The sequence below is a fragment of the Bombina bombina genome, chromosome 3 (assembly GCF_027579735.1).
Source record: "Bombina bombina isolate aBomBom1 chromosome 3, aBomBom1.pri, whole genome shotgun sequence".
NCBI classification, from domain to species: Eukaryota; Metazoa; Chordata; class Amphibia; order Anura; family Bombinatoridae; genus Bombina; species Bombina bombina.
The window spans coordinates 180,658,509-180,795,113 of record NC_069501.1 but is presented as its reverse complement, the minus strand read 5'-3'; the positions used below and the strand labels follow the sequence as shown (position 1 = coordinate 180,795,113).

General features: G+C 38.1%; 1 long non-coding RNA gene across 1 annotated transcript; it reads left to right on the top strand.

Moving 5' to 3' along the window:
- Nucleotides 1-19,295: 19,295 nt before the first annotated feature.
- On the top strand, nucleotides 19,296-85,821 carry LOC128651542 (uncharacterized). The gene is made up of 3 exons (XR_008401117.1): nucleotides 19,296-19,320; nucleotides 43,802-43,930; nucleotides 85,768-85,821. It is a non-coding gene; the product is annotated as an uncharacterized LOC128651542 (long non-coding RNA).
- Nucleotides 85,822-136,605: the final 50,784 nt, after the last annotated feature.

Sequence of the window (136,605 nt, the reverse complement as noted above, 5' to 3'; positions counted from 1 at the left end):
AGAGGATTTTCGACAAACGTCTTCCCTGTTTGTCGTGTACTCTGGTCAGAGGAGAGGTCATAAGGCTTCGGCTACCTCTCTCTCCTTCTGGCTTCGTAGCATAATTCGTTTAGCCTATGAGACTGCTGGACAGCAGCCTCCTGAAAGAATTACAGCTCATTCTACTAGAGCTGTGGCTTCCACTTGGGCCTTTAAGAATGAGGCCTCTGTTGAACAGATTTGCAAGGCTGCAACTTGGTCTTCGCTTCATACTTTTTCCAAATTTTACAAATTTGACACTTTTGCTTCTTCGGAGGCTATTTTTGGGAGAAAGGTTCTTCAGGCAGTGGTTCCTTCTGTATAATGAGCCTGCCTATCCCTCCCGTCATCCGTGTACTTTTGCTTTGGTATTGGTATCCCAGAAGTAATGATGACCCGTGGACTGATCACACATAACAGAAGAAAACATAATTTATGCTTACCTGATAAATTCCTTTCTTCTGTTGTGTGATCAGTCCACGGCCCGCCCTGTTTTAAGGCAGGTAAATATCTTTTAAATTATGCTCCAGTCACCACTTCACCCTTGGTTTCTCCTTTCTCGTTGATTCTTGGTCGAATGACTGGGAGTGACGTGGAGGGGAGGAGCTATATGCAGCTCTGCTGGGTGAATCCTCTTGCATTTCCTGTTGGGGAGGAGTTATATCCCAGAAGTAATGATGACCCGTGGACTGATCACACAACAGAAGAAAGGAATTTATCAGGTAAGCATAAATTATGTTTTATGAGACAGCAGCTGTCTCCCTGAGCAGTGTGTTGGGCGGTCCCTCTTTCACTCGCACTACAACAAGTATGATTAAAAAATAGAGTAAATACATTTTGGTTTTAAAAATGATAATTAATTATTAGCTTACAGATGAGGCAAGTTCAAAAGATATTATTTAGGGAAAAACACTTTATCAGCAGTAGTTTTAGTTATGCTGTGCGCAGAGTGTGCTGTCAAGTGTCTACAACTCTACATACGTGCGCGCTCACAGCAAAGCAGAGACTTCCGGGTTTGTCTACATAACTTTCTGCCATGTCTGCACGGAGCGGACAGAAAGTGAAGTAAATTTAAAAAATGAAAAAAAAAAGTAAACATATAATAAAAATAAATAGCGAATTGCATTTAAAAAAACAAAAGAAACATTATGAATTAAAAAACAAAACAACATAAATACAAGTGTTTAAAGTCCCTTTAAATGAACTGCCCAATACAAAAAACAAAACATCAACAGCCGATACAGCCGATACATACACTCATTAAAATGCAGCACTGAAAAATACCACATTCTTGCTAAACACTACAAATTATTAAATTCCCATAACAACTATGGTTTTGTAAATTTTACCCTGCAAAATACTATGAGATCATGCTAATAATGCAATCACTTTAGAAAAACAATAAACTCTAGTTGCACGTTTACAAATAAAATCCCTAACCATGAATAGACAAAGAAAACACCTAAATACTATATTTTGGGAAAGGTCAGATAATAATGGCACTGTCACATACAATTTTATATTCAACATTTTTTCAGCTCTCTGACTAAATATAACAATTTTATACAACAAAAAGTTAATTTCTGAAAATAATAATAATAATTCACACTAATAGATTAAAAGGACAATTTACCAAAATGTCCTCCCCTTTAAACTGTTCCCAATGATCTATTTTACTTGATGGAATGTATGCAATTGTAACAAGTAACTCCTTTACCCCTACCCTGGCATTTGAAATAATTTAGCCTGTAGCTTACCCACTTATAGTAAAAGTTTGTATACTGAAGTCCATTGAATTGCCTTTAGCAAACACAGCCAGCATAAGAAACCACACTCTCAGTGGGGTGCAGGATAGTTAAAGGGACAGTTTACTCAAAAATGTTCTCCCCTTTAATTTGTTCCCAATGATCCACTTTACCTGCTGGAGTGTATTAAATTGTTTACAAGTAGCTCCTTTACCCTTATATTGGCATTTGAAATTGTTAATTTAGCATGTGGTATCCCCACCTATTCTGAAAGTTTGTGGCCGCGCGTACCAGCTATAGATAAGCTTTGTAAACACAGCCAGCAGAAGAAATTACACTCCCAGTGTGATAAAGCAGAGATAAGGTAATAAAATGTTGATTTTCCATTGTTCTCTCAAAGTATTGGTGATTGTTTTAAGGGCAGATATAAGATAAAGTAGCAGGATTATGTGCACAATGTGATACAGTAATGAGATCTGATTATACCTACAAGCTCAACCCATTTTATTAGGTTGTGGCTTCAAAACACAAAATCAGAGCTTTAATATACACAAATAAGCCTTAAAAAGCTAATTTTCATACATTTTTTACTCTGCAGTTGGTAAAAAAAGCAATTGTAAACACATTAAGGGAAAAACTATTTTACATTATACTGTCCCTTTAAGTAATACAATGACAATTCTCCATTGCTCTGTCCAAGCACTGAGCTCCGATTTTCCAGATAAATATAAGATAAGGAACACAATGAGATATGCTATTACCTGAAACTCAACCCGTTGCAATAGGCTGTGGTTTAAAAGCACAAAACCAGCTACTTCATATATACAAATAAACCTGTAAATGCAATTTCTCCTACTTTATACTATGCAACTGGTGTATCAAGTCAATGAAAATACATTAATCTAAAAACAATTAGTGTACTGTCCCTTTAAGGGCTGATCATTTATAATATGCATATGACATATATAACTTAGCCATGATTAGGAAACTTGTATAATTTACCATTAAAATTCTACTTCTTTACTGTATCATAACCTGCATATATTTAAATGAGACCCATTACAGCATAAATAATATTACACAGTAATATGTTCCAGTTTATATTAAAATTTTAAACAACTCTAAAAATGTTTTAGATACATTTAATAACATACAGCTAATAACCTTTTTTTTTCTCTTTTCCATAAACTCTTGCACATCCCCACATAATAACATACTTAAATCAACCTATTAGGCACATGTTAGAAAAATAATTTTTAAATTTACCACACACATCTTCCTACTTACAATTTCATTAGTTCACTTGCAAAAGCAACAATATATTTTATATCTCTCAGACAAGTGAAAACTCACTAAATCACTCAGCAGTCCTTACATGTATGAAACATATATAATTTAAAACTAAAAATGCTATTAAAAATCAAGTTACAGCAATAACACTTCAAGCTAATCATTACAGCGTCAGATTTCTTAGCTAAGAAACACTGGATACATGCACAAGTTAACAGCTTTAGCCTGATTAATTACCAGTCAGAAAACACAGATAAAAACAAGAAGGAAATACACAGACTGCATATCTTAAATCTTTCACTGAAGGTTCTCATGGCAATGTATTTTGAAGCCATTTCAACATACATTAAACTTTTAAAGACACAGGAAACACATTTTATAAATGCTCTATCTCTGTAATGAAAACATATATTAGTGACAGAATAACAAGATAAAACTCTTTACTAAGTATAAAATATATTTTAAGAATTGTCTGAAATTATTCAGAATGGACATTTCCAAACAATTTAAGATGTCTAACAAATAATTAGACAAAATAATAAATCCTTAGAACTTCAGTAGAGAGTTTTACAAGTGACAAAAACACAGTGAAACACTTCTAACACATAAATAACACAGAAAGGGTTTTCACATACAACTCTATTTTTCAAGATACATCCTTACATATCACATTACAACATTATGTACAGGGAGTCAGGAATTATTATTTTTTTTTTCATGAGAGTTAAGTTAACAAATCAGTCATAAATTATTCTGTCAGCAATCTAAGGTCTGTGAGTCAGTTTCTGCACAGCGTCTCATGAAACTATTGCCAAGAGCTCTTGAAAAAAAATACATCTCTCTCTTATCACATTCCTTCACATTCAAGCAACAACAGACCAAGCATTTTACCTTGAGCAAATCCCATATTCACTTCATACTTGTATACACAGGACAGCACAATACAATACAATACAATACGCACAAATAAACATCAATTAGTGAGCACTCAGCTCCAGTGATATCCATATCTATCTATCTATCTATCTATCTATCTATCTCTCTCTCTCTCTCTCTATATATATATATATATATATATCTATATATAGTGCAAGACTCTAACTTGTAGAAGGACTTTTAACTCTTTAAATACCATGCAAGACTCTAACTTGCAGAGGAACTATTACAATGCAAGAGTCTAAATTGCAGAGCAACTATTAACCCTTTCAATACAGTGCAAGACTCAAACTTTCCTGTGGTGAGACTCAAACTCCCGTTTTATACATTAATAATACAGTACAAGACTCAAACTTGCCGATGGTGAGAATTAAACTCACATCTTATACATTATTAAACCAGCCAGACCTTGGGTCCAAATTCACATAGGGAAGCAAGAGATTTAAACACTTCTTCTTACTTACCCAGTGTGAATTCCATCTTCTGACTCCAGAACTGTTACGACGTCTCTATGTGCTGGGGTACCACTTCATAATCTTCATAATACCAATTAGTATTCTACACTTATCACTGGAATTGAGTATTTCACATTTAAGGCCTTGGAGAGCAACTCAGACATACACACGACATGGTTTCAAGCTGCTCTGGTTTATTCTTAGCAGTACCGGGTTATTTATTACAAATCACATACATGTAATGACACAGAGGGTCTATATACACGCCCCCTATTACAAGTTAGTTAATACAACTTAACAGACAGAAAATCCTTTGTATAAAAGTGGAGACATTCATCCTAGAGTAAGAAGATAACAAAGAACGTAAAAATGCTCTTAGTTGCATGGTTACCTTAGTAACGAGATAAGGACGTTACTCCCCAAAGAACAGATGTCATATAACAAAATGCAGAAAAAACGTAACAGTTCAATATCAGTACAACAGTTCATTTTTAGCTCATAATGGCTTTTTAGATACAAAATGGCAGCACTATGGTTATATATCCTTACAGGGAGAATACATTAAATGAAATACAATAATATTTTAGATCTGCAAAGATCTAAACTGAGGATTAATAGTTAGACTTTTTCATTAAATAGGAAAAATGAGGGCACAGATGTTTCTATTATCTTGCATTTGCCATGAAATCTGTATTTTTAATGTGTACTTATCAGAGTAAACCCTGCTTTGTGCATTATTATTCAATATCTTAACATTTTAGTTATTTATATATTTTTAATATCTTATTATGCTTTTTACCCAATAACAGCGCAATGTAAATACCACACAGTATGTGTCTGAAAGTTATAATATTCATTTCAAAATGTAATGCATAAACCTAGCTCATCATTTCACCATAGTGTGCTGCATTGAGAGAGTTAATAGGGGATTTATTAAAGAGACATAAAACCCCAAAATTTTCTTTCATGATTTAGGTAGAACATACAATTTTAAACAACTTTCCAGTTTACTTTTATTATCAAATTAGTTTCATTCGCTTGGTATCATTTTTTGAAGGAGCAGCAATGCACTACTGATTTCCAACTGAGCCAATGACTATCAGTATATTTATATATGCTGCCACCAATCAGCAGCTAGAGCCCAGGATAGCAAAGGATAACAAGCGAAGGAAGCACATTAAATAATATAAGTAAATTGGAAAGTTGTTTTAAATCACATGGTCATTTTGAATCATGAAAGAAAAAAATTGGGTTTCATGTCCCTTTAAATATACTGCTTTCGTAATGTGTTAGTGGAGGGATATGTGTTGCCTTTTTGCAATATACTGTGCGCACTGCTCTTATTAGCAAGTAATCTGAGCACATTCTGCAGTCCAGCATGTTGCTCCTGCACTCAGTGAAGTCCCCAGCAACTACTCCTCCTATTGGCTAACTCTAATCAGCATCCAGATTTAGCAGTACTGCAGTGTCATTCATATACACAAACACTGCAGAAACTCTGCTGTATAGTCACTCATGTCACTGACAGACAAAGGCAATTTCACATTTCTAATATATTTATTGTTGTTTGTCCTAAATAAAAACATTTTCCCCAACAATTTTCACTCTTTTTTTTTTTGGTGGGGGGGTGAGTTTCATATTTCTGTGTCTACAGGCACCTGATATGTAAATCTGGCCCTGTACCTACGGGTTTAATGATGTTGGTCTAATGCATGTCGGGTTAGCGCGCGAGTGATAAGTGTTTGTTTTTTAACAGCACACTGCATTGAAGCCTATGGGGAGAAAAAGTTAACGTGGTCCCATCGGGTTTCACTGGCACTTAAACTTTTTTACTTTCAACTTGTAATACGTGCGATAACCTTCCCTGCATTAAAAGCTTACTTATAGCAAAATTTGCATGCAAATGGGGAAACCATTAGCGCACAGTTTGTAATTTGGCTCAGTCACAACAAGTATGATGAGCTACATGAGAATGTAGACTATTATTCATGCTTAAAGGGACAGTCATGTCCAAAATAAACTTTCATGAATCAAATTGGGCATGTCATTTTAAACAACTTTCTAATTTACTTTTATCACCAATTTTGCTTTGTTCTCTTAGTATTCTTAGTTGAAAGCTAAAACTAGGTAGGCTCATATGCTAATTTCTTAGACCTTGAAGGCCGCCTCTTATGTGAATGCATTTTGACAGTTTTTCACCACTAGAGGGCGTTAGTTCATGTGTGCATATAGATTACATTGAGCTCACGCACGTGAAGTTACCTAGGAGTAAGCACTGATTGGCTAAAACGCAGGTCTGTCAAAAGAACTGAAATAAGGGGCAGTTTGCAGAGGATTAGATACAAGGTCATCACAGAGGTAAAAAGTGTATTATTATAACTATTGGCTAGATTGCAAGTTTTGCATTATGAGGGGTGCGGTGCTAACTTGCACGTTATTGTCACCGCTCACTTCCCTACAGCGCTGGTGTTACAGGTTTTCATAAACCCAGCGTTATTAGGCAAGAAGTTAGCGTAGAGCAAAATTGTGCTCCATACCACACTCCAATACCAGCGCAGCTTAAGTCAATGGTGAGCTGGTTTTACGTGCTCGTGCATGATTTCCCATAGACATCAATGGGGAGAGCCGGCTGAAAAAAAGCCTAACACCTGCAATAAAGCAGCGTAAAGCTTAGAGACGTAGCCCCATTGATTCCTATGGGGAAACAAAATTTATGTTTACGCCTAACACCCTAACATGAACCCTGAGTCTAAACACCCCTAATCTTACACTTATTAACCCCTAATCTGCCGCCCCCGACATCGCCGACACCTACATTATATTTATTAACCCATAATTTGCCGCTCCGGACATTGCTGTCACTATAATAAACATATTAACCCTTAAACCGCCGCACTCCCACATCGCAAACACTAGTTAAATATTATTAACCCCTAATCTGCCGCCCCTAACATCGCCGCCACCTACCTACATTTATTAACCCATAATCTGCCGCCCCCAATGTCACCACCACTATACTAAATTTATTAACCCCTAAACCTAAGTCTAACCCTAACACCCCCTAACTTAAATATAATTAAAAAGATCTAAATAATTTTTCTATCATTACCTAAATTATTCCTATTTAAAACTAAATACTTACCTATAAAATAAACCCTAAGCTAGCTACAATATAACTAATAGTTACATTGTATCTAGCTTAGGGTTTATTTTTATTTTACAGGTAAGTTTGTATTTATTTTAACTAGGTAGAATAGTTACTAAATAGTTATTAACTATTTACTAACTACCTAGCTAAAATAAATACAAATTTACCTGTAAAATAAAACCTAACCTGTCTTACAATAAACCTAACTTTACACTACAATTAAATAAATTAAATTAATTAAATACAATTACCTAAATTACAAAAACAAACAAACGCTAAATTACACAAAATAAAAAAATAAATTATCAGATATTACACTAATTACACCTAACTAATTACACCTAATCTAATAGCCCTATCAAAATAACCCCCCCCCCCCCAAAAATAAAAAAAACACCTAGCCTAAACTAAACTACCAATAGCCCTTAAAAGGGCCTTTTGCGGGGCATTGCCCAAAGAAATCAGCTCTTTTACCTGTAAAATAAATACAAACAACCCCCAACAGTAAAACCCACCACCCACACAACCAACCCCCCAAATAAAATCCTAACTAAAACAACCTAAGCTCCCCATTGCCCTGAAAAGGACATTTGGATGGGCATTGCCCTTAAAAGGGCATTTAGCTCTTTTTCTATTGCCCAAACCCTAATCTAAAACTAAAACCCACCCAATAAACCCTTAAAAAACCTAACACTAACCCCTGAAGATCCACTTACAGTTTTGAAGACCGGAAATCCATCCTCAACGAAGCTGGGAGAAGTCCTCAGCGAAGCGGCAAGAAGTCCTCAACAAAGCCGGGAGAAGTCTTCATCCAATCCGGCAGAAGTGGTCATCCAGACGTCATCTTCTATCTTCATCCATCCGGCGTGGAGCAGGTCCATCTTCAAGACATCCGGTGCGGAGCATCCTCTTCAAACAAAGTCTTCTTCCTGAATGAATGTTCCTTTAAGTGACATCATACAAGATGGCATCCCTTGAATTCTGATTGGCTGATAGAATTGCATCAGCCAATCGGAATTAAAAGTGAAAAAATCCTATTGGAACAGTCAATAAAATGCTAGCTCAATCCTATTGGCTGATTGGATCAGCCAATAGGATTGAAGCTCAATCCTATTGGCTAATTGCATCAGCCAATACGATTTTTTTCATCTTTAATTCCAATTGGCTGATAGAATTCTATCAGCCAATCAGAATTCAAGGGACGCCATCTTGGATGATTTCACTTAAAGGAACATTTATTCTGGAAGAAGACTTTGTTTGAAGAGGATGCTCCACGCTGGATGGATGAAGATAGAAGATGACGTCTGGATGAAGACTTCTGCCGGTCTGGAGGACCACTTCTGCCGGCTTGGATGAAGACTTCTCCCGGCTTCGTTGAGGACTTCTTGCCGCTTCGCTGAGGACTTCTCCCGGCTTCGTTGAGGATGGATGTACGGTCTTCAAAACTGTAAGTGGATCTTCGGGGGTTTATTGGGTGGGTTTTAGTTTTAGATTAGGGTTTGGGCAATAGAAAAAGAGCTAAATGCCCTTTTAAGGGCAATGCCCATCCAAATGCCCTTTTCAGGGCAATGGGGAGCTTAGGTTTTTTTAGTTAGGATTTTATTTGGGGGTTTGGTTGTGTGGGTGGTGGGTTTTACTGTTGGGAGGTTGTTTGTATTTTTTCTCCAACATAGGTGTGTCCGGTCCACGGCGTCATCCTTACTTGTGGGATATTCTCCTCCCCAACAGGAAATGGCAAAGAGCCCAGCAAAGCTGGTCACATGATCCCTCCTAGGCTCCGCCTACCCCAGTCATTCTCTTTGCCGTTGTACAGGCAACATCTCCACGGAGATGGCTTAGACTCTCTCTCTTCGCTCAGGCTTGGGCAAGAGATGTTCTGGATCCTTGGGCGCTAGAAATAGTCTCCCAAGGTTATCTTCTGGAATTCAAGGGACTTCCCCCAAGGGGGAGGTTCCACAGGTCTCAGTTGTCTTCAGACCACATAAAAAGACAGGCATTCTTACATTGTGTAGAAGACCTGTTAAAAATGGGAGTGATTCATCCTGTTCCATTAAGAGAACAAGGGATGGGGTTCTACTCCAATCTGTTCATAGTTCCCAAAAAAGAGGGAACGTTCAGACCAATCTTAGATCTCAAGATCTTAAACAAGTTTCTCAAGGTTCCATCGTTCAAGATGGAAACCATTCGAACTATTCTTCCTTCCATCCAGGAAGGTCAATTCATGACCACGGTGGATTTAAAGGATGCGTATCTACATATTCCTATCCACAAGGAACATCATCGGTTCCTAAGGTTCGCATTCCTGGACAAGCATTACCAGTTCGTGGCGCTTCCTTTCGGATTAGCCACTGCTCCAAGGATTTTCTCAAAGGTACTAGGGTCCCTTCTAGCTGTGCTAAGACCAAGGGGCATTGCTGTAGTACCTTACTTGGACGACATTCTGATTCAAGCGTCGTCCCTTCCTCAAGCAAAGGCTCACACGGACATCGTCCTGGCCTTTCTCAGATCTCACGGATGGAAAGTGAACGAGGAAAAGAGTTCTCTATCTCCGTCAACAAGGGTTCCCTTCTTGGGAACAATAATAGACTCCTTAGAAATGAGGATATTTCTGACAGAGGCCAGAAAAACAAAGCTTCTAGACTCTTGTCGGATACTTCATTCCGTTCCTCTTCCTTCCATAGCTCAGTGCATGGAAGTGATCGGGTTGATGGTAGCGGCTATGGACATAGTTCCTTTTGCGCGCATTCATCTAAGACCATTACAACTGTGCATGCTCAGTCAGTGGAATGGGGATTATACAGACTTGTCTCCGAAGATACAAGTAAATCAGAGGACCAGAGACTCACTCCGTTGGTGGCTGTCCCTGGACAACCTGTCACAAGGGATGACATTCCGCAGACCAGAGTGGGTCATTGTCACGACCGACGCCAGTCTGATGGGCTGGGGCGCGGTCTGGGGATCCCTGAAAGCTCAGGGTCTTTGGTCTCGGGAAGAATCTCTTCTACCGATAAATATTCTGGAACTGAGAGCGATATTCAATGCTCTCAAGGCTTGGCCTCAGCTAGCGAGGGCCAAGTTCATACGGTTTCAATCAGACAACATGACAACTGTTGCGTACATCAACCATCAGGGGGGAACAAGGAGTTCCCTAGCGATGGAAGAAGTGACCAAAATCATTCTATGGGCGGAGTCTCACTCCTGCCACCTGTCCGCTATCCACATCCCAGGAGTGGAAAATTGGGAAGCGGATTTTCTGAGTCGTCAGACATTGCATCCGGGGGAGTGGGAACTCCATCCGGAAATCTTTGCCCAAGTCACTCAGCTGTGGGGCATTCCAGACATGGATCTGATGGCCTCTCGTCAGAACTTCAAAGTTCCTTGCTACGGGTCCAGATCCAGGGATCCCAAGGCGGCTCTAGTGGATGCACTAGTAGCACCTTGGACCTTCAAACTAGCTTATGTGTTCCCGCCGTTCCCTCTCATCCCCAGGCTGGTAGCCAGGATCAATCAGGAGAGGGCGTCGGTGATCTTGATAGCTCCTGCGTGGCCACGCAGGACTTGGTATGCAGATCTGGTGAATATGTCATCGGCTCCACCTTGGAAGCTACCTTTGAGACGAGACCTTCTTGTTCAGGGTCCGTTCGAACATCCGAACCTGGTTTCACTCCAGCTGACTGCTTGGAGATTGAACGCTTGATCTTATCGAAGCGAGGGTTCTCAGATTCTGTTATCGATACTCTTGTTCAGGCCAGAAAGCCTGTAACTAGAAAGATTTACCACAAAATTTGGAAAAAATATATCTGTTGGTGTGAATCTAAAGGATTCCCTTGGGACAAGGTTAAGATTCCTAAGATTCTATCCTTCCTTCAAGAAGGATTGGAAAAAGGATTATCTGCAAGTTCCCTGAAGGGACAGATTTCTGCCTTGTCTGTGTTACTTCACAAAAAGCTGGCAGCTGTGCCAGATGTTCAAGCCTTTGTTCAGGCTCTGGTTAGAATTAAGCCTGTTTACAAACCTTTGACTCCTCCTTGGAGTCTCAATTTAGTTCTTTCAGTTCTTCAGGGGGTTCCGTTTGAACCCTTACATTCCGTTGATATTAAGTTATTATCTTGGAAAGTTTTGTTTTTAGTTGCAATCTCTTCTGCTAGAAGAGTTTCAGAATTATCTGCTCTGCAGTGTTCTCCTCCTTATCTGGTGTTCCATGCAGATAAGGTGGTTTTACGTACTAAACCTGGTTTTCTTCCAAAAGTTGTTTCTAACAAAAACATTAACCAGGAGATTATCGTACCTTCTCTGTGTCCGAAACCAGTTTCAAAGAAGGAACGTTTGTTGCACAATTTGGATGTTGTTCGCGCTCTAAAATTCTATTTAGATGCTACAAAGGATTTTAGACAAACATCTTCCTTGTTTGTTGTTTATTCTGGTAAAAGGAGAGGTCAAAAAGCAACTTCTACCTCTCTCTCTTTTTGGATTAAAAGCATCATCAGATTGGCTTACGAGACTGCCGGACGGCAGCCTCCCGAAAGAATCACAGCTCATTCCACTAGGGCTGTGGCTTCCACATGGGCCTTCAAGAACGAGGCTTCTGTTGATCAGATATGTAGGGCAGCGACTTGGTCTTCACTGCACACTTTTACCAAATTTTACAAGTTTGATACTTTTGCTTCTTCTGAGGCTATTTTTGGGAGAAAGGTTTTGCAAGCCGTGGTGCCTTCCATTTAGGTGACCTGATTTGCTCCCTCCCTTCATCCGTGTCCTAAAGCTTTGGTATTGGTTCCCACAAGTAAGGATGACGCCGTGGACCGGACACACCTATGTTGGAGAAAACAGAATTTATGTTTACCTGATAAATTACTTTCTCCAACGGTGTGTCCGGTCCACGGCCCGCCCTGGTTTTTTTAATCAGGTCTGATAATTTATTTTCTTTAACTACAGTCACCACGGTACCATATGGTTTCTCCTATGCAAATATTCCTCCTTAACGTCGGTCGAATGACTGGGGTAGGCGGAGCCTAGGAGGGATCATGTGACCAGCTTTGCTGGGCTCTTTGCCATTTCCTGTTGGGGAGGAGAATATCCCACAAGTAAGGATGACGCCGTGGACCGGACACACCGTTGGAGAAAGTAATTTATCAGGTAAACATAAATTCTGTTTTTTTACAGGTAAAAGAGTTTGGGGCAATGCCCTGCAAAAGGCCCTTTTAAGGGCTATTGGTAGTTTAGGCTAGGTTTTTTTTTGTTTTTTTTATTTGAATATCTGATAATTTATTTTTTTATTTTGTGTAATTTACTGTTTTGTTTTTTTTGTAATTTAGGTAATTGTATTTAATTAATTTAATTAATTTAATTGTAGTGTAAGGTTAGGTTTTATTGTAAGACAAGTTAGGTTTTATTTTACAGGTAAATTTGTATTTATTTTAGCTAGGTAGTTAGTAAATAGTTAATAACTATTTAGTAACTATTCCACCTAGTTAAAATAAATACAAACTTGCCTGTAAAATAAAAATAAACCCTAAGATAGATACAATGTAACTATTAGTTATATTGTAGCTAGCTTAGGGTTTATTTACAGGTAAGTATTTAGTTTTAAATATGAATAATTTAGGTAATGATTGGAATTTTTATTTAGATTTATTTTAATTATATTTAAGTTAGGGGGTGTTAGGGTTAGACAGGTTTAGGGGTTAATAAATTTAGTATAGTGGCAGCGGCGGTTTAGGGGTTAATATGTTTATTATAGCGGTGGCGATGTCAGGAGCGGCAGATTAGGGGTTGATAATTTAATTTTAGTGTTTGTGATGTGGGAGGGCCTCGGTTTAGGGGTTAATAGGTAGTTTATGGGTGTTAGTGTACTTTTTAACACTTTAGTTATATGTTTTATGCTACAGCTTTGTTGTGTAAAACTCATAACTACTGACTTAGATTGTGTTACGAATCTTGCGGGATAGGCTCTACCGCTCACTTTTTGGCCTCCCAGAAAAAGCTTGTAATACCGGGGCTATGGAAGTCCCATTGAAAAAAGACTTTACGCAAATTGCGTAACTTAATTTGCCGTATGGCCAAAAAAGTGTGCGGTGCCCCTAAATCTGCAAGACTCGTAATACCAGCGGTAGTGAAAAAGCAGCGTTATTAGCCTTAATGCTGCTTTTTTACTCATACCGCAAAACTTGCAATCTAGCCGTATGTTAGTTATGCAAAACTGGGGAATGGGTAATAAGGGATTATCTATCTTTTTAAACAATAAAAAATCTGGTGTTGACTGTCGCTTTAAACTAAACATAAATTAAGTTTATTTACACATAACTGAAAGTATGGAAAGCTCAGTGTATAGTCTAATCTCCTTAAGTTCTCCTTAAGTATACCTTGCTAAGAGAACTTCCCTAAAAAATATCAGACAGATCCTATAAAAATAGTAATAAAAACTCTATCAATCAATGACCAGTTCACAATGTATACTACAACAAGCAGAGTTGACAATTCAGGCACTTATAAAAGTTATTAAAGGGATAGCAAATTTTTAATCAGGGACCACAATGTAACTCTTTACTTGGAGAGGCAAGGAATTTCTGTCATTATCTTACTAAAAAACAAAAGCATAATTTTATTTAACCCCTTCGTGGCAGTACAATAGTGTTCACATTGTAACAAAGTTCTGATGTAAAAACTATTAGTAATAATTAAATCATGTAACTGTTGATGTGATCACATGATTTCAAGGCTGGGATCGGATCATGGAGGACTTTCTACACTACTAGGCACGCCCCCAAGACTGATCCTTACTTTCGTCAAAGGGGGAAGTTACAGGATGCCATCTATGGTAGGACATTCCGTGCCGTCCTAATGGTCTTAAAGCCTAACGGCATGGAACGTCCTAACGTGGTGATGGGGATAATATTAAGGAAGTAGTTTTTTTTAAAAAACAAACAAGAAGGATACATTTACCTATACACTTACAGAGAGATTCTGGATCCACAAAGAAAACACAAATGAAGAGAGAGAGATAATTTCAGGGTTTTTTTATACTATAATGTAAGTTTAATAGGACTATTTAAAAAAAAAAAAATCCATATGCTTCCATATGTTGAATACCAGTCTTTTGCTATTTTGCTACATTTTAGTACTGACAAAATCCTAATCTTTTGACTGCATGCAGAGATTTTTTTTCTCAGTAAAGACATCATTTCTGAATGTGACAGTTTGGCCAGAATCCCAGAATATATTTGTTTTATCCAGCAGCTACAGAATGGCATCTGAAAGTATAATGTTTGTGTTTCTTTCTTTATCCAAAAGTGACCAAATTGAAATACTACATAATATTTATTAAAGTAAAAATGTTACAGATATGTTTTGCTAAGCGGAGTATTTTGCTAATGCAGTTACACTGAATTATTCTAGAATCCATGTTGAATTGTTTGAATTTTGTATAATAATTTATTTTAACCATTTAGAAACTACGGCGGAAATTTACTTAAATCAAATTAGATTTACAATAATAAAAAAATATAATAATAATTAAATGGTGAAATTATTACAATCAGGACAAACACAGCATAAATTGATAATACATTTAAAAAAACTTTGTTGTTTTTTAAAGCTACAACAACACTAAATAGTGTGATATCTAGACCTACAATATTCACTAAATATAAAAAAAAGCTCTATACGCAACCATCTAAAAATGTAATTTGCCGCTAGTTCAAAACTGATATTGACATTTCAAGAACACATGGGATAGTTACAAAAGTACATGCAATCTGTTAAGGTACAAAAAAAATGCACCAGGGGCACTAAAATATAAAGGAAAGAGAATTTAAAAAAATAGTGTAATATTGTAACTACAAAAGAGAAGATTAGTAACTTACTTAGGCACTCACATTATATAGACTAAAACTATAATGAAAATCACAAGTGGTTTAAAGAATAGTAAAATTAAAAATAAACTTAATTATTCAGACAATATTATTATTATTTTTTATTTGTAAAGCGCCAACAGATTCCCATGGGTACAGTTGACTTTAGTTATCCAGTTGACTTTAATTATCAAATGTGTATTTTCTTTCTCTTGGTATCCTATGCTGAAGGGTAAACCAAGGTGGGTTTATTAGCTCAGAAGTGTGTTTATATCTTTATTACTCTATGGCCACAGTGTTTAACATTGCTAAAAACATTGTTGCAAATTATGCCTCTATAGAGTAATAAAGACACATGGACAATCCTGAGCTTCTATGAGCCTACCTAGGTTTACTCTTCAGCAAAAGATATCAAGAGAATGCCGCAAATTTGATAACATAAGTAAATTGGATTTTTTTTATTGCATGTTCTATATAAATTTTAAAATAAAATAATGATAAAACAATAAACAAAGCAGTAGTTCCGTAATTTAAAAAAATTTAAATACTCAATACATACAGTAAATGGAATTATGACAATTCTTTATCACACGCCGATAAACGGGCAAATTCACCAATTTATGGACGCACGATAAATAACCAGCCATTACAAGTGGCTGGTTCTACCGCAAGCTTGTGGTAGCGATTAGCGTGCCGAAAATTAACCAGAAATCAGATCTCTGGTTAATTTAAAAAAATGTGCCCCATCTGCCCCATAAATTAAGTATAGTGTGTTTTTTACAGAAAAAAATATTAGCATTTTTTTTAAATGCACTAAGCAGTTTTAAGGACTTTAATTGAGCAAGTGTGTGAAAAAAACACCACTGAAAGTGCCTTTACATGGTGGTCTATGGGGACTATGTGTTCTCTATAAATATTTATATATATGCTTATATACATATATATTTATGTGTTAATATATGCATATATAGATATTAACACATATATTCATATACATATATATTTATGTGTTAATATGTGCATATAAACATATTAACAAATATATTCATACACATATATATTTAATATTTGCTGCCCATCACTGCGCGACTTACCCTGTGCTAGGTTCTCATCCGTGTCTGACGGCATTAGAAGAATACTCTCATTGGAGTCTATGGAGGCACGCTCTCGTGAGTGTATAGCTTTCCTGTAATGCAAACGCAAGGTCATATTCGCATTGCGCTCAACTTGTAATACCAGTGAACATTTGTGTGCCCTGGTATTACTGAGTGGAGTGCAAATATCGCGCTCAATTAAGTGATATTTTGCACTCCAGTCGTAATCTGGCCCATTGTGTTTTCTCAAAACAATTACTCCATCAAAATCAAAGAAAGGACATTTTTACACAACATGGCTGTACTGTCTCTTGAAATCTGCTTCTAGATATGCATGTAAAAAATGTAGAAAAACATAATTTATGTAAGAACTTAACTGATAAATTCATTTCTTTCATATTGGCAAGAGTCCATGAGCTAGTGACGTATGGGATAGCAATACCCAAGATGTGGAACTCCACAGAAGAGTCACTAGAGAGGGAAGGATAAAAATAAAAACAGCCATTTTCAGCTGAAAAAATTAAATTCACACCCAAAAGAAAAAGTTTTTCTCATCATTGCAAAGAAAAAAATTAAAACATAAGCAGAGGAATCAAACTGAAACAGCTGCCTGAAGAACTTTTCTACCAAAAACTGCTTCCGAAGAGGCAAATACATCAAAGCTGTAGAATTTAGTAAATGTATGCAAAGAAGACCAAGTTGCTGCTTTGCAAATCTGATCAACTGAAGCTTCATTCTTAAAAGCCCATGAAGTGGAGACTGATATAGTAGAATGAGCTGTGATTCTCTGAGGCGGGGCATGACCCAAATCCAAATAAGCCTAAAGAATCAAAATCTTTAACCAAGATGCCAAGGAAATGGCAGAAGCATTCTGACCTTTCCTAGAACCTGAAAAGACAACAAATTGACTAGAAGACTTCCTGAAATCTTTAGTAGCTTCCACATAATATTTCAGAGCTCTTACAACATCCAGAGAATATAAGGATCTCTCCAAAGAATTCTTAGGATTAGGACACAAAGAGGGGACAACAATTTCCCTATTAATTTTGTTAGAATTCACAACCTTAGGTAGAAATTTAAATGAAGTCCGAAAAATTGCCTTATCCTGATGGAAAATCAGAAAAGGAGACTCACAAGAAGGAGCAGATAATTCGGAAACTCTTCTAGCAAAAGAGATAGCCAAAGAAAGTAGTTTAATATCCAAGGAATGCAAAGGCTCAAAATGAGGAGCCTGTAAAGCCTTCAAAACCAAATTAAGACTCCAAGGAGGAGAAATTGATTTAATGACAGGCTTGATACGGACCAAAGCCTGTGCAAAACAGTGAATATCAGGAAGCTTAGCAATCTTTCTTTGAAACAAAACAGAAAGAGCAGAGATTTGTCCCTTCAAGGAACTTGTAATGTAGACAAACCTTTATCCAAACCATCCTGAAGAAGCTGTAAAATTCTAGTAATTCTAAAAGAATGCCAGGAGAAGAACACCCAGAAATATGTCTTCCACACTCGATAATAAATCTTCCTAAAGACAGATTTACGAGCCTGCAACATAGTATCAATCACTGAGTCAGAGACACCTCTATAACTAAGCATTATAAAGTTAATGATTTGAGATCCTGATGGAAAAATGGCCATTGAGACAGAAAGTCTGGCCTTAAAGAAAGTGGCCAAGGTTGGCAACTGGACATCCGGACAAGATCCGCATACCAGAACCTGTGAGGCAATGCTGGTGCTACCAGAAACACAAACAATCGTTCCATGATGATCTTGGAGATCACTTTTGGAAGAAGAACTAGAGGTGGGAAGATATAAGCAGGTTCGTAAAACCAAGGAACTGCTAATGCATCCACCGACTCCGCCTGAAGATCCCTGGACCTGGACAGGTACCTGGGAAGTTTCTTGTTTAGATGTGAAGCCATCAGATCTATTTCTGGAAGACCCCACATCTGAACAATCTGAAAAAACACATCTGGATGAAGTGACCACTCCCCCGAATGTAAAGTCTGATGGCTGAGATAATCTGCTTCCCAATTGTCTACACCTGGGATATGTACCGCAGAAATTAGACACAAGCTGGATTCCGCCCAAGAAAGTATCCAAGATACTTCTTTCATAGCTAGGGGACTGTGAGTTCCACCCTGATGATTGACATATGCCACAGTTGTGATATTGTCTGTCTGAAAAAAAATGAACGGTTCTCTCTTCAACACAGGCCAAACCTGAAGAGCCCTAAAAATAGCACGGAGTTCTAAAATATTGATTGGTAACCTCACCTCTTGAGATTTCCAAACCCCTTGTGCTGTCAGAGATCCCCAGACAGCTCCCCAACCTGAAAGACTTGCATCTGTTGTGATCACAGTCCAGATTGGACGAACAAAAGTGGCCCCTTGAACTTGTTATGTATCTTGCTTCTCCTTTAAGGTAACCATCTTGGTTGTTTTAGACTCCACCTCTTTCATTTTTACCCTATTTAACATAACCATTTGCACTGATTCCTTGCTTGATTATTTGCTCATTGCCTAAGGGTAATATTTACTCCTTTCAAGCCTGTATGAAGAACGTATCTTATACTCTGATATTTGACACTCATAGGAACTCTATTTTCAAGTTTATTTTTACTTACCTGAACTCTGCTCTAGTACATCATTCTCAGCTGTCTAGCTACTCCTCCTCCTCACACATCTAGCCAGTTTCTGCCTGCTACTCCTGGAACTCAATTCAGCATCAAATAACTGTTAGCTCTTCCTGGAATCACACACAGACTAACTGCTTCAGGAACCGGTACCGGTAAGACTTTAAATGTGTACACGAATACCTATATCCATATTCTTATTTTTAAAACAGTATACATGAAGAATTTTCTTATTTTTTGTCAATTTCCATTTTTCATGAAAAATTTTGTCTTGAGTTTGATTTAGCATTTTCAAAAGGTACCTTTTAGTTTTTCTGCTCAGTTTTATATGCATAATACCTGTCTGTTTAAATATAATCTAGAAGTTAAATTTAGCTGCCATTCCAACTGAACTCCAGTTAAAGATTATACTTAGACATTTTTAATCAATGCTTTAGATTTGTATCAAAATGTTACAAATTTAAAGCAACATCAAAGCTTTGTTTAGTACAATATTAATTCTCTATCGCCTAGATTTAGAGTTTTGTTGGTAACGACCCGCGTAGCTAACGCTGGCTTTTTTCTGGCCGCACCTTTTAAATACCTCTGGTATTGAGAGTTCACAGAATGGCTACGTTAGGCTCCAAAAAGGGAGCGTACAGGCATATTTACCGCCACTGCAACTCTCGATACCAGAGTTGCTTACGGACGCGGCCAGCTTAAAAAACGTGCTCGTGCACGATTCCCCCATAGAAAGCAATGGGGCTGTTTGAGCTGAAAAAAAACCTAACACCTGCAAAAAAGCCGCGTTCTGCTCCTAACGCAGCCCCATTGTTTCCTATGGGGAAACACTTCCTACGTCTGCACCTAACACTCTAACATGTACCCCGAGTCTAAACACCCCTAACCTTACACTTATTAACCCCTAATCTGCTGCTCCTGCTATCGCTGACCCCTGCATATTATTTTTAGCCCCTAATCTGCCGCTCCGTATACCCCCGCCACCTACATTATCCCTATGTACCCCTAATCTGCTGCCCTAACATCGCCGACCCCTATATTATATTTATTAACCCCTAATCTGCCCCCCACAACGTCGCCTCCACCTGCCTACACTTATTAACCCCTAATCTGCCGACCGGACCGCACCGCTATTATAATAAAGTTATTAACCCCTAATCCGCCTCACTAACCCTATAATAAATAGTATTAACCCCTAATCTGCCCTCCCTAACATCGCCGACACCTAACTTCAAACATTAACCCCTAATCTGCCGACTGGAGCTCACCGCTATTCTAATAAATGTATTAACCCCTAAAGCTAAGTCTAACCCTAACACTAACTCCCCCCTAAGTTAAATATAATTTAAATCTATTGAAATGAATTAACTCTTATTAAATACATTATTCCTATTTAAAGCTAAATACTTACCTGTAAAATAAATCCTAATATAGCTACAATATAAATTATATTTATATTATAGCTATTTTAGGATTTATATTTATTTTACAGGTAACTTTGTATTTATTTTAACCAGGTACAATAGCTATTAAATAGTTAAGAACTATTTAATAGCTAAAATATTTAAAATAATTACAAAATTACCTGTAAAATAAATCCTAACCTAAGTTACAATTAAACCTAACACTACACTATCAATAAATGAATTAAATAAAATACCTAGAATTACCTACAATTAAACCTAACACTACACTATCAATACATTAATTAAATACAATATCTACAAATAAATACAATTAAATAAACTAACTAAAGTACAAAAAATAAAACAGAACTAAGTTACAAAAAATAAAAAAATATTTACAAACATCAGAAAAATATTACAACTATTTTAAACTAATTACACCTACTCTAAGCCCCCTAATAAAATAACAAAGACCCCCAAAATAAAAAAATGCCCTACCCTATTCTAAATTACTAAAGTTCTAAGCTCTTTTACCTTACCAGCCCTGAACAGGGCCCTTTGCGGGGCATGCCCCAAAGAATTCAGCTCTTTTGCCTGTAAAAAAAACACACAATACCCCCCCAACATTACAACCCACCACCCACATACCCCTAATCTAACCCAAACCCCCCTTAAATAAACCTAACACTAAGCCCCTGAAGATCTTCCTACCTTATCTTCACCATACCAGGTTCACCGATCAATCCAGAAGAGCTCCTCCGATGTCTTGAGCCAAGCCCAAGTGGGGGGCTGAAGATGTCCATGATCCGGCTGAAGTCTTCACCCAAGCGGGAGCTGAAGAGGTCCATGATCCGGCTGAAGTCTTTGATCAACAGCATCTTCAATCTTCTTTCTTCCGGATCCATGTTCATCCCGCCGACGTGGAACATCCATCTTCACCGACGACTTCCCGACGAATGACGGTTCCTTTAAGGGACGTCATCCAAGATGGCGTCCCTCGAATTCCGATTGGCTGATAGGATTCTATCAGCCAATCAGAATTAAGGTAGGAAAATTCTGATTGGCTGATGGAATCAGCCAATCAGAATCAAGTTCAATCCGATTGGCTGATCCAATCAGCCAATCAGATTGAGCTCGCATTCTATTGGCTGATCGGAACCAGCAGGATGTTCCGCGTCGGAGGTCGGGCCAGCAGGATGTTCCGCGTCGGAGGTCTGCAAGATGAACATGGATCCGGAAGAAAGAAGATTGAAGATGCCGTTGATAGAAGACTTCAGCCGGATCATGGACCTCTTCAGCTCCCGCTTGGATGAAGACTTCAGCCGGATCATGGACCTCTTCAGCTCCCGCTTGGATGAAGACTTCAGCTGGATCATGGACATCTTCAGCCCCCCGCTTGGGCTTGGATCAAGACATCGGAGGAGCTCTTCTGGATCGATCTGTGAACCTGGTATGGTGAAGATAAGGTAGGAAGATCTTCAGGGGCTTAGTGTTAGGTTTATTTAAGGGGGGTTTGGGTTAGATTAGGGGTATGTGGGTGGTGGGTTGTAATGTTGGGGGGGTATTGTATGTGTTTTTTTTACAGGCAAAAGAGCTGAAATCTTTGGGGCATGCCCCGTAAAGGGCCCTGTTCAGGGCTGGTAAGGTAAAAGAGCTTTGAACTTTTGTAATTTAGAATAGGGTAGGGCATTTTTTTATTTTGGGAGTCTTTGTTATTTTATTAGGGGGCTTAGAGTAGGTGTAATTAGTTTAAAATTGTTGCAATATTTTTCTGATGTTTGTAAATATTTTTTTATTTTTTGTAACTTAGTTCTTTTTTATTTTTTGTACTTTAGTTAGTTTATTTCATTGTATTTATTTGTAGATATTGTATTTAATTAATGTATTGATAGTGTAGTGTTAGGTTTAATTGTAGGTAATTGTAGGTATTTTATTTAATTAATTTATTGATAGTGTAGTGTTAGGTTTAATTGTAACTTAGGTTAGGATTTATTTTACAGGTAATTTTGTAATTATTTTAACTATTTTAGCTATTAAATAGTTCTTAACTATTTAATAGCTATTGTACCTGGTTAAAATAAATACAAAGTTACCTGTAAAATAAATATAAATCCTAAAATAGCTATAATATAAATATAATTTATATTGTAGCTATATTAGGATTTATTTTACAGGTAAGTATTTAGCTTTAAATAGGAATAATTTATTTAATAAGAGTTAATTAATTTCAATAGATTTAAATTATATTTAACTTAGGGGGGTGTTAGTGTTAGACTTAGCTTTAGGGGTTAATACATTTATTAGAATAGCGGTGAGCTCCAGTCAGCAGATTAGGGGTTAATGTTTGAAGTTAGGTGTCGGCGATGTTAGGGAGGACAGATTAGGGGTTAATACTATTTATTATAGGGTTAGTGAGGCGGATTAGGGGTTAATAACTTTATTATAATAGCGGTGCGGTCCGCTCGGCAGATTAGGGGTTAATAAGTGTAGGCAGGTGGAGGCGACGTTGTGGGGGGCAGATTTGGGGTTAATAAATATAATATAGGGGTCGGCGGTGTTAGGGGCAGCAGATTAGGGGTACATAAGGATAACGTAGGTGGCAGTCGGCAGATTAGGGGTTAAAAAAATTTAATCGAGTGGCGGCGATGTGGGGGGACCTCGGTTTAGTGGTACATAGGTAGTTTATGGGTGTTAGTGTACTTTAGAGCACAGTAGTTCAGAGCTTTATAAACAGGCGTTAGCCCAGAAAGCTCTTAACATCTGACTTTTTTCTGCGGCTGGAGTTTTGTCGTTAGAATTCTAACGCTCACTTCAGCCACGACTCTAAATACCGGCGTTAGAAAGATCCCATTGAAAAGATAGGATACGCAATTGACGTAAGGGGATCTGCGGTATGGAAAAGTCGCAGCTGGTTCCTAACTGACTCCAAATACCGGCGGTAGCCTAAAACCAGCGTTAGGAGCCTCTAACGCTGGTTTTGACGGCTACTGCCAAACTCTAAATCTAGGCCTATATTTCTGTTGTCCAACACTCAGCCACAAAACTTTAATATAGGGCAATAAGTTAGTCTGTCTAGCTGAATATTGCAGAACTATACGATTGTGATCTAACCACCAAGTCAGAGAGAGTTGAACATTGGGATTTAAAGATATTAATTGTGATATCTTTGTATAATCCCTGCACCATTGATTCAGCATACAAAGCTAGAGAGGTCTCATATGAAAACGAGCAAAGGGGATCACATCCGATGCTGCAGTCATGAGACCTAAAACTTCCATGCACAAAGCTACTGAAGGGAATAATTGAGACTGAAGGTTCCGACAAGCTGAAACCAATTTTATTCGTCTCTTGTCTGTTAGAGACATAGTCATGGACATTGAATCTAACTGGAAACCTAAAAAAATTACCCTTGTCTGAGGAATCAAGGAACTCTTTGGTAAATTGATCCTCCAACCATGTCTTTGAAGAAAAAACACTAGTTGATTCGTGTGAGATTCGGTAGAATGTAAAGACTGAGCAAGTACCAAGATATTGTCCAAATTAGGAAACACCGCAATACCCTGTTCTCTGATTACAGAGAGTAGGGCACAGAGAACCTTTGAAAAAATCCTTGGAGCTGTCGCTAGGTCAAATGGAAGAGCGACGGATTGGTAATGCTTGTCTAGAAAAGAAAATCTCAGAAACTGATAGTGGTCTGGATGTATCGGAATATGAAGATATGCATCCTGTAAGTCTATCGTGGACATATAATGACCTTGCTTTAAAAAAGTCAGAATAGTCCTTATAGTCAAGATTTTGAAAGTTGGCACTCTTACAAAACAATTCAAAATTTTCAGATCCAGAACTGGCCTGAATTAATTTTCTTTCTTTGGGACAATGAACAGATTTGAATAAAACCCCAGACCCTGTTCCTGGAACGGAACTGATATGATTACCCCTGAAAACTCTAGATCTGAAACACATTTCAGAAAAGCCTGTGCCTTCAATGGATTTATTGGAACGCATGAGAGAAGAAATCTTCTCACAGTAGGTCTTACTCTGAATCCTATTCAATACTCTTGAGAGACAATACTCTGAATCCAATGATTTTGGACAGAATTTGCCCAAATGTTTTGGAAAAAAATTAATCTGCCCCCCACAAGCTGAGCTGGAATGAGGGCCGCACCTTCATGCAGACTTGGGGGCTGGCTTTGGTTTCTTAAATGGCTTGGATTTATTCCAAATTGAAGAAGGTTTCCAATTGGAACCAGATTCTTTGGGGGAAGGATTGGCTTTCTGTTCCTTATTCTGTCAAAAAGAATGAAAACAATTAGAAGCTTTAGATTTACCCTTAGATATCTTATCCTGAGGTAAAAAAATTCCCTTCCCCCCAGTGACAGTTAAAATAATCGAATACAACTGAGAACCAAACAAATTGTTACCTTGGAAAGAAAGAGATAGTAATCTAGACTTAAAACCATGTCAGCATTCCAATATTTGAGCCACAAAGCTCTTCTAGCTAAAATAGCTAAAGACATAGATCTAACATCAATTTTGATGATATCAAAAATGGCATCACAAATAAAATGATTAGCATGTTGAAGCAAGCAAACAATGCTAGACAAATCAGGGTCTGTTTCCTGTTGCGCTAAGCTTTCCAACCAAAAAGTTGAAATATATTTCCCAATTTTGAAACTGATAGTCTGCAAAAGGAAATATACATAAACCTGACTCATGGCAAATAACAGAATTTATGCTTACCTGATAAATTACTTTCTCCAACGGTGTGTCCGGTCCACAGCGTCATCCTTACTTGTGGGATATTCTCTTCCCCAACAGGAAATGGCAAAGAGTCCCAGCAAAGCTGGTCACATGATCCCTCCTAGGCTCCGCCCACCCCAGTCATTCGACCGACGGACAGGAGGAAATATATATAGGAGAAACCATATGATACCGTGGTGACTGTAGTTAGAGAAAATAATTCATCAGACCTGATTAAAAAACCAGGGCGGGCCGTGGACCGGACACACCGTTGGAGAAAGTAATTTATCAGGTAAGCATAAATTCTGTTTTCTCCAACATTGGTGTGTCCGGTCCACGGCGTCATCCTTACTTGTGGGAACCAATACCAAAGCTTTAGGACACGGATGAAGGGAGGGAGCAAATCAGGTCACCTAAATGGAAGGCACCACGGCTTGCAAAACCTTTCTCCCAAAAATAGCCTCCGAAGAAGCAAAAGTATCAAATTTGTAAAATTTAGCAAAAGTGTGCAGTGAAGACCAAGTCGCTGCCTTACATATCTGGTCAACAGAAGCCTCATTCTTGAAGGCCCATGTGGAAGCCACAGCCCTAGTGGAGTGAGCTGTGATTCTTTCAGGAGGCTGCCGTCCGGCAGTCTCATAAGCCAATCGGATAATGCTTTTAAGCCAAAAGGAAAGAGAGGTAGAAGTCGCTTTTTGACCTCTCCTTTTACCAGAATAAACAACAAACAAGGAAGATGTTTGTCTGAAATCTTTAGTAGCCTCTAAATAGAATTTTAGAGCATGGACTACGTCCAAATTGTGTAACAAACGTTCCTTCTTTGAAACTGGATTCGGACACAAAGAAGGTACAACTATCTCCTGGTTAATATTTTTGTTGGAAACAACTTTCGGAAGAAAACCAGGCTTAGTACGCAAAACCACCTTATCTGCATGGAACACCAGATAGGGCGGAGAACACTGCAGAGCAGATAACTCTGAAATTGCAACCAAAAACAAAACTTTCCAAGATAATAACTTAACCCCTTAAGGACCAGCGACGTACCCTGTATGTCGCTGGCCTTTTTTTGGGACTTGATTGTTTTATAGCACGGTCTTGCCACCAGCGTTGAGACTGCTCTATTCCACAAGGCCTGCTGGAGGGAGGGCATTAATAGCGTGTTCTTGCTAGACTTGTGCTATTATGTCCTGAAAAAACCCTTAACGACCAGTGACATACAGGGTACATTGTGGTCATTAAGGGGTTAATATCTACGGAATGTAAGGGTTCAAACGGAACCCCTTGAAGAACTGAAAGAACTAGATTTAGACTCCAGGGAGGAGTCAAAGGTCTGTAAACATACTTGATCCTAACCAGAGCCTGAACAAATGCTTGAACATCTGGCACAGCTGCCAGTCTTTTGTGAAGTAAAACAGATAAAGCAGAGATCTGTCCCTTCAGAGAACTTGCAGATAATCCTTTCTCCAAACCTTCTTGTAGAAAGGATAGAATCTTAGGAATTTTTATCTTGTTCCATGGGAATCCTTTAGATTCACACCAACAGATATATTTTTTCCATATTTTATGGTAATTTTTTCTAGTTACAGGCTTTCTAGCCTGAATCAGAGTATCTATTACAGAATCTGAAAACCCACGCTTTGATAAAATCAAGCGTTCAATCTCCAAGCCGTCAGTTGGAGGGAAACTAGATTCGGATGTTCGAATGGACCCTGAACAAGAAGGTCCTGTCTCAAAGGTAGCTTCCATGGTGGAGCCGATGACATATTCACCAGGTCTGCATACCAAGTCCTGCGTGGCCACGCAGGAGCTATCAAGATCACCGAGGCCCTCTCCTGATTGATCCTGGCTACCAGCCTGGGGATGAGAGGAAACGGTGGGAATACATAAGCTAGGTTGAAGGTCAAAGGTGCTACTAGTGCATCTACTAGAGTCGCCTTGGGATCCCTGGATCTGGACCCGTAGCAAGGAACCTTGAAGTTCTGACGAGACGCCATCAGATCCATGTCTGGAATGCCCCATAATTGAGTTATTTGGGCAAAGATTTCCGGATGGAGTTCCCACTCCCCCGGATGGAATGTCTGACGACTCAGAAAATTCGCTTCCCAATTTTCCACTCCTGGGATGTGGATCGCAGACAAGTGGCAGGAGTGATCCTCCGCCCATTGAATTATCTTGGTCACTTCTTTCATCGCCAGGGAACTCCTTGTTCCCCCCTGATGATTGATATATGCAACGGTCGTCATGTTGTCTGACTGAAACCTTATGAATTTGGCCTTTGCTAGTTGAGGCCAAGCTCTGAGAGCATTGAATATCGCTCTCAGTTCCAGAATGTTTATCGGGAGAAGAGACTCTTCCCGAGACCATAGACCCTGAGCTTTCAGGGATTCCCAGACCACGCCCCAGCCCACTAGGCTGGCGTCGGTCATGACAATGACCCACTCTGGTCTGTGGAAGCTCATTCCCTGTGACAGATTGTCCAGGGTAAGCCACCAACGGAGTGAATCTCTGGTCTTTTGATCTACTTGAATCGTCGAAGACAAGTCTGTATAATCCCCATTCCACTGTCTGAGCATGCACAGTTGTAATGGTCTTAGATGAATTCGTGCAAAAGGAACTATGTCCATTGTTGCAACCATCAATCATATTACTTCCATGCACTGCGCTATGGAAGGACGAGGAACAGAATGAAGTACTTGACAAGAGCTTAGAAGTTTTGATTTTCTGACCTCTGTCAGAAAAATCCTCATTTCTAAGGAATCTATTATTGTTCCCAAGAAGGGAACTCTTGTTGACGGGGACAGAGAACTTTTTTCTTTGTTCACCTTCCATCCGTGAGATCTGAGAAAGGCTAGGACGATGTCCGTATGAGCCTTTGCTTTTGACAGGGACGACGCTTGAATCAGGATGTCGTCCAAGTAAGGTACTACTGCAATGCCCCTTGGTCTTAGAACCGCTAGAAGGGACCCTAGTACCTTTGTGAAAATCCTTGGAGCAGTGGCTAATCCGAATGGAAGTGCCACAAACTGGTAATGCTTGTCCAGAAAAGCGAACCTTAGGAACTGATGATGTTCCTTGTGGATAGGAATATGTAGGTACGCATCCTTTAAATCCACGGTAGTCATAAATTGATTTTCCTGGATAGTAGGTAGGATCGTTCGAATAGTTTCCATTTTGAACGATGGTACCCTGAGAAATTTGTTTAGGATCTTTAGATCCAAAATTGGTCTGAATGTTCCCTCTTTTTTGGGAACTATGAACAGATTGGAATAAAATCCCATTCCTTGTTCTCTTATTGGAACTGGATGTATCACTCCCATCTTTAACAGGTCTTCTACACAATGTAAGAATGCCTGTCTCTTTATTTGGTTTGAAGATAATTGAGACCTGTGGAACCTTCCCCTTGGGGGTAGTTCCTTGAATTCCAGGAGATAACCTTGAGAAACTATTTCTAGCGCCCAAGGATCCTGAACATCTCTTGCCCAAGCCTGAGCAAAGAGAGAAAGTCTGCCCCCCACTAGATCCGGTCCCGGATCGGGGGCTATCCCTTCATGCTGTTTTGGTAGCAGTGGTAGGCTTCTTGGCCTGCTTACCCCTGTTCCAGCCTTGCATTGGTTTCCAGGCTGGTTTGGGTTGTGAAGTATTACCCTCTTGCTTAGAGGATACAGAAATAGAGACTGGTCCGTTTCTGCGAAAGGGACAAAAATTAGGCTTATTTTTAGCCTTAAAAGACCTATCCTGTGGGAGGGCGTGGCCCTTTCCCAAAGTGATGTCTGAAATAATCTCTTTCAAATCAGGTCCAAATAATGTTTTACCTTTGAAAGGAATGTTAAGCAATTTTGTCTTGGAAGACACATCCGCTGACCAAGACTTTAGCCAAAGCGCTCTGCGCGCCACGATAGCAAACCCTGAATTTTTCGCCGCTAATCTAGCTAATTGCAAAGCGGCATCTAAAAGAGTTAGCCAATTTAAGTGCTTGAACTCTGTCCATAACCTCCTCATATGAAGATTCTTTACTGAGCGATTTTTCTAGTTCCTCGAACCAGAAACACGCTGCCGTAGTGACAGGAACAATGCATGAAATTGGTTGTAGAAGGTAACCTTGCTGTACAAAAATCTTTTTAAGCAAACCCTCTAATTTCTTATCCATAGGATCTTTGAAAGCACAACTATCTTCGATAGGAATAGTAGTGCGTTTGTTTAGAGTAGAAACCGCCCCTTCGACCTTGGGGACTGTCTGCCATAAGTCCTTTCTGGGGTCGACTATAGGAAATAATTTCATAAATATAGGGGGGGGAACAAAAGGTATGCCGGGCCTTTCCCACTCTTTATTTACTATGTCCGCCACCCGCTTGGGTATAGGAAAAGCGTCGGGGGGCACCGGAACCTCTAGGAACTTGTCCATCTTACATAATTTCTCTGGAATGACCAAATTGTCACAATCATCCAGAGTAGATAACACCTCCTTAAGCAGTGCGCGGAGATGTTCTAATTTAAATTTAAATGTCACAACATCAGGTTCAGCTTGATGAGAAATTTTTCCTGAATCTGAAATGTCTCCATCAGTCAAAACCTCCCTCATGGCCCCTTGAGATTGGTGTGAGGGTATGTCAGAACAGTTATCATCAGCGTCCTCTTGCTCTTCAGTGTTTAAAACAGAGCAATCGCGCTTTCTCTGATAAGTAGGCATTTTGGATAAAAGATTTGCTATGGAGTTATCCATTACAGCCGTTAATTGTTGCATGGTAATAAGTATTGGCGCACTAGATGTACTAGGGGCCTCCTGTGTGGGCATAACTGGTGTAGACACAGTAGGGGATGATGTAGTATCATGTTTACTCCCCTCATTTGAGGAATCATCTTGGGCAATATCATTATCTGTGGCATTACTGTCCTTACTTTGTTTGGACACTATGGCACAATTATCACATAAATTTAAATGGGGAGACACATTGGCTTTCATACATATAGAACATAGCTTATCTGATGGTACAGACATGTTAAACAGGCTTAAACTTGTCAACAAAGCACAAAAAACATTTTAAAATAAAACCGTTACTGTCACTTTAAATTTCAAACTGAAAACACTTTATTACTGAATATGTGAAAAAGTATGAAGGAATTGTTCAAAATTCACCAAAATTTCACCACAGTGTCTTAAAGCATTAAAAGTATGGCACACCAAATTTCAGAGCTTTAACCCTTAAATTAACGGAACCGGAGCCGTTTTTACATTTAACCCCTATACAGTCCCAGCTATATGCTTTGCTGAGACTCAACCAAGCCCAGAGGGGAATACGATACCAAATGACGCCTTCTATAAGCTTTTTCAGTGATTCTTAGCTCCTGACACATGCATCTGCATGCCTTGCTCTCCAAAAACAACTGCGCATTAATGGCGCGAAAATGAGGCTCTGTCTATAACTAGAAAGGCCCCCATCTGAAAAAGGTGCCCAACACAGTGCCTGCCGTTTTTCTAAACGTTCCCCAAGATTATAATACCAATAATTAGTTAGAATCTGCATAATATGCCTAGTAAATCAATCGTTTTAGCCCAGAAAAATGTCTACCAGTTTTTAAGCCCTTTTTGAAGCCCTTTATTCTTTTATGTTTAACTAAGAAAATGGCTTACCGGTCCCCATGAGGGGAAATGACAGCCTTCCAGCATTACATGGTCTTGTTAGAAATATGGCTAGTCATACCTTAAGCAGAAAAGTCTGCTAACTGTTTCCCCCAACTGAAGTTACTTCATTTCAACAGTCCTGTGTGGAAACAGCAATCGATTTTAGTTACTGTCTGCTAAAATCATCTTCCTCTTACAAACAGAAATCTTCATCCTTTTCTGTTTCAGAGTAAATAGTACATACCAGCACTATTTTAAAATAACAAACACTTGATAGAAGAATAAAACTACATTTAAACACCAAAAAACTCTTAACCATCTCCGTGGAGATGTTGCCTGTGCAACGGCAAAGAGAATGACTGGGGTGGGCAGAGCCTAGGAGGGATCATGTGACCAGCTTTGCTGGGACTCTTTGCCATTTCCTGTTGGGGAAGAGAATATCCCACAAGTAAGGATGACGCCGTGGACCGGACACACCAATGTTGGAGAAATAAGTACAATGCATATATTTAGAACTTTATATTAATGCATAAAGGGCCAAACCATAGCTGAGAGTGTCTTAAGTAATGAAAACATACTTACCGAAAGATAGCCAAACCAGTGATGAAACAGTTATCAGTAGAGTATATCATCGATCTGAAAAGGGAGATAGGAGATGAATCTCTACAACCAATAACAGAGAACCCAAGAGGAAAACCATAGAATTCAATAGGTGATACTCCCTTCATATCCCTCTGACATTCACTGTACTCTGAGAGGAATCGGGCTTCAAAATGCTGAGAAGCGCATATCACAGAAGAAAATCAAGCACAAATTTACTTCACCACCTCCATAGGGAGGCAAAGTTTGTAAAACTGAATTGTGGGTGTGGTGAGGGGTGTATTTATAGGCATTTTGAGGTTTGGGAAACTTTGCCCCTCCTGGATGGATTGTATATCCCATACGTCACTAGCTCATGGACTCTTGCCAATTACATGAAAGAAAGGAACAGATAGAGACAAATTGTCGTAATTAAAAAAAAATCTCAAAAGGTAAAATGGTTAGTTGGTGAATTGTGACAATGTTACTTATGTAGTTAACATAAAAGCAAATGGGGGTAATGCATTTTATTTTCCAGACCTCCAATATTGTTTTCCAAAATCAAAGAACTTTTTACCCAACATATGTTTAATTTTTTTTTTTTTTATTGAGATATTCAAAAATAACATACAATAATAAGAGTCCAGTTACAAGTAAGAAAAGTAACAAAAACAATATGAACATAGCATATGGTGAACTTTCAGGTTTAAGTAGGTATTGAGAAGGCTGCCTAAGTTATACTATAGTAAGGCTCCTATGTACATCCTGAGTGACTAGCTAACGGATCACTTTCGTGAAAATAGTATGTATGAGTATAGGATTGTACCTTCATGTAGCTATGTTAATCTCATGATATGTAACGATCCAGCGTAATTATGGCTAAAAAGGCAGCACACTACAACACACCTAAGTAGGTCTGAGACAAGTTCACTTTTCTAGCAGCAATCTATCTATGTAAAGCAGAAATAATAGTGCAACCGGACATATTATGATATCTCTTTTCGTTATATATAATAATAATGATAATGTGGTAACTACTGAGCTGGTCACTTTTGGACCTACTGGATCACAAGTCTCATAACAAATGGTAGTTACAGATGGACCACTCTTGGGCCTCATGAAGTGATTTGTACATTGAGCATATGATAATATTTATGTTGAGAGTTTAGGAAAGTGTAAGGGTAAATCAGCAGAACAAGAGCTGCTCTAAAATTGGAAAGGGGGAGGGTGGGGGGGGTGTGCCTGAGACAAACAGAGATACAGTAGTGTCACAGTTATGCAGTTCGCCATGGGACAAATATAATTTTATATGGGAGAGCAGTGACTCAGCAGGGGTTTCAGGCAACATATTGGGTACAGATCTAGTTACTCAAAGAATGGAATAATAATAGCTTAGTAGTTCGCCCCAATTTTAGCCTTTGTGCTAGGTATTTGATAAGTCATTAGTAAATTAATGTAGTTAGTGGTCTGTAAATATGTATGGCACTTGTCTTATAGAAAGCTCTACCATAATAACCGAAAGTTAATGTCATAATAATAGTAGAGCCCCTGTATGAAGAACATTTCTGGTACAAGGTGAAAGGACCATATAATGACGGCCAACTATGAGATACTCAGCAAGTGAGCCCATGTAGTGAGAGTGTGTCTACAGGCCAGTGAGCATAGCGATACAAATGCGGAAATACTAGATAACAAGAGATATCAAACATTTCAGATACATCCATTTTCTGTGATTGGCTGTACTATCATAGCACTACACCACATAGGCAATCAAGTTAACATACAAATGTACAGTGTGACTGGGTTGCAATTATCATTTGTATGAGTAGTTAAACATAAACTTATGGTATGCTGCATTAAGAGTTGTGTGCTTGAGAACAAAAACCCTGGTATCTGAGACTATACTAAGCAATATAAGCAATGAACTAAGTAATGTGGTATCAATTTATGAACACATGCATAATGTCAAGACTATAACACTATATATATAGCATGCCTCTTTACTTCAGTATCTTAAGATAAGCAACAGGGTAATGCTTATAATAAAACATTCACTTCCAAGTGAGAAAGAGCTTGCTACTCCCCATTTATATACTCCTGGGAATCAATGTAAGTATAATGAGAGCATGTAATCATCCCCCCTGTTGTCAATGTGAAACAGAGAAAAAGAGTATTAGCAATTAACAGCTCAAGGTCCTCCAGACATCAGACTTGGTGCTGTCATTAGTGGAATTTGAAACCTATATCGCGAGAGATATTAGATAGGGTAATAAACTTAAGTGGGTGAGGTGAAGGGAGTGGTATTAATAAATTTCAAAAACAGCGTAGCGCTAAATGCTGACAGATCACAGTACCGTTCATGTTACTAGTGCTTGTGTGCTATGTCTTTTAGCTTACTCCAACTTTCGCACTGATAACGGGATAAGCATATTCCCCTGAGTACAGAACAAGATCATTAAGTGTCTTGAGAGTATCAGAAAACATCTTCATGTGGATAGACACTTCTAAGGAGAACTTACTGCATACTGTGATATCAGTCATGGCGTGAGATCAGTACATACATGGCATATTTGTCAAGGAAAGTCCTGGATAATATGAACCATAGACCGCCTAACCAATCCCAGTCTGTATGAGACCCACTTCAGGATATCTCCAGTCCAGGGAGTATTCCAGCTTGCAGGCCAGAAAGATGCCAAAGTACTTGATTGCATGATCATACCTTCTATTGTCTGCACTGAGTATTGATGATGCTGGGTATGTGTTATGAAGGCCATTGCATTGTGATTTATCCACTATCCATTCTGATGTCTTATAGATACGGAAAGGGTCTACTCTCAGTGAGAACCATGATGTCGGCTGGAGGGAAGGGCGGGTGGGTGTCACTGATCGTATTCAATAAATTAGGTATGCTCAACTGAACGGTTCCGGGAGAGATGTAAGACCTGGTATCCAGATGCTCAGAACCGCCCATCTGGGAGAGCGAGTTATTGTCTTGCAACTTCTGGCTCAATGGTAAATAATTAGTCACCACGGGTGAAACACAGCTAGGTGCAAACAGTGCCTCCACTTCTTCAGCTAGGATCCTGAGATGGTCCTTGATGTCAAGATATATATCGGTGGTTATATGTTCATTTAGGTCCCCATGCTGGTGTCATGGGTTTTGTCGCTCTGCTGAGAGTCGTTTGTTGCTATGTCGAATCGGCTGCTGAGCTAGTGTAGTCTAATTCTAAGACTATCATTTTAGATGCAGGCAAGCTACTATTCATTCACAGCTCGTCATTCTTGTTATGCAGCCGGAACGGCGTGAAGGTCCAAGACTCATGTGGTAAGAAGCTGCCATACCAGCATTGCCACGTATGTCTAGCATAAAAGCTCACTGCCTCCTCATAGTTAGTGGTTTATAGTTGCTAGGGAGTGCTGTTAACGACCACTCTCTCCTGCGTGAGTCCCTTTGTGAAGCTAAAAGATGGCTGCCATCATGGGCCCTGGGAAACAACACATCAAGATCTCATCGAGTAGTTTTACATTGATATGTCCCACAATCTTCAGGCTGCTCTAGCAAGAGCTATGGGCTATCAGGCACTCTGTAATGATCGATTCCACTGAGCTGAACGGTCAAATATATAATTTTTAGCAATAGATAGCCGTAGCTATGTATCGTGCGACCGTTCAGGCTCAGAGCTGGCTCTGCCCCCCCCGTTTAAAACAATTTTTACCATTATCATTTACCTTGACTGCACCATCATATTCCACAAAACTTTACCCTGTTTGACATGAATATAATACACAAAAACAGCTAAAATGTACAAATAGACAGAGTGTACAAAGTTTGAGGTGGTTACTCAAAATGTGGGCTTCATGGTTCTTCAAGAATGGTGACTGCCCTGGCTTCCCCAAACCTGTCCACCCTGCCCACCTGCCATTTGAAATTATTTTTATTCATTTTTTCAATATTTTATGTTTAATATTTCAATAACATACATCAAAGATAGCAATTCTTCATGTGAGTTAACCCGACCATATTAGTCCTAAATTTTTTGGCAATCACTTTTTTAATAAGAGGGTTACGTTGCCTTCATTTGCAAATAATAGGGCCTACATTCCTCATCAGAAACATCTTCAAATTAGCTACTACACTATAAAATGGTGCAGGGAGTGACACAATAAATAAAGTGCCACCCATATTTTCTGGAAGATATTTATCCCTGCAGCCTCAGACCTCAAACTCAGGCACATTTACAATATCTAATTTATATTATATTTATAATTATATTATTATATTGGTTTACCCTTGTTTATATCACTATTTAACATGTAAAATGTTTTTTTCTGATACCTTAAATTATTAAAACAACGTTTAAATAGATGCAGTCTTGTTAACTAATTGTGTGCCGTAATATATATGTTGCGTTGGGATTTCTCTGTTGATAATGATCCCCATCTACAGTCCTTGTATCTAAATACTTTTCTGGGGCCATAGGAAAAATGTCCCTCCTTCAATCTACTGTATTTTGCTGCAGACTACTCAGATACTGATCTCAGGGCTGTGATATAATTATAACACTCTAAATCTCTTGGATCCACTTTTCAGAAGTGCAACTAGCATCATTGCATGTTGCACAAACCATCTATGGGCACAGCAGCTCCTAGAAGTGGATTTTATTTCGAATCAGACAGGCCAAACAATTATTATTATTATTATTATTATTTATAAAATATTTTACCAGGAAGGATACATTGAGATTTCTCTCGTTTTCAAGTATGTCCTGGGTCAACAAAACATTGCATTGATACAATAGGGTACAATAAAATTCAAAAACAATAATAATACACAATATATGCAAAAATTTAACATAGAACAGGTAGGAAATATATAATCAACCATGACAGGTGCAATCCGTTTTGAGATATGTAGAGAGGGATCTCTTAAAGGATATTAGGCTTGGGGAAGTTTTGAGAGTGTGCGGGAGGTCATTCCATAACTGTCCTGTGGTGCTCTGTAGGAAAAGGAGGATCGAGCTGCTTTCTTTTTGTATTGAGGCAAGCTAAATAATGTGCTGGTACTGGATCAGAGGTTATAGGAGGTGGGAATAGCCGGGGAGAGCATTTTGCTCAGGTAGGGTGGGAGCTTCCCAGAAAGGCTCTTAAACACAAGGTAGGAAAGATGGAGGGTGCGTCTGCATTCCAGCGTCAGCCAGTTTAGTTCTTTTAGCATGTCACAATGGTGGGTCCTGTAATTACATTGTAACACAAAGCGGCAGAATGAGTTATACAATGTATTAAGTTTATTAAGGTGAGTTTGCGGTGCAGGTGCGTATACTACGTCCCCGTAATCCATGATAGGCATTAGCATTTGCTGTAAATCTTTTCCTTTACTGTAGGGCTGAGGCAAGATTTGTTTCTGTACAGGGCACCTAGTTTTGGATAATGTTTAGATGCAAGTTTTTCTATGTGGAGGCCAAAAGATAGATTAGGGTCTAACAACCTACCCAAGTATTTGAAAGAGTGGACTGCGGACAGTATGCAATTGGATTTTGTTTTGATGCGTAGATGGTAATTTTGTAATTTGTGTAATTTAGGTCCCATTCCAAAGATCATTGTGACAGTTTTGTCAGTGTTTAGGAAGAGTTTGTTTTTTGAGATCCAATTTTCTACCTCTGTGAACTGGTCTTGGAGCACTGCCTCAAGCTGCGGCAGATCAGAATTGTTTGCATAGATTACCGTGTCATCTGCATACATGTGTACAGTTGAGGATTTGCAGCCATTAGGCAGATCATTTATAAATAATGTATATAGTAGGGGGCTGAGAATGGAACCTTGGGGAACACCAACACGTGACTGGGAGAGGGAGGGAGTCACTGTCAGAAATGGAGACATATTGTGATCGATCCGATACATATGATCGAAACTAGGTTAACGGATGATCAGCAATACCAGAGTTTTTTAGTTTGAGCAGTAGTATGTCATGGTCTACTGTGTCAAAGGCCTTTGCAAAATCAAGGAAAATAAGCTCCAGTTAGGTCTCCTTGTTCCATGCCAGTTTGAATGTCGTTGCAAACTTTTAGGAGGGCAGTTGTAGTGGAGTGATTCGGGTGAAAACCTGATTGATCAGGGGTCAGATAGTTAGAAAGTTGGTAATACTCGCATAATTGCGTATGGACGCATTTTTCTAAGATTTTTGACAATACTGGGAGCAATGATATAGGGCGATAGTTAGAAAACAAGGTTAACTCCCGACTTTTATGAATAGGCACTACTCTTGCAGTTTTCCAGAGTTTAGGTATGTATCCAGACATCAAGAATTCATTAATTAGGGTTGCGACAGGCATAGCAATTGCTGGTGCACTGAGCTTCAACAGCATTGCTGGGATTTGATCAGGTCCAGACTGTTTTTTCATTTTTAGATTATTAAGGTGTTTTTAATGACATTGATGGGTACAGGTCTAAAATTGAACTTCTCTATATTGGGTCTTTGCTGTTTTAGTGGGGCCTGATCCACATTTGTAGTTTCAGGATGCGTGCCATTTATTAGTTTGTCAATCAGGGTAGTGGAGCATCCGACAAAATAATTGTTAAAGGCATTTGCTACTTCTAAGGGGAGTTGCAGGGTTTGGTTGGGAGTGGATTGGTGGATTTTGTAAGTTATTTATGAGTTTCCAAAACTTTCTAGGGTTAGATATGTTATTGTTCAGATTTTCACAGAAATATTGGGCCTTGGCCAATTTTGTTTGTTTAGTGCATATATTTCGCCATTGTCTATATACACAGTGATCGTTCATAGAGCCAGTATGCTTGAACTTTGACCACAATGAATCCCGAAACTGGTACATTTGAATGAGGTTAGCTGTGATCCAATTCAAGTGTGCTCCTTTTACTCTCACCTTATGCAGTGGGGCATGTAAATTCCAAACTTGTAGGAGTTCAGACTGAAAGAGTTCAACTGCAGAGTCTAGATCTGGGATTAGGTTTAATTTGTGCCAGGAGAGGTTCTTGATGTCATTTAGAAATGATTGAAGATTACATTTTTTGAAGGACCTGGTGATTTTAACCTTGGGAGAGGATTTAGTTGCCTTTATTTTGCGTATGCAGTACACTAAGCAGTGGTCACTGAAATTGTTAGGGAGAACAACTGCCTCCTGGATTTGGTCAGGAGAAGTGGAGAGAATCCAGTCAAGCAGGGTATGATTATGGCTTTTGATGTTTATGTGAGTTGGGGAGGAGATTAATTGCGTTAGCTGCAAAGATTTAAACAGCGAGCAACAACTATTATTTTTTGGATTCAGCCAATCCATATTAAAATCTCCAAAAACCAAAATTTCACTTTTTGAGTTTTGAGCTATGGATTCACTAAGGAGATGTGCTATGTCAGAAATGGAATGCACAGGGGAGTTAGGTGGACGGTAGATTCCTGCAACAATGATTGATTTACTGCACGGGATCTCAATTGTACCAGAAAGGAAATCAAAGGTGGCAGGAGAGCTAGATTTTTGTAAGGGGGTGAACTTTGTGGAATTGTCAACATAAATTACAATGCTGCCACCTCTCTTTGCTCTGTCAATTCTATGGCATGAATACCAAGTAATTCAATTGCAGAGTCAGGTATTTTTGCAGTTAGCCACGATTCAGAGATCACAATGATTTTGGGCTTGTATTGTAAACACCAAGCTTGCAGTGCATCGATTTTTGGTAGTAAGCTGTGGATATTACAGTGCACAAAGGAGAGGCCCTTTTTAGCTGGAAGGCTAGGAATGGAATTTGTTGGGGGACCAGGGTTAGACTCTACATCATTTGCAAGGGCAAGTAACATAAGGAATAGGAATTTGACAAAGATTTTGTTTGGCCATATAGTGAATGGGATACTATATAATTTTATGAGGTGGGGGTAGGAACCAAATCAGCTTCTATGAATTAAGTGAACTTTTTAACATACTTAGGCCTAGATTTGGAGTTCGGCGGTAAAAGGGCTGTTAACGCTCCGCGGGCTTTTTTCTGGCCGCACCATAAAATTAACTCTGGTATCGAGAGTTCAAACAAATGCTGCGTTAGGCTCCAAAAAAGGAGCGTAGAGCATTTTTACCGCAAATGCAACTCTCGATACCAGAGTTGCTTACGGACGCGGCCGGCCTCAAAAACGTGCTCATGCACGATTCTCCCATAGGAAACAATGGGGCTGTTTGAGCTGAAAAAAAACCTAACACCTGCAAAAAAGCAGCGTTCAGCTCCTAACGCAGCCCCATTGTTTTCTATGGGGAAACACTTCCTACGTCTGCACCTAACACTCTAACATGAACCCCGAGTCTAAACACCCCTAACCTTACACTTATTAACCCCTAATCTGCCGCCCCCGCTATCGCTGACCCCTGCATATTTTTTTTAACCCCTAATCTGCCGCTCCGTAAACCGCCGCAACCTACGTTATCCCTATGTACCCCTAATCTGCTGCCCTAACATCGCCGACCCCTATATTATATTTATTAACCCCTAATCTGCCCCCCTCAACGTCGTCGACACCTGCCTACACTTATTAACCCCTAATCTGCCGAGCGGACCTGAGCGCTACTATAATAAAGTTATTAACCCCTAATCCGCCTCACTAACCCTATCATAAATAGTATTAACCCCTAATCTGCCCTCCCTAACATCGCCGACAGCTACCTTCAATTATTAACCCCTAATCTGCCGAGCGGACCTCACCGCTATTCTAATAAATGTATTAACCCCTAAAGCTAAGTCTAACCCTAACACTAACACCCCCCTAAGTTAAATATAATTTACATCTAACGAAATAAATTAACTCTTATTAAAGAAATTATTCCTATTTAAAGCTAAATACTTACCTGTAAAATAAACCCTAATATAGCTACAATATAAATTATAATTATATTGTAGCTATTTTAGGATTAAGATTTATTTTACAGGCAACTTTGTAATTATTTTAACCAGGTACAATAGCTATTAAATAGTTAAGAACTATTTAATAGTTACCTAGTTAAAATAATAACAAATTTACCTGTAAAATAAATCCTAACCTAAGATATAATTAAACCTAACACTACCCTATCAATAAATTAATTAAATAAACTACCTACAATTACCTACAATTAACCTAACACTACACTATCAATAAATAAATTAAACACAATTGCTACAAATAAATACAATTAAATAAACTATCTAAAGTACAAAAAATAAAAAAGAACTAAGTTACAAAAAATAAAAAAATATTTACAAACATAAGAAAAATATTACAACAATTTTAAACTAATTACACCTACTCTAAGCCCCCTAATAAAATAACAAAGCCCCCCAAAATAAAAAATTCCCTACCCTATTCTAAATTAAAAAAGTTACAAGCTCTTTTACCTTACCAGCCCTGAACAGGGCCCTTTACGGGGCATGCCCCAAGAATTTCAGCTCTTTTGCCTGTAAAAAAAAACATACAATACCCCCCCCCCAACATTACAACCCACCACCCACATACCCCTAATCTAACCCAAACCCCCCTTAAATAAACCTAACACTAAGCCCCTGAAGATCATCCTACCTTGTCTTCACCATACCAGGTTCACCGATCCGTCCTGGCTCCAACATCTTCATCCAACCCAAGCGGGGGTTGGCGATCCATAATCCGGTGCTCCAAAGTCTTCCTCCTATCCGGCAAGAAGAGGACATCCGGACCGGCAAACATCTTCTCCAAGCGGCATCTTCGATCTTCTTCCATCCGGAGCGAAGCGGCAGGATCCTGAAGACATCCAGCGCGGAACATCCATCCGGACCGACGACTGAACGACGAATGACTGTTCCTTTAAGGGACGTCATCCAAGATGGCGTCCCTCGAATTCCGATTGGCTGATAGGATTCTATCAGCCAATCGGAATTAAGGTAGGAATTTTCTGATTGGCTGATGGAATCAGCCAATCAGAATCAAGTTCAATCCGATTGGCTGATCCAATCAGCCAATCAGATTGAGCTCGCATTCTATTGGCTGTTCCGATCAGCCAATAGAATGCAAGCTCAATCTGATTGGCTGATTGGATCGGCCAATCGGATTGAACTAGATTCTGATTGGCTGATTCCATCAGCCAATCAGAAAATTCCTACCTTAATTCCGATTGGCTGATAGAATCCTATCAGCCAATTGGAATTCGAGGGACGCCATCTTGGATGACGTCCCTTAAAGGAACAGTCATTCGTCGTTCAGTCGTCGGTCCGGATGGATGTTCCGCGCTGGATGTCTTCAGGATCCTGCCGCTTCGCTCCGGATGGAAGAAGATCGAAGATGCCGCTTGGAGAAGATGTTTGCCGGTCCGGATGTCCTCTTCTTGCCGGATAGGAGGAAGACTTTGGAGCACCGGATTATGGATCGCCAACCCCCGCTTGGGTTGGATGAAGATCTTGGAGCCAGGACGGATCGGTGATACCTGGATGGTGAAGACAAGGTAGGAAGATCTTCAGGGGCTTAGTGTTAGGTTTATTTAAGGGGGGTTTGGGTTAGATTAGGGGTATGTGGGTGGTGGGTTGTAATGTTGGGGGGGGGGGTATTGTATTTATTCTTTTACAGGCAAAAGAGCTGAAATTCTTGGGGCATGCCCCGCAAAGGGCCCTGTTCAGGGCTGGTAAGGTAAAAGAGCTTGTAACTTTTTTAATTTAGACTAGGGTAGGGAATTTTTTATTTTGGGGGGCTTTGTTATTTTATTAGGGGGCTTAGAGTAGGTGTAATTAGTTTAAAATTGTTGTAATATTTTTCTTATGTTTGTAAATATTTTTTTATTTTTTGTAACTTAGTTCTTTTTTATTTTTTGTACTTTAGCTAGTTTATTTAATTGTATTTATTTGTAGCAATTGTGTTTAATTTATTTATTGATAGTGTAGTGTTAGGTTAATTGTAGGTAATTGTAGGTAGTTTATTTAATTATTTTATTGATAGGGTAGTGTTAGGTTTAATTATATCTTAGGTTAGGATTTATTTTACAGGTAAATTTGTTATTATTTTAACTAGGTAACTATTAAATAGTTCTTAACTATTTAATAGCTATTGTACCTGTTTAAAATAATTACAAAGTTGCCTGTAAAATAAATATTAATCCTAAAATAGCTATAATATAATTATAATTTATATTGTAGCTATATTAGGATTTATTTTACAGGTAAGTATTTAGCTTTAAATAGGAATAATTTCTTTAATAAGAGTTAATTTATTTCGTTAGATGTAAATTATATTTAACTTAGGGGGGTGTTAGTGTTAGGGTTAGACTTAGCTTTAGGGGTTAATACATTTATTAGAATAGCGGTGAGGTCCGCTCGGCAGATTAGGGGTTAATAATTGAAGTTAGGTGTCGGCGATGTTAGGGAGGGCAGATTAGGGGTTAATACTATTTATGATAGGGTTAGTGATGCGGATTAGGGGTTAATAACTTTATTATAGTAGCGCTCAGGTCCGCTCGGCAGATTAGGGGTTAATAAGTGTAGGCAGGTGTCGGCGACGTTGAGGGGGGCAGATTAGGGGTTAATAAATATAATATAGGGGTCGGCGGTGTTAGGGGTAGCAGATTAGGGGTACATAGGGATAACGTAGGTGGCGGCGCTTTGCGGTCGGAAGATTAGGGGTTAATTATTTTAAGTAGCTGGCGGCGACGTTGTGGGGGGCAGGTTAGGGGTTAATAAATGTAATACAGGGGTCGGCGGGGTTAGGGGCAGCAGATTAGGGGTACATAAGTATAACGTAGGTGGCGGTCGGCAGATTAGGGGTTAAAAATTTTAATCGAGTGGCGGCGATGTGGGGGGAGCTCGGTTTAGGGGTACATAGGTAGTTGATGGGTGTTAGTGTACTTTAGGGTACAGTAGTTAAGAGCTTTATGAACCGGCGTTAGCCAGAAAGCTCTTAACTCCTGCTATTTTCAGGCGGCTGGAATCTTGTCGTTAGAGCTCTAACGCTCACTTCAGAAACGACTCTAAATACCAGCGTTAGAAAGATCCCATTGAAAAGATAGGCTACGCAAATGGCGTAGGGGGATCTGCGGTATGGAAAAGTCGCGGCTGAAAAGTGAGCGTTAGACCCTTTAATCACTGACTCCAAATACCAGCGGGCGCCCAAAACCAGCGTTAGGAGCCTCTAACGCTGGTTTTGACGGCTACCGCCGAACTCCAAATCTAGGCCTTAGAAAAAAAGACAATGGTGAAGCACAATCTAGTTCTATAGAGTTAAAGAAAAAAATGAATCAACTTGCATACTACAGAATGTATGGCTTCTTTCTATTGGTTAAGAGCACTCTCATTCCTGCTTCTACCCAGGTTCCTACAAATTGGCCTCAGCTGTTACCAACATAGGGTCAGATTACAAGTGGAGTGCAAAATGTCACTTTAGCTAATTAAAGCGATATTGCCGACAGAGACGGCATCAGAACCTAGCACAGCAAAGAGGTAAGTAGTACAGGGATGAGCAGCAGTTAGAAAATATATATGTATATGCTGATATACATATATATTTACTGGGGACACACAGTTCCCATAGACCCCAATGTAAAGGCTCTTTTAAGTGCCTTTTTTTTTTCTAATACCCCACTCCCACCAACCTTAACCCCAAAATACTGCTTAGTGGAGTTTTTATTAATTAAAAAAAAAAAAGTTAAATAGTTTTAAAATAAAAAACTATAATGCCCCCTATTTTTAGGGAATTTTGGGTCAATTTTAGAATATCAACCAGAGATCGGAAAGGGACACTGAGCCCAATTTTTTTCTTTCATGATTCAGAAGAGCATGCAATTTTAAGCAAATTTCTAATTTACTCCTATTATCAATTTTTCTTCATTATCTTGCAATCTTTATTTGAAAAGCAAGAATGTAAGTTTAGTATCCCGGCCCATTTTTGGTTCACAACCTGGGTTGTGCTTGCTGATTGATGGCTAAATGCACTCACCAATAAACAAGTGCTGTCCAGGGTAATAAACCAAAAATTGGCTGGCTCCTTAGCTTAGTTGCCTTTTTTTTTTAAATAAAGATAGCAAGAGAACGAAGAAAAATTTATAATAGAAGTAAATTATAAAGTTGCTTATGCTCTATCTGAATCATGAAAGAAAAAAATTGGATTTAGTATCTCTTTTATGTGCACTAATTGCTACTGATAGCTCCGCGGGAGCAATAACCAGCCACCTGTAATGGTTGGTTAATTATCACGCTCCCACAAACGGGGAAATTTATCTAGTCCATAATGTCTGCAGGATCTCCCATAGAGTCCTAGAGATTCTACACTTAAATTATAAAGTGTAATACAAGTGAATCTTATATTTCAACATTTAAAAGTCTGTGAATGTTTCTTTATATTAATAATAAAAAAGACAGAAAAAATGGTCCTCCTATTAAATTCTTACTGTGAAAAGGGTGACAAGAACCACTCAGAATTCAAATGTTATATAAGCCATAATGACTTAGATTTTTATTTGCAGGGTGGCAATACCATATTTTTACGTGCCATTGCCCAACTCTACTGGTTTTCTTCACTGGTATGAGTAAACTTCTTTGAATATAGAAGTAAAATGAAGTTATATTGGAAAGTGTTACTTGGAACTATCTCACATTGAGAAAAGCCATTCTTTAACAGACATTTAAACTCAAACTGTGAAGTAATTATATAAAAATAGTTTTGAAATGTGCTAGTGACAACTTTTTGATTTACCATTCATATTATCCTTTATATATAATTAAGCATGTTCCCAGCAGTGTGCGAAATATCTATGTATAGATTCTTGACACGTCAATAAAAGGTCAGCATAAGGTTAAGTGCTAAACAGATGGGTAAATAAATATGAACAGGAGTCCCTGCTGTGAAGGGCATATCATATAAGCAAACACGGATTGAAAAATGATGAATATAAACTCGTATGAATAACAATCTTTGCAGTGGATGTTTTTGCATGGTGACATAAAATAACTTTTCATTTTAGAACCAAAATCTTTTAACTAAACTATGGCAAATACTGTAAAAACGTATTGTGATATATGTATGTATTGTAAAGGTTACCTAAAGCTACAGTAAAGCCAAAATGAAACTTTCATGATTCTGAAAGAGAATTCATTTTTCAACAACTTTCGAATTTACTTCTATTATCAAATTTTCTTCATTGTCTTGGTATCCTTTTTGTTGAAGGAACAACAATGCTTTAATAGGAGTTAGCTGAACACATCAGGTGAGCCAATGACCAGAGGCATATATGCCCGCATACCTCCCAACTGTCCCTATTTGAGAGTGACATTACCTGATTCTGAGCTATCTCCCTCTGAGACAGTCATATGTCCCTCTTTACAGAATTTCCTATAGCCCCATCAATGGAACACCCTGAAACACCCACAATCCCTCCCACTAACCACCCACAATCTTTCCCCTCCCAACATGGCTCCACCCACAAAATGGTGACGGCTCTTGTCAATTTTCTGTATCCCTCATGCTCAACCACAAATATTGGAAGATATGTATGTGCAGCCACTAATCAGCAGCTATATTACAGTAATGCATTGCTGCCCCTGAGCCTACTTAGGTATGCTTTTCAACAATGGATACCAAGAGAGCAAAGCAAATTAGATAATTAGGGATTAATATTCATTAAAAACAGTAACTGATTTCTTAGCCTATTTTTATCTAGTAACATAATCAGAGATTAAATGTTTTATTAAAATGCATTTAGCCACTTAAAGTAAATTTACAACCTCATCCTCATTGGCTGACTATATTGTAAAAACAAATTGTATCTCAAAATCTAAAACAAACAAAAAAAAAATTCTTAAAACTCAAGCAAGTTAAACCTTTTAAAAATAGTTTTATGTTGAAACAGTTTCAGAGATAGGAATAAAACGCATATGTAAATGTTTAAAACTAATGACTGTTTAGTTAAGGTTGATAAAGTCTCAAAAAAGTTGTGTTTAGAAAGTTTAAAGGGACACTGAACACAATTTTTTCTTTTGTGATTCAGATAGAGTATGCAATTTTAAGCAACTTTCTATTTACTCCTATTATCAAATTTTCTTCATTCTCTTGGTATCTTTATTTGAAATGCAAGAATGTAAGTTTAGATGCCGGCCCATTTTTAGTGAACAACCTGGGTTGTTCTTGCTGATTGGTGGATAAATTCATCCACCAATGAACAAGTGCTTTCCACGGTCCTGAACCAAACAAATAGCTTAGATGCCTTCTTTTTCAAATAAAGATAACACGAGAATGAAGAAAAATTGATAATAGGAGTAAATTAGAAGTTGCTTAAAATTGCATTACTCTATCTAAATCACTAAATAAAACATTTGGGTTCAGTGTCTCTTTAACACTGTCGGGGAAAAACACATATCTTCTGGCTAAAATACAAGCAAAATAAATATAATTTTATAAATATAATAATGCATTTCTTGGCATAACTGTTCATTCTATGAATGTTACAATCACAGATTCTAATTTTAACTAAGAATGTATCTAGTCACTTTTTATAGCAATCTGCTACTTCATGCTGATTGGCTATTCTTAACTGAAAATACCCACTAGAGCTTAAAAATGTGTTTTTAAAAATGAATTTTTACTGAAAGGTTAAAAGATTTGACAAAAATAAAATATTAAGCATTCTGGCAATTATTGTATGTGTCATTGAGCAGAATTTGGGTAATAAACAGTAAAATGTAACTTCAGAGAAACAGGCTGACTATTGAGCAAAACGTGATTCATCACCTAACTTGGGAATTAGCAGAGAGCTATACTAATGGCTGTAGTTTTTTTATGATGATTTACAGGCTGTTGCATGGGCAGGACACAGTGATTTAACAGGAATAGGGGCTGTCATTTTATGCTAAAGGCTCAATTTTATTCTTCAGACAACGTGCATAATGAAAGATCAGCGATGACTGATTATAAGACTTGCAGGGAAAATATGATAATAATGTTTACATACTAATTTGGGTAAACTGAAAAATGCATGTCTATTTCAACAAAAACAAGTATTGTCTGCGTGTACTGTCAGCTTTAACTAATGTGTTTAACTCTAAATGTATTATTCTGGTGCACTCAACGATGAAATCATTTCAATAAAACGCTTCTGCAATAAAAGAAAAAAATGAAAAATGTGCAAATAAGGTGTCTTTTTGTGTGTGGTTGTTTTAACAGTGTCTTATTGAGTATACTATTTTGTACTAATATTTAAAAATACAGCTTGAAAAAGATTTGCAAACTGCGTAATTGACTCAGTGACTGTGTCAAGAGTGAAGTGCTGTAGAAAATAGAAATTCTTAATGCTACAGTTGTTCTTTAACAGTTATATGTCTACCCAAGGAACAATAAGGGCTAGATTTTAAGTGGAGCACAAAAATATTAGCGCTATTTAAAATTAACACCGCCAAAGTCAAATCAATAGCGCTTTTATTCATGCGCTCATATTACAAGATTAAAGTAAAAAGTTATCGATTGAGCAAATACCTCAGGCGCATTTTTATCTGGAGCGCTGACAGCACTGCCGCATTAAATCCCTCTCCCAATAGACTTCCTTGGGGTGCCTACAAAACCCTTTTTTGGCTTTTGCTGAAGTGCTAATGTGAAGGGCGTGCTAAGCCAATATATATATATATATATATATATATATATATATATATATATATATATATATATATATATATATGTGTGTGTCACAAATTCTAGTATATATATATATATATATATATATATATATATATATATATATATATATATATATATATATATATATATATATATATATATATACTGTATATATATATATATATATATATATATATAAATATACACACATACATATACATATATATATATTGCGGGTAAAGTCAGATATTTGGTAATCCTAGCATTACCCGGCTAATGCTAGGATTACCCAAGCGGCTGTGGGTAAAGCCCGATGTAAGATCATAAATTCCCTCAGACTGATTGAGTCACTGGATCAAACATATATACGATGCACTGTAATTCTCCCATCTTCACTATCTTTTTTTGAATCCGCCTGGGGGTTCAACAGGGGATGGATGCCAGAAGATCGGTGGTTCAAAAATATATATAAAAAAAAAGTGTAGATGGGGGAATTACAGTACATCGGGCTTTACCCACAGATGAATTACAGCACATTGGGCTTTACCCACAGCCGCTTGGGTAATTGATTTCTGACTTACCCATAACACTTATATACAGGGAGTGCAGAATTATTAGGCAAGTTGTATTTTTGAGGATTAATTTTATTATTGAACAACAACCATGTTCTCAATGAACCCAAAAAACTCATTAATATCAAAGCTGAATAGTTTTGGAAGTAGTTTTTAGTTTGTTTTTAGTTATAGCTATTTTAGGGGGATATCTGTGTGTGCAGGTGACTATTACTGTGCATAATTATTAGGCAACTTAACAAAAAACAAATATATACCCATTTCAATTATTTATTTTTACCAGTGAAACCAATATAACATCTCAACATTCGCAAATATACATTTCTGACATTCAAAAACAAAACAAAAACAAATCAGTGACCAATATAGCCACCTTTCTTTGCAAGGACACTCAAAAGCCTGCCATCCATGAATTCTGTCAGTGTTTTGATCTGTTCACCATCAACATTGCGTGCAGCAGCAACCACAGCCTCCCAGACACTGTTCAGAGAGGTGTACTGTTTTCCCTCCTTGTAAATCTCACATTTGATGATGGACCACAGGTTCTCAATGGGGTTCAGATCAGGTGAACAAGGAGGCCATGTCATTAGATTTTCTTCTTTTATACCCTTTCTTGCCAGCCACGCTGTGGAGCACTTGGACGCGTGTGGTGGAGCATTGTCCTGCATGAAAATCATGTTTTTCTTGAAGGATGCAGACTTCTTCCTGTACCACTGCTTGAAGAAGGTGTCTTCCAGAAACTGGCAGTAGGACTGGGAGTTGAGCTTGACTCCATCCTCAACCCGAAAAGGCCCCACAAGCTCATCTTTGATGATACCAGCCCAAACCAGTACTCCACCTCCACCTTGCTGGCGTCTGAGTCGGACTGGAGCTCTCTGCCCTTTACCAATCCAGCCACGGGCCCATCCATCTGGCCCATCAAGACTCACTCTCATTTCATCAGTCCATAAAACCTTAGAAAAATCAGTCTTGAGATATTTCTTGGCCCAGTCTTGACGTTTCAGCTTGTGTGTCTTGTTCAGTGGTGGTCGTCTTTCAGCCTTTCTTACCTTGGCCATGTCTCTGAGTATTGCACACCTTGTGCTTTTGGGCACTCCAGTGATGTTGCAGCTCTGAAATATGGCCAAACTGGTGGCAAGTGGCATCTTGGCAGCTGCACGCTTGACTTTTCTCAGTTCATGGGCAGTTATTTTGCGCCTTGGTTTTTCCACACGCTTCTTGCGACCCTGTTGACTATTTTGAATGAAACGCTTGATTGTTCGATGATCACGCTTCAGAAGCTTTGCAATTTTAAGAGTGCTGCATCCCTCTGCAAGATATCTCACTATTTTTGACTTTTCTGAGCCTGTCAAGTCCTTCTTTTGACCCATTTTGCCAAAGGAAAGGAAGTTGCCTAATAATTATGCACACCTGATATAGGGTGATGATGTCATTAGACCACACCCCTTCTCATTACAGAGATGCACATCACCTAATATGCTTAATTGGTAGTAGGCTTTCGAGCCTATACAGCTTGGAGTAAGACAACATGCATAAAGAGGATGATGTGGTCAAAAACATAATTTATGCTTACCTGATAAATTTATTTCTCTTGTAGTGTATCCAGTCCACGGATCATCCATTACTTATGGGATATATTCTCCTTCCCAACAGGAAGTTGCAAGAGTCCACCCACAGCAAAGCTGCTATATAGCTCCTGCCCTAACTGCCATTACCAGTCATTCGACCGAAAACATGCAGAGAAAGGAAAACCATAGGGTGCAGTGGTGACTGTAGTTTAATGGAAAAATTACCTGCCTTAAAGTGACAGGGCGGGCCATGGACTGGATACACTACAAGAGAAATAAATTTATCAGGTAAGCATAAATTATGTTTTCTCTTGTTAAGTGTATCCAGTCCACGGATCATCCATTACTTATGGGATACCAATACCAAAGCTAAAGTACACGGATGATGGGAGGGACAAGGCAGGTACTTAAACGGAAGTTACCACTGCCTGTAAAAAACCCTTTCTCCCAAAAATAGCCTCCGAAGAAGCAAGGTATCAAATTTGTTAAATTTGAAAAAGTATGAAACGCAGACCAAGACTCCATCTTTTAATCTGTTCAACAGAAGCCACATTTAAAAAAGGCCCAAGTGAAAACCACAGCTCTAGTAGAATGAGCTGTAATCCCTTCAGGAGGCTGCTGTCCAGCAGTCTCATAAGCTAAATGAATTATGCTTTTTAACCAAAAAGACAGAGAGGTTGCTGAAGTCCTTTGACCTCTCCTCTGTCCAGAATAGACAACAAACAAGGTGAATGTTTGATGAAAATCTGTAGTAGCTTGTAAGTAAAACTTTAAAACACGAACCACGTCCAAATTGTGTAATAGACGTTCCTTCTTTGAAGAAGGATTAGGATACAAGAATGGAACAACAATCTCTTGAGTGATATTCTTGTTAGATACCACCTTAGGTAAAAACCCAGGTTGGTACACAGGACTACCTTATCCGTACGGAGAACCAGATAAGGAGAATCACATTGCAACGCAGATAACTCGGAGACTCTATGAGCCGAGGAAATAGCTACCAAAAAGGAACTTTCCAAGATAGAAGTTTGATATCTATGGAATGAAAAGGTTCAAATGGAACTCCTTGAACAACCTTAAGAACCAGCTTTAAGCTCCATGGCGGAGCAACATTTTTAACCACAGGCTTGGTTCTAACCAAAGCCTGACCAAATGCCTGAACGTCTAGAATACCTGCCAGACGCTTGTGCAAAAGAATAGACAGAGTAGAAATCTGTCCTTTTAAAGAACTAGCTGACAACCCTTTTCTCAAAATCATCTTGGAGAAAAGATAATATCCTGGGAATCCAGACTTTACTCCATGAGTAACCCTTGGATTCATAACAATAAGATATTTACACCATATCTTATGTTAAATTTTCCTAGAGACAGGCTTTTATGCCTGTATTAAGGTATCAATTACTGACTCGGAGAAGCCATGCTTTGATAACATCAAGCGTTCTGTCTCCAGGCAGTCCATCTCAGATTAGTTATATTTAGATGGTTGAAAAGACCCTGAGGTAGAGGGTCCTGTCTCAGAAGCAGAGACCGTGGTGGAAAGGATGACATGTCCACCAGATCTGCATACCAGGTCCTGCGTGGCCACGCAGGCGCTGTCAAAAGCACCAAAGCACTCTCCTGCTTAATCTTGTGCAAACCCCTCCGGAGGGAATTCCCACTCCCCCGGATGAAAAGTCTGACGACTTAGAAAATCTGCCTCCCAGTTCTCAACACCTGGGATAGGGATAGCTTTTAGACAAGAGTGAGTCTCTGTCCAGTGAATTATTTTAAGACTTCTAACATTGCTAGGGAACTTCTGTTCCCCCTTGATGGTTGATATAAGCCACAGTCGTGATATTGTCCGACTGAAATATGATGTACCTCAGAGTTGCTAACTGAGGCCAAGTCTGAAGAGCATGGAATATCGCTCACAGTTCAAGAATATTCATTAGAAGGAGGGTCTCCTCCTGAGTCCACTATCCCTGAGCCTTCAGGGAGTTCCAGACTGTATCCCAACCTAAAAGGCTGGCATCTGTTGTAACAATTGTCCCATCTGACCTGCGGAAGGTCATACCCTTGGACAGATGGACCCGAGATAGTCACCAGAGAAGAGAATCTCTGGTTTCTTGGTCCGGATTTAACAGGAGAACAAATCTGTGTAATCCCAGTTCCTCTGGCTGAGCATGCATAGTTGCAGTGGTCTGAAATGTAGGCGTGCAAACGGTACTATGTCCCTTGCCGCTACCATTAAGCCGATTACATTCATGTACTGAGCCACCAAAGGGCGCGGATGGAATGAAGAACACGGCAGAAATTTAGAAACTTTGACAACCTGGACTCCGTCAGGTAAATTTTAATTTCTACAAAATCTATCAGAATCCCTAGGAGGGAAACCCTTGATATTGGGGATAGAGAACTCTTTCCTTGTTCACTTTCCACCCATGCGATCTCAGAAATGCCAGTACTACGTCCGTATGAGACTTGGCAACTTGGATGTGTACGCCTGTATCAGGATGTCGTCTAAATAAGGGGCCACTTCTATGCCCCGCGGCCTAAGGACCGCCAAAGTGACCCCAGAACCTCCATAAAGATTCTAGGGGCTGTAGTTAACCCAAAGGAAAGAGCTACAAACTGGTAATGCCTGTCTAGAAAGGCAAACCTGAAAAACCGATGGTGATCTTTATGCATCGTAATGTGAGGATAAGCATCCTTCAAATCCATTGTAGTCCTCTATTGACTCTCCTGGATCATAGTTAAGATGGTATGAATAGTTTCCATCTTAAATGTTAGAATTCTAAAGAATTTGTTTAAGATCTTTTAGATCCAAAATAGGTCTGAAGGTTTCCTTTCCTTGGGAACCACAAACCGATTTGAGGAAAACTGTGTCCCTGTTCCTCTACTGGAACTGAATGGGTCACATACACAATGCAAGAATGTCTCTTTCATTTTTGTGAAAGGCAAAAACTCCACTTTTTTGGGGGGGAAAGCTTTGAAATCCAGAAGATATCTCTGGGGTATAATTTCCAATGCCCAGGGATCCTGGGCATCTCTTGCCCACGCCTGGGCGAAGAATGAAGTCTGCCCCCTATAGGATCCGTTACCAGATAGGGGTCCGTTCCTCATGCTGTTTTAGAGGCAGCAGCAGGCTCCTTGACCTGCTTATCTTTGTTCCAGGTCCGGTTGTCTCCAGACCGCCTTGGACTGAGCAAAAGTTCCCTCTTATTTTGCCTTAGAGGAAGTTGATGCCACACCTGCCTTGAATTTTCGAAAGGCACGAAAATTAGGCCTTTTTTGTCCCTTGATTTGGACCTGTCCTGAGGAAGGGCATGATCTTTTCCTCCAGTGATATAAGTAATAATCTCCTTCAAACTAGGCCTGAATAGGGTCTGCCCCTTGAAGGGAAGTTAAGTAGCTTATTTATTAAAGTCACGACAGCTGACCATGATATAAGCCATAGCGCTCTGCGCGCCAGTATAGTAAAAAACAGAATTCTTAGCCGTTAGTCTAGTCAAAGGAACAAAGGCATCAGAAAACAAAGGAATTGGCTAGCTTAAGTGCTCTAAGCTTGTCAAATATATTCATCCAATGGAGCCTGTAAAGCCTCATCAAGAGACTCAAACCAGAACGCCGCAGCAGCAGTGACAGGAGCAATGCGTGCAAGGGGCTGCAGGATAAAACCTTGTTGAATAAACATTTTTTATCCATTGGATCTAAAAAAGCACAACAGTCCTCGCCAGAGGTAGTGGTACGCTTAGCTAGAGTAGAAACTCTTCTCTCCACCTTAGGAACTGTCTGCCATAAGTCCCGTGTGGTGGCAACTATTAGAAAACATTCTTCTAAAAAATAGGAGGGGAAGAGAATGGCACACCTGGTCTATCCCATTCCTTATGAAAAATTTTAGTAAACCTCTTTAGGTATTGGAAAAACATAAGTACACACCGGCACTGCATATTATTTATCCAGTCTACACAATTTCTCTGGCACTGCGATTGTACACATTCATTCAGAGCAGCTAAAGCCTCCCTGAGCAACAAGTGGAGGTTCTCAAGCATAAATTTTAAATGTAGAAATATCAGAATCAGGTTAAATCATCTTCCCTGAGTCACAAATATCACCCACAGACTAAGCATATTGGGAGGTAGTATCAGACATGGTTCTTAAAGCGTCTGTATGCTCTGTATCTACCCCCAGAGCTGTTTTGCTTTCCTTTAATTTCAGGTAGTCTGACTAATACTGCTGCCAGTGTATTATACACAACCTTTGCCATGTCTTGTAAAATAAACGCTATGGGCGCCATTGATATACTTGGCGCCATTTGAGCGTGAGTCCCTGGAGCGGGAGTCAAAGGGTCTGACACGTGGGGAGAGTTAGTCGGCATAACTTCCCCCTCGACAGAATCCTCTGGTAAAATAAACGCTATGGGTGCCCTTGATGTACTTGGCGCCATTTGAGCGTGAGTCCCTAAAGCGGAGTCAAAGGGTCTGACACGTGGGGAGAGTTAGTCGGCATAACTTCCCCCTCGACAGAATCCTCTGGTGATAATGTTTTTAAATACAAAAAATGATCTTTTTGTTTAACATGAAATCAGTACATCTGGTACACATTCTAAAATGGGGTTCCACCATGGCTTTAAACATAATAAACACAGAGCCTCCTCTATGTTAGACATGTTAGAACTAATAAAGAGACTAGTAAGCTTGGAAAACACTTTAAATCAAGTTAACAAGCAAATATAACAAACGTTACTGTGCCTTTAAGAGAAACAAATTTTGTCAAAATTTGAAAAACAGTGAAAAAAGGCAGTAAATCAAACGAAATTTTTACAGTACATGTAATAAGTTAACAGAGCATTGCACCCACTTGCAAATGGATGATTAACCCCTTAATGCAAAAAACAGATAAAAAAAAAAAAACGACATTTTTTTAAACAGACACAACAAAACTGCCACAGCTGAGCTGTGGATTACCTTCCCTATAACTGTTTCTATGCAAAATTTAAGCCAGCCATGTGGAAAAATTAGGCCCCAATATGTTTTATCACCAAACATATGTTAAAAAACGATTAAACATGCCAGCAAACGTTTTAAAACACATTCTTATAAGAGTATGTATGTCTATTAATAAGCCTGATCCAGTCGCTATCACTGCATTTAAGGCTTTACTTACATTACTTCGGTATCAGCAGTATTTTCTTAGTCAATTCCATTCCTTAGAAAAATATATTACTGCACATACCTTAGCATATATCTCTATCAATCAGCCTGGTACCAGTCGCTTTCACTGCATTTAAAGGCTGTACTTACATTACTTCGGTATCAGCAGTATTTTCTTAGTCAATTCCATTCCTTAGAAAAATATTTTACTGCACATACCTTATTTGCAGGAAAACCTGCACGCCATTCCCCCTCTGAAGTACCTTACTCCTCAGAATGTGTGAGAACAGCAACTGGATCTTAGTTACGTCTGCTAAGATCATAGAAAAAACGCAGGCAGATTCTTCTTCCAAATACTGCCTGAGATAAACAGCACACTCCGGTGCCATTTAAAAATAACAAACTTTTGATTGAAGAAATAAACTAAGTATAAAAAACCACAGACTCTCACGACCTCCTATCTATGTTGAGACTTGCAAGAGAATGACTGGTAATGGCAGTTAGGGGAGGAGCTATATAGCAGCTTTGCTGTGGGTGGACTCTTGCAACTTCCTGTTGGGAAGGAGAATATATCCCATAAGTAATGGATGATCCGTGGACTGGATACACTTAACAAGAGAAATACTCATTTGCCTAATAATTCTGCACTCCCTGTAGATATATTTTTTTAATATAAATGTCTCTATAGCTCTAACTATATATATATATATATATATATATATATATATATATATATATACAGTATATATATTGAGTTGAGGTCACGTCTCTCTGCTTATCCTCCTTGATCTGTCCACAGCCTTTGACACTGTTGACCACCCTCTTTTGCTCCAAACCCTCCAATCCTTCGGCATCTGTGACACAGCCCTCTCGTGACTCTCTTTCTACCTGTCAAACCATACCTTTAGTGTAGCCTTCTCTGGGGCCTCCTCTGCCCCATCACCACTTTCTGTCGGAGTACCGCAAGGCTCTGTCCTCGGTCCCCTTCTCTTGTCAATCTACACGTCATCAATAGGTTCCCTAATAAAGTCCCACGGTTTCCAATATCATTTGTATGCCGTCGACACCCAAATCTACTTCTCTGCACCAGACCTATCTCCTTCCTTGTTAACCCGTGTCACTAACTGTCTTTCTCACATGTCCTCTCACTACCTCAAGCTAAATCTCTCGAAAACTGAGCTCCTTATTTTCCCCCCTTCTTCAAAAATCTCCAGCCCCAATTTCTCTATAACTGTCAACAACTCCATCATTACCCCTACCCCGCATGCCCGATGTCTTGCGGTCACATTTGACTCAGATATTTCTTTCACTCCTCACATTCTGTCCTTGGCTAAAGCCTGCCGCTTCCACCTTAAAAACATCTCTAAAATTAGACACTTCCTTACACAAGACACAACTAAGATTTGAATCCACTCTCTCATCCTTTCGCACCTCGATTAATGCAACTCTGTCCTCTGTGGTCTCCCCACCTGCCGCCTAGCTCCTCTACAATCCATAATGAATGCCTCTGCCAGGCTCATCTTCCTTACACATAGCTCTTCATCTGCTGCACCTCTCTGCCAATCCCTTCACTGGCTTCCTCTTGCCTCTAGGATCAAACACAAAATTTGCACTCTGACATACAAAGCCCTCAACTGCACTGCTCCCCCCTATATCTCAGACCTTACTAATGGATGTATATTGCAAAAATTGCTTCCATTTCAAACTGAAATGGACCCATGCACAATTGATTTTTTTAACTTTCTATACCTTTAAAAATGTTTATTTTTATTTTTATTTAAATATATGTATTTATTATTATTATTATTATCGATTATTTGTAGAGCACCGACAGATTCTGCAGCGCTATAAACAAATGCTGAGTACAACAAAACAATTATAGGGATCAAATGGGTAGAGGGCCCTGCCAAAAGTTGCACTGTTGTAGCCAGCTCTTAAGAAGGTGATCTACAAACAGCTGGACACTTAGGCTTACATGCTAAGGGGGTTCAGGGGATAGCAATGAAGGAGAAAAACTGGTATAAAGAAAGGTTAGCGTAGGTTGTATGCATCCCTGAATAGTAGAGTCTTTAGGGAGCGTTTGAAGCTTTCAAAACTAGGGGAGAGTCTTGTAGAGCGAGGCAGAGAGTTCCACAAGATGGGAGCCAGTCTGGAGAAGTCCTGTAAACGGGAGTGCGATGAGGTAACAAGAGAGGAGGAGAGTAGGAGGTCATGAGTAGAGCTAAGGGGACACAACCTCCAGCTCTCTGGGAATGCAGGGTTATGAATACTGGTGCATGGGCCCTCACTGGATATGTGAGTATGCTACTGAAAACAGTGACTTTTACTAGAAGCATTTTTGCTAATGGAAGTATATTGCAAAAATGCTTATGTTTCAAATTGAAATGCACTCATGCGCATTTAATTTTGAACTATTATACCACATCACTTTAAAACACTTTTTATACATTTATGTTGATAATAAACACATTGCTCGCAATAAATAACTGATAACTTGTAATATGAATGATGTTTATCGCTGCAATGCTATTCATTAAAAGTATAGTGAACACTAAAGAGATGCTGGCCACGCTAAACATTCATTGCAAAACTATTTTATCATCAACTTGTAATAGCAGATTGAGCGTAGGCCTGCGATATTGATAGCTTACTATAGTGCAATAAAACATTATACTAGTAGTCATATAAACAATATTCTGAATTAGGGTCACTTGTGCAAAAGGTCACCATAAGAAATAATTAGGTAGAGGGGATCAGGTCAGATATTAGGGGTATTTGCATTGAAGCAGGTTGCAGTTAAAGTTAAAAGGGTAGACCCTGTAGCTTGTTATACAAACTGCATAGTATTATAAGCATCAGAGATTGTTTCTTTAGACCCATAATTACATTTTCAATACCTAAGTATTGTCTTTGTGTATCTAGAAACAGATATGACAAGGAAGTTTGTTATTCCTGTTGGTTCAGCCCATTTGAATGAGTATCATCTTGAGAACAGTGACTTGTGGATTCAATTAGCAAAACCAGCTATTACAATACAAAAAATAAACCTTAAGGATACATTTCCACAAATGTAATAACAAACAGCTAATATAACACATACTTTAAAACACAATTAGGGGGAAACAGAATTTACAGTACCATATCCCTTTAAAGGCAAATAAAACAAAAATAAATTCTCCCAAAAATCTATGAGTTGTACTTTCATAATTTATTTTCCCCCTTTTCCTTAACTTTAACTGTTGATTCGATTTAATTGACACTCATACTCCCAACTTCAGAACCCTGCTACATTAATCAGTTGTACTTTTTCTACCTGTAATTTATGACTGGGGGTATATAAAACTAATTACTTCATAAGTCCTGGAAATGAGTTAATAATCATTTTCCAGAGTGCAAATATGTTATTTATTGTGTTTTTCATAGGACAGATTTTGTCTTATTTGGGTAAAAACACCATTACTGTATATATTTTTCACTTAATCACAAATATCATACTACACTGAAGAAGATAGATGCTCATTTAGGCCTAGATTTAGAGTTCGGCGGTAGCCGTGAAAACCAGCGTTAGAGGCTCCTAACGCTGGTTTTGGCCGCCCGCTGGTATTTGGAGTCAGTGATTAAAGGGTCTAACGCTCACTTTTCAGCCGCGACTTTTCCATACCGCAGATCCCCTTACGTCAATTGCGTATCCTATCTTTTCAATGGGATCTTTCTAACGCCGGTATTTAGAGTCGTTTCTGAAGTGAGCGTTAGAGCTCTAACGACAAAACTCCAGCCGCCGGAAAATAGCAGGAGTTAAGAGCTTTCTGGGCTAACGCCGGTTCATAAAGCTCTTAACTACTGTGCTCTAAAGTACACTAACACCCATAAACTACCTATGTACCCCTAAACCGAGCTCCCCCCACATCGCCGCCACTCGATTAAAATTTTTTAACCCCTAATCTGCCGACCGCCACCTACGTTATACTTATGTACCCCTAATCTGCTGCCCCTAACACCGCCGACCCCTATATTATATTTATTAACCCCTAATCTGCCCCCCTCAACGTCGCCGACACCTGCCTACACTTATTAACCCCTAATCTGCCGAGCGGACCTGAGCGCTACTATAATAAAGTTATTAACCCCTAATCCGCCTCACTAACCCTATCATAAATAGTATTAACCCCTAATCTGCCCTCCCTAACATCGCCGACACCTAACTTCAATTATTAACCCCTAATCTGACGACCGGAGCTCACCGCTACTATAATAAATGGATTAACCCCTAAAGCTAAGTCTAACCCTAACACTAACACCCCCCTAAGTTAAATATAATTTAAATCTAACGAAATAAATTAACTCTTATTAAATAAATTATTCCTATTTAAAGCTAAATACTTACCTGTAAAATACATCCTAATATAGCTACAATATAAATTATAATTATATTGTAGCTATTTTAGGATTAATATTTATTTTACAGGCAACTTGGTAATTATTTTAACCAGGTACAATAGCTATTTAATAGTTACCTAGTTAAAATAATAACAAATTTACCTGTAAAATAAATCCTAACCTAAGATATAATTAAACCTAACACTACCCTATCAATAAATTAATTAAATAAACTACCTACAATTACCTACAATTAACCTAACACTACACTATCAATAAATTAATTAAACACAATTCCTACAAATAAATACAATTAAATAAACTAGCTAAAGTACAAAAAATAAAAAAGAACTAAGTTACAAAAAATAAAAAAATATTTACAAACATAAGAAAAATATTACAACAATTTTAAACTAATTACACCTACTCTAAGCCCCCTAATAAAATAACAAAGCCCCCCAAAATAAAAAATTCCCTACCCTATTCTAAATTAAAAAAGTTAAAAGCTCTTTTACCTTACCAGCCCTGAACAGGGCCCTTTGCGGGGCATGCCCCAAGAATTTCAGCTCTTTTGCCTGTAAAAAAAAACATACAATACCCAAGCCCCCCAACATTACAACCCACCACCCACATACCCCTAATCTAACCCAAACCCCCCTTAAATAAACCTAACACTAAGCCCCTGAAGATCTTCCTACCTTGTCTTCACCATCCAGGTTCACCGATCCGTCCTGAAGAGCTCCTCCGATGTCCTGATCCAAGCCCAAGCGGGGGGCTGAAGAGGTCCATGATCCGGTCAAAGTCTTCATCCAAGCGGGGCAGAAGAGGATCTTCCATCCGATTGAAGTCTTCATCCAGGCGGCATCTTCTATGGTCTTCCATCCGGAGCGAAGCGGCAGGATCCTGAAGACCTCCGATCAGCCAATAGAATGCGAGCTCAATCCTTAGGGCCATGACCTTAATGTTTGAGATAAATTTAGGGACTCAAATGCTGCCAGGTTATAAAATATGTTTAGTCTGTTATTTACTGAAAGAATTGGTTACAACCTTTAAAAAAAATAAACCAATGATGTTCTTCACAGAAATAACTGTCTATATCTGCAGAAAGACTTCCTGTTTTGTACAAGTATATATGTTCTGGCAAAAATTAAACCAGCCATTGTTAAGGCAAAAATAAGTAAAACATTAAATGAAAAATCCTGTAAAACTGTGCTACTACATTGAGTCATTAACCAATTACAAAGCGTATATCACTGTTTTTATAGCACCTTAATTACAATTGTTAAATGAAATCAATTAATAAATACTATTCTTAATAAGTAAATTACTACTACCAATAAAGTACTTAAATTAATATTCTAACTTTGAACGCTCATAAACAGTTCATCTTTAGCTAATTAGTTAACAATTTAATAGAACAAAAAAGCAAATTCTGTAACCTGCAAATGCTGTAAATCAAATAGATAGCTTAAGCAATTTGCAGCAAATTGAAAACCTATGTTAAAGATTTTGCTTTATGGCCTCTCTCGGGAGTGTGGGACAAAGCACATTACTTACACCAAAACAAGAGGTGTTTAATTTCTCTTTAAATACACATTCACACATCAAAAAGTATAATTTTATTTGTATTTAAAATGTAACTGATTTTTAACAAGTTTTTTTACCAATATGCTATCTATACTATAATCGCATTTGTAACGCATCTGTCACCGTCGGCAGTTGCACATGCATCCTCAAAGGAATGTGCCCAGCCAAAAGAATTCACCTGGATTTCACAGTATACGATGGACATCGGATGAAGACAAGCCTCCATGCCGCCGAGGACCACCACCGCCATGAGACCTACCACTGATGCCAATGACCGCCGATGCTGCCACAGATGACTACCGCAGAAGATCGCCACATCTAGGAGGACCGCTCCTGACCTCCGCTCCGGGCCACCTTCACTGTGGATGAAGATGATCGACCCGCCTGGAAGAAGACCTTATCTGCCTGACTTCTGAAACCGTGAGTACCTATTTGGGGCTTTAGTGTTATTTTTTTTTTTTACTTTTTAGGGGGGGGGTTGTATTTTGAGATTAGGGTTAATTGGGCAATTTGCAAAAGAGATGAATGCCCTTTTAAGGTCAATGCCCAAACAAATGCCCCTTTAGGGTCAATGGGTAGTTTAGGTTAATTAGTGTTAGGTTTTTTATTTGGGGGTGTTTGGTGGTGTGGGGTTTTACTGTTAGGGGGGGCTTTGTTTATTTTTAATGTAAAAGAGCTGATTTCTTTAGGGCAATGCCCTACAAAAAGCCCTTTAATTTTTTTATTTTGGATAGTGTTGTTTATTTTTTTCTGTATTTTTACTTTTTTTATTTTTTCTAGCTTCGGGGGTTACATTTTTCACACATAGACTGCCCACTGGGCAGGCTTATCAACTATTGAATTTAATAATTAACCTTGTCCTAAATCATATTACAGGCCCGTCCCTTGCTTTTTGCAGGTAGCCATCTCCCCTCTAATCTTATATTCTTTGATGACTGATTATGATACCTTATCAGTAAAACTAAAGGTCCATTCTTCTGGTATAATATCTGAGTGTACCATAAGGGCCCAGAATCACACATTAACACTGACATAAACCAGAGGACACTGGTATGCCTGATGCAGTCATACACAAGGTCAGCTCACTTATTACAGACTTATAAGACAGTCTTTTTCAGTGTTGTAATACAAAAGGAACTAAGCAGTGGCTTATACTTGATAGAAATCATTGCAATATGTACTATTTAAATTTATCAGGGGCATATTACTGCCTAGGCCAACAAGGCCCGTGCCTAGGGTGGCAGATTGAGGGGGGCGGCACATTTTCAGCCTCAGTAGGCAGCTGAACAGTCACTCAGCAAGAAATCGCTAAACCCTACATATCCGGTAGGCTAGCTGCATATATGCTAAAGGTGCCCAGCGCTAACTGCCATTCCCTCCGCCGCTCCGCTCCGAAGGGTCTGCCTGCAGCGGCAGTTCTTACACACCCCTTTATTGGTGCCAGATCACTCCAATGCCCGGATCAAGAAGCGATTGCACCATTACATGGGCAGGGGCCGGATGCCTTAGTCTGCCCTGAAGTAACTCAAGGAAGTCGCCCTTTATTGGTACCGGATCCTGAGCTCTGCATATCCCTCCATGGCCCACGCTATCTGCCACTAGCTATGCAGAAACACTGGAAGCAAAGAAATTAAAATATAGGATGTTCCCCTTTATTGCTCAGTCAAACAAGTATATTTATAAAACAATAATGTTTCAGTAAAAGTCATCTTTTTATCTATGTTTTGACAAACAGCTCCAATACTTTAGATTCTGTAACTGCCTTACCTTTATAGTTGCTCAAAGTAGAAACTATTGTGTTACCTGGTTAGTACAAATGGGACTTCTTTACCACCACTTTTTTCTTTGTGCGTGTGTGTATGTATGTATGTGTGTGTGTGTATGTATATGTGTGTGTGTGTGTGTGTGTATATGTGTGTGTGTGTGTATGTATGTATGTGTGTGTGTGTGTATGTATATGTGTGTGTGTGTGTGTATATATGTGTGTGTGTGTGTATGTATGTATGTATGTGTGTGTGTGTATGTATATGTGTGTGTGTGTGTGTATATATGTGTGTATGTAAATGTGTGTGTGTCAGCGCTGACTACCCAAACAGCAAAGGTACCTGCTTCCTACACCACACCACCCCTACTCTGCCCCACTGGCAAGGCTATGTGCCAGGCACCAGCCAGGCACCTGGCACAAAGCTGTTGGGTCGTTCCTCACTTATTATATAACATTTGCAAATGTATTGGCTCATGTAATAACTTTGTATGCATTATTTTTACTACTTATTGCAACCCAAAAATGAGTAGTCTATAGTACACACATACATTATATATAATATGCTTGCAATATTTTGTAATTTGATTTCTATATGCTTTTCCCTGTTACTCATCTCTCCAAATAAAGGGACACTTTACTCTATAATATTCTGTCATTCATGTAAAAGACTAAAACAAGGAAGGTGTCCACAGCTCTCCAATAGTAGAAATAATCTTTATTAGGACATATAAGTTAGCAACGTTTCAAGGTTAACACCTCTTAATCATGCATAGGCTGACACATTACTGAACAAACTTTTATACCTGTTGTTTTGGCGCCACAGGGCCCACAACTTGATAAAGATGTAACAATAGCGACACCTGCTGACACATATTTATATTACAATAAAAACATTCCATATATATACAAATTTGAAATAAAATGTTGATAGAACAAATATAGAATACCATTTTATATAAGAAAATCTTTTCATAAGTTAATGTTTTCCTACATTAACATATAATGTTACATGTTTATTTTAAATAATTAGATGCTTGCAAGACCATTGAAAATTACTAATATCTAACTATTGGTTTAAAGGTTGTTATACACAAGGTATTTGGAGGTATATTAATGCTGAGTGAGCCTGACAGACACAGGCATGATAGTAAATGTAATTAGATTACACTAGCAAAATATATATTTTTTTTTTTAATTTAAAATAATGTTATAAACGGATATTAACACTGGTGGCTGCTGGCTGGCACAGAGCAATGAACCAGAGTATATGCTGTGTGACACTGGCCTGATAGAAAATGAAAAAAAATTACACTACAAAAATAATTAAATTTTTGGGTTAGTTAAATTTAAACTAATGTTGTTAGGGAGATATCAGTGATGGCAGTAGTCACAGCATATGCTGTGAGCCTTAAACACACAACTGAAAGCCAGGCAAATGCTAATAAAAAAATAAAAAATAAAAAAAAAAATAAACGGCACGAAATATAGCCCTAAAAAGGGCTTTTTGGGGTGCTGTGCTTGCAGCAGAGATGAGTGGAGTCCTTCTGGACTGTAAATACACTAGCCTAGCTATGTTTTTCCTATTAATGTCAGGAGCAAAAACACAACACGTCCTCTCATTAAAAAAGCAAGGTCATTATGAGTCTAAAATGGCGGATTCCGAGTAGCTGGGAGTGTCTGTGAGGGAGTGTCTGATGTTGATTGGCTCTAATGTGTCAGGCGGCTGTGACATAAAGGGTCAAAGTTTCCACAATGATGACACATAGGGGCAGATCGAACATCGCCATGTGTTCGCCCACAAACGCGAACAGGAACAAGCTATGTTCGCTGTGAACCGTTCGCGGGTGAACAGTTCGGGACATCACTAATGCACACCAGATGCCATAGATTAAATTGTAATACCTTCTGCGAAATATTAAGTTCCATATATGTTCAGCCTCTGCCATCCTGCAGGAGTTTTACAAACATACATATTTGTAGTTAGGAATGAGATCTGTAGTTGTGATCCTTATATTCATTAAATTAACTATCCTCCACAGGACGTATATGATATTGATAGATCCAGCTTAAACCTCTCTCTGCCCATATCCTAAAGGCTTTTTGGTTAATACCCGGGGAAAATAATGGATTTCCCTGAATAGGGAGAAATTCTGAAAAAGTAAAATCTATCTCTAGTCTTTTACAAAATTTATGCCAGGCCAAGACTACGTTCTTAAATGTCAGAAGTGAAATGACATTAGCTGGTAGCTGGCGCGGATTACAATGTAGTATAGCTAGTAATTCGAAAGGATATATCAAAAAAGCCTCCTTTTCAAAAGTAGAATATATATTTGTTTTCGCCATCCAGTCAATTGCAATTTTTACTAATGCAGCAATATTATATAAATTAATATCTGGAAATGCAAGGCCTCATGCCTCAGCCTTCTGCATTAACCTTGATAAAGAAATAAGCGTTTTTTATTTTGCCAAATAAACTGCGAGAAATAGCGATATACTTTCTTTAGATCGCTACTAGATAGAAGCAAGGAAAGATTTTGTAACGGATATAATAGACGTGGAAAAACAATAGTTTTAATTAATTTAACTCTAGCCATTAAAGACAGAGGAAAAGAGGTCCATAATTGTAGATCTGACTTAATTTTTGAAATAAAGGCCTATAATTATCAAAATACCAGTGTTTAGGATTTTTGTGTAGCATCAGTCCCAGATATTCAATAGTATCTACTTCTTTAAAGACCTTACTAGAAATCCTAGGTGATGTCTTCCCTATGATCAACAATTCACTTTTTTCAGTATTAACTCTGTACCCTGAGAAAGAACCAAATTCTTCCAATAATTGGATCAAGTTAGGGATAGATTGTTGCAAATTTTCTAAAAAGAGTAAGATATCATCTGCATATAATAAGATATTTAAGCGATATGGACCTATTGAAATCCCTGTTAAACAATTCCTTACCCGGATCGCAAATGGCTCTAGCGCTAAATTAAACAATAGCGGTGATAATGGGCAACCTTGCCGCGTACCTCGCTGTAGTATTATCTTAGGGGAGACAGTCCCATTAACCAGTATATGTGATATAGGTTTTGAATATAATCTTCGAATAAATTGCGCAAAGTTCCCTACAATACCAAATTTTCCCATCAAAACAAATAAGTGCTCCCATACTATAGAGTCGAACGTTTTGGCCGCGTCCAAAGTTAAGACCGCCATATCATACCCTCTATTTCTCTTAAGCTCTTGCTCATAATTCCAGGCATAATCAAGAAAAGTCGTTAATTTTCTTATGTTCTTACATGAGTTTCTATTGCACATGAACCCAGTCTGATCTGGATGAATAAGTTTCTGTATACAAAATGAGAATCTATTAGCTAAGATAATAGTTAGAATCTTGTAATCAGAGTTTGGGACCGAAATCGGTCTATATGATGCAGGATCCTCTGCATCTTTGCCCTTTTTTAATATAAGAGAGATATTAGCCCGTGAAAAATAGATTGAAATCGGATTATCTACCGTATAATACCTATTAAATAGATTCTCTAATACTGGCAATAAATCCTCCTTTAAGCATTTATAGAATTCTGATGGAAAGCCATCTGGGCCCGGTGCTTTATTTGGTTTCAATTTATCAATAGCTAAACCAATTTCATCTCTTGTTATAGGTTCATTTAACCTGGAAAGATCTTCAACCTGAATCTCAGGGGTCAAGATTTTTGACCAAAACAAATCTTGTTTATCTGGGTTAATTTTAACTGCGGAATAAAGATGCTGATAATAGGAAGCAAATATTTTACAGATGTCCGTAGTATCAGAATATCTAATCCCTTTATCTTTAATGGCTGATATAAGATTTTTTTTCTTCCTGCTTTTAATAAGATTAGCAAGATGTATTGCTGAACATCTGTGAATCCCTTTATAATAGCGATTTATTCTTATTTCCTCTAACTGGGATTTTTGTTTTAAATAGAGATCTCGTTCTTATCTAGCAATCACATAATTGTCCCAATTTTGCTTTGAAGAAACACTCTGAACCTGTGAATATGTGATCTTTACATTACTTGCCAATAAAACTTCTCTAGCTTTAATCTTCTTTCCGCGTATACTTAAAAAAGCCATAATCTCACCCTTAAGAACCACTTTAGCAGCCTACCAGAAAATTTCAATTTTATTTCTATATTCTATATTATTCCATCCATACTCTTGCCATTTTATTTTTAACCATGCTTGAAATCTAGGGTCAGAGCATAGAAAGCGAGGAAAACAAAATACTAACTTCTGTGATCTACCCTTATTCCCTAAGGAAAGAGTTAATGAAATTATTGCGTGGTCCGATATCATGATCTCACGGATCTCTGTCCTTGTTTGCAATATAGAGAGAGATTCAGCGACTAAAAACAAATCAATCCTAGAAAATGTTCTATGGGCTCTTGATTCACATGTATATTTTAAGCTATCCGGGTTTTGAGTTCGCCTGATGTCTGTCAATTTTAATTTATGACAGAATTTCTGAAAATATTTTGCACTATGTTTATTAGCTACTATATTTTTATGCGAGAATCGATCTATTGATGGATCTAAGGTCATATTAAAATCTCCACATAAAATTAAATTTTGGCTTTTAAATGGATATACTCTATTTTGGATTTTTTCCCAAAATTCTACTGACAATCTATTAGGCGCATAAATATTGCAGATTACAAATTTTATAGCTTTTACATATAATTGAAGTACAATAAATCTAGCTTGATTATCGATATCTATCTTAATTATCTTATAGTCTAAATATTTACTTAATAAAACAACTACACCACATGTTTTATTTGTGGCTTTAGTAGAAATTACTTCCCCTACCCAGTTAGTCTTCAGCTTTGCTGCCTCTGACTCATTAAGATGCGTCTCCTCGAGACATACCAGGTCGGGTTGAAGTTTGCCTAACGTTCTAATCACCAACTTACGTTTCACTGGGGATGATATCTCCCCCACATTCCAGGACAGCAGCCTAATAGTCTCAGACATTATTTAAATAGAAATAAAAAGCCTCCCATAGGCACACCTCGCTAGTTCAACTCTGGGAGAAAGACACATATCACTGATTCGGCTCCTGGGAAATAAAAACAAGGAGGAAAGGAGGAAGAGAGAAAAAAAAAAAAAAACTATTTATTTCCTTTATCACAACTGGGAAAAAAGGACATTATCAAAATACTTTCTGTTTCTCTTGGGACTTATCAACAAAGCATTCAGGAAAACAACACTTCAGTGACATTTTATTTGGAACACATTATTATTTACAGGGTTCTCTTTGTTTAATTCCTATGTTCACTGCTTTATATATAAAATTTACTGTATGTAAGTTCACATGCACTATATATTTGATTTTATAGTGCAATAAACCTATTACTTTGACACTAGTATCATGTGTGTTGATGTTTTAGGCCATTGTTTTTCTCTATTTAAGGTTTGAGGCAAGAGTGCTTTTTTCTAGTACTTTCATTTTCTTTCTTTTATTTAACTTTTGATCACGTCTTGTTTGATTTCCTTCAGATGTTCATGTCTATATCCTCTTAGCTAAAATTTCTGTTCCATCTCGTCAATCTGTTGTTTCATGAGATCTTGGTCAGAATTTTTTCTGATGGTTCGTTTAAACTGAGAGATGGGTAATGCTTGTTTTAGAGCAGGAGGATGGCAACTATGTGCATGGAGGGGGAGTTTTTGTCAGTTTCCTTTTTATATAAAGTGGTTTGTAATCACCCATTTTTCTTCAAAAATCCTTAGGTCCAGGAAGTCTACAGTATCCCTGCTAGATGTCATTTTGAACTTCATTGCTGGGTGTGCCCTATTCAGATTCTCAAACCATTGTGCCAGACCATCCTCTGTTCCATGCCATAGCAAAAATAAGTCATCTATGTATCTTCTAAATTATGTTATTCTTTCATCCGCAAACAGTGTTGTGCCAACTGTCTCAAACTCTGCCATATACAGATTGGCATAGGTGGGGGCCACATTGGACCCCATGGCTGTGCCCGCTATTTGCAGGTAAAAAGATTTCTCAAAAAGATTTCAAGACATACAACCAGCAGTTCCCTGATAATTTCCACCAGTGGACCAATGTACGGGTATCGTGCCAACTGTCTCATGACAGCCTCCACACCTTCTGTGTGGGGTATAACTGTATCAGTCTGTATATCAGGTAGTCGATTCAGCACATTAATAATAGACCCTGAATCCAGCAGGAATGTGCACATGTTTTTCACTAAGAGCTGTAGCAAGTGATCCACAAAGGTGGCAATAGGCTGGAGAATAGAGCCAATAGCAGACACTATGGGTCTGCCAGGGGGAGCTTGAAGGCTCTTGTGGATCTTAAGTAGACTATATATGACAGGTATCAGTGGAAAATCTACTGTAATATAGGTTTTTGTATCCTTGTCAAGGTACTCCATATATTGCATATGTTGTAGCATGAGGTCAATCTTCTTCTTGAAGAGTGTGGTAGGATCACCCCTTAATTTTCTGTAAGTACCTTGATCGTCCAGCTGCCGCATAATTTGCCCCTCCCTTATCCGCCTCTCGTAAGATAATTGTAGTATCCTCCTGTAGATTTTTTAAGGCTAGTCTCTCCTTACGTGTCAGATTGTATCTACAGGGCTCTCGTTCTGAAAGACTTGTCGAGTCCTGCAGCACTAGCCGGGAAAACGTCTTGATTGAAGAGTTGTAGCTAATAGGGTCATAGGTGCTTTTTTTCTTAAGTGTTTGTTCAGGCCTCTCCTCATTGTTATTAAAATACTCCTTTAATCTTAAAGTTCTTGTAAATTTTTGCACATCAATGAAAAGATCAAATTCATTACACATAGTAGTTGGTATAAAGGAGAGTCCTTTGTTGAGAACACTTAGTTCATCCTCTGAAACCACTCATTTACTCAAATTAACTACTAGATTCTCCCCATACGTCCCCTCCTTGGGGGTCTGGGGGGGTCTGTTTGTACCCCCCCTCCTGGTATGGTTCCTCTTCCGTCTCCATTTTTTTTACCTCATCATCATTCCTATGCTCTCAGATTGATATGCAGAGTTGGATTGATTAGGTACATCCGAGTCAGAACTGTTGCCTGAGGAGTCTACAGTCCCCATAGGCCTACGTCTGTTATAGCGTTGTCTCCATGGCCTATTATTGCGATATTGGACTCTCTCATCTATAGACACTCGTGTTCTTGTAGTCGTTGGTTACATCATCTAGCTTGCGGTTCTTAAAAGTGATTAATTCACCTTCATATTTTTCTAGTTCTACCTTGATTTTACTAATCCAATCCTCTTCCTTATCCATTTCCAATTTCTTTAGGTTAATCTCTTCATATTCAGTGATCTCCACAGTACTCAGTTCTAATAGCCTGGAAACTTCCTGAATAACTAGTAAGACCAGATCGAGACTGCACTTGTTAAGTATAAGGGCCATAATACCCAAATCTTTAAACACTTGAAAGTGATGCAGTATAGCTGTAAAATGCTGACTAGAAAATATCACCTGAACATCTCTATGTAAAAAAGAAAGATATTTTACCTCAAAAGTTCCTCAGTAGCCACATCCCATTGTAAAGGATTTCTACGCAGTATATTAGTATGTCTGCTGAAGGGTTTTTCTTCACGGATGAGGATGCCGCATGCATAAGGTTTGCAGCTATTCCAACAAGGGCACTAAAAGAACCCACACTACATGTCTATGAAAAAATGACCAAACTAAAGAAGAAAAAAATTGATCTAACTTTACATGGGTCCTATCTATCTGAGTATCACCATAAGAAATTTATCCCCAGATGGTTTAGGATCAAACATGTCCTTACCATCGGTAGAAACAATCCAGACTTTTGCCTTAAGTGGTGCAATATACTTAAAAAGTGCAGTCTCGATCTGGTCTTACTAGTTATTCAGGAAGTTTCCAGGCTATTAGAACTGAGTACTGTGGAGATCACTAAATACGAAGAGATTAATCTAAAGAAATTGGAAATGGATAAGGAAGAGGATTGGATTGGTAAAATCAAGGTAGAACTAGACAAATATGAAGGTGAATTAATCGCTTTTAAAAGCCGCAAGCTAGATGATGTAACCAACAACTACAAGAACAAGAGTGTCTATAGATGGCAGTTGAGTCCTAATGAGAGAGTCCAATATCGCAATAATAGGCCATGGAGACAACTCTATAAATGAACGTAAGCCTATGAGGACTGTAGTCTCCTCAGGCAACAGCTCTGACTTGGATGTACCTAATCCATCCAACTCTGCATATCAATCTCATAGCATAGGAATGATGATGAGGTCAAAAAACGGGGACAGAACCATACCAGGAGGGGGGATACAAACAGACCCCCCCCCCAGACTACCCAAGGAGGGGATGTATGGGGAGAATCTAGTAGTTAATTTGAGTCAACGAGTGCTTTCAGAGGACGAACTAAGTGTCCTCAACAAAGAACTCTCCTTTATACCAACTACTACATGTAATAAATTTGAGCTTTTCATTGATGTGCAAAAATTTACAAGAACTTTAAGATTAAAGGAGTATTTTAATAACAATGAGGAGAGGCCTGAACAAACACTTAAGAAAAAAAGCACCTTTGACCCTATTAGCTACAACTCTTCAATAAATATGTTTTCCCGGCTAGTGCTGCAGGACTCGACCAGTCCTCGGGAACAACAAGAGCCCTGTAGATACAATCTGACACGTAAGGAGAGACTAGGCTTACAAAATCTACAGGAGGATACTACAATTATCTTACGAGAGGCGGATAAGGGAGGGGCAATAGTGGTGCAGGACGACACCAAATATTGCACCGAAATGATGCGCGCAGCTCGACGTTCAAGGTACTTACAGAAAATTAAGGGGTGATCCTACCACACTCTTCAAGAAGAAGATTGACCTTATGCTACAACATATGGAGTAACTTGACAAGGATACAAAAACCTATATGATAGTAGATTTTCCACGGATACCTGTCATATATAGTCTACCTAAGATCCACAAGAGCCTTCAAGCACCCCCCAGCAGACCCATAGTGTCTGCTATTGGCTCTATTCTCCAGCCTATTGCCACCTATTGCCACCTTCTTGGATCACTTGCTACAGCCCTTGGTGAAAAACATGGGCACATTACTCCTGGATTCAGGGTCTATGATTAATGTGCTGAATGGAACACCTGATATACAGACTGATACAGTGCTGGTCACATTGGACATGACCAGTCTGTATACGGTTATACCCCACGCAAAAGGTGTGGAGGCTGTCATGACACAGTTGGCACGATACCCGTATATTGGTCCACCGGTGGAAATTATCAGGGAACTACTGGTTGTCTATATTGAAATTAATTATTTCTGTTTTGAGAAAGATTTTTACCTGCAAATAGCGGGCACTGCCATGGGGTCGAACGTGGCCCCAACCTATGCCAATCTGTATATTGCAGAGTTTGAGAGAAGTTGGCACCACTCTGTTTGCAGATGAAATAATAACATAATTTAGAAGATACATAGATGACCTATTTTTGCTATGGCATGGAACAGAGGATGGTCTTACACAATGGTTTGAGAATCTGAATAGGACACACCCAGCACTGAAGTTCAAAGTGACATCTAGCAGGGATACTGTAGACTTCCTGGGCCTAAGGATTTTTGAAGAAAAATGGGTGATTACAAACCACTTTATTTACAAAGGAAACTGACAAAAACTCCCTCCTCCATGCACATAGTTGCCATCTTCCTGCTCTAAAAAAAGCATTACCCATCTCTCAGTTTAAACGAACCATCAGAGAAATAATTCTGACCAAGATCTCATGAAACAACAGATTGACGAGATGGAACAGAAATTTCAGCTAAGAGGATATAGACATGAACATCTGAAGGAAATCAAACAAGACGTGATCAAAACTGATAAACAGAGTCTCCTACTATCCAAAAACATGGAAAAACAAGGCAACAGGCTGATGTTCACCACCACATATGATGTGGATAAACATGTTCTGGTTGGCAGCTTGAGACGCAATTGGTCCAATACGGACAAAGATCTTCCCCTATATGGAACTCTTCCCCCAAGAATTGGATATCGCAGGGCCAAATCCCTTAGGGTCCAGCAAATTCAAACAAACCCCAGGAAATGTTATATCAAAGACACATGGTTTAAAGTAAAACCAGGATGTTACCACTGTGTAAGCTGGGTAACCTGTGGAGGTCTCACTACAGGGGATACGTACAGACATCCCTATACAAACAGGAGCTTTAAGATTAAGCATAGAGTCACATGCACCACCACCCACATAGTCTATCTCCTCCATTGTGTATGTGGACTATTCTACATCGGAAAAACAGTGGACGATCTTCGGACCAGGATGGCGAACCACAGGTCTGCAATCCGAACAGCCATAGACAAGGGGACCAGCCTGTGGCTAGGCATTTCGCTTAAGCCAAACATAAGGTTGCCGACTTAAAGTATATAAGTATAGACCACATACCACCACCTACGAGGGGAGGGGACCGTGCGAAGATGATATTACAACATGAGACACGGTGGATCTATGAACTCGGGACTATGGCCCCACAGGGCCTAAATGTCCATCTAGACTGGCACTGTTATATATGAAGTCTCCTCCTGCTTAAATTGAATAGGAGAGTCAACGATCCTCCTTTTTTGGGAGTCTATGATTCTCTTTGGGAGTCTACGATCTAATTTTGGTATTCTTCAAATGGATTATGGTCGGATTTCCAATTTGGGTTAGTTAACAGACCATATATTTGGCAACCCCGCAGATGGGTTTTAATACCATGCCTATGATGCAACATGTAGATTATTTGCCATATAGTTTTAAAAGGATACATTGGGAGTTTTTTTAATTTATCCATACTGGTAATGGTTGCATATTGTATAGAGGACGAACAAACCTGGATACAATTGTACATCTGTGTCTGTCACTTTGCAACTTTACAACATATTTGTGCTACGATACTGTCTTATGCAATATCGACTATATTCAATTCAACATTATTCATTATATTTGTTGTGCCTTTTAAAATAGTTGCATTTTATATCATTTGCTTTCGCACTGAATAGCCGATTTATGTTGCTACAGCCCATTCCATGTACTCTGTATGTATATACTCCCCGGGGGCAAGACACCCCTTTTTCAATCCATCATATATCCTGGTGATCCCATACTTTAGGAGATATAATAGCCATATTATACCATGTATGCATTGTGTTTTTAATTTGCCACTTAGTATTTGTTTACACAATGGCTTTGCCGAGTTGCGTTTCCGGTTGCCATAGTGACCAATGACGTGGAGCGTTACCACGTGATCACTAGGACTTCCGTTTTCTTGCTAGTGGCGCCGCTGGTGGAGATGCATTTAAAGTTTGGTAAGTCACACTGTCTGTATGTTTGTTGGTCTGAGGACGAGGGAAACCTTGAAACGTCACCTTTAATAAAGAAGCTATTTCGATATTTCAAGACCCGGCGAGTGCCTTTCTGTTTGGACTTTATATATATATATATATATATATATATATATATATATATATATATATATATATATATATACACACACAGAGAAGCACACTCACAGGGACGAACAACTGGCTCAATACTATTGTTTGCCTGTTCTATGTCGATTTACCACCTGGGTGCAGCTTCTTTTAGCTCAGTAATACTTTTCACAGAGAAGAACTTTCCTGTAGTATATCAGTCTGATCCATATTTATTTTTTTATTTATTTTACTAAAGGTGGACTCTTTCATATCCCTTTAAGTAGCTATCTCATACATTATTTTCTTTCCATATTTTCTTTATCTTTCATTTTAAATTAACTTATGTATAAAAACAAGGTAAGAATTGGCCCACAACCACAATTAGTAAAGCAAGAGTTAATTTATTTGCAGCCAGAGGACCTGTGATTTTTTATTTAATTGATTATTCATCCATAATCTTGTATCTGATGTTATCAGTAAGGTCAGTGGTAATCTTGTGTAAGACATAATCAATAACACATAGGACAAGCAAGGATTTTAAAGGGATGTTAAACAGTCTGTTTCATTGTTGCAATAAAAAAGCACTAAGCTGTGTTATACTTAATCAAAATAATTGCAATATGTATTATTCATCTATTTAAATGGACTTTACCTTTTGGTTTGTTTTTCCTACATTTGTGCAGTGTCCTTTACTTCCTGTTACAGCCTTACAAGGAGGAGGGAGCGCTGCAGGAAGGTTTTATCTAGCTGGATGTCATAAAACTTCTAGAGTAATGGTTTTCAAACCTGTCCTTAGGCCTCCCTAACAGGCCACATTTTGAGGTTATCTGAACTAGAGCACAGGTGAAATAATCAGCTGATTAGTAACCATGTATATTTTACCTGCTCTCACCCAAGCTAATCCTGAAAACCTGGCCTGTTGGGGAGACCTGAAGACAGGTGTGAAAACCAGTGTTCTAGGCTGGTTACTTTTAAGTGAATAGACTAGATAACAGGGAGTCAGACTTGCGTCTGCTTAGATCAGTCAGAATGTAACCTACATTTCAAAGATGTCAGCTCCCTTATCATACTGGGGGCGGGGCTACACTGAGAATCTCTAACTGCTCATTATGCAAGAAAATAAGTAAGTTTGTGTTTGTTTTGTTTTTGCACAATCTGTTTCTTTTTAGGTTTACTTTGATTTAACATATGTGTTTTTACTGAAGGAGCACTGTTTATGATAAGTTTACTGAATAAATAATATTTATTTGTAGGCTTTTAATTGTCTTAGTCACAATATTAGCCTTTGCATTCTTAGGATATTGTTATTTTAAATTATGATACATTGATAATAAATAGATTTTTTAGATCAAGTATACAGTGTATTTAAAAAGAATTAAAAATAATAACCCAGTTTATATGCATTCAAAGAGAGAAATAACAAAAAGTAAAGTAATTAGACTTTATTTTAAACAATAATTCTTTATTGTATGAACTATAATAAACCTATATAGCACCTATATAGTACTCTTTACTGTAAATAGTTATGTGATAAATAAGAAAGCTGAAAAGACACAAATAAATACAAATGACATGTGGAACAGCCTGTGAAAGATTTTAAATGACCACTAAATACAGTATAATTGCATAATTAACAAGTGCATAATAAAAGACAATGCAATAACACTTACTTTGTATTTCACAAAAGCAGTAGATTTTTTTTTTTGGCAAATTTATTTTCTTCTGCCATTTGCCAGCCCCCTGTATCATATGACAGACCTCAGCCAATCACGAATCATGAAAGTATAATTTTGACTTGAGTGTCCCTTTAAGGTTGACAAAACATGTTGCAGCAGATTATATCATTTTAATGTAATAAATCTGTTTTTCCTACAGTTTCAGTAGTTGGTTTATAAACTGTTTCAGAAGATCAGTTGGGTGAAAGCTGTATGTTGGCTGCCAGAAAGCTGGGGTACTGTGGATTCTCTATAAGCCTCATTTAGCACCTTCAGTATAAATGCCATCAAGCTTGTGAGTCGTTTACTGTTTTGTGTTTAATGTTATACCTCAAAGGAAATACATTATAGCTTTAAAGTGCATTCACTTTTTTTTTTTGGTGGAACTGATTTTTTAATAAAAATGAATAAATAGTGTTTTGTTTTATTTGTTATATGTCTTAGATCTTATTTATGGTTTATTTATTGTTGAATATTGTGGAATCATTTGAAACAAATTAACATATCATAGTGTCACATATTTATTTGTATATTTTAAATGACACCTATGGCTAGAACAGGTGTTGCACAGTTACCAAACCTTTAAAACTGCTAGACAAAGCTGCAGGTTCAGTTACTATCCTGAACATCATGCCATCTGTGTGATTATATTCTCACCATGTCAAAATTTACTCAACTGTTAATGGAAAAGAATAACTTTATTCACAGAAATATGAATGCCAGATATAACCTGGCACTGTTTTCCTGGAGGTGGCTGGTTGCCCATGCTCAGATACCTCGCGATCATAGAGTACCAATTTTACGATAAACATTCTGTCTTGTATTGCAAAATATGCCATTTCTTTTTTATTTAGGTATTGTGAAACTCTATTCTTCAATAAATAAATAAAGGATTGTTATATTTCAAGTAAAATGATATAACAGATAGTGATGTCGCGAACCTAAAAATTTCGGTTCGCGAACGGCGGACTCAAACTTCCGCTACTGTTCGCTAACCGGCGAACCGCCATTGACTTCAATAGGCAGGCAAACTTTAAAACCCACAAGGACTCTTTCTGGCCACAATAGTGATGGAAAAGTTGTTTCAAGGGGACTAACACCTGGACTGTGGCATGCCGGATGGGGATCCATGGCAAAACTCCCACGGAAAATTACATAGTTGATGCAGAGTCTAGTTTGAAGCCATAAAGTGCCTTAATCCCCTAACATTCCTAAAAAAAAATTGAATAACGTGCTTTAAAACATCACGTATGATGTAGTATCGATCAGGTAGTGTAAGGGTTACGCCCGCTTCACAGTGACATATGAGTGGTGGCTGCTGGCACAGCAATTAACCACAGTATATGCTGTGTAAGCCTGACACACAGGCCTGATAGAAAATGAAATTAGATTACATTAGCAAAATGATTTAACATTTTTTTTTTTTAAATTTACAATAATGTTAAGCAGATATGAGTGGTGGCTGGCACAGCAATTAACCAAAGTATATGCTGTGTGAGACTGACACACAGGCCTGATAGAAAATGAAATTAGATTACACTAGCAAAATGATTTTAAAGTTGTTTTTTTTAAAATGTACAATAATGTTAAGCATATATGAGTGGTGGCTGCTGGCACAGCAATTAACCACAGTATATGCTGTGTAAGCCTGACACACAGGCCTGATAGAAAATGAAATTAGATTACACTAGCAAAATGATTTAAAAGTTTTTTGTTTAAATTTACACTAATGTTAAGCAGATATGAGTGGTGGCTGGCACAGAGCAATTAACCACAGTATATGCTGTGTGAGCCTGAGACACAGGCCTGATAGAAAATGAAATTAGATTACACTAGCAAAATGATTTAAAAGTTTTTATTTTTTATTTACAATAATGTTAAGCAGATATGAGTGGTGGCTGCTGGCACAGCAATTAACCACAGTATATGCTGTGTAAGCATGACACACAGGCCTGATAGAAAATGAAATTAGATTACACTAGCAAAATGATTTAAATGTTTTGTTGTTTAAATTTACACTAATGTTAAGCAGATATGAGTGGTGGCTGCCTCGCTGGCACAGAGCAATTAACCACAGTATATGCTGTGTGAGCCTGAGACACAGGCCTGATAGAAAATGAAATTAGATTACACTAGCAAAATGATTTAAAAGTTTTTTTAAAAAATTTAAAATAATGTTAAGCAGATATGAGTGGTGGCTGGCACAGCAATTAACCACAGTATACGCTGTGTAAGCCTGACACACAGGCCTGATAGAAAATGAAATTAGATTACACTAGCAAAATGATTTAAAAGTTTTGTTGTTTAAATTTACACTAATGTTAAGCAGATATCAGTGGTGGCACTAATCACAGTATATGCTGTGAGCCTCACACACAGGCTGAAAGCCAGGCAAATGCAAATAAAATTAAAAAAAAAAAAAAACGACTGAAGTTCTAGCCCTAAAAAGGGCTTTTTGGGGTGCTGTCCTTACAGCAGAGATTAGATGAGTCCTTCAGGACTGTAGTGGACACTAAATACACTAGCCTAGCTATCTATTTCCCTATAATGTCAGCAGCAGCAACACTAAACCTCCTCTAACTAAGAAAGCAAGATCGTAATGAATCTAAAATGGATGCTGCCCAGGAGCTGGGAGGGTCTGTGAGGGAGTGTCTGCTGCTGATTGGCTCAAATGTGTCTGAAGGCTGTGAGATAAAGGGTCAAAGTTTCCTCAATGATGACAAATAGGGGGCAGATCGAACATCGCATATGTTCGCCCGCAGCGGCGAACGCGAACAAGCTATGTTCGCCGGGAACTGTTCTCCGGCGAACTGTTCGCGACATCACTAATAACAGACCTCCTGTGCAACATGATATCACATAAAGGAATATAAATACAAACTTTAAGGGATTTTGAACTCAATCATTTTTTTTTTCAAATATGTATGACAATTTGTTTTTATGAACTAAAACTATTCTTTGCCTGAAAACAAATGTTAAGGAAAAATGATAAAAAAAATAATGTAATTGAATCTAATACCACAGTAATAATTCTGCACTTCTAATCTTGCTCACTGACTGAGAAGAATGCATTCATCAGCCTGATTCAGATAGAGCACACACATTTAAACAACTTTACATTGTACTGATTTTATCTAATTTGCTTTGTTCTCTTAGTATCCTTTGTTAAACACCATATCTAGATAGTCTCTGAAGCTGGGAGCTAGCTACTGATTGGTGGCTGCACATATATGCCTCTTGTGATTGGTTTACCAGTGTGTTCAGCTAGTTACCAGTAGTGCATTGTTGCTTCTTCAAGAAAGGATTCCAAGAGAATGAAGCAAAATGATAATAGAAGTAAATTAGAAAGTTGTTAACATATGTATGCTCTATCTGAATCATGAAAGAAAATGTTTGAGTTTAATGTTCCTTTAAGAGGGATACACATTTGCAAACCTGACAAAAAAATATTGGTTTATTCAAGATAGGAATATATGTTTTGTGTAAAAAACAAACGTAAGCTAATATTACATTTAATAATGCCCTCTGTTAGATCAAACCATAAAAAAAGTATTCTTAATAATACTAAATTATTAATAATGATTATTAGCAACATTCCATAAGGTTAATATTTATTAATTAATCTTCTCCTAAATCATATTAAAGACTTACTTTCAAATGTGCAAGTTATTATCTCCCACTAATTTCATATTCTTTGCTGACTATAGATCCGATGGAGACAAATAATCATCTTATTCTACTGAGCACTATATTGTAAAGTAAGTGTTTGTCCTTCACATAAAGAATATTTGTGGACTCCACGTAATGAGACACAAAGTTCCTAAAGTAAAAAGTACCTTTAAAACATTACTTGGTGGTCCGTGTAATGCATCTCATAGAAACTCATCAATAATCAGAAAAACTCAATAAACTCTTCTCACAGAAATAGTAACAGGCAATACCTGAGTGTTGTGATTTTTTTTCCTTGTATATATTTTCTTTCCATATTTCATAAATCTTCTTAAATATTTCAATAAAAAATAAGTATTTAGAGGCTTTTAGTGTTCATAAAAAGTTTAGTTTTATTCAGTCACTGAATTGAAGACCGTATAAAGAATAATTTGTCTAATAAAAAAATCTGGTAAGTTTGTGTAGCTGAAGTAATCAGACAATAAATAATAATAACGCAATTACTCTTAAGACATGGATGCCAGAGTTCTTAGAAGTATAATATTTTTTTATGTAACTGTGCAGTCTAATGTGAGTGATGTATCTAGTCCATCCTTTTAGGGATTATTCAAATTTAGGGATTTTCCAATTTACATTTATAATTTAAAGGGCAAACAGTTCTTTCATTTATTTAAAAAAGCAGATATTAAATACAGCAACAATTGTTTTTTGCATGAAAAATATACTTTAAAAGATTCACATTTAGAAAAAAAGAAACTTTGGCCTAGATTTAGAGTTGGGCGGTAGCCGTCAAAACCAGCGTTAGAGGCTCCTAACGCTGGTTTTTACCGCCCTCTGGTATTTGGAGTCAGTCATTAAAGGGTCTAACGCTCACTTTTCAGCCGCGACTTTTCCATACCGCAGATCCCCTTACGTCAATTGCGTATCCTATCTTTTCAATGGGATCTTTCTAACTCCGGTATTTAGAGTCGTGGCTGAAGTGAGCGTTAGAAATCTAACAACAAAACTCCAGCCGCAGAAAAAAGGTCAGTAGTTAAGAGCTTTCTGGGCTAACGCCAGTTTATAAGGCTCTTAACTACTGTGCTCTAAAGTACACTAACACCCATAAACTACCTATGTACCCCTAAACCGAGGCCCCCCCACATCGCCGCCACTCGATTAAATTTTTTTAACCCCTAATCTGCCGACCGCCACCTACGTTATACTTATGTACCCCTAAACTGCTGCCCCTAACTCCGCCGACCCCTATATTATATTTATTAACCCCTAACCTGCCCCCCACAACGTCACCGCCAGCTACCTACAATAATTAACCCCTAATCTGTCGCTCCGTAAACCGCCGCTACCTACATTATCCCTATGTACCCCTAATCTGCTGCCCCTAACACCGCCGACCCCTATATTATATTTATTAACCCCTAATCTGCCCCCCTCAACGTCGCCTCCACCTGCCTACACTTATTAACCCCTAATCTGCCGAGCGGACCGCACTGCTACTATAATAAAGTTATTAACCCCTAATCCGCCTCACTCCCGCCTCAATAACCCTATAATAAATAGTATTAACCCCTAATCTGCCCTCCCTAACATCGCCGACACCTAACTTCAATTATTAACCCCTAATCTGCCGACCGAATCTCGCCGCTACTGTAATAAATGGATTAACCCCTAAAGCTAAGTCTAACCCTAACACTAACACCCCCCTAAATTAAATATAATTTAAATCTAATGAAATAAATTAACTCTTATTAAATAAATTATTCCTATTTAAAGCTAAATACTTACCTGTAAAATAAACCCTAATATAGCTACAATATAAATTATAATTATATTATAGCCATTTTAGGATTTATATTTATTTTACAGGTAACTTTGTATTTATTTTAACCAGGTACAATAGCTATTAAATAGTTAAGAACTATTTAATAGCTAAAATAGTTAAAATAATTACAAAATTACCTGTAAAATAAATCCTAACCTAAGTTACAATTAAACCTAACACTACACTATCAATACATTAATTAAATAAAATACCTACAAATAACTACAATTAAATAAACTAACTAAAGTATAAAAAACAAAAAAAGAACTAAGTTACAAAAAATAATAAAATATTTACAAACATTAGAAAAATATTACAACAATTTTAAACTAATTACACCTACTCTAAGCCCCCTAATAAAATTACAAAGCCCCCCAAAATAAAAAAAATGCCCTCCCCTATTCTAAATTTAAAAAGTTCAAAGCTCTTTTACCTTACCAGCCCTGAACAGGGCCCTTTGCGGGGCATGCCCCAAGAAATTCAGCTCTTTTGCCTGTAAAAAAACACATACGATACCCCCCCCCCAACATTACAACCCACCACCCACATACCCCTAATCTAACCCAAACCCCCCTTAAATAAACCTAACACTAAGCCCCTGAAGATCTTCCTACCTTATCTTCACCATACCAGGTATCACCGATCGTTCCAGGCTCCAAAATCTTCATCCAAGCCCAAGCGGGGGCTGGCGATCCATAATCCTGATCGGATCAGCCAATCGGATTGAACTTGATTCTGATTGGCTGATTCCATCAGCCAATCAGAATTTTCCTACCTTAATTCCGATTGGCTGATAGAATCCTATCAGCCAATCGGAATTCGAGGGACGCCATCTTGGATGACGTCCCTTAAAGGAACCATCATTCTTCAGTTGGACGTCGTCGGAAGAAGATTGATCCGTGCTGGAGGTCTTCACGATGGAGCCGTTCCTCATCAGATGAAGATAGAAGGTGCCGCTTGGATCAAGATGGTTGCCGGTCTGGATCGCCTCTTCTTCCCGGATAGGATGAAGACTTTGGAGCCTCTTTTGGACCTCTTCAGCCGCAGGATTATGGATCGCCAGCCCCCGCTTGGGTTGGATGAAGATTTTGGAGCCAGGACGGATCGGTGTGATACCCGGCGAGGTGAAGATAAGGTAGGAAGATCTTCAGGGGCTTAGTGTTAGGTTTATTTAAGGGGGGTTTGGGTTAGATTAGGGGTATGTGGGTGGTGGGTTGTAATGTTGGGGGGGAGGTATTGTATGTGTTTTTTTACAGGCAAAAGAGCTGAATTCTTTGGGGCATGCCCCGCAAAGGGCCCTGTTCAGGGCTGGTAAGGTAAAAGAGCTTTGAACTTTTGTAATTTAGAATAGGGTAGGGCTTTTTTTTATTTTGGGGGGCTTTGTTATTTTATTAGGGGGCTTAGAGTAGGTGTAATTAGTTTAAAATTGTTGTAATATTTTTCTAATGTTTGTAAATATTTTTTTATTTTTTGTAACTTAGTTCTTTTTTATTTTTTGTACTTTAGTTAGTTTATTTAATTGTAGTTATTTGTAGGTATTGTATTTAATTTATTTATTGATAGTGTAGTGTTAGGTTTAATTGTAACTTAGGTTAGGATTTATTTGACAGGTAATTTTGTAATTATTTTAACTATTTTAGCTATTAAATAGTTCTTAACTATTTAATAGCTATTGTACCTGGTTAAAATAAATACAAAGTTACCTGTAAAATAAATATAAATCTAAAATAGCTATAATATAATTATAATTTATATTGTAGCTATATTAGGATTTATTTTACAGGTAAGTATTTAGCTTTAAATAGGAATAATTTATTTAATAAGAGTTAATTTATTTCGTTAGATTTAAATTATATTTAATTTAGGGGGGTGTTAGTGTTAGGGTTAGACTTAGCTTTAGGGGTTAATACATTTATTAGAATAGCGGTGAGCTCCAGTCGGCAGATTAGGGGTTAATGTTTGAAGTTAGGTGTCGGCGATGTTAGGGAGGGCAGATTAGGGGTTAATACTATTTATTATAGGGTTATTGAGGCGGGAGTAAGGCGAATTAGGGGTTAATAATTTTATTATAATAGCGGTGCGGTCCGCTCTGCAGATTAGGGGTTAATAAGTGTAGGCAGGTGGAGGCGACGTTGTGGGGGGCAGATTAGGGGTTAATAAATATAATATAGGGGTCGGCGGTGTTAGGGGCAGCAGATTAGGGGTACATAGGGATAATGTAAGTAGCGGCGGTTTACGGAGCGGCAGATTAGGCGTTAAAAAAAATATGCAGGGGTCAGCGATAGCGGGGGCAGCAGAATAGGGGTTAATAAGTGTAAGGTTAGGCGTGTTTAGACTCGGGGTACATGTTAGAGTGTTAGGTGCAGACGTAGGAAGTGTTTCCCCATAGCAAACAATGGGGCTGCGTTAGGAGCTGAACGCGGCTTTTTTGCAGATGTTAGGTTTTTTTTCAGCTCAAACAGCCCCATTGTTTTCTATGGGGGAATCGTGCACGAGCACGTTTTTGAAGCTGGCCGCGTCCGTAAGCACCGCTGGTATCGAGAGTTGAAGTTGCGGTAAATATGCTATACGCTCCTTTTTTGGAGCCTAACGCAGCCATTCTGTGAACTCTAAATACCAGCGGTATTTAAAAGGTGCGGCCAGAAAAAAGCCAGCATAGCTAACGCACCCCTTTGGCCGCAGAACTCTAAATCTAGGCGATAGAAACCTAAACTGTTGATAAGAACTATAGTCCCAAAATGTCAGCCCCCATTTCCTGCAAAGTATACGCTTAATTAGTTCTTAGGATAGCCGTATGCTTATTCCTGGCATCCTGGATGTCCCCTGCTGTGTTTTTGCCTTTACTACCTCTAATGGGAGTTTATTTCATGAATTAACTACCCTTTCTGTGAAGTGCTTCAGCAAATTACTCCTAAACCAATTAGCCTTCATCTTGAGATCATGAAGACTTGATCTGGTCTTACTCTTTTCATGTAAAATACCTTGAACTTCAACTTTAATATACTTAAAAAAATCTATCGTATCACCTCAAAGGTATACATGTTTAGGCCATCAAGACTATTTTTGTAAGTTTTATTATTTTTGACAATGTACCTTGCTGGGCACGTTCTTGCTGGAATAGGAAAGGGCTTTCCCCAAGCCATTACCACAAAGTTGGAAGCACACAATTTACTAAAATGTATTTGTATCATGTAGCATTAAGATGACCCCTGGAACGAATGGGTCTAGCCCAAACCCTGTAAAACAGCTACAGACCATTATCCCTTCTCCATCAAACTTTACAGTATGCACTGTGCAATACTGTTGGTAGGATTCTCTTGGTATCCACCCCACCCAGATTATTTCATCAGACTGCCAGATAGGGAAGTACGATTCATCTCTCCAGAGAACACTTTGCTCCAGATGTTTGGTATTGTGCATGTTGATGTGAGGCTTGGCCATGGAAATATATTTCATGAAGCTCCTAATGCTCAGTAATTGTGCAGATGTTGCTTCCAGAGGCAGTTTGGAATGCTGTAGTGAGTGATGCAATAGATAATAGGTTATTTTTACAGACTATTTATTTCAGCATGTGGCCGCCCTGCTCTTTGAGTTTTCATGATCTTCCACTTCATTGCTGAGCTGTTGTTGCTCCTATATGCTTCCACTTCCCAATAATAGCACTTACAGTTGACCAAGGTAGATCTAGTAGGGGAGAAATTTTATGAACTGACATGGCAAAGATGGCATCTTATGACAGTGTCATGTTTAAAGTTACAGAGCTCTTCTGTCTGACCCATTGTAATGCCAATGTTTGTCTATGGAAATTTGATAGCTGTTAGCTGTGTTTTATCCACCTGGTAGAAATAGGAGTGGTTGAAAACCCTTAATAATTTGTGGGGATGTCCACATTCTTTTGGCCACATAGTGTTTACATTTATTTATATTTATATATAATATTTTTTCACAAAACATAACCTATTTTTACTTTTTCTCAGAACTCCCATTCATTCCAATGCCTGCAACTTTTAAATTGCGGAGAAGAAAAGGATGTATGAGCCCTGACATCAACAATACAACCAAATAAGGCTACTGGTTGCTGCCTGATGAACCTTATTACAATAATCTGACAGCTATACTTAAATGGTGGAATGCCTCTATTTAAAATTTGGAGTTTAATGATGTACTGCAATGGTGAATAGGATAATACGGTCTACTGTAGAATTGCCAGAAACCCAACGTAAAACCAATGCTGTGAGTTAGTCTACATTGTTATGGCAATTACCTGATTTCAGATACGTTGTGAGAATTGGTTCAAAGTGAAACAGTGCATGTCACTCTTGATTTGAAAGATGGGCCTCCCTTCTTTTAACATGTCTCATTTGCTCCATGTTGGTGCTTAACTTATATGAGGTGATAGAGACCCCTTTAGAGCCTAGAACACCCAAAAACCACTTAGTAGACCCTTGATTATAGTTACTATGGTAATTATCTGCAGAGAATACAATTTATACCTATGTGATTAGCTGTCTTGAGATATTAGTGAAATTTAAATTACACTAATATCTTAAGACAGCTAATAACATAGTTACCATGTTAGATTGTTACTTTATAGGCTCATTTATAGTTGTCCCTAACAGGCCTAAGCAGTGTAGATAAGGAGAATAGCTTTTTAAGCCTTCAATAACTTAAAGGGACAGTAAAGCCAAAAGTAATCTGTCATTATTTTGCTACAGCATACAATTTAAAACATCTTTCCAATTTACTTCTATTATCAAATTTGCTTAATTTTATTGGTATTCATTGTTGAAGATTAAACCTACAAACAGAAATGCACTACTAGGTGCTAGTTGAACACATCTGGTGAGCCAATGGCATGAGACATATACTGTATGTGCAGTCACAAATCACCAGCTAGCTCCCAGTAGAGAATTAGTGCTAAAAAGGGATACAAAGAGAAAGAAGCAAATTTAATAGTAGGAGTAAATTATTATTATTATTATCAGAGCGCCAAATTGGAAAGTTGTTTAAAATCGCATGCTCTATCTGCATCATAACCTTTTAATTTTGACTGTGCCATTAAATGAAAACACAGTGCAACCCATTACTTAATAGAGACTACATATAGGATGTATTTAAACAACTAATTGAGGGGTTAATCACATTTTTATTGTCAACTGGATTTTCACAATCCCAAATGTCTTTTGCCAAAAAAGACCTCAGCCGCAAACATTATTTCAGCATAAAACTTCTAAAAAAAGTTTTTTTTCATTTGTTAAGAGAGAATAATTAATAATCCAAATGAAAATTACAAATACAAAGGCTTTTCTTTTGCCAACTCAAGAAATTAGATTTGAGTTGTTTGGATTTATCTTTTTGTACACTGTATCATGTTAATAATAGCAAATACAGGGGGGGTGGAGCTGGCTTCCGACCAAAAAGGCCACACGTTAAGTGAGCTCCGGAGTCAAAGCCCAGGAAACATACATCCAAAAGCCATGTACGGATCCCACAGGACTCTCTGAGGTGAGGAGGCAATCTGTTAACACAGCCTGTGACATATTGCAATCCTGTTCAATACAGAAGCACTGCTCAGCCTTCATTGATGGCTTGCTAAAGACGATGACGATTCTACGTGGCTGAGAGGGCCTGCAATTTTAACCGCACTAGCGGAGCACAACAAACCCAGCCGCTGATCACTCGTGCATGTCTGACGACCTACTACTGGAAGCAAGCCTTATCACAAGGGTAATTGGATCTGCATCATGGGAGAGATTTGCAAAAACACAACCTAATAGGGCCCCTCATCACAAGCTGGCCTGCATGAGCGTTCACAAGCGTGAGTAACGTACACACTCAAGTTGATATAGCTAAAAGCACTTAACAAGTTACCCAGTGCAGAAACATCAATATGCATTTTAATTTCTATCTTACCTGAAACTGAGAACTTTATAAACATTAATGCATTAAAGCATGATACCATCTAACAAGCTATAACAGGGGCATTATAAGGGCTAGACCCAGTGATAATACAGCACCTCTACATAAGCTCAACTGCTCTAGTTTCCTGTGTGTGTATAATCAAAAGACAGACTCTCAACAAATACTACAAGCAGATTATTTTCCTTAAAACCTGCTTAAATACCTAAATCATTTTTGAGCTTATAAAATTCAAGAAGTCTCCCATAAAAAATGTCCCCAAAAATCACACTTTTTTCAAAAATACTAGCCAGAAAACCACTCCAGTAGCTGCTAATATATCTGCAAGCTCCTGAGCGCCTCAATCATCCTCTGAATCTGAATCAGAGGAACCAGACACTCTGGTCTCCATCCCCTGGGACGTCTTATCCTCATTACCATCAAAGCATGATTTTACCACCTAGATAACCCAGGTTAAACAGTGCATCAAGGAAGAGATCTTAAAAAGGAGATTTCTGATATTAGTTACAGAGTGGAGCAACTAGAGGAAGACGGTGTCATGCATAGGACTGACTTTACAACCCTAAAGCAACATGTCCGCTCCCATGACCAAGATCTGAAACAATTAGAAGACAAAGTTGAGGGGCGCGGAGCCGGCCGACGAAGAACATGGCCGCTGACTAAGAAAGCTCCGGAGCTCTGAACTCCGGCGGCGGGTCTCCCGGACAGTACAAGGCACCAAAATTACAGCAACAGGTTGTACTAACTATCCGAACACCACCAGAGCATGACACTCGGCAAAAATCCTCACTCAGAGGCACAACAAGCAAGACGCTGACGTGCGGCCTAACCAGAGATCACTACACTGGAGCATGGTGGCGCAGTTACAGCTCATCAAACTTAACAGCGATATAGGGCATCACTCCGGATGCAGCTGGTAATTGAGAGGTGCTGTGCAGGGACGCTGCTGACCGCCAGTCCTATCACTGACCGCAAGTATACTTTTTATTTATATCTGTGAGACTTTGCTCTGATGCAGGGGTAAACAATTGGAGGGTTGCTGACATCGGATGTACCTGGCATATGAGACAAGGCCCGACTCTGGCTTTTATAATTAGTGCTCCTGTTTATACCCATAAATCATCGCCTGCATAGTGTGTGACTTATCAAGGGGGGAGATCTATAACACTGGCTCTCCTCTCAATGAGGCCGCACGAGATGTGACTTTATTAATGGATAGACAGCCTAACTTTCTCTAAGCCCGCTAAGAAAAACCTTAAGGGGATACCTGATCTAGTTAGGTATAGCCAACACTCGACAGCGGCTGAATCTTGAATATACAGCAGCTTTGCCATCTAAAACATATTTACCTCACGCTAACCCTGTTGGCACGTGGGTGTGGAGAACACAGTTAACATACCTATTGGCACAAGACCATCATGACCTCACGCAGCAAGCAAAAAGCTGAAAAGTTGAACAAACCAACTATGTCTACAAATACTAAATTAAATGCATTTTTCAAACCACAAGAGGGATTCAAGCCCTCAAATTCAAATGTGATTGCAGAAGACAGCACAGATAGTTTGGAGGGTGGCCCTCAATGGAGCAATATTCAGACAACTCCACTCACAAAAGCCGACCTAAACAACCTTCCCACTAAGCAAGATCTTACTCTTTTTATGTCACAGGTTAACCAGGCTATTAAGGAGGGCTTGGCAGGTGTTAAAAAGGAAATCACCGCTCTAGGGAACAGAGTAATGTTACTGGAAGAGCAAGTTGAGGATACATCCAAGACCCCAGACAACTTGAAAGTAGCCATACAACATCAGAATACAGCGATAGTTCAGCTACAGGAACAAATGGAGGACCTCGACAACCGAGGTAGGCGTCAGAACCTCCGAATCAGAGGTGTTCCAGAAGAGATACTTCAAGCACAGATAGCTTCATACCTTCAAAATCTATTCAAATATTTGTTGGATCTGAATTCAGGCAAATCTATCGTATTAGACAGAGCCCATAGGGCATTGAGAGCACGACCTTCCAAAACGGCACCACCAAGGGACATTATCTTGTGTTGTCACAAATTCACAGATAAGGAGAGGATCTTGCTGGTGGCGAGAAATAAATCACTGATCATCTTTGGAGAAGATAGTATACAGGTATATGCAGACCTCAGCAGCCTCACACTGGCAAAACGAAAAGAGGCTCGCTATTTGACTTTACATTTAACTGACCTTGGTATCCCATACAGATGGGGTTTCCCTTTTGCTATAAAAGTTACAAAGGACGACAAGATTGTTACTTATAGGAGCCCTGAGCAAGGGCCACTATAGATGTGGTGCTACTAGATGTAAAGCTTGCTCATATACGTTAACTGGTAAAACTTTCCAATCGACAAACAACCAGAGGGTTTTCACTATTGATGCCTGCACAAACTGTCGCAGCACATATGTAGTGTACCTTGTGACTTGCCAAGAATGTTTAAAGCAGTACGTTGGTCTTACCACAAAGGAAGCTAGAGAGCGGATAAAAGAACACATCTATGATATTAAATCTGATGACCCTGATTCACAAGTGGCGAGACACTTAAAGTTTTGTCACAATAGTAGTACTGACAACTTAGTGTGGCAAATTATTGAATGGGTGAGAGTCCCCAATAGAGGGGGTGATAGAGACAAGCTGCTTCGCATGCGCGAGGCTTTTTGGATCTTTAAACTGGGAACAAGGGCCCCTGGGGGCCTTAATATACATACAGACCTCATAAATTGCTGGAGATAAATTTATTGCTAGTTGTCCTACAAATATGATATATCTGTTAAATAAGTTGTATATATTTATCATTCTAGTTTTGTTTTCTAGAAATACCTTTGTACTATCCAAAACCAAATCTACATTTGGGATGAGAATCATAGATAGCGCTATGCTTTGAGCATATGTGTAGATCTTGTAACTGTTGTAAATAATTCATTGTCAGTGGCCTCACTAAAGTTCTATATGATTTAATAAAAATAAAAATAAAAATACTCTTTATTATAGTTATCTCTTGTTCCCTATCTTATCATCTTTTTCTATATCTATATCCATAGCCATATCCCTATAAAGGATATAAAGTGCAGATAGAGAAAATGTGATCAATAATATTCAGCTAAAGTATGGCTAAATTAAATGGAATTATTTTTTCCTTAAATATTACTTATATCATAATGAGGAAGCATTAGTTATTATGTGGTAAATTAGCTTAGGAATATAAAGCATAGTAGTATATATTGAGATTATTTCTCATTAGTTTGTCATGATGTTAATAGACAAGAAGTGACACACCTTAGCTATATATCGCTTTAAATTTGGCTGTATGACTTTAAATAATGTCTGGATAAACTTATTATTTAACAGCTCTATTACTATTAGAATAGGATAATTGTATATGTTTGTATCATTAATCTATGTGGATTGAGTAGACCTTTTTCTATTTTAGAGTGTAGAGTAATGTTCTAGTAGTATCTAATCATTTGAATCAACCTTTTATATCACTGGAATGAAATATTCATATATGTGCAAGCTGGTATTTAAGGAGTTAACTAAAGACATAACACGTCACTATGATTTGTAAATTTAAGAAGGCTGTGTATCTAAGACAGCACAGTCTATGAATAAGGCAGAGAGCTGAAACATGTCAGACCGCTGCTGTCTTAGATCTGATATGTTATATTTTTTGCTGTGAAATCTATTTTAATTTTTGTATGGCAATAAAGTTTACCTTTTAAACTCTTAGCCTGTGGTCCCGACTCGCCCCCTTTTTTCTATTTTGTCTGCTGATTTTGTGCAGACTTACAGAGGTCTGCGGGCAGTTAGCGGGGAATTCCGTGAGTGGATGCTGTGTTTGGAGAGGAGCGGAGCGCATTGGTCACACCTGGTTGTGATTGGAAGGAGGGGTTCACTTACAGAGGACAGACCGTGACCGGGAGCTTGTGCAGCGTTTGCAAATACTGGAGGATCAAGGTACTGTGCCTACTTTGAACTGTGTCGTTTGAATTTTGATACTGCAGTGATACCCCAGTTACCAATTGGGTTCTGTACAAGTTTGCAGCAATGGTTTGAGCGCTATATTGGGACTTTTGCTTGTAATGTTGCCCTTTGGACCTGGACAGTTTCTGCAAGCAACTAGAAATATCTCAACCTTCCCTCCCGTCATTAAAAAACCCAGACCAGGGATATAAGAATCAGTCTAACCTCCCTCAAAGGCCGCAATGCCAAGAATGGTCAACTGTTTCAAAGAAAAGGAAAAATACCCCCTCTAGTTCTTTGACTGGAGATGGAGAAGAAGATGCAATAACCTGAATTACTGCATGGCTGATGCAGAGCCTTTCTTCTATGCTGACCTGAGGTTATGTTTTGCTTTCTAGCCTCATATGCTTAATTAACATGTTGGGTTTGTTCAATGAGTTAATATGTTGAAATAGTTACTCAAAAAGTTCTTTAATGCAAGTAAAAGTTATTTGTTATAGTTAAAGTGTTTGCTTTTTTAGCACCACCAATTTATTATGTTTTTGATCTCTAGCCTCATATGCTTGATTAACATGTTAGATTTGTTCAATGAGGTAATGCGTTGAAATAGTTACTCAAAAAGTTCTTCAAGGCAAGCGAAAGCCATTAATAATTGTTAAAATGTTTGCTTTTTAGTTGCCACCAATCTACCAACCCTTGTTCGGGGACTCGCCCCTGAGATAGAGCTGGCCATTCTCTGTTCATTTCTCCTTCTCCCATTTCCTGTGCTTCATTTCTCTCTCTCACCCTTGGCCAGCCGCTCCCCCCCCCTTTTTTTCCCTTTCTCTTGCCTTCTTCCCTTTCCTGACCCCTCCCCGCATCCCCTTTTGGTCTCCTCCTTTTCCTCACCCATTTCTCTTTTTCCCCGTATCCCACCCCTTGCCCTTTTCTTTGCCATCAATAGGTATAGGGTTTGTTCCTTTTTGTACCCTACTGAGATGTATTGAGAATTTGTATTGTTCCAGTTATGTTAAATTTGCTTTTGTTTTTCTTTTTATGCCTGTCAGCTCCGCTTCACATAAAAGGGAAAAGTTACCATATTCAACCTTTTTCCTTACTGTCTCTCGCCACAAACCAGGCCGTCTTTCTGCAGAGGTATTGCCACCCACTTTTGCTGAATTCCTGTACAGGGTAAGAGCTTTCCCACACGACCGACAAACACACAGATGACTGACAACACACTGACGATTATTTCACAAAATGTGAAGGGACTAAACTCACCTACAAAACGCTTGGTGGCACTGAAATGCTTTGCTAAGCACAGGGATTTGATTATCTTTATTCAGGAAACTCATTTTAAGGGGAAGGCAGAACCTAAATTCTTATCCAAAATGCACCCAACGGTTTTTCTCAACTCCCTCGCAGACAAAAAAACAAATGGAGTGGGGATCCTAATACACAAAAATATTCATTTCAAATTAATGAAAAAGGTAGTAGATGAAGAGGGTAGAATCCTTATACTAATTGGTATGCTGTTTAACAATCCCATAACCCTGGTGAATGTTTACGCTCCCAACAACACCAAAGCTAAATTCTTTAACCGACTTAGCAAATTAATAAATGACAACAAGATAGGGACCCTAATTTTGGGGGGGGAATTGAACGTTATACTAGACCCCACCTTGGATTCCTCCTCCGGGAAGCCATTTTCCCAAGCCCGACCCCCAAACGCGACTTATAATTGCCTGACACAACTAGGTCTGGTAGATGTTTGGCGCATACAGCACAGCTCCCAAAGAAACTATACCTTTTACTCCCACCCTTGGGCAGTCTACACGAGAATAGATTATCTATTAATTGATATAAACCACCTAGCCCTAGCAACAGACCGATATTCAGTCAACCGCTTGGTCAGATCATTCCCAGATAAGTATTAGTCTAAAGTGGCCTAATCACCCTGTCACCCCCTTCGTATGAAGATTGGATAACTCACTCCTTCTTGACCCATTAATAAAGGAGACCCTAACTAAATCACTAGCGGAATATTTTCAAATAAATGCCGTGCCTGGGGTAGAACCTAGACTCGTGTGGGAAGCCCATAAGGCAGTTTTAACGGGGGAATGTATTAAACACCTGGCGTTTAGGAGGAAAATATATAATGAGAGAATTCACACTTTGACAGAACAACTTGGAAACTTAGAGCTCCAACACAAAAACATGCTTTCAGATACTGAGACATATGCGCTATTAACCAAAGCCAGACAAGATCTAAATAGTATCTTAATGAAAGAAGCACAGAGAAAGGCACTAAATATTAGGAAGTTGTACGCTTATGAAGGAAACCGATCAGGCCCTCTGTTAGCAAAACTCCTAAAAGCCCAGAACGCCAGATCCCAAGTAGACAAGCTGGTGACAACAGATAAACGGCACTTATATGACAGCAAACAAATAGCAGACTATTTTAGTAACTTTTACTCTAAGTTATACAGGGAGTGCAGAATTATTACCAAATGAGTATTTTGACCACATCATCCTCTTTATGCATGTTGTCTTACTCCAAGCTGTATAGGCTCGAAAGCCTACTACCAATTAAGCATATTAGGTGATGTGCATCTCTGTAATGAGATGCACATCTAATGACATCAACACCCTATATCAGGTGTGCATAATTATTAGGCAACTTCCTTTCCTTTGGCAAAATGGGTCAAAAGAAGGACTTGACAGGCTCAGAAAAGTCAAAAATAGTGAGATATCTTGCAGAGGGATGCAGCACTCTTAAAATTGCAAAGCTTCTGAAGCGTGATCATCGAACAATCAAGCGTTTCATTCAAAATAGTCAACAGGGTCGCAAGAAGCGTGTGGAAAAACCAAGGCGCAAAATAACTGCCCATGAACTGAGAAAAGTCAAGCGTGCAGCTGCCAAGATGCCACTTGCCACCAGTTTGGCCATATTTCAGAGCTGCAACATCACTGGAGTGCCCAAAAGCACAAGGTGTGCAATACTCAGAGACATGGCCAAGATAAGAAAGGCTGAAAGACGACCACCACTGAACAAGACACACAAGCTGAAACGCCAAGACTGGGCCAAGAAATATCTCAAGACTGATTTTTCTAAGGTTTTATGGACTGATGAAATGAGAGTGAGTCTTGATGGGCCAGATGGATGGGCCCGTGGCTGGATTGGTAAAGGGCAGAGAGCTCCAGTCCGACTCAGACGCCAGCAAGGTGGAGGTGGAGTACTGGTTTGGGCTGGTATCATCAAAGATGAGCTTGTGGGGCCTTTTCGGGTTGAGGATGGAGTCAAGCTCAACTCCCAGTCCTACTGCCAGTTTCTGGAAGACACCTTCTTCAAGCAGTGGTACAGGAAGAAGTCTGCATCCTTCAAGAAAAACATGATTTTCATGCAGGACAATGCTCCATCACACGCGTCCAAGTACTCCACAGCGTGGCTGGCAAGAAAGGGTATAAAAGAAGAAAATCTAATGACATGGCCTCCTTGTTCACCTGATCTGAACCCCATTGAGAACCTGTGGTCCATCATCAAATGTGAGATTTACAAGGAGGGAAAACAGTACACCCCTCTGAACAGTGTCTGGGAGGCTGTGGTTGCTGCTTCACACAATGTTGATGGTGAACAGATCAAAACACTGACAGAATCCATGGATGGCAGGCTTTTGAGTGTCCTTGCAAAGAAAGGTGGCTATATTGGTCACTGATTTGTTTTTGTTTTGTTTTTGAATGTCAGAAATGTATATTTGTGAATGTTGAGATGTTATATTGGTTTCACTTGTAAAAATAAATAATTGAAATGGGTATATATTTTTTTTTGTTAAGTTGCCTAATAATTATGCACAGTAATAGTCACCTGCACACACAGATATCCCCCTAAAATAGCTATAACTAAAAACAAACTAAAAACTACTTCCAAAACTATTCAGCTTTGATATTAATGAGTTTTTTGGGTTCATTGAGAACATGGTTGTTGTTCAATAATAAAATTAATCCTCAAAAATACAACTTGCCTAATAATTCTGCACTCCCTGTACAATCTAGATAGCGTAAACACATTGGAGCATCTAACAGACATGCGGGATTATATAAAAGCAGCAGACCTTCCGGCCTTAGATCAAACACAAAAGGAAGCCTTAGAAGCACCTATATCACTTACAGAAGTAGTTAGGGCCATTACAAACTTACCATCAGGGAAGAGCCCAGGTCCCGACGGTTTCACCAACGCATATTATAAATCCTTTAAGGACATTTTAGCTCCACACTTATTGCATTTATTTAACGCCTTGGATGATAACCTCACTCTCTCAAGGGACATGCTGCTGGCTCATATCTCAGTTATCCCCAAACCCAATAAAGATCCCACAGACCCAGAGAGTTATAGGCCTATATCCCTCCTAAATACTGATTTCAAGATCCTGGGCAAGATATTGGCCCCACGAATTAATGGATTACTTTATTCCCTTATACACATGGATCAGGTGGGCTTTGTCCCTGGAAGGGAAGTCAGGGACAACACAATCAGGGCGGTCACCCTTACCTCTTATGCCAAACGCTATAACATCCCCTCAGTCCTTATAGGGACTGATGCCGAAAAGGCATTCGATCGCATTAATTGGACATTCCTCAAAGAAACATTACTTTCCCAAGGATTTGGCCCTAAAATGATACAACGTATATTTAGTTTATATTCCCATCCTATAGCAAGAGTTAAAGCAAATGGAATGCTTTCAGATCCCTTTAACATCAGTAACGGGATGAGACAGGGCTGCCCTCTTTCCCCAATACTGTTCATTCTGACCATGGAAGTCCTAGCCGTGCACATTAGGCAGAGTGAAGAGATAAACGGAATCACTATCGGACCTCATAACTTTAAAGGTACGATGTATGCAGACGACATCTTATTTTCAATAGCTAACCCCCTCTCTAGTGTACCGGAAGTGTTGAAACATATAGACACTTTCTGCAAGTTCTCCAACTTCCTAGTCAATAAATATAAATCAGAAATCCTGAACATATCACTCCCCACCTCCATCTTCCGCTCCATTAGTAACATATGCCCGCTAAAACTCCAGGAAAAATCCTTAAAGTATCTGGGTGTCTATATCTCTCCTAACATGACACAACTTTTTGGCGAGAATTACCTGACACTATCACGCAAGATGCAAGTAGATTTCAATACATGGTCATCTAAACCGATTACATGATGGGGGAGAACCCAATGCGTTAAAATGACAGTCTTGCCCAGGGCCTTGTACATATTCCAAGCCCTCCCAATCCCAGTTCCTAAGTGGTACGTAGCACGCTTACAAAAACTTATTAACCTATTTATCTGGGGGAAAATTAAGCCGAGGGTGAACAGGGAAATCTTATACAGGGCGCAGGACAGGGGGGGAATGGGACTACCTTGTATGACAGACTACCTAGATGCAGTGACTTTGCAGAGAGTAATAGATTGTCACAGGTCAGCAGACACTAAGCCATGGGTAGCAATAGATTCAAACATCCTAAAAAGCCCCTGAGGTGGGAGCCCTTTGCTGGGTCCCTAAAGAACTCAGACCGCCCCAATGTACAGAGCTTGCAATACATTGCAGGTCATTTGAATCTTGGGATTCACTCATAAAAAGGAGAAAACACATCTCAGGAGTTCGTTCCCCACTATTCCCAATCCCGAGAAACGCAGAATTGATGGGGGGTTTGGACAAAGGTTACAAGAGACTAACAGGCTGGGACTATACCACCCTGCTGAAATTTATTTATTACACAAGGGAAACTTAAAAAAAAAAGAGGATTTGACTGACATAATGGGAGGCAGTTATGCCGGTTGGTTAAAATATTCTCAGTTAGTTCACTTTGTCCACACGTCACCGTATAGACAAGACTTTTTGAGAGAGCTTACTCCATTCGAAAGTTCCTGCCTCATTAAAGGAACAGCGAAGCAGTCACTGTCTTTGAGAAATAAATGATCCAGGGAGAACAGGCTCAACAACTTCCATCATACACACAGCAATGGCACATAGACATTCACGCAGACTTGCAGAGAGGAGAATGGCAATACATTTTCATGCGCACAAAGAAAGCCTCAACCTCCCCTCAGGCACTAGAACTTAACTTTAAAGTCCTATCACGCTGGTACCTCACCCCTGTGAGATTACAATCTATTTACCCCAAATCTTCGGGGAAGTGCTGGCGGGGATGTGGGGCGAGGGGCACCTACCTCCACATGTGGTGGCATTGTCCAAACAGCCAGTCTCTTTGGAGTTCTGTAGAGAATTATCTTAAGCCACTTCTGGGGGATGACATCTCTCTGTAACCCAGAATCGCGCTACTGAATGACTTGCCGAGACTACCGTGCAAACTGAGGCTCACCTTACTCCAAATGGGTTTGACAGGAGCCAAAGCTTTAATAGCATTACACTGGAAGACTCCTTATTCACCGACACTGAAAAAATGGACGGATAAAGTTACAGACCTTCTAATTCTGGAGGAATATGGCTATACTAAGAGGGGGAAGTCACACATGCTAGCAGACATAACATTTCTTTGGGAGGGTGGCGGGCGAGAGGCTAGCTGAGTCCATCAAAATAGTTTCGAGACCCATATTAAAGACAATATAGCAGAAATTTTTCTTAAGGGAACAGGGACTGAGAGGACAGATTATCCACCACACTCCAAATATTTCCTATAAAAGGACACTTCTAAATAATAGACACCTTAGGCGGCTGACAGGCACTTTATCTTATTTTTGTCTTATTTTATTTTTCTTTCCTTCTTTTCTTTATTGTATGAGTATGTTTAATCGTTATTATTGTCTTTATTTTATTTTGCCTTCTCTTTGATTAAGATTAATATTGGTTAAGATTTTTATTGTATTCTAGTATATATAAGATATCACTCCCCGGTGAAAAGCTTTGGACTTTGAGACTTTAACAATTGCCCGGGTCGAGGATAGATCAAAATTGTTAGGTCAATGCTGTATCAATGTTTCATATTTACCATCAAGAAGACTATCTTCGGTGATGCATTGTACAATCCTTCTTTAATTCAATAAAACTGTTTTAAAAAAAAAAAAAAAGAAGAAGACAAAGTTGAAGACCAAGAAAATAGGCACAGACGTAGCAACATCAGGATACGCGGCATACCAGAAATGGTAGAACCTAATGATCTCAGACCCTAGCTTCAAAACATGTTCGCCTCACTGAGAGGCCTAACAACCGCTGATACAGTGGAGCTTAACAGGACCCATAGAACTTTTAGACTGAAGCCTGTGTAGGGAGCACACCCACGAGAGGTTATAGTTAAATTAACAAGCTACCAAGTCAAAGAGGATATCATGAAAGCTGCTAGAAGCAAATCAACCATTCAACATGAGGGATCCACTCTTCATCTGTATTCAGACCTCTCTGCACATACACTGCTCCACAGAAAAGAACTGCAACCCCGACAAAGCATTTCAGAAGCCTCAATATTCCCTACAGATGGAGCTTCCTGTTCCAGTTTACTGTTATCCACAAGAATAGATGGGCTACATGCACATCTCCCAGAGACATACCCAACTGCTGCAAGAAGCTGGAAATCCCAATTCCAGAGGGCATCACTGACCACACTCCCTCCATGTCGGCCGGGGGGAGTGGAACACCTAGGCCACTTCCTCAAAGACCAGAGTGGCACAAGACACAAACCACAGGACCTAGTGAAACATGCTGCAGCTGTGATAACAAAAGATATAAGGAGGGTGGTGCATATAAAACATACACCACACTCCTAGGGGGCGCTAACAATAAGCAGCAAACAGTAAGCAGATATATACAGATAATTAAGAGAATATACAATAAACCTAGCACACTTATATCAGATTATTAGAGATGATATGCTCACAAGTGGACCCAGATGATATTAGTATAATCAAATAACAAAAATGTCCACACAAAGAATAATCCAAAAGAAAGAAGGCAGCTCTCTGTCATAGGACGGTCATCCTGGTGTGGCGTGATCTATAAGAGAAAGAAGCACAGAGGCGCCAACATGGCCTAGTAACGTCACGGCAGTCAGATACAAAACATCAGCAGGATAGGAAATATACTCACAAGCGTAGCGCACCCAAATGGTGCTATTGTGGCAGCCTGGAACATCAAACAGTGGTCCAGCTCACTGGTGTCTCCAGCCAGATAGAGATGATCCTTGGCGAGGGCCTATCCTATGATGCCTATAAGGGCAAAAAAGGCACACACATAGCCCAGTAACGTTTGTACACCAGATATAAAAGGATTCAAGGTTGTACTTACAGGAAACAAAGCACCACCAGGTGCAATATCAGCAGTACTGGGACCTCTCAGCCGCCCAGTGGACTGTGGAATCCAATTTGCAGGATGCAGAAAATCACCACTTTGGAAGATAGAACTAGCACACACACTCTGCCCCCAAACAGGAGCAGAATAATTGTGATAAAGCAAGTGTATATTTAAAAACTTTTATTTTAAAAACAGCAACATGTTTCTCAGCCACCACAGGATAGCCTGAGGAAACAGCCTGTGGTGGCTGAGAAACATGTTGCTGTTTTTAAAATAAAAGTTTTTAAATATACACTTGCTTTATCACAATTATTCTGCTCCTGTTTGGGGGCAGAGTGTGTGTGCTAGTTCTATCTTCCAAAGTGGTGATTTTCTGCATCCTGCAAATTGGATTCCACAGTCCACTGGGCGGCTGAGAGGTCCCAGTACTGCTGATATTGCACCTGGTGGTGCTTTGTTTCCTGTAAGTACAACCTTGAATCCTTTTATATCTGGTGTACAAACGTTACTGGGCTATGTGTGTGCCTTTTTTGCCCTTATAGGCATCATAGGATAGGCCCTCGCCAAGGATCATCTCTATCTGGCTGGAGACACCAGTGAGCTGGACCACTGTTTGATGTTCCAGGCTGCCACAATAGCACCATTTGGGTGCGCTACGCTTGTGAGTATATTTCCTATCCTGCTGATGTTTTGTATCTGACTGCCGTGACGTTACTAGGCCATGTTGGCGCCTCTGTGTTTCTTTCTCTTATAGATGCTGCAGCTGTGGACTAATGATCCACTGGACTCAAGATATGTGATATATCCTTTTGTCTTTTCTTTTTCAGAAAGCTTTAAAATTATTTTATATTCATGGCTTTCAAAATACATTTTGGTATACTGAAATTGTTTGGGCTGAGATGGAATCTATTTGGATTTCTATTTAACCATCTCCACCATATTAGCTAGGAAATATCTAGCTCTTTAGATTGTTAATTTTCTTTTTTGATTAATATGTTTTTATTAGCAGTAAAGTACTTTGATGTATGTGATATTGCTTTTATTGTTTGAAAATTGGCACTATACCCCACACCACATGCTATTCTTAAAACTGCATGACTGATACTACCATTAAATGTATTTCCCAAAATGTGAAAGGTTTTAATAGTCCCCATAAGAGATCATTGGCCCTAGAGGATATTCGCAAAAAGGAAGGCAAAATAGTGAGTCTCCAAGAGACACACTTTAAACACAACTCTGTACCAGGGTACTTCACCCCCACATACAATCAACATTTTCACAGTACGAATCTCATAAAAAAAACTAATGGAGTTAGTATCTTGATACATAGATCCATCCCTTTTGTACTAAACAGGCAAACTAAAGATAAAGAGGGCAGATTTATAGGTATTAATGGACTTCTTTATGAAAAACCTGTCACTATTGTAAACTTATATGCCCCCAATAAGGCAAAGGCACAAGCATCCATTTTTAAATCTACTCTCCACATGATATGGAATATCCTCTCCGGCCAATTAATAATCCTTGGAGAGTTCAATTCCCCTCTTAACCTGATGCTAGATAGCTCCAATAACAACATTCACATTGCACACATTGAGGTCTTGACTTAAGTCTCTAGGTCTACATGACCCCTGGAGGTTTAGTTCTCCCACAAAAAGAGACAATACTTTTTTTCAGAACCAAATACTTCATATTCCAGAATTTTTTTACATACTAGTAGACCATCTAACTCTCTTGTTGATAACAAGCTAGTCAATAACCCAAACTACATGGTTAGACCATTCAATGGTTAATTGCATAACCAAATGGCCATCGGCCCCACCTAAACAATTTCAATGGAGAATAGTTGAGTTGTTACTACGTTCACCACAGCTTAGAACAGAATTAGAAAAATCTATCATAGAATACTTTAATTTTAATAATATCCCAGACTCTACACCTGACAAAATATGGGAAGCACATAAAAAAGTTATATCAGGGGGGAGCTCATTAAAATCAAGGCAGCTAAAAACAAATCCGAATGTGAAGTATATCAATATGTCTCGACTGAAGTCTCCAGACTTGATTTCTTACACAAACTTAACCCCCTAAATGGGAACATTTCTGACCAATTAGCTTTTTATAGAGAAAAACTAAACACTTTCCTCCCCATTAAAGCACAAAGAACAGCCATGTTTCTCCAGCAAAAAATGTATAGAGAAGTGAATAAATCTGGTAAACTACTAGCCAGGGCCTTGAAATCTAGAAGAGTAAAAACTTATACATTTAATCAAAAACCCAAATGGAATAGTGGTAGAGGATACTTTCCAAATTGCAGAAATATTCAAGACAAACTATCACAATTTATAAAATAAAATCCCACTCCGAGAGACAAATCTAGGGAGTATCTAGATACCGTCAAGCTGCCAACATGGTCAAAAGAAGCACAGGATACCCTAGAAACACCAATAGCAAGAGAAGAAATAAAAATGGTTATATCCTCGTTAAAGCCAAATAAGGCCCCTTGCCCTAATGGCTTCTCTGATTTATATTATAAAACTTTAAGCGAACACTTGGTACCACACCTTCATAAACTTTATCAACAAATAGATGAAGGAAGAAATTTTCCTGACACAATGCTGCAAGCACATATCATGGTATGATCCAAACCCGGGAAACAGACAGATACCCTGACGAATTATAGACCGATCTCCCTCCTAAATAATGTTTCAAAACTCTATGCAAAGTTTCTTGCAACAAGAATAAATTGCTCCCAGACCTGATATCTCCAAATCAGGTGGGTTTTGTACCGCAGAGAGAGGCAAAGGATAATACAAAACATTTTTAGACCTACTTTATTGTATACATCGAGATGGTACCCCAGCTATTCTGTTATCCATGGATACAGAAAAAGCTTTTGATAGATTAGACTGATCCTTCCTTGAAGCCACACTGCATAAATTCTGTTTTCCACAATTATGTAGCCAATGTATTTTTCCCATCTACTTATTCCCAACAGCACAAATTAGGGTAAATGCGATATTATCAGATCAATTTGAAATGAGAAACGGCTCTAGGCAGGGATTCCCCCTATCCCCACTCCTTTTCATTTTATCTTTAGAATCCCTTGCATCCATGATCAGTCAATGCTCAAACTTTAAAGGCATAACTGTAAACAAAAATATATATAAGCTAGCAATGTTCGGGATGATATTCTCTTGACCATAACTTGCCCTATATCCTCTCTCTTTGCGGTCCATACAGAACTACTTAGATATGGAGACGTTTCCAACTTTCTGGTTAACATGAACAAATCGGAAGCATTACCAGTCAACCTACAACACAGTGATTATTTAACTTTAAAATCATCTAGCACATTCAGAATACAGAAACACTCCGTGAAATACCTAGGAATCCACCTTTCCCCAGACAAAGATAAGTTACTAATGTTAAATTATGGCAAGATGCTTTCTGAATGCACTAGACTCACTTCTTCCTGGAGCTCTAAACAGTTCTCCTGGACGGGACGCATAAATACAATTAAAATGACCCTACTACCTAAAATCTTATATCTTTTACAGACCCTTCGGATCCCACAAACCACTATATACTTGATAAAAATGCAAAAACTAATAAACAGTTACATCTGGAAACGTAAACCCCCAGGGATAACCAAAGCTACTATGTATTCCCTGAAAGACCTGGGAGGGATGGGTGTTCCCCACTTGATGTTATATAAAAGAGCAATATCGCTCCAAAGAGTGTTAGCTTGGTGCCACCATTCTCTAACAAACTATAAAATCTGGGTGTTATTAGAACACAATGTCACAGAATACCCACAACTCGGCAATGCCTGTTGGAACCCAGGTCACCTGAAACTTCTAAGACAAAAGGACTTACCTACCATTTAAGAAACACCATCACTTCAGGAGTGGGAACTTAGGATAAACAAATCTATATTACTTGAAAGATACCATTATTACAAAGAAGTCACAAACAATTGTAGGTGTGCCCAGCAAACTAGGATGCGGCCAGTTGGCCAGGTGCACGTTGGATGAGCTAGCGACCATTTAGCTATCTATGTACAAAAAGGCAGTTCCACAGCACCTTAAATAAAATGTCCTTTATTAAACTTTCATGGACAGCATGAATTATTACAAAGAAGGGCACATGGGTCTATACCACGATATTAGATTTTACTGGGGCTCATACACAGGTCAACCCAGTTAATAATAATGAACACATTTCATATTCCTAACTGTGGTTCAGCTATGCATACAGCGATCAATTTACATTCCAAGTCAACTCAAAATAAGTCTTCACTACTTAAATTTTGTTTAATGAGTTGATCCAGTTAATTGATGTAAACATATCATTGTATGTGATGATTATGTATTTATCTTTTGGTTCATGTAGAACCTACTGCTATCAATTCTGTAATTTCACAATTTATAAAAATAATAAAGAAAAAAAATGGGGCAATTCGTGGAGACGGGGGCACTTTCATTGATTGAAGTTTTTTAAGATGGGGTGTTTACCGTTTTGTGGTGGTGGACATCGCGCTGTTCCTCCGTCTGCGTCTCATGTTTTGCTTGGCTGGTGGGTGGCGGGTCCGGCTTTGTCCGGTCGTTGCATGCCCATGAGCTGGGTGCCAAAGGGGGCATGCTGTGGTTGCTTGGGGCTGGGTTGGTCATCCATCAGCTGGATGGGGTGTGGGATGCACTAAACAAAAGACTATTTCTATACTTTATATAATGAAGATTTGCTATAATAATAGCAAATACAATTAATAATAGTTAACATGTTTAAAATTAAACTCTTATGATCTGATACAAATGTGATATTAATGTTAAAGGAACATTAAACTGCTGAACACAACTACAATAGCATGGTTACTACTTACTATGCTATTGTTTCACATAGAAAATAATGTATTTTTTATTATTAAATATATATTGATATATATATGTATATATGATACTGTTAATGTAAAATACATAGCTATAACTGTATATCTATAGGAATAGATATACAAGTATTTAAAGGGACATTAAACACTAAATCAATGCTAGATTGAATGATGCATTCAAAGAAAATTTTAATTAGAGAATAACAAGTAGATGTATGTTTTAAAGTTTCATCAGTTGTTTAAATATTGACAAAATAAGTGTAAAGTTTGAGTATCTATAAAACAATGGGAGCTGCCATGTTGTAACTTAGGTTTCTTTCTTCTGCTGTGGCTAAATAGGGACAGTTATAAATAGGTCACTAGAGTATGCAGCCAATGGCTGTGTGGAATATAACAGTGTCCTGCACTTCCATTTCTAACAGGAACTGAAAAGCTCACAATTTCAAAACTGAATTACAGGAAAAGGGGACAAAATAAATAATATAAGTATATTGCAGTTATTTTTATATATACAATTTATCATTTTATATTACCATCTCAAAGTGTTTAATGTCCCTTTAAGAATAAAAACAACATTAACCTGTAATTGAAGAACATTGGAATGTGAAATATATACAGTAAAACACTTAAATACATATGTACACACATATACATAAACTGTATATATACATACATGTATATCAGGGCTTACAATTTCCACTCTACTAGACGGTGGTGAGTGAAAGTTAGTGAATCAATGTTGAATCAACATTCACTCATGGTCTAAAGTCTGGTGACATGTTGTAAGTAGCAAAGTTAGCACATTTGCAAAATGTATACTATTGCAGCTTTGACAAACACACATTTGGGCTATGTAATAAAAATATTATCTGAAGGGATATTATATATACTGGAAAGGGCAAGGATATGTTATTTCTCTAGGGCTGTATGAACACCATTAGTGCTTAGACTGTTACTTCTGAGAGGGTAAACGGGGGCAGAGAGAGAGAGAGATTGGAGAGGAAAAGTAAAAGTGGAGAGGAGGATAGCTTTACGAAAGAATGGAGAAGAAAAAAAGAAAGAGATATGAGAGAGGGGAAAGAAAGAGCGTAAAGAGAAGATATGGACTGATAGATAAGGGAGAGGTTAAAAAGATTAAAGAGAGGAGGGAGGAAAGAAAGATACTTAAGAGATAGAAGGAAGAGATGATAATTATTAAAAGAAAATCTCCAGGTCTGCTTAAACCTTCCATGACTGTCAGCTGTCTCTTTCTCCACTCTCTCACTTCAACAACTTCCAATTTCTATCCAGCTTTAGTCTTACCCAGAACCACCAAGTAGATGTTGCTAACTGCTATGCACTTATTTTTGTGAATATATTACTGTATGTTGCATTATTTAATTTTTTAAGGTATAAAATAAAACAATTACTGCACAATAATGTGTTTCACAATAGCTAAACATATGCAAGGGGTGGAGTAGTGGGTGTGGTGTGCGCAGGTAGTATGTAGGATCAGTATTAGCAAGTGGTAATATTTTGGACTGGCTAGTAGCTTACGACCTGAAATTTTGAGCCCTGTGTATATGTGTGTTTTTCTATGTTAAAGCCATTTGCAGCCCTTTTTTTCTAACACCTGAGAAATCTTTGAGCCCTTATAACTTTTTTATTGCAATATTTTTTTTCAGTAATCTTAATTAGTGTTATTATGAGTGTAACTGCACTTTTTGATGTATTTTTTATTTGGTTTGTGCAACATTTTATTTGAGCGTAACAGTTAACCAGAGCTCTGACTAACACGATGCGCATAATTTTAATTGCGCTCAAACAAAAGAGTTTATTTACAACTTGTAATACGCGCATGCAAAGAGGTGCAATAAACCTGATATTGATCGAGCGCATCTGTTAGCACACCACTCATAATCTGGATCTTTGTGAGATTTTAATCTTTAATCAAGAAAAACAGACTGGGAAATTATTTTCTCGTAGAAAATTTACCTGCAACTTATATTACAGGTGAAACTCGAAAAATTAGAATATCGTGCAAAAATTCATTTATTTCACTAATGCAACTTAAAAGGTGAAACTAATATATGAGATAGACTCATTACATGCAAAGCAAGATAGTTCAAGCCCTGATTTGTCATAATTGTGATGATTATGGTTTACAGCTCATGAAAACCCCAAATCCACAATCTCAGAAAATTAGAATATTGTGGAAAAAGTGCAGTATTCTAGGCTCAAAGTGTCCCACTCTAATCAGCCAATTAAGCCATAACACCTGCAAAAGGTTGCTGAGCCTTTAAATGGTCTCTCAGTCTGGTTCAGTAGGAATCACAATCATGGGAAAGGCTGCTGACCTGACAGTTGTGCAGAAAACCATCATTGACACCCTCCATAAGGAGGGAAAGTCTCAAAAGGTAATTGCAAAAGAAGTTGAATGTTCCCAAAGTGCTGTATCAAAGCACATTAATAGAAAGTTATGTGGAACGGAAAAGTGTGGAAGAAAAAGGTGCACAAGCAGCAGGGATGATCGCAGCCTGGAGAGGATTGTCCGGAAAGGGCCATTCAAAAATGTTGGGGACTTTCACAAGGAGTGGACTGAGGATGGAGTCAGTGCATCAAAACCACCACACACAGACGGATCCTGGACATGGGCTTCAAATGTCTTATTTCTCTTGTCAAGCCACTCCTGAACAACAAACAACGTCAGAAGCGTCTTACCTGGGCTAAAGAAAAACAGACCTGGTCTGTTGCTCAGTGGTCCAAAGTCCTATTTTCTGATGAGAGCAAATTTTGCATCTCATTTGGAAACCAAGGACCCAGAGTATGGAGGAAGAATGGAGAGGCACACACTGCAATATGCTTGAAGTCCAGTGTGAAGTTTCCAAGATGCTTCTGACGTTGTTTGTTGTTCAGGAGTGGATTGAAGCCCATGTCCAGGATCCGTCTGTGTGTGGTGGCTCTTGATGCCCTGACTCCAGCCTCAGTCCACTCCTTGTGAAAGTCCCCATTTTGAATGGCCTTTACCTGACAATCCTCTCCAGGCTGTGGTCATCCCTGCTGCTCGTGCACCTTTTTCTTCCACACTTTTCCCTTCCACATAACTTTCTATTAATGTGCTTTGATACAGCACTTTGGGAACATCCAACTTATTTTGCAATTACTTTTTGAGGCTTTCCCTCCTTATGGAGGGCATCAATGATAGTTTTCTGCACAACTGTCAGGTCAGCAGTCTTTCCCATGATTGTGATTCCTACTGAACCAGACTGAGAGATCATTTAAAGGCTCAGGAACCCTTTGCAGGTGTTATGGCTTAATTGGCTGATTAGAGTGGGACACTTTGAGCCTAGAATATTGCACCTTTTCAAAATATTCTAATTTTCTGAGATTGTGGATTTGAGGTTCTCATGAGCTGTAAGCCATAATCATCACAATTATGACAAATCAGGGCTTGAACTATCTTGCTTTGCATGTAATGAGTCTATCTCATATATTAGTTTCACCTTTTAAGTTGCATTAGTGAAATAAATTATCTTTTGCACGATATTCTAATTTTTCAAGTTTCACCTGTATATTCTATAACAGGATTTTAGCTATTCTCACACTGTAAATTGTAAAGTTATATATTATATATATATATAAAATCTCATAAAAAGGTTACTGTGTCTCGATGTAATAAACAGGGTTTGTCTGCAGAGTAATAAAATTAAAAAAATATTTTTAAAAATCTGACTTTTTTACGTTTTTTTTTTAAATGTAAAAAAAAATATATCAGCCTCATATTTCTATTACTGTAAGCAGTTTTCAACAAAAGATGTTTTCATATTGAAAATAGCATGTACTAAATTCACACAAATAAGACAAAGTACAGTAACTGGTGAAAAGTCCTATATCTCTATACTCTATTGCAGTGATTTTTAACCTTTTTTTTGCCGTGGCACACTTTTTTACATTAAAAAATCCTGTGGCACACCACCATCCCAAAATTTAAAAAAAATCACACATTGTAGCCTAATACATCATATATATATACACATACACACAAACACACACATACTGTATGTATTGTGCTGTTATGCCATGCCTCCTACAAACTACCCCTGCACTGGGAGTAAAAAACAAGCAAAGTTTAAAAAATATGTCACACTGTTGTTAGTCTGCCGTGGCACACCTGAGGATCTCTCACGGCACACTAGTGTGCCACGGCACACTGGTTGAAAAACACTGCTCTATTGTATAACTCCTACACTCCAAAACTTTCCCATGGCTAAAAACCTGTTCTAAATGATTATACAGTATCTAATCTCACAATCTTCAAGGACCATATCAAAAGATACATTCTGTTACACAATGTTTTTACTAGCTATTTAAAGATCCATGTCCTTTCTGTATACATATTTCACTCGTACCCCAAATATATTGCAAGAACTGTCTGTTTAAAATACAAATGCACTTAAAGAGTGATGAAACCCAATTATTTTCTTTCATGTTTCATATAGTGCATGCAATTTTAAGACACTTTCTAATTTACTCCTAATATCAATTTTTCTTCATTCTCTTGGTAACTTTATTTGAAAAGCAGGAATGTTAGCTTAGGAGCCAGCCCATATTTGGTTACACACCAGGGTAGCGCTTGCTGATTGGTGGCTAAATGTTACGTTCCTGCTTTCCAAATAAAGATACCAAGAGAATGAAGAAAATAGATAATAGGAGTAAATTACAAAGTTGCTTAAAATTGCCGCTCTATCTGAATCGTTAAAGAAAAACTGTGGGTTTCCTATCCCTTTAATTATGTTACAGAAGTGTTATCTAGTTACTGTTTTATAGTATTCTCTATTTAGGCTGTGTATCCATCTTAGGGCTAGATTACGAGTAGTGCGCTAACAGTTGCGTGCGAGTGATAAGAGGATTGACGCAGGTGTTTGTCCCGTTGGAAGTACTGAGCGTATTACAAGTTGAAAGTAAATGTGTTCGCTATAGCGCCATTGAATTTAATGCGCATCAGTTTAGTGTGATTTCAGAGCTCTGGTTAACTGTTATGCTCGAATAAAAAGTTGCACAAAAATGATCAAAAATACATTAAAAAGCACAGTTACACTCATAATAACACAATCTAATAAAATTATTAAGAAAAAAAAATATTGCATTAAAAAGTTATAAGTCTCAAATATATGAGGTCTCAGGTGTTCATAAAAGGCATGCAAAGGGCTTTAACATAGAGATGCACACATAATCATGTCTTAATATGTATATGTATGTAAATATATATGTTTATATGTGTATTTATGTATTTATATGTGTACAGATATATATATATATATATATATATATATATATATATATATATATATATATATATATATATATATATATATACATATAAACACAATATATTTATTTATTTAAAAATAAATAAAACATTCTTCTATGTAAAGAACATTGCAATGTGAATTATTCATATTTCATGTCGGGTAAGCACACTTTAGAAAATTTGGTTAGGTTTTTTGTTTTTTTCACACTCCATTAAAGTCTCTGGGGAAATACGTTAACGCTGTTTTGATATTTTAACTTCGGCTTTATGCATGTATTGGGTTAGGGTGCAAGCAAAATCTTTTTACTTTCAACTTGTAATACACGCTACCTTAAAGAGACATTCAATACTAAATAAATGCTATAATTTAGAGCATTTTCTTTTTCACTTTGTTATATCCCTTTAAGAATGAGTTAGAATTCAGTGTGGTAAGGCAGGAAAAGTTGTTAGTATATCTACCCCAGTAAATATACAATGAAAAAAAGTGAAAATAATGTGCTGCATGGTTTGAAGGGTTTTATACATAAGACACTAGGAGCAAATCACAATTATTCCTACTAATCATCTTTAGTAATTCAATTTACAGTGCATGCTGCTGCAACCTGACTGCTTAAAGCAAGAAGATAAAACTTCATGCTGCTATTTCGACATAGTTTAACCTTTCAATTTCTATTTAGTTAATCTGGAAAAGATGAAAGGCAATGTCAATAGAGTCTCTGACCTTTGCAGTAAATACAAGTCTCTCGTTACCAGTAAACAACTTTGCAAATAGGACTCTTTATGCTTTCCTATGACAGCTTCTGAATATAAATCCTCCCTTCTAAAAACAAATCTTTATGCATTTAAAATGAAAGGCTGATTAATATCCATCCATGTGTTATACAAAGGCATTCAGTTCCAAAACATTAGTAAAGCCTATATAAATCGCATAATAACGGGAAACACTTTTGTGGTAAATAAAAATAAAAGTAAAAACCCACAATTTAAAGGGACATTAAAGTTTTTTAATATGTACATAGTATATATTAGCAATTACGCACCACATTGCAAACATTCTATATACAAAATAAGGGAATGAAATTAATAGCGCTGGGTGCATTAAGCTTTGTGCAACCTTGCTCGGAGTAGCACACAGTCTGGTATTCAAAGTGTATGGTAAAAAAATGTTAACCAGATAATTTTAATGCTGTTGACACGGGACTAGATTACAAGTGGCGTGCTAATGGTAGTTTGTGCGCGATAACTAGTTTTGGCTTTACCGCTCTACCATTAGCGCACCACTTTCATATTACAAGTCCCTGGTAAAGTGCACTAACTAGAGAATGGTTAGTGCAGCCGACTTCACTTGAACGCAGCCTATACTTTGAAGGATATGACGACTGGGCTAATTAGCACTGGTATTATTACAAGTTGAAGTTATAGGTTGTGCTCAAGCTAAAACTGCACTAAAATATTTAGTGCACCTTGAGACCTGAAGTAAACTGTAAGGGTTAAAAAAAAGTTGAAATATGAATGTGCACATACAAACACATAAATATACTTGTATATATATATATATATATATATATATATATATATATATATATATATATATATATATATATATATATATATATATATATCATCCAAAAGAAACATGCACTCACTTCCCTTTCATCAATGAATTGCCCAGGTGACTCCTCAGTCCTCAAGTGAAAAGATGCAATGGAAGAAGTAGGAGGGCACTCACAGGTCTTTCCAAAAATATTCCTTTTTATTTATACATTTCACAACATAGCAAAGTTGACGTTTCGGCTGTTCTATGCAGCCTTTTTTCAAGACAATCTACAATTAAACATATATCATATGTCAGTACACAAATATACAATGTATGCATCTAATCAATATACAAACTGCCATATACATACCAAAAATATGCAAAAAAATGCATCCAGTAAATACAAAAGAAACACCATTATTATCTCCCTATAAAAATAATCACCTTCATTAATGTATTAATATTATATACTAACAATAAAAACCACTAGATATATGCACCTAGCTGTTGTGCAAACAGATATCTAAAAACTGGCTGACAGCTATTTACATTGTAAGACAAGTATTGGTTACTCAATTAATATACACACTGTATCAGACAATGTTTCCATCTTTGTTAACAATGTATATGTAACACTCAAATGTCTATGATGTTGCAACCTTAAATAGCACATTATTATAAATAAACTCCAAATTGTTACTCACAATGTTTAAACCTCAAGAGGCTGTGAGAGGCAAATAGGTCTCAAAGAAGCCTTAGCATAGAGACATATCGATCAAAACACCCTATATATAGTTCTAACTAAACATCCTAATATCACTCATCAGTATACACAATGCAAATAATGCAACAAGGCTGTAAACTGTGCTATTGAGCAAACCGTAATATGAAGCATCTAGTTATTTACCTCGCTGTTATAGCGAAACGGCTAAAGACGCCGTAATCCATGATACAAGTATGCTAATATAAAAACTATAATAAAATAGACACACAACGCACATCCACAAAATAAAATTTGGGACTTTTCAGAGACAAAACTTTGCTATGTTGTGAAATGTATAAATAAAAAGAAATATTTTTGAAAAGACCCGTGAGTGCCCTCCTACTTCTTCCTATATATATATATATACTTTAAATATACTGTATATATATATATATATATATATATATATATATATATATATATATATATATATATATATATATATATATATATATATTACTTTTATAACCATGTGGTATGTGTTGATATGTATATTTATTTAACAAAGTTTTAAATATTATCCATTTATCTTCTATATTTTTATTAGAGAATACTTTGTCCCAATTTATGTTATTTAACAATTTCCTTAAATCATTGAATTTTGCTTTCTTGAAATTAATATTTTTAGTTGAACCCTTAAAGGGACAGTGTACACCAATTTTCATAAAACAGCATGTAATAGACACTTTTATAAAGAAGAATATGCAAAGTTACTGATCTTAAAATCCAGTACAAAATATTTTAAAAACTTACTTAGAAGCTCCTAGTTTAGCACTGTTGATGAGGTTGGCTGGGACACCAGCTGAAATGGGCTGGAAAGCAAAAAAGAGCAGAAACACCCCGCTACCCCCTCTCATATGAAAAGACAGATAACATAAACTGGAGCCAGCAGTAGTCTATAAATGCATATATACATCTGGCACTGTGGGGCTTGGTTAGGAGCCTGAAAATCAGCACAATGTTATTAAAAAAATAAGCATAACTATACATTTTTACAAAAACACTCCCAGATGGGCTATAGAAATTAATCATCTAGAAAACATTTATGCAAAAAATCTAATGTACAATGTCCCTTTAAGACACTGCTTATGGAAAGTGATTTCAAATGTGACCATATTATGATCACTGTTACCCAAATGTTCCATGACTTCTATGTTTGTTATAATATCTTTATTGTTTGATAGCACTAAATCCAATATAGCTTTATTCCTAGTTGACTCCTCTAATAATTGTGACAAGAAGTTATCCCTGAGAACATTTAAAATTCTCTCTCCCTTAGCTGTATTACTAGTTTCATTGTCCCAGTTTATGTTGGGGTAGTTAAAATCTCCCATAATTACAGCTTTTTCATCTACTTAAAGGGACACTGAACCCAAATTTTTATTTTGTGATTCATATAGAGCAGGCAATTTTAAGCAACTTTCTAATTTACTCCTATTATCTATTTTTTTTGTTCTCCTGCTATCTTTATTTGAAAAAGAAGGCATCTAAGCTAAGGAGCTAGCCAATGTTTGGTTCAGACCCTGGACAGCACTTGTTTATTGGTTTGTGAACTTATCCACCAATCAGCAAGAACATTCCAGGTATCTAAACGTACATTCTTGCTTTTTTAAATAAAGATACCAAGAGAATGAAGAAAATTTGATAATAGGAGTAAATTAGAAAGTTGCTTAAAATTGCATGCTCTATCTGAATCACAAAAGAAAAAATATGGGTTCAGTGTCCCTTTAACTGCAAAGAGCTCCAATGCATTTATATATATATATATACGTACAGTATATGTTTTTATGTGCGTACATATGTATTTGTGTGTGTATATGTATATATGTCTGTAAATATATATATATATATATATAAATACATATGTACACACATATAAACATATATATATACAGTTTACATACATATAAATATTTAGACATGTATATGTATGTATATCTATGTTAAAGCCCTTTGCATGCCTCTTTTTTCTTCTAACATCTGAGACCTCATATATTTGAGCCCTTTTTTGTGCAATATTTTTTTTAATAGTGTTTATTAGACAGTGTTATTATAAGTGTAACTGTACTTTGTAATGTATTTTTGATTTATTTTGTGACATTTTTTTATGTTTCTCGAAACAGTTAACCACAGTTCTGTGGACGCGCTAACCCGACGAGCGTTAACTTGAATTGTGCTCAATCGATTACGTTTACTTTAAACTTTAAAGGGACACTGAACCCAATTTTTTTCTTTTGTGATCCAGATAGAGCATGCAATTTTAAGCAACTTTCTAATTTACTCCTATTATCAATTTTTCTTCGTTCTCTTGCTATCTTTATTTGAAAAAGAAGGCATCTAAGCTTTTTTTTTTTTGGTTCAGACCTCTGGACAGCACGTTTTTATTGGTGGATGCATTTATCCACCAATCAGCAAGGACAACCAAGGTTGTTCACCAAAAATGGGTCGCCATCTACACTTACATTCTTCCATTTTAAATAAAGATACCAAGAGAATAAAGAAAATTTGATAATAGGAGTAAATTAGAAAGTTGCTTAAAATGTTATGCTCTATCTGAATCATGAAAGAAAAAAATTGGGATCAGTGTCCCTTTAAATAAAAGTAGTAAACCTGATGCGTTCAAATACCCATGATAAACCCCTTATCACTCATGAGTAACTGTTAGTGTTCCACTCATAATCTAGTCCTGTATACAGAAAAATACATGCTACAAAATAGTAAATTTTTCTAAATTTGATTTAGTAAATATTAAAAATAATAAATTATAATAAATATATTCATTATAATTATGATAAAAACTATAATAAAATAGACACACAACGCACATCCACACAAAAAAATGTGGGACTTTTCAGAGACAAAAATATTACCTGAAAAATGTGGAACTTTTATACCCTGAATCATCATATTTGTTACATTAGCAATAAATAAATAACATTTTTATATAGTCTAGGGAGGACTCACTTCTGACTGTTTATTATAACTGTAAAGTAAAGCAGCTATAGTATATGCTCAACAATCAAAGTTAATCCCTAATTTTCAGATGCTTGTAATTTTGGATTGTAAACAACTTTTTTTTTAAGTTTGCTTGTGGTTTTTTCGAACACTCTCAGAAGCTGGATATGCTGAGAAAGTTTTAATGGTAAACGGGCAAAAAGGGAAAAACTCCAGAACGGGTCACTCCAAAACACATTCGGCTAGATTACAAGTTTTGCGTTATTATTTTGTCTCTTAAAGAAGGGGACCGCTTAAAGGCAGGCATAAATGTTTTCTGAAAACTGTCTACCTCAGGATTACAATCCTTCAGGATATGCCAGTGTTTCCTTAGAATACTGAGGATCTCACCACTTTGATTGTTATATTGATTAACAAAAGTTAATCTGCCCTTTTTAGAGTTATCCTTTTCATTATTTCTTTTCCAAAAAGTCTCTTCTGGGCAAAAAACATACTCTCTCAATATTTTCCTCAATCAACTCGTCTGGATATCCTCCAGACGTCCATTAACAGTTTACCCATTTCTCTAAGTCTAACAGGAGATTTATCAGACTCCGACACAATCCTCCTTACTCTCAAAAACTGGCTGTACGGTAAAGATTTCAATAACAAAAGGGGATGGGTACTATCCCCCTCAACAGATTATTCCTATCTATTGGTTTTCTATAAATGTATTTGTACAGACACCCTTTTTCTTTATATACCTTAGTATCCAGAAATTTCAAACTAGTCTCGCTCCAAGTCAATTTGAACTGTATATATCTGGAACAACTATTCAAATCTTTAACAAAAGCATTAAGGGTTCCAACGTCGCCATACCAAATTCCAAAAATGTCATTTATATAGCGCCACCAGGTGGCACCCCATCAATGAAATTGCGGATTCTCTAATACACATTTTTCTTCAAACACATTAATAAACATGTTGGCATAATTAGGGGCGTTGTTGGAACCCATTGACGTACCTTGTTTTTGAATATAAAATTGGTCCTGAAACAAAAAGTAATTAAATCTTAACACAATCTCTAATAGTTGTAACAAAATATCACATTGTTCCATAAAATACTTGCCAATTGATTTCAACACCTTATCTATAGCTCCCATCCCACTAGTGTGGGTAATGGAGGTATAGAGGCTTACTACATCCAATGAATACAAAATATATTAATGACTATTTACCTGCAAATTTTCAATTTTCATTAAAAAATCTCTAGTATCCTTGATATAAGCCTGGGAAGCCTCTACAAATGGTCTAAGAAAAATCTAGGAAAATCGCCATATTAGAAAAAATGGAACAGGTACTTGCAGCAATTAACAGTCTCCTGGTTAATTACCACATTTCTTTCTGCCTTATTAATTACAAGTGATATTTCCTTACAGATTTCAAATAAAGGATCTCTATCTAGTTTCACATATATGTTATCATCAGACAATTGAGTAAGAATCTCTTTGATATAATATCCCTTATCTAATATAACCGTGGCGCCACCCTTGTCGGCCTGTTTTGGGATTATATTATCATTCTTTTTTAGGGATAGAATAGCATCATATTCAGCTTTCGTAAAATTACTCACTACATTACTTTTTTCTTATGTTCATTGGTATTTTTTAATTTATCAACATCTTGTAAGACAAATTTGGAATACGTTGCAATACTATGTATCTGTGACCCAGGCACAAACGTACTTTTGTTTCTCAGTCCAAGAGTTCTTATACTTAATGGTTCCTTATTCACACATACAGGTTCTTTAATACTATTTGCAAAATGCACTTTCAATTTCAATGTTTGAAAAAACCTATACAATTCTTGGGACAGTTGGAAAAAGTCACAATTTTGACTAGGACAAAAGGACAAGACCTTTTCGAGGACAGATGACTCCTGGTTACTTAAATTAACAGAAGAGGTATTTACTATTTATGATGCTGATCCTTTGCCTTGGACTTTGTACTGAAATCCTATTGGCTTATTCAAATCAGCCAATAGGATTTGAATAGCTCTCATCCTATTTGCTGATTTGATTTTTTTCAGCCAATAGGAATGCAAGGTATTCCATATTTAAATGCACCTTGCATTCACTAGTCAGTGTACGGAGGCAATCATACGAAGAGGATTCTCCATGCTCCATGGCTCCGTGGTCGCCAATCTTCAGTTTTGCGGTCATCTACGCTCCACGCCTGCTTGGTCCTTGATGAAGAAAGAAGAGGTCCCCGCTTGGAAGAAGATATCAACCGCTTGGAAGAAGACTTCACCGACTGGAACAAGACTTCACCGCCAGACTTCAGAAACCGTGAGTACCAATTTGGGGGTTAGACTTAAGCTTTTTTTTTATTGGTTTTTTTTTTAAATTGGGGATTTTATGGGCACTTGTAAAGGGCAGTAACAGAGCTGAAAGCACTTTTAAGGGTAGTTTAGTTTTTTTTAGTGTTAGGTTTTTAATTTGGGGGGTTTGGTGGGTGGGGGGTTTTACTGTTAGGGGGGGACTTAGTATTTTTAAGAGGTAAAATAGCTGTTTAACTAAGGGCAAAAAAGGCCCTTTTAAGGGCTCTTGGTAGTTTAGATAAGGGGGTGTTTTTATTTTGGGGGGATTCTTTATTTTCATAGGTATTAGGTTTAATTTTTAAATTTTTGATAATTTGGTTTATTATTTTCTGTAATGTTAGACTTTTTTATTTTTTGCAATTTTAGATTAATTTAAACTTAGTTTTTTTATTTTTAAAGTAATGTTAAATTTTAGGTAATTGGGGTTAATTTAGGGGGTGTTAGGTTATGGGGCTTAGTAATTTAATTCGTTATTTGCATTATGGAGGGTTGGTGGTTTAGGAGTTAATAGATTTATTATGTTAATTGTGTTGTGGAGGTTTGGTGGATTAGGGGTTAATATGCTTATAAAATACTTTGCGATGTGGGGGTTGGCAGATTAGGGGTTAATATGTTTATAAGATACTTTGCGATGTGGGGGTTGGCGGATTAGGGGTTAATACATTTATTATTAGTTCTGATATGGGGGTGATGGCGAATATAGGGGTTTTACGTGTCGGCTTTATTTTTCTTAGGCGCCAGCAGTTTCTAAAGTGCCGTAAGTCACTGGTGACTCCAGAAATTTGTATTTACGCACATTTCTGGACATCGCTAGTTTATCCGACTTACGGCAGTTTATGAACTGCCGGCGGGGTTTATTGAATTCCCCGATGTGCGAGGTGAAATTACGGGCGACGCAGGTTTCAGCAGTTACGCTGAAGCCTGTGCTGCATATGTAATCTCGCCCCATATGGTTATAATATCTTGGCCAATAGCAGTAACAAAGACTCTACTTCTAGTTTTTAGTACTTGCAATTTTTGATTTGTAATATATTCCAAAAATATCAAAAATAAGAGAGGGTGCATACACTATATATACACTGTACAACTTCAAAAAACAACATACACAGCTCATTCAATATATGGCACTTGTATCTATTAACATACAATTATATCAAAGTCCCATGTTGAAAGTCACTATGCAAAAAATCAGGTATGTCCTCAGTGTGAATGATGGCTGCACTCCTCTTCACAGAAGATACTGGAAAAACTGTAAAATAGAAGAAAGAGAGGGGCGCCTCATGTGTAGAATCACCAAATCAAAAAAAGTCAAAGCTTATACACTCAAGCCAAATTGGTACTCACATTTAAAATAAGCACCCAATGTGCTAATGGAAGCAGCCTGACATAATATGGTGTGTCAGTACACCCACTCCAGGATATCCCAGGCAGGTGTGTCTGTAATGGAGAGTCAAGACAACAAAGGATACCACATGTGCAGATCAACCAAATAGATGGAACAATGGAGATGATTATGCCAAATGGGTACTCACAATGTTCAATAGCACACCTATGTGCTGGTAGATGCAGACTGATAATTTTAGGATAGGGCGTATCAGCTTACCCACTCCAGGTGTTACCAACGATATGGTCCAAAACCAGGATAAATGCACAAACAGCCCAATATTGGGAAATGAGAGGTAAGGTAGAAACCACTATACTTGTGTTATAGTAAAAAACATTTTTATTAAAAGACTGAAAATAAAAATTGAAATTAAAATATTAACAGAATATAATAACAACAAGTAGTGGTCAAGGGGATAAACCCCTCTAATGCAACGCGTTTCTCGACACCGAAGGGTCGTTTCTTTAGGCATGTATACACCTTACCTCTATCCTGCTATTTAAACCTTTATGCTACCAATACACAATTGATTAAATTGTCATCAATTTACACACAATTGTCATCTAATTAATAATGTATACTGATAAATTCCAGTATAATCAACCCTTAGTGTTAGTGTAACTGTGACTATACAGTGTATATAAATATAAATAAAAATAGACAATTCTGCAATCAGTTTTATAGAATGTGACTATTTTGACGTTACCCACTAGCTAGACCTAAGGAAGGGGCTAATGTATGACAATATGAAATGGTCTGTATACTTGTACTAATTGTATGTAGTCTGAATATAATTGAGCACATAGATCTAATAATAATACCCATTTAGACTCATGTCCAGAAGGGGCATGAGTCCATACATATGGTATATCCAGATGGTGGAGAGGGATAGATACAGGTGCAACTAGAAAGACTAAAGCAAATCCTTTTTGTTTAATAAATAGTTTTATAAAATGGAGTTAAAATCATAACAAACAATTATGGTACATGAAAAGTAAGGGAGCTCAAAACGGATTTAAAATTAATAACATCAAATGATGACTGTTTAAAATGAGACAATTTTATTGAAATACAGAACACTCAGTCAATATAGGACACCAAACTGATAGGTACATTTTAATAAAAACAACAATATAGAAGAAATGGGGAATGTAGCTGTGTTAACAGAGAAATTCATTATGGTGAAGAGAGATATGTTTGCAACTTAAAGTTTGACTAACTAACAGGATGATGATGATGTATTTGAATATTCTAAACACAATGCTTTATGTATAAGAATAATATGGTTGGTTTATTTGGATTAATGCATAACATGTGTCTTATGGACACCCCCATTTTGGGTGTTGTTCTTTAATTAATTGTGTATTGGTAGCATAAAGATTTAAATAGCAGGATAGAGGTAATGTGTATACATGCCTGAGGAAACGGCCCTTCAGTGCTGAGAAACGTTTTGCATTAGAGGGGTTTATCCCCTTGACCAATACTTGTTATTATTATATTCTGTTAATATTTTAATTTTTAATTTTAATTTTTTTCAGTCTTTTAATAAAAATGTTTTTTTACTATAACACAAGTATAGTGGTTTCTACCTTACCTCTCATTTCCCAATATTGGGCTGTTGTGCATTTATCCTGGTTTTGGACCATATCGTTAGTAACACCTGGAGTGGGTGAGCTGATACGCTCTAACATAAAATTATCAGTTTGCATCTACCAGCACATAGGTGTGCTATTGGACATTGTGAGTACTCATTTGGTATAATTATCTACATTTTTCCATCTATTTGGTTGATCTGTACATGTGGTTTCCTTTGTTGTCTTGACTCTCTATTACAGACACACCTGGCAGGGATATCCTGGAGTGGGTGTACTGACACACCAGATTATGTCAGTCTGCTTCCATTAGCACATTGGGTGCTTATTTTAAATGTGAGCACCAATTTAGCTTGAGTGTATAAGCTTTGGCTTTTTTGATTTGGTGATTCTACACATGAGGCGCCCCGCTCTTCTATTTTACAGTTTTTGAATTGAATGAGTGCCAGCTAGTTTCTATTGCTGTGATTTAGAATATACACATGACCTTCAGGACAAAGTGTTTGAACCGAAAACTTGTGTATAATTTAAAAAAAAGAACAAAAAAGCAATAATCAATTTAATAGAGCAAAGGTCAAATATTTTATGTAAAGGTGACTACATTTATTTAGCCCTTTCTTAAACACTGGTATTCATGCACTCATTCAATTCGCCCTTATTAAGGTACAACCTTGCTTTAGTTTTTAAGGCTAATTAACAGCAATAAAATATATAAAATATAGGATGGTATGATTTTAAAGCAATAATAGCAACAATACATATCTATTAGACAAATATTTCAATACCTTAAAATTTGCCTGAGGTCAAAATATTCATTAAAAGGAAGGAAAACCTCCAAGCATTGATTTTGTTTCTCAATAAAAATATTTTTTAGTATCTTAACTGTGTTGAGATTTAAATAGACAGTGAAATTATAAGGGCAGTAAACATCTTCAGATTTTTATGTAAAATGTTTAGTTATGTGTTTTAAAATAAGTTTGCAAAATACTTCCATTAGTTATTGTGTCCACTTTTCATGTAATTCTGCTTAGAAAATTCATACTGCCAACGTCTCAAGGCTAACCATGCTACATATCTATATGTAATTGACTTTAGCAGATAATGGGCTAGATTACAAGTGGAGTGTTATCTTAATGTGCACGTTAAATAACCAGCAATTACAAGTGGTTGGTTAATGGTCCTCAAACTCGGGGGAGCACTTTGCACTTAGCGCAATTAACCAAAGGTCAGACCTCTGGTTAATTAAAAAAAATGGGTCTTAATTGCCCATAAAATAAAGTGGACAGTTGTTTTATATAAATAAAAAATATTACCATTTTTATTGTTTTTAATTAAAAAAAACTGCACAAAGCAGTTATAAGGTGTTAAAGTGAGGAGATGTGGGTTGTTAGAAAAAAAACGGCACTTTAAAGAGCCTATACATATAGGTAAATAGGTCATGTGTTTTCACTGTAAATATATATATATATATATATATATATATATATATGCTTATATACATATACTGTATATTTATGTGTATATACACATATAAAAACAAATACACTGGGGGCGGAGCTTGGCCGCACAGCGTGATGGCCAACGATTGAGATAGCTCCTAGGCCCTGATCCCTCAGCCCGACGATAAGTTAGCAGAAAGCGGGTGTTCATAGCCCACACAAGGTGCTGACTGACACTGCAATCGAGGGGGTAACAAAAGGAGACGGATCGGAGGTCACTTCAACAGCTGGCAGACCTGAAACAGAAGAAGACCTTGCATGCAACCCCTCCAGCGTGTGAGCTTGTCCCTCGCGCTGTTAAGAAACTCAGTAGCTCAGTCAGCAGGGGCAGCAAGCGGAGGAGAGATCCCGGTAAGGCACACAAAACCGCTTGCCCAGGCTAAAAGACAGCACTCGCTGCGAACCGGATAGTCGCAAGTGTCAGAGGCGGAGGCCTAATCTTATAGGGGTTGTAAGTTACGCACTGAACCAGGACCCTACCCAAGGGTTTCATACAGCAAGGAGGGTGCAGGCTAAAGGGCTTGGGCTGAGCAGCACACAAGTTGAGGGCATTAAGCGCTAACTGGCCACTCATGATCTGGGCTCTGAGCCAGGGGGGCCATCAATCAAGCACTCACCAGCACCGCAGATGGTTATAGCAGCTAGGCAAAACCTACCTATGCAGCAGTTTAATAAAGCTCATAAGCTGCATTAGTGGAGCAGACAACACTGGGCCAGATAAGCTTACTATTACCGCACACCCCACTGTTTGAACTCAGAACAACTCTGATAGTGCAGACCAATAGACCCCTTAAAGAGGCATGCCAGCTAAAAGATCACAGAAAGCTGATGTGCAAACAAAACTTACAATGCTAAGCCAATATTTAAAGGTTACTGAAGGACCTACACAAGCAAAAGGGGACACATCTAGGGAAACAACAATGGTGACTGAGAATGCTGACGTCCTACCTATTGCCCCTACACCTCCTGTGCAGTCCTCAGAAATTACCAGAGAAGATCTACTGCTTCTAGCCTCAAAGTAAGATATAAAAACAGCCATGGCTGACATGAGATATATGTTTCAGGAAATAAAAAAAGACATCAGGTGCATGGATCAGAGAGTGGGTACGCTGGAAGAAAGCCATATTACTACTACGCAAGACATACACCACTTGTCCCAGCTAATGTACAACCAGGAAGAAACTATCCAGAACTTACTTGAAAAAGTAGAAGATCTTGATAATAAGGGTCGCAAAAACAATCTCCGCATTAGGGGAGTTCCAGAGAGCATCCTGCCAAATGCACTTCAAGGATATCTGCAAGATCTATATAGAACAATTAAAGGGAACAACACATCCCCAGATATTGTGATGGAAAAAGCGCATAGAGCGTTGCGGGCAAAACCCCCGGCTAAAGCCCCTCCAAGGGATGTTATAGTAAAGTTCCTGAATCACCAAGACAAGGAGGAAATAATGCAACACTCCCGACAAAAAACACAGTTTACACATGCAGGGATTACAATTCAGGTATTCGCTGATCTCAGCCCCACAACCCTTCAAAAAAGAAGGGAATTACAATTTGTCACCTCAGTTCTACGAGCAGAAAAAATACCCTACAGATGGGGCTTCCCGGTCTGCATAACAGCTACTAGAGGAGACAGATCATCCACATACAGAACATTAGATGATCTGAAGGCTTTTTGCGAGACATTGCAAATAAAAGTTACGCCTCCAGGAGACCAAGCTGGCACTTCTGATAAAACTGCGAGGAGAGAGGAACCGTACAGGGGACTTTGAGTAAATAAGGCATACACAGCCGGCCCCCCCCCCAGCTCCTCTTGGTTTATGAGGACTATAAACTTACCATAATCAGGGAGTCCCGGGAGGTGGCCTCGGTTGAAGGACTCTTGTACATCGGACGGGTAAAGTAGTTGCACAATCACTAATGCATATTGTTTCTGATGTTTGTTTCTGTTATTTAGTTTAACTTGTTTGTAAAGCATTGACATTGGTTGACATTGTCTGCAGATATTGATTGTTATTGTTGTATAGGTTTGCTTGGCAGGGAGACGAGGACACACTCTGGTTCATGGCCCTTACAAACACAAAGCTAGAGGTGTGAACACTTAGATTGTGCACCACACATAGGAGTAGACTGCACATAATAGCCGTGGCGACAGATCAAGAGAAGAATAGGTAGCCACTTCAAGAATATAGATTAAACCTGACCCCGTGGGGGATAATTCACCAATGCTCATTAAATCCCCCAAAGCAAATTCATCACAAAACTGTAGATGTGCAATGTTTTAAATTTATATTTTATATGTTATGTACCCAGTCTTAAAGTTATGTATATGCTTGCATACCACCTGTTAAGATAAGGTAAAGAAGGTTCTTCATTGTTGTTCATTTTGTTATGGGTATGTCACCCCTTAATGAAAAGAGGGGTGAGCACGCTGGCACGGGGTAACTCAGCCACATAGGGGTTAACATAATACATATTCTTCCGCCTAAAGATGCACTACTGTACTAATCCCCAAAAGCAAGGATAGCACATTGCAATGCACATAGACACTATGTAACCTTAAGCACGCACCCGCCAACTAAAAGATATTTAACTCAAATATGTCGGGCTGGGGGTAAGGGATATTACCCTCAATTAGTGTACTTGACTTCTGTACACCCTCATAGAGAGAGTCGAGGATTGTAGTTGACAGCTACACAGGTACAGCAGTAAAAGAGTAAGGACAGAGGTCGCCGCCAAACCATCCTATTCCGTAGCCATTTTTCCTTTACTTATTTACTAACCCACCAATCCCTCCCCTCCCCCACCTAAATTAATCTCCAAGTTACCAGCCCTCCACTGTCACCTGAGACTCTGGAGGGTCACAATGCCAGTGCAGGACACTGTACCGCACCCACATAGAGTGAGGCTAATAACCATCAATGCCAAGGGACTCAACAGTCCAGAGAAATGCTCCATAGTTTTTAGGGACCTACATAGACAAGATGGGGACATCATTTTTGTCCAAGAAACACATTTTAAAAAGGGTAGGGAGCCGAAACTACTACATTCTAGATACCAGAGGACATATCTATCCTCAGGACCGAACAAGACAGGGGGGGGTGGGTATCCTGATCAAAAACTCACTACAATTTCAACCGACCCATGTGGAAAAAGATAAAGAGGGCAGATATATACTTGTGGTGGGGCTGCTATATAATAGGTATATAACCCTAGTAAATGTCTACATGACAAATCAGCAACAACACAAGGCGTTGAGAGTAGTAATACAAAAAATACTAGAAGTAGGCAAGGGCGCGATATTTCTGGGTGGAGACTTTAACACACCTTTGGATCCCGCCATAGATACAACAAGCGGATCCTCCAGTATGCCCAGGAGAGTACTCAAATCCATCAATCATCAACTGCAACAGCTAATGGTTCACGATATCTATAGGGCACTACACCCAAGGGTAAAAGATTTCACATTTTATTCAAATCCGCACCAGTCATACTCCAGAATAGATTACATCTTGACAGATCCTGCCACATTATCTCAGATACTCCAGTCAGAAATACTACCACGTACATGGTCAGACCACTCGCCAGTTGTATGCGATTTCACATGGCTTGAGAGGCCACTGCTCCCCTTTATTTGGCGACTAGATGAATATCTTTTATGTAACCCACTGAACAAAGCAGAAATAGACAGAGAACTAAAAGAATATTTTAACCTCAACTGTACGGATCAGATTAGGGCCCCACTGGTGTGGGAAGCACACAAAGCTGTTATAAGAGGGGTACTGATAAAGATTAAGGGTCAGCAACGCAAACAGAGCAGACAATATAGCAATTCGCTCAAGGCACAATTAGCGTATTGGGAATCTGAACATAAAAAGAACACAGCATCGGTAACTGTCCTAAACTCACTCACACAAGCGAGGGAGGCCCTTCACACTCTTCAACTGAAAGAGTCACAGTTAATGTCACTACAATTGTGGCAACAGTACTTTGAATTCGGCAATAAACCTGGCGCACTCCTGGCCAAAGCACTTAAAAGACAGCAGTTTCAGGTACATATAGCACACATGTACAACAAATACGGGACACAACATAAGGACAGTCAGCACATCGCTGAGACGCCAAGACAATATTATTCCTCACTATATAACATAAAAACAGATACTGCAGCGCCGACCCCCGACAATGACGAAGGGACCACTCTGACAGCCATTGAAGAATATCTAAAGGACATAGATATCCCAACTATCGATTCAGAGAAAGCCAAGCAGTTAGAGTCACCCATAACACATGCACAGATTTTAAAAGCAATCAAAGACATGCCGGCGGGGAAGAGCCCAGGCCCTGATGGGTTTGGTATATCTTACTTTAAGCAATTTGCAACACTATTAACTCCCCACTTGGCCAACATGTACAACTCACTACTAACTGATGGTGGGTTTGCCGGGGCCTTGCTTGAGGCACACATAACTGTATTGCCAAAAGCTGGAAAGCCGCCCGATAGACCAGAAAATCTTCGTCCAATTTCCTTACTCAACTCCGACATAAAAATTTACGCAAAGATTCTAGCCACACGCATAAACAAAATCCTCCCAAAATTAATAAACTCAGACCAGGTGGGCTTTGTACCGGGCCGAGAGGCAAGGGACAACACCTTAAAGGTGTTACAGCTCATATCTCATGCACAAATCAATAAAATACCCTTGACTCTCACCTCCACAGATGCCGAGAAGGCTTTCGACAGAGTGAACTGGTCCTTTTTAAGGGCCGCTCTGTCGAAAATGGGCTTCAGTCAACTCTTCATAGAGATGATATTTACGCTATACACTACACCATCTGCGAGGGTGAAGGTGAATGGCTGGCTGTCGGAAAGCTTCACAATCACAAATGGAACAAGGCAGGGCTGCCCTCTCTCCCCGATTTTATTTGCAATTTCCATAGAGATCCTGGCCCTCAAAATCCGTGGTTGCCCACAAGTCTCAGGTATAACATTGGACCATACAGAGCATAAAATGGCGATGTATGCTGACGATGTATTACTTACACTCACAAATACAGAAGTATCCCTTCCACGGGTATTGCAAATCTTTAGAGAATTCGGCACACACTCCAATTTTTTATTAAATGTCGTCAAATCTGAATTTTTAAATATCTCGATGCCTACAGACAAAATCCCACAAATAATGTTAGACTGCCCGTTAAAACTACAACATGACAGAATGAAATATCTGGGAATATACCTCTCAGCAAACACAGAGACGCTATTCAAAGCTAACTACAAGCACTTAGAGGGGGCCATAGTTAGGGACCTTTCTGGCTGGAAAAGTAAAAACCTCTCTTTGCTGGGCAGAATTGGAGTTGTGAAGATGAATGTTTTGCCTAGAATACTCTATGTCTTACAGACCCTGCCTATTCCCTTACTATTAGACTACCTAACAAAATTACAGAAAACAATAGAGGGGTATATCTGGAATGGTGTTAGACCATGGATAACCAGGCAAACACTGTATCTGCCTAGGGAGAGAGGGGGGCTGGGCATCCCAAACCTACAATCGTACAGACAGGCAATAATCTTGCAGAGATTGGTGGAATGGTGCATCAATGACCCCAAGAAATATTGGATTCAGGTAGACAGATCTATCTTGCACACAAACAACCCAGGGCACCTCGCGTGGCTGACGAAAAAAGATAGACCCACCCTGATAGGGGATTATCCCTTGCTAGGGGAACTCTTCACGACGTGGGATAAGATCATTCAAACTTCCACACATATCTCAACGCTGGCTTCACCAATGACACCGTATATAGACAACCCTGCCTTGAAACTTAACATAGTAAAACGGTACAATCATAATGGTCAACACATTAAAGAAAACACAATATACCATTTGACACAACCTCATCATCACAAACTAAAGCCACTAGGAGATATGACAGAGACGGACCCCTCTATGACTTGGATGACGTACGCACTGATTAGCCACTACATCGACACACATAAACATAAACAATCACTCCTTAGACAAGTAACTGACTTTGAAAAACTATGCCTAGCAAATACGACACCCCCACTCCTAATATCCATCCTGTACAGAAAACTACAGACAGGGGGTGAGGATTTTCTACCAACATACACCAAGGCATGGGACAAGGAACTTAATTTAGGGCTATCATCAAAAGTCTGGAAGAGAATTTTTCTAAATAACAAAACAGCCTCTATCTCAGCGCAAGTGAAGGAGACCAATTACAAGTTCCTAGCTAGGTGGTACCTGACTCCTGCTAGGTTAAAAGTGATATATCCCACCTCCACGGGGAGGGTCTGGAGGGGTTGTGGGGACAAGGGCACTATACAACACATCTGGTGGGATTGTCCTAGCATCCAACAATTTTGGGCAGACGTAATAGAACATATCTGCAGGACTCTGGAGACTATAGTCCCCAGAGATCCAAAAATACTACTATTTACAAACATCCCTAAGTTGAAAGATGCGGCAAAGCGACAGTTGTTACTATCTATGCTAAGTGGCGCAAAGATGCTGATTCCCAGACACTGGAAATCTGATATGGTTCCCACTATTGGAGAATGGACAAAGCAAGTTGACACATTGTTGCAATTGGAAAGACATTATTACATTAGAAATAATAAGGTTGAAATTCATGAAAGGATGTTAATGTTGTGGAAGCAGGATTAGAGACCCTAATTCAGTCTCGGGCTGGGCCTGAGTGCTGCAGTTTCTTGCAAATGCATCCCCCCCCCCCCCAGAGTGCTTCCCCCCCCTACTTTACAACCCACACCCTGGCGAAGGCGGCGACCACAATGGCTCTGCATAATGAGACATAGCTGGTTAAAAACAAAAAGAAAAGACAATATAACGCATGCTTGATTCGCGCTTATAGCGCAGATTGTTAAAGTTAACGTATTGTTATCATTTAATCTTAGTTTTATCCAGTTGTATTCAATTGATATGTGATATTATTTTACAGTCTAGATTTTACTAGAAATGGACATTGTAAGGTCATTTATTTCGAATGTTAGGGACCCAAGAGTGGCCCTAGTTATAGAAGAAAAGACTATATTTTGAGACCAAAATAGACATATATGGCACTGGAATAAGAGAACTCCACTGTATATCAATCTTGATGCCTGTTATGTTCATTCATTGTATGATATGTATGTCCTTTTGAGCTGAATAAAGATGTTTAAAAAAAAAAAACAACAAATACAATATATATGTATTTATTCATATACATATATATTTTAAATTTGCTGCCCAACGCTGCGTTAATTTCCCCCTGTGATGCGCTAAGTGCTTTGTCGTGCCTCACGGTATGAGAATGAGGCTCCCATTGGAGTCTATGGAAGCATGCTCTCGCTCTTGCCTAACTTGTAATACCAGTGCTCATTTATGTGTGCTGGTATTACTGAGTGGAGCACAAATATCACATTCTCGAAAGCGCAATTTTGCGCTCCACCCACAATCTAGGCCAACAACTGAAAAATAAACTTATTTTCACTAAAATAATTACCATTTCTAGCCTTGTCAGCAATGGATTCAAACACAGATTGGCTCCTCCAAATGAGGCAAGAGTTTGGCTATTGGAAAATAATTGTAGCAAACAAGATGTTAATTTGTTTTAAAAATGTTTAGATCTGATTGATAAATTATTCTGTAGCAAGACATCAGAAATGATATATGTTTGCTGCCCCTTTAAATGAATATAATAACATTCTAGCCATTTAGTTTACATACATTTAAGAGTTAATACAGGCATTCTTGAGAAAAGGAACACAACTGACTTTTTTCATTTAGAATAAATTATAAACTGACTATGAGCTACCAATTGAATATAGCAAACAACCTCCTGACTTTTGCAATTTGTTTTGCAAAAAGCATTTTTTTAATTGAAGACCAATATTTGGTCAACTCCACCAGGCAATATTTTATACAGATATAAACAACCTAATGAAGTTTGATTAACTATAATATAAGATATCAATTAATATGCTTAGAAATGTGATAATAGTGTGTAATATACATTTATTTTATATCTATACTATCTATGAAATCTTCCATCCCCAATTGGTAATCAAATCCTACACTCTTTTTTTAGATAAATGACAAAATAAAGTTTTGAAAACAAATTTAAAGCACTGTGTGTTAAATAAGTATTTTGCATATCAACCCTGTTTCTGGGGAAAAACTTACTATAATTCCCATATTATGAATATAATAATTAGTCTGATGAAGTTGACATGTATCTAACGGAATTAACCTCAGAGCTCATAAACAAGCTATCCAACCAGGCTTTTAACTTTTTCTACTCAAATTCAAATGGAGCTTTCAATGCTGATTACTTTAATTTACTGGTTTTCAAACCTGCCCTCAGGTCTCCCTAATAGGCCAGATTTTGAGGATATCTGAACTACAGCACAGGTGAAATAATCAGCTGATTAGTAAACATGGTTATTTGACCTGCTTTCACATATGGCAATCCTGAAAACCTGGCCTGTTAGGGAGACATGAGAACAGGTTTGAAAACCAGTGCTTTAATTGATTCAGGAAAAATCTGCATAATAAAATTATAATTTCCATGGCACTCTAGGGCAGCAGCAATTGAAACAATGCACTTCTATAAACAATATTGCAAAACATTGCTATAATAGAATGCAAAAGTGCACGCTACTTAGATCTTATGAGCCTATCTATGTTTACTCTTCAGCAAAGGATACCAAGGCTACAAAGCAAATCTAATAACAGAAGTAAATTGGAAAGTTGTTTAAAATTGCATGTTCTATTGAGATCATGAAAGTTTAATCTTGACTTTAGTGCCTCTTTAATTCTTTCTGTGAGAATCTTAATTTCTCGTGATTGCGATTTTCTGGTATTAGCCCAAGCCCTTACAACCCTCTCTGGCTTGTCTGTGGGTACTACTGCTATCAATCTGATCCTATTATTATTGTTTGTTTAAGGGACACTGAACCCAACTTTTTTCTTTAATGATTCAAGTAGAGCATGCAATTTTAAGCAACTTTCTAATTTACTCCTATTAAAACAATTATTTGTTCTCTAGGTATCTTTATTTGAAAAAGCAGGAATGTAAGCTTATGAGCCGGCCCATCTTTGTTTCAGCACCTGGGTAGTGCTTGCTGATTGGTGGCTAAAATGTAGCCACCAATCAGCAAGCACTACCCAGGGTGCTGAACCAAAAATAGGTCTACTTTGGTACTCATTAGTACTCACCAATGATGATGGACGCTGCTCCATCTTCATCCCGGCAGGGGAAAAAGCTTTCATTCTATTGGCTGATTTGAATTTGAAGATTCAAATCAGCCAATAGGAATGCAAGGGTACCCCTATATAAAAGGGATACCTTCCATTAAATTTTCAGTGTGTAGCTGGAGACCACATGAAGAGGACCTTTGTGTCGATGGTTTGAAGAGGAGGACCGACGTCATGGCCGTCACCGGGATGAAGATAGAAGATGGACCGCCGATGGAAGAAGATGAAGATGGAGCACTGCCGGGATGAAGATGGAGCGCCGCCTATCATCATCGGTGAGTATCAATTTTGGGGTTAGACTTAGTTTTTTGGGGGGTTTTTAGATTAGAGATTTTTTATTTTATTTGGGCAGCAAAAGAGCAAGTAGAACTTTGCCATTTCCAAACCATTTTTTTTCAAAATTAGCAATAGTTACATTGTAACACTGATATCTGTATATATTTTTTAGTGGATAACCCAAAGTATTGATCTAGGCCCATTTTGGTATATTTCATGCCACCATTTCACTGCCAAATGGGATCAAAGAAAAAAAATCATTAACTTTTTTACTAACTTTTTCACAAACTTTTGGTTTCTCACTGAAATTATTTACAAACAGATTGTGCAATTATGGCACAAATGGTTGTAAATGCTTCTCTGGGATCCCCTTTGTTTAGAAATAGCAGATATATATGGCTTTGGCATTACTTTTTGGTAATTAGAAGGCCGCTAAATGACGCTGCGCACCACACGTGTATTATGCTCAGCAGTGCAGGGGTTAATTAGGTAGCTTGTAGAGAGCTTGTAGAGTTAATTTTAGCTTTAGTGTAGTGTAGTAAAAAACCCAAAGTATTGATCTAGGCCCATTTTGGTATATTTCATGCCACCATTTCACCACCAAATGCGATAAAAAGAAAAAAAATCATTAACTTTTTTACTAACTTTTTCACTAACTTTAGGTTTCTCACTGAATTATTTACAAACAGCTTGTGCAATTATGGCACAAAAGGTTGTAAATGCTTCTCTGGGATCCCCATTGTTAAGAAATAGCAGATATATATGGCTTTGGTATTGCTTTTTGGTAATTAGAAGGCCACTGAATGCCGCTGCGCACCACACTTGTATTATGCCCAACAGTTAAGGGGAAGTTAATTGGGAAGTTAATTGGGAAGTTGTTTAAAATGACATGCCCTATTTAAATCATGAAAGTTTTTTTTGGACTTGACTGTCCCTTTAAAATTGCATGCTCTATCTGAATAATGAAAGTTTAATTCTGACTTGAGTGTCCCTTAAAATATTTCCCTGTGCCCTAGTTAAAGGGACAGTCAAGTCCAAAAAATTTTTTATGATTTCAATAGGGCATGTAATTTTAAACAACTTCCCAATTGACTTTTATCACCAATTTTGCTTTGTTCTCTTGGTATTCTTAGTTGAAAGCTAAACCTAGGAGGTTCATATGCTAATTTCCTAGACCTTGAAGACTCTAATCTGAATGCATTTTGACCACTAGAGGGCATTAGTTCATGTGTTTCTTATAGATAACATTAAGCTCATGCACGTAAAGTGACCTAGGAGTGAGCACTGATTGGCTAAAATGCAAGTCTGTCAAAAGAACTGAAATAAGGGGGCAGCCAGCAGAAGCTTAGATACAAGGTAATTACAGAGGTAAAATTTCTATTATTATAACTGTGTTGGTTATGCAAAACTGGGGAATAGGTAGTAAAGGCATTTTCTTTCTTTTTAAACAACACACATTCTAGTGTTGACTGTCCCTTTAAGATATCATGTCAATCTGGCATGTTATGGGTACTTGAGGACTGGAGTTGAGAAACACTGGTTTAGACAGTTGGAAGGCTATTGCAGTTATTTCTGGAGGAGAATATTGGCCAATCTGGCTCACATATAAGATGTTTTATCTATTTAGTTGGCTGCTGTTTAGAGTTTGGTCATGTTATAGCATCTCACATTAGGTTTTTGAGTTTGATACTTTTAATTCATTTTTAAAAATCCATTTTAATATATATGCATGTGTTGTCATAACTTTGGGAAGATTTATCCCTAGAAATATTTATAGACATCAGGTCTATGCCTTGTAAGAACCCCCCTCTATTGACTTTGCGTATAATAGATTTGAATTGGTGTAAAATAGACCACACAATAGTGAATAAGGTATACATTGTACAATTGAAATGAGCCAGTAACCAGCCCTCACATGTTTTTTTCCTTTCCTGAAAGATGGCTGATAATGAAGAGAGAGATAGAGGACAAATTAGAGAAATTGGCTAAGTACACTATCATTAGTCACAGTTATTTATTTGGGATACATTTTTTGGGTTCTTATATTTAATTGGTGGTATTAAATAAACTGTACAATTGTATTTTTGATATTTTCTTAGATGCTGATGTTCAATATATTTATTGTAGCTTTTAGGTATTTGTGGATTTATTTGTCTTTAAGTACAATTATTTGTGGATAAATATTTTAGTTTTAAAATGTTTGTTAAAGCTGTTTCAAATATCACAGTAGTGCCTGACTAGCAGGATTGCATAAAACCGCTCAATTGATGTTTTAAATAGATTGTGTACACCTAATGTTTTTTTATTTACCTAATTATGGCCTAGATTTGGAGTTTGGCGTTAGCCGTGAAAACCAGCGTTAGAGGCTCCTAACGCTGGTTTTGGCCGCCCGCTGGTATTTGGAGTCAGTGATTAAAGGGTCTAACGCTCACTTTTCAGCCGCGACTTTTCCATACCGCAGATCCCCTTACGTCAATTGCGTATCCTATCTTTTCAATGGGATCTTCCTAACGCCGGTATTTAGAGTCGTTTCTGAAGTGAGCGTTAGAGCTCTAACGACAAAACTCCAGCCGCAGGAAAATAGCAGTAGTTAAGAGCTTTCTGGGCTAACGCCGGTTCATAAAGCTCTTAACTACTGTACCCTAAAGTACACTAACACCCATAAACTACCTATGTACCCCTAAACCGAGCTCCCCCCACATCGCCGCCACTCGATTAAAATTTTTTAACCCCTAATCTGCCGACCGCCACCTACGTTATACTTATGTACCCCTAATCTGCTGCCCCTAACCCCGCTGACCCCTGTATTACATTTATTAACCCCTAACCTGCCCCCCACAACGTCGCCGCCAGCTACTTAAAATAATTAACCCCTAATCTTCCGACCGCAAAGCGCCGCCACCTACGTTATCCTTATGTACCCCTAATCTGCTGCCCCTAACACCGCCGACCCCTATATTATATTTATTAACCCCTAATCTGCCCCCCTCAACGTCGCCGACACCTGCCTACACTTATTAACCCCTAATCTGCCGAGCGGACCTGAGCGCTACTATAATAAATGTATTAACCCCTAATCCGCCTCACTAACCCTATAATAAATAGTATTAACCCCTAATCTGCCCTCCCTAACATCGTCGACACCTAACTTCAATTATTAACCCCTAATCTGACGACCGGAGCTCACCGCTACTATAATAAATGGATTAACCCCTAAAGCTAAGTCTAACCCTAACTCTAACACCCCCCTAAGTTAAATATAATTTAAATCTAACGAAATAAATTAACTCTTATTAAATAAATTATTCCTATTTAAAGCTAAATACTTACCTGTAAAATACATCCTAATATAGCTACAATATAAATTATAATTATATTATAGCTATTTTAGGATTTATATTTATTTTACAGGCAACTTGGTAATTATTTTAACCAGGTACAATAGCTATTTAATAGTTACCTAGTTAAAATAATAACAAATTTACCTGTAAAATAAATCCTAACCTAAGATATAATTAAACCTAACACTACCCTATCAATAAATTAATTAAATAAACTACCTACAATTACCTACAATTAACCTAACACTACACTATCAATAAATGAATTAAACACAATTCCTACAAATAAATGATCGGAACAGCCAATAGAATGCGAGCTCAATCTGATTGGCTGATTGGATCAGCCAATCGGATTGAACTTGATTCTGATTGGCTGATTCCATCAGCCAATCAGAAAATTCCTACCTTAATTCCGATTGGCTGATAGAATCCTATCAGCCAATCGGAATTCGAGGGACGCCATCTTGGATGACGTCCCTTAAAGGAACAGTCATTCATCGTTCAGTCGTCGGGCCGGATGGATGTTCCGCGCTGGAGGTCTTCAGGATCCTGCCGCTTCGCTCCGGATGGATGCTGCTTGGATGAAGACTTCAATCGGATGGAAGATCCTCTTCTGCCCCGCTTGGATGAAGACTTTGACCGGATCATGGACCTCTTCAGCCCCCCGCTTGGGCTTGGATCAGGACATCGGAGGAGCTCTTCAGGACGGATCGGTGAACCTGGATGGTGAAGACAAGGTAGGAAGATCTTCAGGGGCTTAGTGTTAGGTTTATTTAAGGGGGGTTTGGGTTAGATTAGGGGTATGTGGGTGGTGGGTTGTAATGTTGGGGGGCTTGGGTATTGTATGTTTTTTTTTACAGGCAAAAGAGCTGAAATTCTTGGGGCATGCCCCGCAAAGGGCCCTGTTCAGGGCTGGTAAGGTAAAAGAGCTTTTACCTTTTTTAATTTAGAATAGGGTAGGGAATTTTTTATTTTGGGGGGCTTTGTTATTTTATTAGGGGGCTTAGAGTAGGTGTAATTAGTTTAAAATTGTTGTAATATTTTTCTTATGTTTGTAAATATTTTTTTATTTTTTGTAACTTAGTTCTTTTTTATTTTTTGTACTTTAGCTAGTTTATTTAATTGTATTTATTTGTAGGAATTGTGTTTAATTAATTTATTGATAGTGTAGTTTTAGGTTAATTGTAGGTAATTGTAGGTAGTTTATTTAATTAATTTATTGATAGGGTAGTGTTAGGTTTAATTATATCTTAGGTTAGGATTTATTTTACAGGTAAATTTGCTATTATTTTAACTAGGTAACTATTAAATAGCTATTGTACCTGGTTAAAATAATTACCAAGTTGCCTGTAAAATAAATATAAATCCTAAAATAGCTATAATATAATTATAATTTATATTGTAGCTATATTAGGATGTATTTTACAGGTAAGTATTTAGCTTTAAATAGGAATAATTTATTTAAT